Below are 144,179 nucleotides of genomic sequence, written 5' to 3'. Positions count from 1 at the left end.
TCAAACATCTCCTTGAAGTAAGTCTCTAGCGATCATTCACGCAATCTGAGAAACTGAATTTGCTGGACATTGTTTGCAAGTATCTGTTTTATGGGATGTCTGAAGCTTGTGATGAATGGTCTGTGAAAAAAAGGCTAGGAGGAGTTGACAAACAGGAGATCACGGGATAATGAAAAACTTACAGAATAATGACACATATGTTCCAATTTTACACCATTCATTGAACCGGGACAATATTTCAAGGATTAGAGATAACAGGCCGTGATAGGCTGTCTCCTGAGTCCAGGGATCACGGCTGCATTCACATGCAAAGAGACTACACACACACACACACACACACACACACACACACACACACACACACACACACACACACACACACACACACACACACACACACACACACACACACACACACACACACACACACACACACACACACACACACACACACACACAGCATCTCTAAGATCAAAAGGTACATAATCATTTCTAAGCTGAAACCCAAACTTCTGGTTTGACAGCTGACCACAAACCTTCTAGCTGAGTTAAATTATTTCTTATAAGTTGAATTATAGGAAATGTGATATTATTGTATATGATGTTAGTTGGAAACAGTAATACATGTAGTGTCAGCATGTTAATGAGCTCACACCCACAATGCTCACATGCGGATGTTTACCAGATAAACTTTACAATGTTCATCCTCTTAGCTTTGTGAGTTAACATAATGAGCATTCAAGACAAAGTAGAGCTGATGGGAATGTCTTTGTTTTGCAGACATGGACAAAAATAATTCTAGTTTTGGCGTGATGGCACACAGTTGCTGATTTACACATCCAGCAGTCATGGAAAAATATTCATTCGGAGTCGTGTTTCCACTCTTTAAGATCTGTTCAAGGATCTGCTCTGGAGCTACTAAATGATGTTCACCACTTTGAAGTTTTAATGTTTTTACTCCGCTCTCACATGAAAATTCATTTTTAATGAGCGGCGGCAAGCAAAAAAAATGAGGATCACAATCAGCCGCTTCCCTCCAAAAATTCACAAGTTAGCAACGATAACGGCATCAATGGCACCCAAAAAACTAATTAATGAAAGCACCATCAATCCGCTATTGCAACATCTGACAAAGGGAGTAGAATGAAGAGTGCATGAGAGCAAGAGACAGTTGGCAAGGGTTGCCAGTTAAGAAAGCTCTATTCAGTCTTCCCGAGGTCCTCCATACGCACAGAGGAGATGAGAAAGAGCACCAGTTAATTAGCAAGAAGTAGCATCTCAAGGAGGACTGTGAAGAAAACCTCCATTCACTCTCTCTGCTCACCTCTCGCTTATGAGAAAGACTGAAGGGTTGGAAAGGGGGGGGCAGGCTAAGCTTAGAGCCCGGCTGTCTGCATGGGGCTGCCTTGCTTGATTTAATTTGGACAGTCATTCCTTTAATTTGCAAGGTCATTGTATCTAACGGGGAGTTTCTATTGAGGCCGGCAAACAAGGGAAGGCCTTGGGAGTGCAAGTCAACGATGTCTCCCTTCTGTCTGCTGGATGAGATGCAGCTACGGCGGAGGGAAGGGGATGAGAAGAGCGGGATGAAGTGGCGAGGGGGATTTGGAGAGAGGATAAAGTTTTAATTAAGGCACTTCTCCATTTCTAAGCAGACTAATTTGGCCATAGTTCCTCACAAGTGTATGAGACGATCGAAACAGAGGTGAGGGAGAGGGCCGGAGGGTAGCAGATATTAGATCTATTGTTGAAGAAGATCTTGAAGTGCCCGAATGTTTCATTAAAAAGAAAATGGCAGATGGAGAAAAAAAAAAGACGAGGAGTAATGAGTTGGCCTACTTTCCCTCAGTGAAAATAACTGGACAAAATATTTATCTTCTGTTTAGGAGATTCACTGTTACACCATGCAGAGTTTCATTTAAAAATGCACAAAGGCAGGTAAACTGGATACTTTTTTTGTTGTTGCGGTGAAAAGGCAGATTAGGAAATAATGTAAAGACCTGAGGAATAAATATTTACCATGGGACCAGGAGCAGAAGGGCAACAGCTTGCAAATAAATCTGATTGAGGGAACCCGGGTTGGTTTAAATGCTGTTTTTGTTTCACTTGTTTAAATTGTGGCCTGATCAGAGCAAAGAACTCCCCGAGGTCCACAGGCTGAGGTGAAGACAAAGGTATACTGCCTGTGCTGAGGTCCCGGAGGACTGAGGAATATGCAAAGCCCTGCACCTCCACACTGGAGCTGAATTTGAATGGCTTAAACCAGGCTGCACCATAAGGAGGCAACATTCAGCTCCTCTTGTCACTTGGCTTTACATATAAAGGTTAGAAAATGTAAATGTATGACAGTGACTGGGAAGTGAGGGCTTTAAGAATGGAAATGTGAGTATGTATAGTGTCACTGTTAGGACAGGGGAAGGCTAATTAACAGTTAAACAAATAAAAGGTAATGAATAACTGTAAAACTTTATTTCTTAAATTTGCCTGATATGTAACCCGGGGGCAGAAGTTTAAAAAAACCCCGTATTGGAGAGTTGAGTTTATCGCCTGTGACAGACAGTGTCAATCAAACCGCTGTCTGGAAAGCTGCGCCGCCCAGGTCTTTGAGGGCGCATTGACTCTCTGTTCATCTTCACTGCACAGTGCTACACTGTTGAGACGACCACATGGGGGCCCAGCTGCATTCAAAATATCCATCAGGCTCTCTCCTCCGTTTGCTTCTGCAGAACACATCAATCAGCAGCATAATAACGTCCTTTTGCTCTTTATTTCTCTTTATTTCTTTTCTCCGTTATCCCTGCTTTGTCTTTTGGTCAGCCGCAGCAGTGAAGGTTGCACAATACCACTACGGAAATATACTCCGTTACAAGTGACAGTGCTGCATTACAAAGTGAAAAGTGAAAGTATCAGGGGATCAGAAAAAGATCAGTCATTGTGAGAACTGTAAGAACACCCACAAGCTCTTGTTTTGAACATGGTTAACATCCGGATTCAAAGCAAAACTACTTGGTTAGGAAAATATCATAGTTTGGTAAGTTAGGTACCTAAGTTCAAATAAGTAAACGGTGACTTTTGGTTTCACACAGGACAAAAACCGCCTCCACTCTGAATGCTTGGCCTATATTGACGTTTTTGCCCGTCCGGTCCCTCAGCTGCTGGGACAAATAACGCAGCGCCAAACAACAGACAACCCTGGAAACCCGCAACGGCCAACGCTATTGGCAGCTACAATGGAAACAGAACGTGACAGAAAGTCATTGTCAAACCTGTCAAAAAATGTTTTTAATATTAATTCAGACTAAATATATTTTTTATGTTTTTTTGTACCCCTCAAAACGCCCCCTGGCTGTATTTAAAAAAAAATAGCTTTTAATAAAGATTCTACATATTCAACCTTAAAGGCTGGCTTGTGCGTCGGTGTCAGACGGCGAGGGGTGTGACAAAGCGTTGGTATTTGACAACCTGGGAATGAGAACAGTCTGAGTTATTACTGTAACCGAATTAGATCAATATTAAAAGTAATAATTATAACCCAAACAATGATCCTTCCCTTAACCTAACCAAGTCGTGTTTGGGCCTCAACCTAATCATAGCGCCAGATCATAAAACTGATTTATTTTTCCGATAGTGGTTTTGAAAGGCACAGACAAATAATGTCCGTCAATGGTGGGGTATCCAGAAAAATCTTGACATTTATTCCTGACAGCAGCAATATTTTATTAGCTCATGTTGAAAGTAACAACCTTCTAAAGCCACCACATAAAGGTTCAATGTTGTCTACCGAAATGTAAAGCACCGGTACATCACAACTGTGTTCCTACAGTACTTGGTAACTTAGTAAATGAACTTAGTAACTTCCCACCTCTGCTCAGTCAGCTCGTCTTGTTGTGTCAGGAAGCGTCAGATGGATTCTTCCTGCAGATAGGAAACTGCTGACAGAAGCCAAGACAGCGCTAACTAGGGCCTTTAGAGACGCAGGCTAATGGTTAGCTTGCCAGGATAACATCGCCGTTTCAGCATCTGTCTCTTTCATGTGTCGACAGGAAGGAACCCGACTGACAGAGGGCAGCACTTCTGTCTCCTGCCACTGTTGAACCCGATCAGTTGTCATTGTGATGTTATATGTGATTGTGTCAGAAGTCAGGAACAAATACAAGAGCAAAAGAAACCACCAGTTTTCCACTAAGTTGAGATTACTGATACGGATGTTTAAAGTTCCTGAAAGGTTTCAGGACGTATTCAAGGATAAATGAATCCCAATGTTTCGATTTGTCATGAATATCTGAATAGCTGCGTCGCGCCTACAATGGTCAATATGGAAATGTCGACTGTCCGTTTTGTGAGTCATGAACGTTTGTAAGCGTGAAAAGGTTGAGAGAAAAGCGAAGACTTTTTTTTTTTTATGGAGAAGTGTGGAGACTTTTCGGGGTTTAAGGGGTCGTGCTCAAATCCCCAGAAAATTCAAAGTGAGAGAGTGGAGGGGGTGGATCTGCCAGAGGAGGAGGGTGGAGGGTGATGTATGGAAGCGTAAGAGTAAGAGTTTATTCACTGGTGTCTGAGGGAGCCTTTCAGAGCCACTGAGTGACTCTCTATAGTGGGGCAATCAACCATAGGACTAGGAGGCTTTATCTCTAAAATACAACCCCACCTCCACCACCCCGCTCCACCCTTCAAACTCTCTCTCTTGCTCTCTCTCTCTTTCTCACACACACACATGCACACACGCACACACACACTCTCTCTCTCTTGTACCTGTGAGAGGCTCTCATGTGCGGCTAAGGGTGCCATTGAGGGAGACAGGAGGGAGAATGGCCCGTGAGGGACAAACAATCCTGAGGAGTCTATCATTCTGTGTGGTGTTGTCTTAGGGCCTGAATAGAGCCAGTGTGACCTGCCCACCACCACCATCGCTGCCTCCTCCTCCTCCTCTCTTCTCCATCAAGCCCTCCGATCTGCTGCCAACCGCTCCACCACTACCACTACCCGGCATCCCCAAGCGTCCTGCCACTAAGTGCCTTATCGTCATCTTCGCTTTCACAACATCTCCCCCAGCCAGGCTTCTCGTTTTTATGCGACCAAAACAAAGCACTAATTCAACTTTTGACCTAGGAATGTCCAGCTCAACGTCTATTGGCCTGCTGATACTGAGTTCGATCTAATACTTACTTTCTAAATGTTGATTGTAGATAAGGATGCAACGGTGACAACCAATCTGTGATTCTTGAACATTGCAGCTAATTTAAAAAAATAAAACACAAATAATAAATAAATAGATGCCGCTCAACAGTGTGGTTCCAGTGTGTCAGGATTTTGATTGTTAGCTTTAATGTATTAACCATCAAAGGTAGACGAACCACAAGCTACGCTAAGTGAAGCGATGGTTACGCTCCTGTAGAGATCACACGTCCGTATGATATCAACCTTATTAGGAAAAACATGTTTTGTTCACTATGAGAAGTACTACACTACCCACAATCCAAAGCGTTACACTGACGTCTCTGATTGGTGGGGCTTGCTTTTACCACGGACATGTTGACCACACCTGCAAGTAGCAGCTAGGGAGCTGCAACTCCTGAACCCTACAGTTGTTTATGCACACAGTTTGCATTTTCTTCTGTTTTCCAAACTTGTTTTTGCACAGAATCAGATGTTTTATGGCCATCTCCGAGCGGGCTGTCTTGGTTCCTTAGACTTCTCTTCTCTTAGACTTCTCTTTATTGATCCGTTGGGATGACACCCGCAAGGAAATTAAGTAAGTTCCAGGTTTAAAACTCTTTATATATGGATTTTCTGAAACATCACTGGAGTAAATGAATGGAGAAAATCACTTCCTGAGCCAGAGTCCTTCCTGTATCTCTCAAATGGTCACCCATACAGAAATACTACATGAGAATTCAAAAGAACTGCCTCACTACATCACATAATCATCAGTGACTAAGCGCTTAATATAAATGCTTTCCCCCCAGTCATCAAACTGCAAATACAAAGAAACCATGTTAAATGTCTTCAAAGTTGCCAACATGAGAAGAAACAGGTTTTAGCCTCCTTATTTCCAGATATGTACTAACGTATATGTATTGCTTCATAATAAAGTGGAAATTAAAGGAATGTTTTGATTAATAAAGGGAGATAGAGTCTTTGTTGGGTATGGTTAAAGCAAATTAAACACTTGATTTAAGTCAGAGAAGTTATCTCAGCAATATTTCTCAGAGAGTAAAATCCTGCCTCATTCTATAAACTGATGTGCAGTGCCTCTGTGTCTGATTTAACCTTCAAACTGCACCTTGTTTGTATTTCATCTTCTCACATAACACACCCACACCATCACAGCCCTGCCTTTTCATCTTTTATCCTAAGAGTTATGTTTATATTGGAGAATTCTGCAGGTCAAAATTTGCAACCAATGCCAACAATGCACAAAGTAATGCTTTACGTAGCGAGGTAGAACGTCATAATATGGGGGTCAGGTTGGCATGTAGTATATCCAATTTCACATGAGCAAACTCAAGTGTCCCTTCACAGATCTGAAATTAGTTTTATTTTCTACGTAAAGTGAATTTCCTCGATCTGAACCAAGGAGCTGAGGTGGCCTAAATTAGGTAGATTAAAAAAACAGTGAGTAAGTTGTTTTCAGAGCAATCATGTAGTTTATTTTGTCCTTCAGCTATGGAGACTTGTTGGCTTCATTGCAGCGTTTTCATTGAAAACCAATTATAAGGCTGCATTTTTACATCATTGTTGGTCTGAACACAGCCTTCAGCCTAGCCCATACGTACACAGATATTTAAAAAAAACATTTTAGCCGTTCGTCCACACACAAACTGCATTTGAGGTCACTGAAACGATCTTTTGGACTATTTTCAGAAGCTCTGTTTGAAGTTTTGTCGTGTAGAGAGGAGTATGTTTGTGTGAGCAAGAGACAGCGAGAGCATTGTTCTTTCGGACGGATACGAATTGAAATATTCTTTATAGCTTTTCATATATATACCTGGGTGGCCTGGCCAAGTAAAGTATGTGTTGGGAACGCTGTTTTATTGCTCAGATGCAGGTTGCTCAGCAATACAGTTCACTCACAACTCAACAACAGAACGGCTGTTACTGACTCACTGCCTACATTTACTAATCAAATCACTATATTATGGGCTACTGCTTCAAAAAACACATGTAGGCCTACATTCCCATTTGGAGCCTATTTAATTACTCTTCCACTTTATTTAAGTACAGAGGCTTTCGAATGCACTACGGAGCGCCATTGCAGCATCTCCTCCCCTTGCTCGTTCTTCTTCTTCTTCTTTCTGTGATTGGCAAACTTGACTTTAACACCGCCTGTTGGTTTGGTATGCATTTTTGCATTTACGTTTTTTTTTAGATTGAAAGAGGGAAAAACACTGTTTTTTTGTATAGACTAGGCCTTAGAACCCTTAAAGAAAGGTATTTATCCCTTTTTGTGTTGCAACTCTTCAGTTCAAAACCTAAATGACCCAAAAGTACAAATTTCCATTGGACATATTCTCTCTGTGGGAAAAGGCAGGAGGACCATGACTCATCCAAACATATGGTCCTCTGATTCCCTCTGACTGATCTGTCTGCAGCATCTGTTGCCAAGTGCACCACACAGACAGACACTGTGACCAGCAGTATTGTGTAGATGTGTGTGTTAGTGTAAATGACACCAGAAGAGAAGGCCAGGGAGGCACCCAGGGTTGGGTGCAGGGGTACAGGGAGGGAACGGGGCTGGTGGCTGCTGGGGTAAGGTGGGGGGTACGAGGGCACCAGAAGGGCGTAAAGAGAAAAGCAGAGAATACAGTCATTACCCACCCAGGGCTATTCCTCTCTGGCCCATTAGCTGCTGGCGGCCGTGACCAATTGGGTTTTGTCGCTCCTAGCAGGGTCATCCAGTGGTGGTCTGGGCCTTTTCTACAATGGACGCTCACTCAGCCGTCCTCACACAAAACCTTTAAGAGGGAAAGAAATTCTCTCCCTGACGCTCTCTCCTCTCCCTCTCAGTTTAAAAAGACCCAGTCAGGCAAGAAAGAGAGAGTGAAAAGTGATCATGAAAAGAGATTTGTTGCGATGTGAGGCGCGCAGGGAAGTGATCGTTTAGCCACACGTGGGGTGAAGGGACTCCATGGCGGTGGGTCTTGTTAACCCTCTTGACTCGTATGCCAGCAACCAAATCAAATTGTTCCATGCCTCCAAAGTCTGAGGACGTGGTTCCTTGTAGAAAAGCTCACAACTTCACAACTGGCGGCGTGTGTAATTTTCAAAGTGGAAAGGAGGAATTTGAATAGGCCATAGCAGATTATCCAGTGTGTCTGAACGCTGATCCTCGAGCTCAGATGGTTAAAACGCTGCCGCTGCGTTCCTAGTTTGATTCCATGCGGTGGCTCAACAGGAACAGGTGGGAGAGGTGACAAAGGCTGGAGGTTAATTTATAAAAAAGCTGTTGAAGTATTTTATTTCCTTTATCAGATTCCTTAAATGAGTCAAGTCGTCATGTGATAACCTCAAACATCTAGTTCATTGAAGGCTTTAATGTTTCTCTAGCAGCTGCAAGAGTCTCATCTTCATCCTCTTAAAAAACGACTCGATAAAACGAAAAACACATCATCATCAACACAAATAATTGTGTGCACATATATGCATATTCCATCCAGTTTGAGTTGTGTGCGTCTGTCTGTGTGTGGGTGTGTTTTTTTTTTTGTTTTTTTTGTCCGGTCCGAAGCTGAATAAAAGGCCAGTTAGCCACCTAGCGGGCTACTAATTCTCCATGTCAAATACAATGGCTGCAATTATATGGTAATCAGTGTTGGTGGCTCATACCTTTCTGCTGCTTTCTGTGAGTGTGTGTCTGGCCAAGCTGCTCCTCAGGGAGACGGTTAGTCACGGCTTATTATTGACCCATTAGACACCCGTCCCACTGCCAGAAAGAAACCAGTCGGCTCACAGGCCGCGCTGCATTCACTGAACAACAATAACGAGAGGGAGACTGAAAATCAAGTTAATCATTTTGTTATCTACGGACGGAGTGAATGAACTCATCTGTGCCGAACTGTGATTCAGATTGTTACCTTATAAAAAGGACCCTACCAGTGGGTCTGCGTGTTTTACGGAGTAACTGACCGTAACTTAACCGTTCCAGACATCCATTTATTTATCTACAAGACATGAAAATCAATGAGCAACTCTAAAAAGACAATTAAGTCTGCGTTCATTTAAATAAAATAGGAGATAACAGTGGAGACGTAAACTCCATCACCACTCAGTGATGACAAAAACATTACTATGACAAATTATGCAACTCAAGCAAGCTAGAACAGTCTAGTTTATGTCCATTAGTAAATGCCAGGAAGCCAAAGGCTGCTTGAAAATGAGGAAAAAGTGCATCCACAAACATTCAAGTGTATACATTCAACAATAGTCAGAAGAAATGTAAACCACAGGGATAGTATTTATAGAGGTAACATTTGCAAACACACTCAGCTGTGGCTGCAAATGCAAAGCAGTAGTTTCCAGGTTTTATTTTTGTGCTTTAAAGCGCTTGTTTGTGTTACGGTTTACACTTGAAAATGAACTGTTTACTACGCGTCAGAACAGATTGTCATGCAAAGCACATTCATAACGGCGACGCAAGCCTGTGAAGATATTCTCTTTCAAACATGTCCTCTCTTTGTCGCCTCTTCTCTCCGTCATATAATCGACAAATGTGTTGTTTTGATATAATCCCCCAGATCTGTCAACTCTGAGGCTTGCCCTCTGCACCCCCATCCCTCTGCACCCCCCCTGCCGCAACACACCCACACAGACCCCTCTGCCACCTCCTCTCCAGTCCCCACCCCTGCAAAGCAAAGCTCTCTTTGTTAACCTAATGTGCTTTTACCAGTTGCTTTCTGCCAGGGAGACATCTGCTGTGTGCAACCAGTCAATATTGTGAGGACAGTTCAAAGCGGCCAGTTCATTATCTGTGTCAGCTTAACAACCCAAAGGTAGCGGTCTAAGGGACACAGGGAGGAGGAGAAGGGGGGGAGGAGGAGAGGAGGGGGGGACACAATGTGTGAAGACACAATAGACTCCTCATTAACCAGTGATTTATCATGATAGGATGCCCAGTTCAACCTTTGCCCCCCCGCCCGCACACACACATGCACACACACACACACACACACACACACACACACACACACCTCTAGAAAATGATCTTATTGTTGGAAAAAGAAGAGCGGACTGTGAAAGTAGAGTTGAAAGTGAAACGATATAGTTAAAATGTCAAATGAAAAGTAAAAGTGAAAGAAAATCCTCCGTAGCTGAAGTGTGTCCTTTTTTTGAGTTGAGAATAAAGATAGGTGAGGACCAACACACACAAACTTCTGTGCTTTTCAGTTTTTTAATAGTGAATCTAATAAAAAAAAAGAAATAAAAAAGAAGAAGCTGGTAACTTTCTCTCCGTGTCACTTTCACGTCTTTGGTCACATTATGCTTCTGTTAGATTTTTAACTTTTTACCTCGATAGACTTAAATGCAGTTTCTGACAAATTCTCCCTCTCGTGCTATTCTGTAAGGCCCGAGAAGTCCATTTTATTAAACATTACACGCAATCTGATTCACACCGTAAAAAATTGGCCTTGCAACAGACACACCCTCCCTTTCCTGAGAGCCTTTATGAAAGTCAAATCTCTCGGTCATGATGATATCATACATGTCAGAAAGCCTCTAAAGATGCTCCATGCATGCATATGCAGGGAGATCATAGTCCATCCTCAGCCGCTCTGCCCTCACAGAGACGGAGCCGCCTCTTGCACATAAAGGCTGTATAATGAGCGTTTAATGTATGGCCTCTCAAAATGCAAGTGAAAAGGGAATATTCAGCGTGGCCCATGTGGTGGTTTTGTAAAGCTGCTGCAGGAACACACCTCTTTTCACTTTCTCCTTTTCCATCCTTTCCATGCAACCCCCCCTCCCCTCCTCTCCATCCCTCCCTCCTTCCCTGAATCCATTTGCCTAAATCAATCTCACAGGAGGCGGTCGTGGATAATGTACCAGCCAGGGTTTGTAAACCGTTTTGTTAACAATGCATTCTGAAAAGAAAAGAAAAGAGGAGGAGAGGAGAGAGATAAAGCGAGACAGAGAGAGTGAGAGAAGGAGAGAGGCAGAAACAGGCAGAAGGGAGCTGAAAGAGGAACAGTTGGGTGGGTGTGGTGTGCGGCGCTGTTTCGGACAGGCCCCGTCGACTGGTGACACCCCTGTCCCATCTCCTCCTCCCTCGGCTAAAGCCTGCATCCGCCCAATTCGGTCCAGTCCTTGCTTTAGTCACACCACCTGCCTTCGCCATTCTTCACCATACACCCACCCGTCCGCTGACAGGACCAACAGACGGCATAAACCCCCGTAACTCAGCCTAAACGCCCCTTTCACGTACACACGCATATTTGCAACACAAGTGTACACACTGGCAGGGTAGTGTTCCCTTTTATAGGATTATAGTGATCAATAATGAGCATTGACAGAAGATCATGGTCAATTTCTCAATCATGTCAATACTCTGCTCAGTGGTGACTTATAACTCAAGAGAGAGCGTGAGCGTTACAAAAACGCAGCATCCTACTGAGACTAAACTGCCAAGAGACAGAATACGCTAGCTTCTAAAACTCCCAAAATCAACTGAACTTGTCTATGCTTTGGTACTTGGCACCTTACAACTGAAAGCAGCTGCAAAACAAGTTGAAGTTAGCGATCGTGATCTTCATGAATTAACAAATAAACAGGATTAATGAACTTTCAAAGCCGCAGCCTTTGTGTAAGTTTGTATTGCGTCTAATTTGTTTTCCATCATTTGTTCTGCTTGTGCAGGAAAATACATTGTGAATGCAACGTCGTTTAGCAGCAAATATAGTAGACCAGGATTTTGGATAGTCCCACAATCTTTGATATCTAAAACATCTGAATTTCAGATCAGAAGTTTTTTTAAAAATGCTAAAAAACTTGCAGACCAGAGATGTGCATGTGTCTAGTGTCGTGTATCTGCTATACCGTACTGGCTACTGGGCAGCAGTGTTAAAGGCTTTAGTACATTTCTAATGGGAAATTTCTGGGCTTCAGCACACTTTTCATTCACTTCTCACAACAATTTAGTTAACTCATGCAGTGCCTGTTTAAAACGGGCCCGTTTGGAACAGGCATCTCGAGAATCGCTCATTTAAACAACTTCACACTTGACTCTGCGCTCCCCCGAGCAATTCTATATGTGTAATTTCCTAACAGCTAGCTGTTTGGGACCAGGCTATTCCGGGAACAAAGGCGACTCGAAAGTTACATCGCTGATGCTTGAAATGTTTGTTTTTGCTACAATATCTGTCTGTTAAATCGTGACGTAACATCTTTTCTTATGATTTCCGGGTCCAAGCCGGTCCAAGCCTTGTATCTATACAATGCTACAGTGCCGTGTTCCCTGTTGTTTGAACAGATCTGAGTTTTTAAAAAACAACCTAAGTGTCATTTTACCTCTTTCTTATTGATGAAAAATTTGCCTAACTGCTGAAAGAGATGATCGTAATTGTTCACATGTCTGTTTTGTTGTATTTTGAGAGGGTGTTACGTCAGACAGCTGGGTAACATCTCTGGTCTGTCTTTTCTTAATCTGTTCTTGAATGTTCTATAACTAGTGACAGAGAGTGAGCTGTACCAGCTGCTGTGTGGTGGTGTAACAGCTAATAGGGGTCCCCTCTCAATAGACTACACAGAAACGCACTACTAATAGATATGTAGAGCTCACACTTGACACTACACTTCCTTGGGTTTGAAAAACACCCGCAAAGTGTGAAGTCGATAGAATTAAAGATTATCAAGAAATTTGGAGGACATATACTCAGACACCTTCCATTTTAGTCAGATTTTGTCAAATGAAAAAAATGTCTCAATATACTACAAAGCCAGATCGTCAGTGTTTATTCACATCTCTCACATTTAACACAATAAAATCGTTCATGATCAGTGAAAAATTTGACGTACAAGTTTGTCTGCTAAGCAAAGGGTCAAGTGCTTCTGTACAAGTTAGGAGTGACACATCCTATCAGCAGGGACCTGTTCCTCCATGTTCTCTGCGCCAAGCTACTTTGCCTATCAAAGCCCCTTTTAGCCCGAGGACGCCTGGGCCAGTTTGACACCATATTCCCATGGGTCCCTCCCAGATCTCCACCAAAGCACCCATTACTGGATCATAAGCTCCAGAAACGGGCCATGCTGGACAGGAATCCCCAGTAGAGTCTCGCAGACCTGAGCTGATTTGCAACATAAGCCCCTCTGTGATTGCCCATTAGCCCCTGTCCCCACTGACAGCAGCTAGCAGGGTAGCATGTGTAGCTCCAAACGGCTACTGTGCGTTGCCATTGAAGGTTCACTACCATTACGTTCCCTAATTGGCTGTGAGGGGTATTAGGAAAAGTCGTAGCTTCAGGGAATTGATAGTGACATCTGATCTGATGTCCACTTAAAAATGAAGACTGTGTTGAGTCATAGTGGGCTGACAGAAGAGGATCCCCCTGGGAGGCAGCTTAAAATCGGATGATTGATGGGTTATTATAATACAAGCCCCATGTCAAGACTGATTTTACCCTACAGTTAATTTTCTTTAGTCCATGCCAGAGTTGAAATGTTCACTGCACGGCAGTTTTACATTAGAATTGTTTAAGTTTGCTTTGACCAGTTATAAGTGAGGGTCAGCGCCTGTAAATTATTGGGCTGATTCAAAAGGAACCCTCTTATTAAACAGCAGTTACCAGTCCCTCTGTTTGAAAAGAGATATTGGCAACAAATCTGATTTCAGCTCTTTTATTTGGCAGTTTTTCAAGCCCAGGAAAAGGGGTGAGAGAGAGAGGGCCGCAGGTCGGAGTCAAACCCACGGCTGCTTTCTTGAGGACCTTTGGCCACTTTACATGGGTCGACTGCTCTAACCACTCAGCCACCGGCCGCCCTGATTCCAGCTTCATTAAAGAGTGCTTGAATATAAGTCTGGAGTATAACTTGGAGAAGAAGTCAAGTTTTTTGAATGTAAGAAAACACCCATTCTGTGTGACATTTCAACTGGCCATGCAATTTTGAAAATTCTCACTATTGGTAAACAATATAAACATTTTCAGTTCAATGAGATAAATATGTGTTTTGGTGCCATTTCCTGTAGCTTGGTTGAATTTGTTGTCTCTGAAGCTGCTTTACAGTACGCCTGAGGACTAGAAAGTCACATTTTTAAGCAGTTTGGTGCAGTCTTTTGGAGTTTCAATATCACTTTTCAATAAAAAAATGAATTGGCAGCAAGAAAACGTCAGCAGTTATACATTACGGTATTTGAAGGAGAAGCATCGTGTTAGCTTTACTTGTAAAAACTGCAAAAACATAAACATGACAAGTACACAAAATTAAATTTTTTTATTAATTTTAAAAAAGGTACATAATTTCAAGGAGGATCCATGCCTGACGACTGTGCAGGGGGTGAGAGAAAAGAGTTGTACAGTTGTAATGCATCAGTCCATAGGTGACTTGGCTGGGAACTGGGGGGACGCCGGTTCGAGTCCCTGTGTGGACCATGAATGGAGTGTGGACTGGTGGCTGGAGAGGTGCCAGTTCATCTCCTGGGCATTTCCGAAGGTGCTGTTGAGCAAGGCACCGAACCCCCAACTGCTCGGGGCGCTGGTCACTGGCAGCCCCCTCGCTCTGACATCTCTCCTTAATTGCATGTATATAGGTCCTGTCTGTGCATGTGTGTGTATTTCAGGCCTGTGTGTGTGTAACATGAATAACAATAATAGAGTGGAAAAATCGAATTTCCCTGTTGCGGGACTAATAAAGGAATTCTTCTTCTTCTTAAAATGATTAAATTCCACTGGCTATTTGTAAAATTAGACACATTTGTGCTGTAAGGAGAAAACTGCTGCTCTGTATACACAGCCTTTACTCTAATTGTGTTGCAACAAATACCTTTTTAACGGAATTCCATTGCTAGGCAACAGCCTTGGTCCTTGTTAACTTCCTGTCAGTTGATATCATTCACATATGCTATGTCCGGAATCGTGCACTTCCGCCCTAAAACTGGCTTTTTTGATGGTAGAAGTGCGTTCACGCCGGAAGTTGGTAAAATACAGTGTTCTGCATTTATCTGGTCGCACACTCGAAGACGTCCAAACCATTGAGTGTGGATCGATGCCCTTAATCGCCGCCATTTTGTCTACATAGCGGAAGAGGCGGGACTTAATTCAAACTGGAAAATGGCAGAAAAACAGCCCAATGGAGAGTTCTGGCAAAAACTAGATTAACACCATAAATGTAAAAAGAGGATCACAAGGATTTTTGGCGGTGTGCTAAGTCAGAAGAGTTGTTGGAAAAGCTTTTGGAAAAATAAACAGAAGAAGAAATACGATCGTCATTTCCGGCGGCAGTGTATGATTTCAGACAGCACTTACTGGCGGAATTGAGTGTACCGTTTGTGTCAGTACATAGGGTACACAGTGCACTAATGTCAGTACTGTACACTCACTGCACTGTGCGATTTGGCAGACAGAAATACACTGCAACAGGAAATAAACTAGGACTGTTTATGTTTACATATTTGAAAAGATCCATATATGCAAATACAAAAAAAGTCATGGTACCAAAGTTAGTCGGGTGTAGAGGAAAAAAAGTATTACAGCCATAAAAGAACTTTGGATGTTTAAATGGCTTCTATGGGAAAAGGTTGCAGGAGTAAACATCTGAGGAAAGTAGCACGGATCAAGACAATGGTAAGGTATTTTCTTATTAATTCTGCATCCTTGCAAACTACAGCATGTTACTGTATCTCATCATAACTACCATGTTATGTCTGGTACTACTGGAGCTGCAAGAAACTGTTCAAAACTTTATAGAGCCACCAGAGACTCCAACAGATCCTCTCTGAGCCTCCCTAAACACCCATAGCCAGTCCGAACGGAGTTACTCATGAGCCAAGCTGCTCAATTTGTCTGCATGTGGTCTGCAGATCAGAGCGCGCAGACACCGAGTGTGGTCCATCAACAGCTCTTCCTAATCAACCCCGGGGACCCCGGCCTTTTAGCCGCCAGCCCTCAACATGTCTCGCTGTGTTTACACACGCTGATTAGTTTGGTAAGTGTACAGAATGTCCCAAGGACGGTGATCTCTGAATCAATGTGCCCCTCAGTCCCATCCTTTATCTTCCCATCCCTCTGTGACAAAAGCAAGAGATCCTCTTGGAATCGGTGAGAGAAATTAGGGGATCAGAGTCGGCCAACTCCTGAGCAAACAGACTGAGCTAATGGACCAGCCGCTTTCTCCTCCCCTCAAATTATTAGCCGAGCGAGGGAATGCAGCCAGTCCAGTCATGATGTTAATGCTAAAGCTCGCTAATCCCTTACACACACACACTGGCCTCGCACTTGCCTTGATACACACGGCTACTGGGTAATCACTCCACCACCCAGGCAGTGGGAGAGGATGAGAGAGCAAAGGAATGAGACTGAAAGTGAACACACATACGCATGGCGGGGTTCCCAGGGGCCTGGAAAGTGTTGTAGGTAAATGACAAAGAAGGAGAGGATCCAGGACATGGTTTGGAGCTTGAAACGTGAATCGATTTGACACGACTGTCATCATGTGAAACAGTTTTCGAATTCTGAACGGTGTGGGATTTTTCGTCTTTGCTTCTTTTTCATGGTTGCTTCTTCATCACAATTGTTCCTTGAGATTTGCTGTCATGATGTGTTACTTCCAAATATGTCAACTTTAAGCCCTCGGAGTTCACAGGATAAGAGCTTGGAAGTAATTAAAAAAGTATTTGGATTCAGGGGCAACCCGACACACATGGGAACACACAGGTAACCCAATACAAACTCAGACAACAACTCTTCCTCCTCTCCATCATCACCTCACTGTGGACGCCTGTCTTCTCCAGGTTTAGGTTGGCAACAGCTGGCTAAAGCAGAATATGCTAATGCCAGTTCTTGGGAGGAGTACTTTAGGCTTATGAGGGATTAGCGCTTGTTGGCCAGCCCTGACTCCCTGCTGAGCGAGCACGCTAATACAGGTGTTAGTAAACTGGCATTAGACTCCAGCTAATTAGCTTCCATTCACAGAGTGATTGTCCAGCCAGCTCTGCCATTTGTAGTGGTGTTTGCTCATCGGCAGGGAGGTCTCTGTGCTGTGGTGGGTCCGTTATGATCCGACATGATCTCCCTTCGTCCTTCTTTCACTGTCCCTGCAGGCCACTGGGCAGCAGGGCCCATCCAGGAGAGAAAATGGGCTGGTTTTACTAGAGCCAGAAACCCGGACAGAGGAACAGAGGAGAGCCAGCAGCATCACACTGAGACAGTGTCCCTCAGAAAGTATATAAACATCAAAACCCAGCTTTGTTTTGGCCTCCCATCCACACTAAGCCAACATTTCTCGACATCTGAAACAGACTTGCATCTTCTTATATGATGAGATAAAACTTTCAAAATTTCAGAATTCATTAAAGGATAACCATGTTGATGGTTCCCTTTAATGAATGATATTGCACTCACCCTGTAATTGTTTGTGGAATCAGATTCATGTCAATATTATCAATCAAAACGCTTAAAATATCAAACAAAAATAAGAATATGAAAGAGATAAAACTCACTGAAGCAAAAATATGTCATCTAAAAAGTAAAACTTTTAACTTGCAAAAAAATCACTGTGTAAACTATCAATTACTTTTTTGATAATTTACTTTTTCATACAGTTCCCTCAGTTAGTGCGTTTATATGCAGTTTAAAAACCTGATTATAACTTAGTTAAGGGCATACTCCGGTTTCTCAAACACCAGTAGACACCGTACCCCGTGTGAAATCGGAGTTCTCATACCCCGGTTAACATACCTAGATAACTCCTAGATAACCGGAGTTCTAGATAACCGGAGTTCTCTTGCATGTAAACGTTTTACCTGGATTATTATCGGGTTTCTCGTCTGCGCATGTGCCTGGGTAAGAACTCTCCCCTACCCACTCTGCGGCGGTGGCTTTTGACCCAGAAACAGAATTCAATTCAACTCAGTTCAATTTTATTTATTGTGCCAAATCATAACAAAAGTTATCTCAGGACACTTTACAGAGTAGGTAAAGACCACACTCTGTGACTTATTTATGATTTAAATAGACCCAACAATTCCCCCGTAGAGTACGGTGGCAACGAAAACCTTCAGAGCTCTGCCAGGAAGCAATGGCGCCAAAAACAACGGGAAATTTACAAAAATAGAGCGTTACCATTAAACCAAGGGAGGATTTCGCCATGGCAAGTAACATCCCTACCAAGAAGACCCATTTCTGTTGTAAATTCTTTCCAAAAGTCGACCATTTTCCCCCCATTTATGATTTTGTCAAAGGTGAACCGGAAACAAAGCCATGTTCCGACCAGCTGTATGTTGGCGGAGCGCCACAAACTGTACTGGAGGTCGAGTTACTCCGTCATTTACCCATCCAGCCCCCTTTCATGTATACGTGGGGAGCTGCAATAATCCGATTATTCCCTTAACCGGGGGTCTTCCTCACCGATCCGACTTTTGCTTTCTCTGTTGGCTATAGCGTTACTTTGGCAGCTATCTCGTTCACTGCAGTTCTGACACAAACACGTGTCCATGTGTTCAGGGGAGTGTCCCCAGTGGCTAACGAGTTTTTGAATGACAGCTCGATGCCCAGGTCGCGTCCATCATTTTTCCAACCCACTTCAGGCGAAACCATGCTCACTAACATGATGATAGCCTCGACGATTGAGGAACTGAATTTGATGAATTTACTGTTTATCAGACTACAAATGAAACACGAATTAGCTAGCTAGCGCACCCCGCAGTCCCTCTGTCTCCTTGCTATGAGGTTACTTCACCAGGAGGAGAGCGGGCGGTAGCTCGAAAGACGGACTTTCACCTAGCAACTGTAGCATCTGGAATGAAGCTATTGCAAACTCCACAATTCATTGAATTATTGCCAAGCGCTCTGTTCAAGTCTTTACCAGATGGTTCCTGATATGAACACTTTTGATTATCATGGCATTTCATCGTGAACAGCAAATTTTTATCAAATTGTCATTTTTTAGATCCCGGCACTTATTGTGAAGATCTGCTGCTTAAATCTACAGCTAACTTCAGAGCCATGTCTTTCGCTCTGTCTCCAGAAAGTCACTTATTTGAAAAAAAATAAAGTTTAAAGGATAATCACCATGCATTTTAAGTCATTTAGAAGTAGTTAGAAGTTTGGAAAATGTTCATGCAACTGCAGTTATTATTATTTCAGTTATAATTCAGTTATAATTTCTGCAGTTTGTTTCCCAGAAAAACAAATTAATTTGATTTCTTCAAAGCAGTAAAAATGCGTTCCATGAGTATTGTGCCTTTGCTGTTTATCACGATAATTGCTCCGTGTTTGAGTGTATGACGGACAAAATGAATAAAGGTGGTGGACAGGAATTGAAAGATGGGTATTACGTGCCCTACACTGCTGCTGGATGTGGGAAAGAGACTAAAGGTTAGTTGGTTGACATTCCCGAAGCCATTCTGCCGGGGATGTCGGCAGTTCAAAGGAGTCATTAAGCTTCACCCGTCCTACCACAAAGGGGAGATTTAAGACAGCAAATAGATCTGATAGTGAAAACTCAAACCCAAACACAAATATCCACTAAGAGGCTTTGGTGTATTATGCTCTTATTTCCCCATACAAGACCGTACAGATTGAACTGTTTCAAGTTTAAATTTCTCCTGGGAAACTCATCATAACTGATAATCTGTCCTTTTCATGTCACCCATTGAGATAAATGAGTGAAACTGAAATACTGACGAGCAGAAATATTGACATATCATTAGGCCTCGGTGGTCCTGAACTCTGGAAAAATAACATTTGACTGAAATCAAATAACATATCGAGTAACTATACTTCTGAAATACATCTCAAATTAACTACTCAAAGTCTAGTAAAAAGTGACTAATGTTAGCATAACTTCCAACGCGAGAGAAAAAGACTCTCGTGTCAATTAGCTGACTGACTTTAACAAAGCAATGCTGATGAAAAGGACTCAGGGGCCAATACACATCCATCCAGACGTGGGCTCGCAGCTCATTAGAGCACGTTATGTGGTTTGGTTTCAGACCTGGTGAGATGGTCTGTAATTTGTCTAACAGTTTTTGCAGAATTGTCTTCGACCCACATGACACACAGGGTTTGTTTCTACCTTCTAATACCACTCACAGGAACATTTTCCTAAATCACCCTAACCATTCACAGCAGATCAATACGTCCTCGTACCTAAATGTAACAGTCACAGTTTTAAACATATGGTTAACGCTGTGACACAGTGGTAGTGCTTATGTCTCCTTCTATGCAGACTTTTTCATTCTTTATACTATGTCACCGTCATTTGCTGCCATGATAATTACTACTGCCACTAGAGGTCTCCACCACATACGTACATGTGGGTCATGGATGTATAATCAACCTATGGGGGAAGACAGTTTTTTTTCTGGTTTCTTTGTTCAGTCTCCGTAAATACGGTGGACAACTCTTTTATGTGAACGGTTTGGAGGCTCATTTCGCAAAGATTGTTTTTTAGATAATGCTTTGTTTAAGTATTAAAGACCTTTTCCAAGTTGTAGACATAAACATCCTAAATGTGTCCAAGTTTGATTCCTGTTTCAGTGAATGTGAATGTGAATGACATCCGCTGAGAGGAAGTTAACAAGGACCAAGGCGGTTGCCTGGCGATGGAGTTCCGTTGAAAAGGTCTATTGACTGTGATGTTTGTATTTCCACTTTCTTTAGATTTAGGTTTTCCTCTTCAGACAATGTCAGAGGGGGGAGAAAACAAGAAACCTAAAGGTGACGTGGTGACAGTTTTACTTCTTATTCTTGTAACTTCTATTCTGATGTTAGTCTCACTCAACGGATAACAGGTACCATTGCAATAAGCCTCCCAATGCCAGCTATCTCTTTTGTCTCTTTCTTGCCATTTTCCACATGTTAACTCCACATGTTGACTCCTGTCTGAGTTTCTTTTCAGCGCTGGCACAGTGCAAAAATGTTGTGGTGACACAGGAAAGGCAAGGCTACTTGCTGGTTGCAGATGATGAAGGAAGGCTTAGATTATTTCTATTAAAGTCTCCTCTAGAAAATAATATATATTTGTATTTATTTTGAAAAGCAGTTTATTTCAAGTGAGGTCTCATACTGTAAACTTTGTGTGTTAGGTCTTATCTAAAGGCACAAACGAGAGAAACAAACTAAATGTACGCGAGTAATTGATACAAGAACTAGGTAGATTGGCAGATGCAGTAGTTAGCAGCAGGTTGGCCAGATGTGCAAGTGTAGTCTTATTTCTACCTGCTGGGAGCTGCCAGGTCCCCCAGACTCTCTTTTTAGGGCCCTCTATTGAAAAACAGTGATAATCTGTTTGCTCCTTTAATGAGCCCATTGTTCCTTCCCATTGGGAAAGAAGGTCTCATTGCTGCTTAGCTGCGGCTCTTTGAGCAGGAAAGCTCCTCTGAGCACCGTTGATACTCGGCTTTGCCTCGACCATATTGTGAAGGTCTGAGCCTCGAGTCTGAGCCTGCAACAAAGCCAGGCCCGAGGAAGACTGTGAGCCTCTGTCCCACTGTGGGGTTACTTTATTGTGCCACTTTTTCCCCTGAAGATCAGAGGATGTGGCAGAATACGGCTCAATTGAAAACACTTTATTTCTAACATTTAATGATGAATATCAACAACAAAATAATCAATAACCGTGAACAATAAGTAACATAAATGAAGTTTCCATGTTCGCAAGGGAGTAGGAAAAAGCACTAAGTCGTTTTAATATATTCATATTCAATCTGTGTGAAAATCTGTTGATAAAAATATATTACAATTTGCAACATGACCACTCTAGTTTATTTACTTAATTTAAGAGGCAACAGATACATTTTTGGTGCATGTGGGCATCAAAATATACTTAGAAATTGGTCTATTTTTCAGTGAAAATCTGTAAAAGAAATAAAAAATACCAATGATGAGCCTCATGTATATTCTGTATCTGCTTGTTTCTTGAAGCTAAATAGATCTTACACACCCCATTACATTCCCCAACTGTAATTCTTTAAACAAAACAGTTTAAATCGTCTTTAAAAATAGTTAAAAAAATAGTAGTAGAAAAAATAAACGTTTTCTTTTCTTGCTTTTAAGACTGACTTGTAACCAGTTGACTTGAATCACACTGAAATATTCATGGATCTGTTATCATTTGGACAATAAAACACATTGGAGATTAATTACCATTGAGATGTACGACAATAAATGGATATCTCAGCAGAAGGTCACAGAAAAGCAAAAGGCATCATCTTGACTATTGTTCGCACCAGCTGCATCGGTCGACGCAGCAACAAATAATGGCAACAGTCGGCTCTAATGATTGAGACTCCTCTCATAACACACACACACACACACACACATCATATGTGCCATCAAACCCTGCATCTTGATCAGACAGTGCCTCCCTAATTGAGCTAATCCCCACTTCAGGATCAGCGCTGTCCCCTGAGGTCTGACCCTCCACCCTGCTTGTCTCCTGCTCTCACCGTCTCAGCTTAAACCTCCCGTCCCCTCCGTGGCTCATGTGGACTGCAAAGCTGTTTATTGGGAGACAATGGGCAGCAGATTGTGCTGTCAGGCTCCATTAATTTCCATGATTAGCATCACACTCCAGAGTCTGTGGAATAGGGGTCCTGAGCCTCACACACGTTTGTGTACAGCATGTCAGTGATGTGTGTGTATATGTAGGCATGCATGTATGCAGGTATACTAGATAATACTTATCCTTAACTTCAAAATCTGCTTCAAGGAAGTAAAAAGTTAAACATGTTGCATGTGTTGAAATATATCGCAATGCAAAAATGTGATATGGAACGATAAAGATAGCAATTCTAACTAAATCTGACTATATTTTGTTAAATGAGGGCAGAGGGCACAATAAAATGTCACCAATAAACACTGTGAACACGACATGTGACTCAAGTCACTTGGTCCAAGTCTTGAGAAAGTTCCAAGTCATTTTTTTTCGGTCAAGTCACAGGTTATGTCATGTCAAATCCAGTCCCTAATCAAGTCCTGTCGTTAAGTATCTGGCCTTTCTAAAAGAGAAAAGACAGGGTATTACTGTAACTAATAATAATATTGCCCAATTTATCTTCCCTGTAAAGTAATGAATTCATTTGTATTATCATTACTGATATTCAGTTAAATACAGTGAATGTAATTGATCAAAATGACAACTTTAGGAGCGGCCGGGGGCTCAGTGGTTAGAGCAGTCGCCCCATGTAAAGAGGCTGAAGGTGCTCGATGCAGTGGCTGCACGTTTGACTCCAACCTGTGGCCCTTTGCTGCATGTCTCCCCCTTTTTCTCACCCCGTTTCCTGTCCGTCCTAAATAATAAAGGCTTGAAAAACTGCCAAAATATAATCTTTTAAAAAAAACACCACAACTTTAAAGGAATCTTATTTATTTCTTCATTTCTAAATAAAAAAATATCAAGTGAAAAAAAGTCTTTAACTACCAAGGTCAGTCCCAAGACTCTTTTTCTGTCACATTACACGTCATCTAAACAGTGACTTGAGTCACCTCAAGCCAATGTCACCAGGTCCCAACCCCACATCTCTTCTTTGAACTTTCAGGTCTCAACTGCTGTCTGAAAAAACAATGTCCTTGGAAGCAGTTGGATGCACATTTAAGGAGGAATTGATGAGTTTTGTACAGTCAGTTTTCTTTTGATTCCAACTTGCTCAGGCTCAGGGGTAGAGCGGGTCATCCTCAATTCGAAACTTTGGTGGTTCGATACCTGGCTCCTCCTGCATATTGAAGTGTCCTTGGGCAAGACACTGAACCCCCAATTGCTCCATGTGCTGCGCATGGGTGTGTGAATGTGGTGTGGATGGTTAGATTAGATTTGATGGTAGATCCACCGCCATCAGTGTGAATGAATGGGTGACTGTGACACTTAGTGTAAAAGCGTGTTGAGTATAGTCAGACTAGGAAGGCGCTATGTAAGTACAAATCCATTTACCATCCATTACCATTACTTAGTTACAAATATGAATGTGTCAGTAAAACTCTATCATGTATATTTATTGAACTGTGAGTTTACTGTCATCACACATCTGAGATTGTTTTTGGACCTTTTCTCGTCAAAGTATAAAGTTTAGTAACTTTTCTGTGACTATAAACAATGACAATACTGTCTAGTAGAGATTAAAGGCACTGTACTCGCTATTCAGGACATCAATATAGCAGCAAACAACTACTGAGCGCCCTGAGCCGAGAATTGCGTGCGTGCGTGTTGTAATTAGAGTTTCTCTTTTTGTTGTGATAGACGGTCCGGCTGTGAGTGTATGTGACCGTGAGTGGTATTGGGTTGAGAGCCATGTGGAAGCAATCCCGGTCCCCTTCTTTTCAGCACCTTTTAAACTGAACATCCTAACTCTGGCTCAGCTGTGACTTCTCTTTGCTCCGACATCCAGGCCAGGATGGATGCTGGAGTTGCAGCCTGAACTGTAGAAATGACATGTAACACTTTTTTTGTGTAAAGAAGCAGTCTACTATATCTGTGTATTTCTGCCAAGGTCTCTTATCAGGTGCAAGTCCATAAAGATTAGCAAAGGCCTAAATATGTTAGGATACTATTGGCATTTCCCAGTACTAACTTTAAAGAGCATTATCAGCAGAGCTGTAAACTAACTTTTTGGCTCGTCTGCCATGTAGATGGCCGGCCGGTAGATGACCGGCTAATTAGAAAAATTACCTCTTTTTGTTATATATACATCTGTTTTAGTACTTTTAATTGAGATAACAGTATTATATAGCAATAAGTGCACCAAAGAGGCCAAAGTAGTATTTAGAAATACATTTTGATATTATAATATATTATTATTATTAATATTATACTCATCAGAACTACAGATGGGACTGATCGGATCCAGTCTGCATCTCTAATCAGAACTGCTCATCGCTGACAGACACCCTCTCAGACATCCTCTTATCGGCTGTTAAGTTTGACGTTCCACCCTTTTAATATACATTTTCCGGGTTCAAACACACGTTGAATAAAACAGATAACAACGGCCGAACATGTGAACAATTCCGATCACCTCTTTCATCAGTTAGACATATTTTTCATCGATAGGAAAGAGGAAAAATGACGATTACGTTGTTTTTTAAAAAACTCAGATCTGTTTAAACAACGGGGAATACGACATTGCGGCCATGGTGAAATACGAGGCTCAGAACAACCTGGAAATCATATTTTGGAAGGGCGTTACACAGCGTCTTCACAGCCGGATAGTCAGGCCGCCTGCTTCTAACTGATCTCTTGTGCCACAGCATCATAGCCACCTATCTCCTCTGTGTTTTCCCTCTTTGGTTCAGTCACAGTGGGAATGTGCTGCCACATTGCTGTGCTCGGATCAAAGTTACTAAGCCAAACTTTTAAAGAGCGGTGACGCTAAGTCGCTTTCGAGGTGAACTATTTTCTACAGCGCTGACGTCAGGGGAGCTACTTTAGTGCAACACACAACAAATCATCAGTTTAGAGCTAATGTTTGCTACCATCATAATTTATCATTTTATACTTCAATGTTTTGCTGTATCATGCATAATTTATTGCATGAGCACGACCATCGGGACAAAGATTTACCTAGCCCGTGGCATGTAGCCCTCCAAAATTAGGTCACCAGGGGAATATTTTAGTTGTATTTGGTAGTTTACAGCCCCGATTATCGTTCTAACTGCATCCGTAGTTAAAATCTTACACGAACGCGTAACAGAACTTGAACATTGGTATCAACTAAAAATAACTATCAATGCAGCACTCATTCATGTGACGTAGCAGGATGTACTGCATGAGCCATTATTTCACATCCTCTGTTCTAAAAGCTAATCCTGTGTGAATAGGAACTCAGGTGAAGTGTGGCAGAACAGCAGTAACAGAGACATCAAACATATTATGCAATACGGAGGAAATGCAGGAGGGGACTATGATTGAGGTAGAAAGAATGTGAAAAAAGCCAATAACCCAACTCTTTATGATCCATATGTCCTTTAGTGCAAGCTAATCAATGGTCAAACGCAATCGACCCCTTACCACCATTGGTATTTCCACCTCCAACAGGGGAGCTCTAAAAGGAAATTGAACCACGTTTCTGCCACGCACCCACTGAGGCCTAAGCCTTCTTACTCCAACTTCCTGTCTAATCAATGTGAGAGACAATGACTCAACAGGTGCGACAGACAGGAGCCCAGCGGCAGCTTTCCTCCCCGCCGCTAGGCCCAATTAGCACCCACGGCTAAGGAACAAAGAGGCGACATTTCATTTCAGCAGAGTGCCAGTTTAAGGCCTCTTCTCTCAACCTCAGCCTCTTTTATTTCTGTCTCTTACTGCTGACATGTTTAAAGGATCATCCCTGGCGCCATCATATTCTATTGGATTGGGTCGATGCCTTGTGTTCGAAGTGGCAGGGGTGTTAAAAACATGGGGTGTTGATGAATTCATTGCATGTGACTGAACTTGCTTTCTTTGTGAGGAGGTTTTGGCTAATGAAACCCCCTGAAGGTCTGACAAAAAAGGCATTTTATCAGAGTACGGTTCGTACTCCAGGTACATGCTGAATTTCCTGACCAAATCACACACAAGTACTGCCATTTAAACAACCCTTCAACATGTTTGGAAAGGAAACATCTACTCTATCCTTAGATAAGTTAAAAAGCCTTTTGTTATGATTTGCCCAGGGTGCAAAATTAAATTTTTTTGTCAACCACTCAAACAGTTAGTGACTCTGTCATTACTATACTGTAGTTTTAGTTTAGCTCTGTGAAACAAAACAAACAGCCAAGGCTTTGTCCACTTAAATGAGGTTAAAAAATGTACTGTCTTTCTCTCGTTTGACCAGTGTGAGTGCAACCCTACCGCGCCTAGGAGCGGTACGGTTGCCGGTCACATTCCGTATGGGAGAGGTGGGCTTTTGTAAAGCACGTTTGCACGTGTACGAGCACTTCCACGAGGCCTACGGCGGTTCTGACCTCATTTTATGTGCGCCTGTTGGGACATAGAAAAAAAGAAGGAGGGACCATGCGCAAACATTTAAAATAATGACCGCGAAAGGTTCACGTTGGTGTGATGCAGAGGTGGAGTGTTTACTGCAGATTTGGTCGATTGAAAAGATTCAAAAACAGTCGACAAGACGCACAAAAACTCTGAGGTCTATGGAAGGTTTGTAAACAAAGCGACGCATCGCGATGACGTCAATTAATGCGCGTGACGTGTGACGTGTTACGAGCGGCTGAACAGCTAAATCCAGGCCCGCCACTCCCCATACGCAGAGCGCGTAGGGCCCCCAGTTCCTGGCAGGGGCCTCTGAAAATGAAGGTTAATAAAAAATGGCATTATAATTATTACATTTCAAAAACATAAATTATTATAAACAGGCCCACGTTTTTTAAAGTGCGTTTTTACCTAATATATCATTTTGCATGGTAGTTTGCTCAGTTTAGCCATTTTACTGAACTCTCCCTGACCATTCTTACTATTTATGCTTAGGGCCCACAAAAGGTTGGCAGCGGCCCTGGCAAACTCACCTTATTATTGTATAATTATACATACATTAAATATATATTATTGTATGTATTAATAACCGTTAGCTCGTAAACTACCTATTCACTGGTGTGACTGCTTATAAACCTTCGAAGCATAACATTTTCTTCCGAGATCGTGATACGACAGACTCAAACACACGATACGTTTTTCCTCCATCTTGATGTCACACTCTGGTTGCCTAGGAAACATAAACGCCATACTCAAAGCTTCTAACTCATTGGTTACGCCTTTGAAAGGTCACTGGCAACTAAGTCAAAGTCGCAGCGGCAGAGATGGTGCTGCTAACGTGGGCGCTGCCGCTACATTTGGCGCTACCGCCTTCTCCATCGAAAACGAATGGAACGGCATGTGCAGGGGCCTTTACTCTCTTCTATAGTAAAAATATTTTTGTATATAAATATAATTTTGAAATATTAAACCCAAATATCCTGTTATATTACCCTCCACCTCCACACACACATTGAACCCCACTTTAAATCAAGGTTTGTAGCAGATTCTAAAGGAAAATATTTGCATAATTCATTTGCAGAGATAATGATGGCGAGTATGAAACCTCTAATAAATTAGATTATAACTAAATTCACCACATAAACAATGAGTTAGGCTTATAAAAGGTGGACACTTATGATACTGCAGGGATCCAGGTGCGCATGCGCAGTCCTCAGAGCGTTGTCTGGTGGACCGTCTGTGAAGATGAAGCAACCAGGAAGTGTTCCGGCGATTTAACCGTTGCTCCTGGCAATGGATGTTACGAAACTCCTGGCCACCACCCTGGGAAAAGCGACCGGGCTCCTCACCGTCGTAGTAGTTGTCATTGCTGCGGTTCTGCATTATTTCGACGACCCTGACCCGGTTAAATACACTGTCAGGTAACGAACAGCGGAGGTGTCTGCTAGCTTACCCGCCCGCTGCTTACGGCACATACGAGCGTTATGTTAGCCGCTAACACCACTTACACGTAGCGTAACGTTAGCTAAATGGGAATATAGATACTGTTTAGCTAGCTCCCAAACCTGCGCACAACCAGTGTGAACGTCTGTTTTAATTATGTAGGGACCTTCCTGTTAATAATCCTACTGTGTAATTCATCTCATCTCCCCCCGGTCAGGTAAGGAACAGTGGAGACACTGAGTCCTGAGCAAATGTCACTTTATATCACCACTACATCACTTTATTTAGTTGTACTGTAACTTACTTCAGTAAGAAAGGCTGCTACACTTCACTGTACTTTACTGTAACTAACTTACTTCAGTAAGAGGCAGCTACACTTCACTGTGCTTTACTGTAACTGACTTACTTCAGTAAGAAATGCTGCTACACTTCACTGTACTTTACTGTAACTAACTTACTTCAGTAAGAAAGGCAGCTACACTTCACTGTGCTTTACTGTAACTGACTTACTTCAGTAAGAGGCAGCTACACTTCACTGTACTTTACTGTAACTGACTTACTTCAGTAAGAGGCTGCTACACTTCACTGTACTTTACTGTAACTAACTTACTTCAGTAAGAGGCTGCTACACTTCACTGTACTTTACTGTAACTGACTTACTTCAGTAAGAGGCTGCTACACTTCACTGTACTTTACTGTAACTAACTTACTTCAGTAAGGAAGGCAGCTACACTTCACTGTGCTTTACTGTAACTGACTTACTTCAGTAAGAGGCTGCTACACTTCACTGTACTTTACTGTAACTAACTTACTTCAGTAAGAAAGGCTGCTACACTTCACTGTACTTTACTGTAACTAACTTACTTCAGTAAGGAAGGCAGCTACACTTCACTGTGCTTTACTGTAACTGACTTACTTCAGTAAGAGGCTGCTACACTTTACTGTACTTTACTGTAACTAACTTACTTCAGTAAGAGGCAGCTACACTTCACTGTACTTTACTGTCACTTAGTTCAGTAAGAAATGCTGCTACACTTTAACAGTTATCACTTATCGCTCCTTATCACTTATTTAGTTTTAGTCTTATTTTATTTCAACATGCTGCTAAACTGCATGCTGCGTATTGTTGTATATTGTATATACCTACGTTTAACCACAATGTCTGTTGCACTCTGTCACATTTAGTTAATTGTTTGATTTATTTTACGTTAGCTTTATTTTGATTTGATTATGGTAGCTTATTGTTACTGTGATCCTTTCCCACCTTTGTATTGAAATTGTTGCACAATAATTTCCCTCTGGATAAATAAAGCTGCTTGAATCTTGAATCTTGAACAAAGAGCGAATGTCAAACCAAACCCCCTTTAAGAAAAACATGCATTTAAAGTTCTCTTCTCTTTTTGGAAAACATGCTAACTTTGAAAAACAAGACTATTACTGGATGCTGAATTATATGCATCTTCTTATTCATTCGGCATACATTGTACACTCTTATGTTATTGCAGTCGATTTTCCTCTGTCCCAACAGCTGACCAAACTATTGCTGAGTTATTTACATTAAACTATACAATGGGTAACTTCTTTAAATGCAATTCAATTTTATTTATAGTGCCAAATCATACCAAAAGTTATCTCAGGACACTTTACAAACTAGTTATAGACCATTCTATGATTTATTTATGATTTACATAGACCCAACAATTCCCCTGTAGAGTGCGGTGGCAACGAAAACCTTCACTATAACAGACAGGGACGTCAGACAGACCCAGCTCTGTGGAGGACGCACATCTGTCTGCACCGGAGAGAGGAAGAAAGGGAGAGAGAAAGAGAAAAGACAGACAGATGGACAGAGAGACAGAGACAGACACACTTCCAGTCACTATAATAATATCTATAGTAATGTGAATATGACTGCAGTTAATACAGCAGAGTAGTAGAAACAAGCACAGCTAAGGTTATAGATGATAATAGCAGCAGGAAGCGTCATGCAGGACCACGGCAGCAGGCACCACCACGATCAGCAGAGACCTGCGAGACGACAAAGCACAAACAACTCCGGGGAAGAAGTTGAATTAGTAACATGCATTGATGAGACATGAATGATACAGACAGAGAGGAGAGAAGCTCAGAATATCTGGAAAAGTATTGTCCCCCGGCAGACTAGGCCTATAGCAGCATAGTTATGAAAAACATGCCTTAAGCCAAGACTGTACACAATCTTAGTACACATTGCCTGCATACGTGTTAAATTGTGCCAATAACTGCACTCATGCACTGTGCTTATAGGAGTGGATTTGTTTTGGCACACAGCATGGCTGAGGACTTGAAGACCCTGGAGGAAAACTTCCAGCAGCAAAATAAAAGCTGTTTCATCCTCGGCGCCTCTGGGGAAACGGGCAGGATCTTGCTTCAAGAGCTGCTGGGGCGCAACATCTTCTCCAAGATTACCCTCATCGGAAGAAGACGGCTCACCTTCGAGGACAAATCCTACGAAAACCTGGTTAGTGGGATGATTCTTAAGTCGACTCCCATATCCTGAGATTCATGGCATTGAGCGTGACATTTGCGTTGTTTTGACATTGTTTTCTTCACCTCTAGGCACAAGAGGTGGTGGACTTTGAGAAGCTCGATGATTTTGCTGCAGCCTTCCAGGGCCATGATGTTGGCTACTGCTGTCTGGGAACAACCAGAGCGAAAGCAGGCGCTGTGGGTTAAAGTTTGTAAATCTAACGTTAAGGTTGTCAAAGGTTCATTTAAACAAATGGGGGGGAAATATCTTCTTCATGCTTGTTATGTATCAAAGTTTAAAATTCTTGTATCATGAGAGCCTTATCTAACATGGGTACTTTACTGGTGGACCAATTAAGATTTTACCGTTGTACTGTAGCACAAGACTACTAAAATACAGTATATCTATTAGTATGTGATGGGTTATTGGTCAGTAGCAATGTATGAGCAATTTCGTTGCCACATGCCCAATTGGCCCGGAGTGTCACGCACACTTGGGTGGTTGGCATTGCACTTATGGATGGACAGTATGGGAAACTCAATTAATTCCTTTATTTTTTGTAATTAAAACATTCTCTGGTGCTGTGATAGAATCTGGAAATGTTTTACTTAGCAATATATTATTAAATATTATTATTTTAATTAGCAATTAGAAGAATTGTCCAGCCATAATTATGATACATTATTTATTTATTTACAGCATTGTTTTGTTGACTCTTTGTTCTAAATAGTAATATGAATAATATGAATGTTTTTTTTGTTGTTTTTTGTACATTTTGTCAGCTACAGGAAAGCTTGAGCAGACACCGGTCAGTGTTGTCTAAAACAACTGTTACTTCTCTTTTATTTCAGGAAGGTTTCATCCGTGTGGATCATGACTATGTTCTCAAATCAGCAGAGCTCGCCAAGGCAGGAGGCTGCACACAGTTCCACCTGGAGTCCTCCAGAGGAGCTGATAAAAACAGCAACTTCCTGTACCTCAAAGTCAAGGTACCGGTATTTTATGTCCTTTTTCTCAACTGAAGCTCACCCGTGTTGTCTCATTAGACAATGACATTGGACAATCGCTGAAAGACCAACATGAAATGGATTTATTTTCCAGGGACAAGTGGAAGCAGAGATCGAGGCGCTAGGTTTTGACAGATACAGCATTTACAGACCAGGGTGAGTGATCTCATTTATTCGATTCAGTTAGTTTGTGACTTCCCAATCACTGAAATCAACTGATTGTATTCCCCCTCAAGGACTGGCGTTTAGTTGTGCACGTGCGCACGCTCGTGCTCGTACATGTACAGACGTGCTTTACAAAAGCCCACCTCTCCCAAACGGGCCGTGGCCGGCAAGCTCGCCGCAGCTAGGCACGGTACGGTTGCACTCACTCTGGTCAAACGAACTAGGCTTTAGCCGTGGAACCTGTGTGGGTACGGTACGGATGGACAGTGTGAGTGCCACCTGAGGTTTTTTTTACTTTCCTGCTGCTAATTTGGCAGTTTGACAGGTAAACAAGCCCTAAACCGGAAGTATCATATTCAGGTAATTTGCAATAAAATATCCAACTCCATGGGCATCATTAGCAACTCTCGAGCTTTGGTTCATCAGAATTGTCTATCAACTCTTTATTACAGCTTAATTTATCCTTATCTCATATTTTGTAATTCCACCTGGGGGGGTACCTAGGTAAACAAGATTCACTGGAGCCCTGATTGATTAAACCCTAAAGTGGAAGAATCATATTCAGGTTATTTGCAATGAAATGTCTAAATCCAAGGGGGTACGTAGCCATCCCACCTTTTGAAGCTTTATCTTCTGCAAAAAAAAAAGTTGTAGAATTGCAACATTTAGCAGCAGACTCAAACACTCAGCTCCTCTTTTCAAGCAGCTTAAAATTCTCTCAACTTTTGACATAATTAAATTGTTCACGTGTGTATTCATTTTGAAACTTTTATATCGGTATTTTCCCAACTAAACAGTGATATTTTACATACACAGGTATGATACAAGACATGCCCACTGGCTACACCTTCCAAAGTTACGCACTGAGTAGTGTACATAGACATTTGTACCCGGGTGTATAAAGCTTTTGCATACAAACTAGTGCTCATTCTACTTGACGGTACTATTCCACCAAAGCAATTCTTGTATGACATAGTGAGAATCAATGTTGTTAATTAACAACCCCTGTGACGAGCAACAGATGTGCTGTATATTTGTTTTTACCAATAATAACCTAATCCAGCCCAATCCAATCTCTAAATCATCAACACCTTTGTGTTTTCTTCCAACAGGGTTTTGTTGGTAGACAGGCAGGAGAGTCGACCTACTGAGTGGCTGGCCAGGAAATTCTTCAGCGCCGTTTCCGCTGTGTCTTCTACGCCCATGGCCATCCCCATCCAGGTGGTGGCCAAAGCTATGGTGTCAAACACTCTGCTTCAACCTGAGCAGAAGACGGAGATCCTGGAGAACAAAGACATCTCCGGTCTGGGAAAGAGTGCAGGGAAATAAGAGAGGGCAGGAAATGAGGTAACTGAGGTTAGAAAAGTATTACCCATTTACACCAATAACACATGTTCAAGCAATATTTCTTGACATGGGACTGACCCATGTTGGACTCCGCTCCAAATCTGATGACTCTCTGGTTATCAAGCTATCTACGTTAGACACAGGACACCTGTGAGGCAGTGCATCATATCAATTGCTGGTTGCTGGGTAAGCGTTATTAATCAGTTTTTATTCTAGTCCTGTAAAGTTAAATTATATAATTGACGGTGAGCACTGGCACTACGTTCACACTGCGGGCCTAATGCACAATTCCGATTTATTGCTCAAACTGGCTGTTCACATTACGTCTTTGTGTGGCCTGTCTACGGATTGCTGTGTGAGCAACTCACGCACCTGAACTTACCCGCGTGCGCAGTTGATCATTGATGACATCAAGCCACAACCGTGTTTACAGAAGCGAACAACCGGTAACCGGTATCGTAGGACTTTATGGCTTAATGCTAAAAACAGTGTGTGCTAAATACTAATGAGGTCTAAAACTTCACTCTCCCTCCACTGTTTCACTGCTGTCCTCCATGTTTGTTTTGATTCTCTTCCCTGCTCCCGCCTGCCGCACAATTTTTTTTTTCAGAGTAGCGTGGGTCAGAATGACGTCAAAGTGCGACCTGGCTGTTCAGATTAAACAAAATCTGATACGTGTCCGGTTCAGTAGCACATTTAAAACTGGCCTTATTCTGAGCTGAAAATATCAGATTCAATGCGGCTTGTGCTGTTCACACGGTCAAAAGCAAATCAGATATGGGTCGCATTTAAGCCAAAGAATTAGATTCAGGTCACTTGTAACTGCAGTGTGAACGTAGCCTTAGATAACATACAAACACAACAAATACGTATGATTAATAACAATTAATTAATTTCCATAACAAAGCTCTCCTTTAAATTGCTGGTTGGTAAATATAGGGGCTCAAGTTCATTCATTCATCTTCAACCGCTTGTCCCTGTCTGGGTCGCGGGGGGGGGGGCTGGAGCCTATCCCAGCTGACATCAGGCGGGGTACACCCTGGACAGGATGCCAGTTTATCGCAGGGCACATAGAGACACACAACCATTCACACCTACGGGCAATTTTAGAGTCATCAATTAACCTAACATGAGCACGTCTCTGGACTCTGGGAGGAAACCGGAGAAAACCCACGCAGACACAGGGTGAACATGCAAACTCCACACAGAAGGGGCCCAGCCGGGATTTGAACCAGGGACTGTCTTGATGTGAGGTCACAGTGCTAACCACCTCACCACCATGTTTAAGTTTTAAAATCCAGACCAAAAATCTGATTAAAATTGATGATAATTCACGATCCAAATTCATGGTTTTTTTTATGGCTGTGGTAAATATTTATAGATTGAACTCCCTAAACCAAACATAAAGTCTAAAAAGTCCTACTCCTTTTGCTCTAAAGCTGTACCTGTGCAAAGTAAATTATTCTGACCGTTAAAATTGCACTGTGGCTTTCTGTGTGACCGATGTCTTCACACTGTTGATGTTAGTTTCTTTTTTTCAGGTCACTTCAGCAGCTACACAGAGACGACTACATACAGCAAACACCGTTCACGTCTTCATCATTATGTCAAAGGAATTACACATTACTTTTAAAATGTGCATGAATTTATCTATGAACTTTGTAACGGTCAGAAAACCAAAGCTTTTTTTTTTACTTGACTGTAGTGGCTCTGCCAGATTCTCCAAGAAGAAAACAACCTATGAAGCTTTTAGAAAGCTATATTGAACATGTATTTGGGTTTAATTTCCTTGATTTTCAATGATATTGGAATATTTTTTTATCAGGGATCTATTACCAGGCTTTTATATGTGCACTGAACAACTGCCTTAAAGTAAATGCTTGAATTTATTCTACCCTATATTAAAATAATGGATGTCTTTAATATGTTTTCATTAAATTATAAGAAATATTTAACTGTTTTGATTTGGAAAAATGTTTTGATGACTGTCTATATTAATATGTGGTGTCTGTATCTCTGCAGCATATATCATACATGTACACAACACCTTTGATATGCTGTATTACAGGCAATATAGAGTATTTGTTTATTTTCAATAATTAAAGTGCCAATGCATTTTGTCTACATGTTTTTACAGCCAAATGGTGACACTACAAGAAAGGTTATCAATATAAGGACTTTATATATATATATAGGATATTAGTATATATATATATATATATATACTGGAGTGCTTTACAGCCAGTTTGATGATGATCAAGCATGTGATCTGAATTCTTTCTAAGTTCATTGGTTTACTTTGTGAAAGACACAATCTGTTAAACTAAGTTAAACTATTTATGTTCTCGAAATATCAGAAAATGGACTTGTACTCATACAGCGCCTTTCTAGTCTTCTGACTACTCAAGGCGCTTTGACAGTGTTTGTCACATTCACCCATTCACACAGACATTCACACTGATAGCAGTGGACATCTACAGACCATCTAATCTAACCATTCACACCACATTTACACAGCACGAGGAGCAATTCGGGGTTCAGTGTCTTGCCCAAGGACTCTTCGATATGTGGACCGGGAGAGATGGGGATCGAACCCCCGATCTCTCGATCAGAGGACGACCCAATCTCCCACTGAGCCCCTAATCACAGGTGAAAATGAGCATGTGTGTTTAAGATGGAATAAATGTGAAGTGAAGGTAGACGGACCAGAATAAGACAGAATAATGTAATGCTATCAACTGTTTTCTGTAATATTTTAAAATATTAAGACTTTTTCTTTCAAATGTGTTTATTTAAATTATTTTTTTGTATTTTAATTTTTTTTTAAACTTTTAATTTCATTCCCCTATTCTTTTAATGCACTTCATTGCTCTGTGAAGCACTTCAGAGAGCCTTTGTGTTTGATGACATTCAAATAAAGTTGCCTTTTCTCTCCTTGATCTAGCAGCGCCCCCTTGTGACCGAATGTGCTTACAACCATTGGGCTCTAAATACTTAAATGACAGGGACCGGTGGTGGTGCCATGAACGCATCACGCTTTCTGCAGTAATATTTTACATTTGAAAAGGATGATGCACGCGATGAACATAGATAAAATAAAATGGCCACTGTGAAAAGGGCATGGTAGAGAAATGGGGTATAACAGTAAGTTATGAATACAGTGTTCTGCAATTCAAGATTCAAGATTCAAGAAGCTTTATTTATCCCGAGGGAAATTATTTTGCTACAGTTTCAATACAAAGGTGGGAAAGGATCAGAGTAACAATAAGCATAAAAACATAAATCAAAATAAAGCTAACATAAAATAAATCAAGCAATGAACTAAGTGTGACAGTGTGAGTGCAATAGACATTGTGGTTAAGCAACAGACGTAGGTTTATACAATATACAACAATACGCAGCGTGCAGTTTAGCAGCATGTTGAAATAAAATAAGTACAAACTAAATAAGTGAGAAGTTATAAGTGTTAAAAATGTAGCAGCATTGCCTACAGAACTAAGTGACAGTAAACCACAGTGAAATGTAGCAGCATGTCCTAAAGCACAGTAAGTGTAGCAGCAGATAGTTACAGTACCACAAAATAAAGTGAAGTAGTGGTGGTATAAATACAAAAGATACCATTCCTCTTAAAGAAAGACCCATACTTTACAAGAGAAGGGCTATCTCATTTTAATTGAGGGACTAATAAGGTGTACTCTCTTTGTTTCTTAGCTTTACTTTCAGTTCAAATGTAAGCATTAAACACCGAATAACCACCCATGAGTAAAGAAACAGTCTTCTTCCTGCAGCTTTGGGTGTTGCCATCATTGCCATGTAGCAATTAGTACAAAATGGGGAACAGCTGAGTTGATGTGCCTCTCACTGCTTAGAGTTTAGAAATAGGGGTCTGGGGTTTGGCCACTTGTTCTCAGGTTAGTAGTATGAGTCACTAGTGGGTATGGTGCTGCTGAAAAGAAGCTCAACAATGGGCTTTACACATTGTTTTAGGTGAGTCGTCTTGTTCAGTGTCGGTTGTTTGAATACTTCTGTCGATCTAAATATACTGTGGAAACGTCTGATCTTACCCTGTGTTCTCCGTCGCTGCAGGCTGTTTGTGCTTTGCTTTTGGCTGCTGGTTGGTGATGTAAATTGCGAGAATACCCAGAGAGGTATTGAATGATCTGTCAATCTACAAGTTTAACAGCCGTTAACCTTTAATATGCTTTTCATAAAACGACTTCCCTGTTTTATAGAAACATCTGCAGTGATTGCTTGCCTTGTTTCCATAGGTTATGTCCGACATGTCCATGCAGGACAGGCCCCAATGAGCGTCCACAATGACAACAGAGACCATAAAAGATGGAGTGGACCTCCAATAATGAGAATCCCTAAAGCTGGTTACGAGACATCAAGTGTGGACCGAGGGATGAAGGGGGACATTTACTCTGCCCAAGAAGACCACGCCCCTGCCTCTAAATCATCACAAATGAATTATCCCGTTATTTCCCAAAGACACCCCATCAATGTTCCAAGAAGCCGAGTCAGCTCTTTGAACACCGGCTACAACTCAGGCTCAGTGACTGGAGGACAGAGTGACGGGGTTTACAGCCGTGCTGGAAACAAAGCATTTGCTTTTCCTGATGGCAGGAAGGTCCATCAGGTAAACTCTGATTCTGTCTTCTCTGCAGGTGCAATTCAGCGGCCTCCCCTCATCTATCACGCTAAATCTAGGTCAACAGGAGGGTTTCCAGCCGTTCAGGTGGACAAAACTCAAGTAGGAGTTGGGCCCCACAACAGAAAGGACCGCATCTATTCACACAGCAGTAAAGCAAGTCCAAATATTCGAGCCATCAAGTCTAGTCTGAAGTCTGAGCATCAAAAGATTCACATAAACCTCTTCAGACCCAACATACATCCTGGAGAGTCACGCGTCACGCCCCCCATCGACAAGAAGACGGACTCCATCGTGAAGGGACATTCTCCTGGCCGCAATTCAGCAGGACAGGTTGACAGTCGGGTGTCTTCTCCACAGTGGAGGCCCAGGGTCCATAGCGGTGATGTGATGTCTGAAGCAAAAGGCTACACCCATGTCCGCCGCCTCAGGCCTGGTTTTGACAAAACACGGTCCCAAGCTAGTTCCTCTGCGGGTAGAAAGTTCTTGGGAACAGGTTTTCCATCTTTCAAACAGAGTCAGAGCAAATGCGCGTCTGATACAACTAAGCTAGGGTTTGGTGTTGCTGCTCCTGCATCAAGTGAAATGCAGCTTAATCTCAATTTTGGAGGAAGCCAACCTGACAGCTGGCGTCCTCCACCTCCACAACGTATGATTCCTGTCCAAGGCAAATTCAAACCTTTCCAACAACGCCCTTCAAATAGTTCATTCCCCGCTCACACCAATTCATCAGACCCTGAGATGGGTCCCAGTCAAACACCCGCAGGGACAACCCTTCCCCCTAGTTTGAACTCCACGGGTATTACTTCGTCGGTTGTCTCTTCGGTCACTGGAGAGTCGAGCACCGAGTCTGCTCCGTCCATGCAGACAGAGAGCCAGGATGCAGAGCTTCTACCTCAAGCATCGAACAATGAGGGTCAGTCTGAAAGTTCAGCAGAAGTTGGATCTTCCTTGGAACACGTAACAACTGCAGTCTCCGCTTCAGAAAAATAAAGAGGGATCTAAAGGTAGATGTCCTCAAACTGATCTTTTAAACCTATGGGAGCTTATTGTGCCGCTTGTCCAGAAAGTCTGACTTTGAATAAATAAAACATTAATTGTTAAAACTTTCTTTGCCATGTGACTTTTATTGACAGAAGGCCCCAAAGTGTAGATGTTGTGCTCAGAGCTGCAACTAATGATCATTCGACCCTTTAAAATGTCTTAAATCTTTTATTTTCCCATAAGTAGCTTAGTAAGGTTTGAAATGTCTAATTCCACACTGCCTGACATTATCATAAATATGCTGTATCACTTGGTTTAAACCCTTCATTGATCCTGTACGACGTATAACTTGTATTCATAATGATAAAGCCTATTTATAATTTTGCATCAATGCATTTCCCTAAATAATCTTTGAAAACTTTGGTCTTTCATTGGAATTTATAAAGAAGTTGTGTTATTAACTTAATGGTTGCACAACACTTTGATTAGTGACGACTAAACATCCAGTGGGTCCCTGGGGTTTAAGAAGTGTATTATAATACCAATGGTGTTTCAAACTTTCAAACTTTTCTTTTCCCAGCAGCCATCACTTGCTCACGCCTCCCTCCAGACACAGCTGCTATACACACACAACTTTTCTACTATTACTATCATTATTTCAAAGGAAGTGCATTGGTAGAAGTACTCAGAGCTTTTAAAAGTAGTAATACCACAGTGCAGAAATACTTTTAAAAGTATAAGCATCAAAATGTACTTAAAATACAAAAAGTAAAAGTTTTTATTATGCAGAATTGCCTGTTTCAAAAAACATGCAGGTGTTCGGTTCATTGGTGACTCTAAATTGCCGTAGGTGTGAATGGTTGTCTGTCTCTGTTCGTCTCTATGTGCCCTGTGATAGACTGGCGTCCTGTCCAGGGTGTACCCCTCCTCACGCCCGATGTCAGCTGGGATCGGCTCCAGCCCCTCGCGACCCCGATAGTGACAAGTGGTTGAAGATGAATGAATGAATGAATAACTATTATGAGATTACTGTAAATGCATGTATGATGTTGCAGCTGATAAGGTTGGGGCTATTGTGCATTAATTTATCTACTGCTGTGTAGCTTAATCTATAACAATAGGTCCTATATGTGTTTATTTGTTGAAAATATGTTTTAATAATAATCTGTACCTGTGAGGTAACTAGTAACCAAAGTCACCAAATGCAGTGGAGGAAATAGTACAATACTTCCTCTAAAATGTAGTGGAGTAGAAGTATAATGTAGCATAGAATTTCATTACTCAAGTAAAGGTACCTCAGAATTGTACTTAAGTAAATGTACCCTCCACCACTAGTGATGGGGGTAGAGGTTAGCAGATGACTGTGGGTGGGAACTGCAACACACACACACACACACACACACACACACACACACACACACACGTGTGTGGAGTGGAAGATCTGCACTGCTGGGTGATGATTCAACCTGCAGATCTGGAGGTGTCATTGTACTTTTCACCAGTAGCTCAGTCCATAGGTGAACCGGATGGTCGCCGGTTGGCTGGATTGGGGCCAGCTCATCTCCTGGGCACTGCCGAGGGGCTGTTGAGCAAGGCACCGAACCCCCAACTGCTCAGGGCGCCGGTCCACTGGCAGCCCCCTCGCTCTGACATCTCTCCATTAATTGCATGTATATAGATCCTGTTTGTGCATGTGTGTGTATTTTGGGCTTCTTCTTCTTCTTCTTCTTCTTCTTCTTCTCTATGCTTCTTCTTCTTCTTCTCTATGCTTCTTCTTCTTCTCTATGCTTCTTCTTCTTCTTCTCTATGCTTCTTCTTCTTCTTCTTCTTCTTCGGTGCCATAAATTAAGCTTTGGCGACATCTGGTGGTGTTCATCTTAAAGTGCCTCTTCTCACTCTGCCCCGCCCCTTCTTACGTCACGAAGCGTCACCAGGAAGTGCACTAGTGTAACCAAGGCGGCATCATGGCGGAGTACATAGATACACGTGAGTGTGGTAAATAGCGCCTTTAAACCACTAATAACGGCAGCTGTGAGCAATGTGAGCGCTAACTCTGGCTAGCTATGAGTTCTGCTGTTTGTATGGTTCATTAAATGTGTCTTTAGTGGCGTCCCACGATGCGTTAGCAGCCTTTTGAACAGATATAACGGGGTTGACGCTAAAGCTCATTTATCTGAGTTACAGTGAACTGTGTGGACGCAGCTGTATGTGGCAAGCGGTTTTAACATTTAATACAATCACACTTGTGTCCGAAACGACATTTTAGATATCCATAATAGCGCTTCTCCTCGTCAAAATAGAATTGTTATCCTCTACCCTTACCCAGAATGATAATGTCAGATATCCACACCATCATTAAGGGGTAGGGTTCAATAGTTTTCTCCTTCTTGTCACATGTCAGTGTTGCTTACTTGACTTGGTGTTGAAACATGCTTTATTTGTTTTCTTATCTTGTGAACTCATTTTATTTAGTATGATTTTGTGTTATTTTTCTTTTGACATGTCTGAAATAAGCTTAAATCCATTCTTACTAGTGCACATGACGTCACTTTTGACGTTCAGCACTGTCGCCTCACAGCAAGAGGGTCCCTGGTTCAAATCCCGGCTGGGGCCCTTCTGTGTGTTCTCCCCGTGTCTGCGTGGGTTTTCTCCGGGTACTCCGGTTTCCTCCCACAGTCCAAAGACGTGCACGTGTTCGGTTAATTGATGACTCTAAATCACCCGTAGGTGTGAATGGTTGTCCGTCTCTGTTTGTCTCTATGTGCCCTGTGATAAACTGGCGTCCTGTCCAGGGTGGACCCCTCCTCACGCCCAATGGGATCAGCTCCAGTCTCCCGAGACCCCGACAGGGGCAAGCGGTTGAAGATGAATGAATGAATGTGTGTTGGGCTTTCACTTCTAGAGATCCATAATTACATTTGTGATATCTAGAATGAACATTCTGGATATCTGTTATTGGGATCGACGATATGGATTTTTTTAGGGGTCTCTGCCAATACCGATTTTTTTTTTCATCAGCCTTAGCCGATGACAGACTGACGATTTTCTTGAGTTGATATTTGGAGCCAATTCTACTTTTGCTCCCTCAATTTACATCATAAAAATTACACAATAATGAGAACAAATGTTCCGAGTCTCAATTTATAAAACAGGAACATTTATTGAACTTAAAAAAGGCGTCTCCAGCAACCTGAGCTACTCATGGTCGCCTGTCTGTAAATAATGCCGGGAAAAAACTATCGGCGAACGCAGCAGCCCGCTGCACAAATGTTAAAACCGCTTCCCATAAATAGTATAAAAAAATCAAACATGTAAAGATGTTTTACTTTGACAGACGTTGACGGAGCTGCTGACGACATGCCCGAGCTCTCTGACGGCGACGATGAGGACATTGATGACGACGAGCGGTGGCAGTGGATGGAGGAGGAGGAGGACGGTCAGCGGGTTAACGTCACCTGTCTGTTCTGTGACAGGTGAGATGACTTTGCACTTCCCCCCCGACAGAACGTCCCACCAGTCTGCTTACACTCTCACTAATTGTTTCTATTAAATAGCTCAAGAGAAGATCATGTTGGTTAACACGACACGGGCGCATCTCGTTACTGTTTCCGCCCTGCTTCACACCCAGACTGACAGAGAATCGGACTGGCAGCAATTCAATTCAATTCAATTTTATTTAAAGTGCCAAATCATAACAAAAGTTATCTCAGGACACTTTACAGACTAGGTAAAGACCACACTCTATGACTTATTGATGATTTACAGAGACCCAACAATTCCCCCGTAGAGTACGGTGGCAACGAAAACCTTCCCTATAACAGGCAGGAACGTCATGGAGGACGAACATCTGTCTTGGCCGGTTGCGAACATCTGTGTTGACCGGTTGCGAACATCTGTCTTGACCGGTTGGGGAGGAAGAAAAGGAGGGAGAAGAGAGAAAAGACAGACAGATGGACAGAGAGAGACAAAGACAGAGACAGACACACTTCCAGTAACTATAGTAATGCACCCACCACTGCCATCTTAACTAAATTGTCTGCTTTGTGGTCGGACCAGCGTAGCTTTTTATTAATCTATAAAGCTTTAACACTGATGCTTCCGCCCTATATTACATCCCTTTTTAACTCTCCACTCACATAATCTTGGTGCTCGATCACAGAATAGGTCATCGCTCTACATTCCATTAATCAGAACTGAACTTGGGTAAAATGTCATCCTCTTACTGGGTACAGTACGCATGGAATAACCCGCCAAAGTCCTTGTTTCAGACTTTCCTTTAATTGATTGTAAATGCTTTTTAAACTCTGGTTGATTTCCGAGATGTTCCAATTCCATTTTTTCCTCACCGTTTCCAATACCTCAACTTGCGTATCAACCCCTAACGAGTACCGATGGATACCAGTGTGTTAAAATGTGTTAATTTACTGTATGTATATTATCATTTATTTTGTTATTATGGATGATTGCTATCATTTTATGGCCTGTTACAGGTTTGTAAACATGAACGAGTACATACAGAGAATGAATGCTATAGAACTATTTTATTAACTAGTTTGATAGTTAGTCATTTCTTAAAAACACTGACTTGGCTGGGAACTGGAAGGTTGCCGGTTCAAGTCCAAGACCATGAATGGAGTGCGGACTGGTGGCTGGAGAGGTGCCAGTTCATCTCCTGAGCACTGCCGAGGTGTTGTTGAGCAAGGCACAGAACCCCCAACTGCCCGGGGTGCAGGTCACTGGCAGCCCCCTCGCTCTTACATCTCTCCATTAATTGCGTGCGTGCGTGCGTGCGTGCGTGCGTGCGTGCGTGCGTGCTTGCGTGCGTGTGTGTTTGTGTGTAACAATAATAGAGTGAGAAAATTGAATTTCCCCGTTGCGGGACTAATAAAGGAATTCTTCTATAAAGTATCTATTCCATAAAATGTTTAATATCCTGTATTTATGTCTGTATCCTTTCATACATCGCTGATCGCTGTTTAGTATTGTTTTACACCACTGTAAATGAGGATACCTGCTTTATGGTCTATTCAGGTAAAATAAAGGTTGATTGATATCAAAACTCGAGAACCACAACAAGTTTTTCGTACTCCCTCAAGGTTAATCTAAGTACCCTGCTGTTTGTTATTATCCCGTACAATTTTTATACGACAAAGCGTGTACGTTTATGCATTTAAAGTAAACAGTTTTCCCACCTGTGTACTTTTGATTTTTAGGTCGCTGAGCTCTGTGCCTGTCACCCTGCAGCACTGCGTGGCTGAGCACCAGGTCAACCTCGTAGACGTGATAAGAAAACACAGTGAGTAGACACCAACGCCGTCTGTGTCACTGAACATCCAGAGGATTATTCAGTTTTGATGAAATGGCTCATCTTTTTTTCCCCCTCATTAGGTTTAGATGACTATGGTTACATAAAGATGATCAACTTCATACGGTCAACAGTAAGTACTGTCTGCTATAAGATGTGATTTAATGGTCACACTATATTGTTCATTTTATATATTGTTGTAACTTCTCTTTTGTAACTTTTGTCCATACCTTGTGTTCATGGGGATATGACCACTGAAGTATAGTCAAGTAAATGCACCACAATGAAAAATGGCAAGAGAATTGATGTATTAAGATCAAATCTGTGTTCATAGAAATGTGATGCCTCCAGTCTGATGGGGCTGCCAGATGGTCCCCTACCCTGGGAGAGCGAAGACTTCCTGCGACCAGTCCTGCAGGATGACCCCCTGCTGCAGACGGGTACAGCAACCCCTTTAACTTTTATTTTAGCCTTTAATGTTTAAGTGACTGCAGTTTGAGTAACACTTTTGACCAATATCATTGTCTTGTTAGGACAAGTTTTCAGATGTTTAACTGGCTTGTAACTTAGGTCGCACTCACACTGTCCATCCGTACCGTGCCCAAACAGGTTTTAAAGGTAAAGTCTAGTTCGTTTGACCAGTGTGAGTGCAACCGCACCGCTCCTAGCTGCGGCCCGCTTGCCGGCCATGGACCGTTTGAGAGAGGTGGGCTTTTGTAAAGCACGCTTGCACATGTACGAGCACGAGCGTGCGCACGTGTACGAGCACAAGCACGAGGTCTACGGCGGCTCCGACGTCATTTCCTGTGCGCCTGTTGGGACATAGAAAAAAAAAGGACGGACCATGCGTGGACATTTAAAACAATGCCGGCGAAAGGTTCACGTTGGTGTGATGCGGAGGTGGAGTGTTTACTGCAGATTTGGTCGGAGGAAGATATTCAAAAGCAGTCAAACAAGACGCACAAAAACTCAGAGGTCTATGGAAAGATTCGTAAACAAAGCGGCACATCGCGATTATGTCGATCAATGCGTGTGACATGTTGCGGCGTGATGACGTATAGGCAGCAAGAAGCATTCACCGAGGCCCAGGTAGTGTGAGTGCAAACGGGCCTGGCCCGCGGGAGGAGAGGGGGGGCAAGTACCCTAATGCACGGGGCACGGAACGGACGGACAGTGTGAGTGCGCCCTTCCTCACAAACACAGACGCACATTGTGCAGGCTGGTAGTTGATGGTGCAGTTTGTCCCGGCTCTCATCTGTGGTCCAGAGGAAAGTGGTGTTTCAGTTTCGTCACGCTTTAAATTCACTAGTTTGTCCAAACGATACAAAGGATAAGGACACACACTTTTGGACAGTCTCTCCTCATCAGATACATTTTTTAGATATGACCTGGATGGATTTAACATGCAGATACAACAGAAAACATGCAGGACATAAAGAAAACGAGAGCATATATACTATGTTTAGTCACTGTGTTGGGCATCTCTATGTCTCTCCTTCTCTGTGTTCCATGCAGACCCCGAGGAGCTCTGTGAGGGGTCGAGCCTCTCAACGTGCCCGTCGTCTGGGGCCCAATCCCATGATGCATTGCTGCAGAGGGCACAGGCAGCCGAGGAGAGAGCCCGTATCTCAGAGGAGGCGCTGGCCAGAGCCATGGATGACCTGCACAAACTCAAGTCAGTGACATTTCAGCATTTTTACTTATATATATAATAATCACCAGGTGTGATAAAGGTTGTCCTAATTGTTTATTTCATAAGAATCCTGCAAAGGCTTTTTATCTTTCGCTGTTCTTGTGGGTGTGCCGTGTACTCAGTGTATTGCTTTCCTCCTGCACTACCCTCCTGAGGCCAGCAGGAGGACACAGTGGACCCAGTATTGCAGAAACATCAACTACAGTACCTTGTGGAAGAAGTTTGGAGGAAGGGGAAAGATAGAAAAGGGAAGGGAAAATTCCACTGCACACTGCAGCATGGAGGTGAAAGTGAAGAGGGGAGGTAGGAGGGGGGGGCAATAAGGGAAAATTACAGAAAGAGTGAGGCTGGGGTAGAGGGGGGGTTGGAAGAGAGTTGGAAAGATTAATACCTCCCATCTACTCCATTTACTGCTACATCCTGCATGAAGGTTGTGTGTGCTTTCTGCTTTCTGGTCACTGCTTTTGTCCCCGTGTCCTAACATTAGAACTGAAACGCAGATCTCTCCGGTGTTCTTTCAGGCTGCTGGCTCAGGGTTTGGTACTGAATGCAGAAACCAGCAGATCTACGAACCTGGGCACCGTGGCCGAGCTTCGAGAAGACGAGGACGAGGCCTACTTCAGCTCCTACGGCCATTACGGCATCCACGAGGAGATGCTGAAGGTCTGAGTTGTGCAAACACACACACACATAACACACACTCCGACCAGGCCCTGCAGGTCTCATTACTGTCTCGAGAGTCACTTCCCCGGGGCGCAGCAGTCTCTGCGGAGCAAAAGTGGGTTCATCAGCGGATGTCTTGGCTGAAAGATTTCCATGTAGCGCGTAAATGAAAATGATCATCTTTATGCACACATTGATACTGCGTACAAGACATTTTCCTCAAAAGTGATAAATCAGCAATAAGTGCGGAGCTCTCATCTGAGACACAATGCAACTGCATGGTGGATGCTCCAAACATGGAAATAGTGTGTGTTGGTGTGTGTGTGTGTCCTGTCTCCTCCCTTCCTGTTGTACTCACCGCAGTGCTTAGACATATTCCTGTCGGCTGTCCCGATTGGTGCACTGTTAAGTTTTGCGTCACGTTGGTGCGTCAGGCTGTAACCTCCATCAGAGCCTCAGGAGGGGTGGAGAACACAGCTTTGCGGTACAGTTTGGTCAACTCTCTCACAGGTCGACATGAAGTGCATCACCTATGACGTGCTCTGTGTAGCATGTGTGTAGGAGAGAAGAGCGTCATGATGTGTATGACGTGACTTAGACGTCACTTCGGTTTAATATTAACGTTTAATTTGTCCCCAGTTTATAAATGATGGTTACATCATTTATAAACTGGCGAGAAGTATTCCTGACCCAATTTAGTTACTTTTGAGCAAAAAAAAACAACTTTTGTAATAATGCATTCAAAAGTATAGATGTTGTTATAGAGTCGGCCAAATCATCTTCTAAAATGATGGTCTTTTGGTGTGATTGTATGAATGACACAAATATCGCTGCTTATACGGCTGCTCCAGCTCAGTACAATGCACAGGTAATGGGTCTTTGGTTATCATATTCACATTTCTAACTAAAAACTTTCTTTGATGTAAATGTCTTCCAAGAGTAAGGTCTTGAAAAAGAAAATAAATTCCACGGTATCTTGCACTAAATCATGTAACTGTCAATAGATGTTGTAGCTTTTCCTCCGGAGGGGAGTTGCTGGGGTTTGTGGGCAGATTTGAGTGGCAGGTAAATTAGGGAGTCCTGACCTCACCTCCACTACAAAATTCAGGGTCCCTCCCAGTTGCATTTATCCGTTAGATTTCTAAAGTATCCCCCACAGTCTGTTTTGATCTGCTGTTATCTGCAGCGGTGTAAGAAAAGCTTTAAATGCCGTGCTCCGAGATGTTTTTTTTATTCACAAGGGGGCTGATAAGGCCGCTGTTGAACTCACCTGTATATACCAACACACGCATCCTACCACAAACTGTCATTGAACTCAAAGATCGCAACTTATCTGCAAAAGGTTAGATTCCTGTACACGCTGAGGTGAATGTTGTATTATTTTCTCTTTTAAGTCTTTTAACTTGATGTTCATGTGTATTTTTTTAACTTCTTTTTCAATATTCTCTCACAGGATAAAGTGCGCACAGAGAGTTACCGCGACTTCATGTACCGCAACCCCGAAGTGTTCAGAGACAAGGTGAGACGGCCGAACAGACGCAAACAGATATGTGTATTGATGTGTGTGTGCAGTGTTTGCAGGCTAGCTGTTTTAATGTGCAGCCAAGCCTATTAACAGAAACGGGCGTGTGCATGTTGCAGGAAAGACATTAATAAGGCGATGGTGTCCGATCTGAAACACAGTGGGACTTTATTAGCGACTTGAATGTCGACTGCAGAGTGCAGATAACAGACACGTGCGATCCACCATCAAACCTATAACAACCCCCCCCCCCCCCCTCCAAAAAAAACCTCACCCCCACCCCTCTCTTTTCCATTGCCTTTAGTTGCAGGAAGCAGTGGCCTGTGTCATGACCATCCATTATATGGGCGGCTGCTGGTTACTGTTGGGATGAGGCTGTAGAGGAGGGAGGCAGGTTTTGTTGATGGGAACGTACATTATCCCTGTCAAAGCGACACATTCAGTCGAGAGGGAAGTGTCACCTTCTACAGGAAGCGCTAGATAGAGAACAAAACAGGGTATTCTTGTTTCCGTGCTGTTGCGGGGGGCAGGGTGGTGGTGGTGGTGAGCAGTACAGAAAGATGGATAAAGGAGTGAGGAGTTGTGTGGCGTCAGCATTGTGTCGGCGACCCAACTGTGAACCCATAAAGGCAGCGGGATGCTTACAGGCAAGTTAAAGTCGCCTTAAATAGAGACACATCGTTACATATAGAAGCTCGTACAGTCATTGCAGCTGTGTCTCGGCCATTTAACACCAGCCAGGGGCGGAGATTAACAAATTAACTGCAACCTATGGGAACCTGAAATATTAATGACGCAACAACAATGGCTGGATAGAAAAAGTTACTTCGGGGAGCTGTTTGATCATTAAAGTGCAGCGGAAAGCACGCATACACTCGGTAATTTGAATGACTTGAGCTCCAGATGTTTGTTCAAATGTGGAAACATGCAAGCTTATGCCAAACTTTGAACAAATATCCACCAAAGCCACACTAGCTTCCGTGGCAGTTGCTGCTTGTTCGTTGTTTGATAGTGTAACACATACAGTATATGTGTTTTCTGCATAGCAAGTGGTGTTGCTCTTAATAATAACAGCAACACATTGGACTTAAATCTTATCCTCTGGTCAAAAAGCTATTTTTTCTATCACTTTTTAGCTGCTTGTAAGTTCATAACAAGCTGCTGGGTGACAACCTAGCTTCTCGATAACCCTCCCCCCTCCTGTCCTGCAGGTGGTGCTCGATGTGGGCTGTGGGACCGGCATACTGTCCATGTTTGCAGCCAGAGCCGGGGCCAAGAAGGTCATAGCAGTCGACCAATCAGAAATCATCTATCAAGCCATGGACATTGTCAGGTGAGACACACACACACACACACACACACACACACACACACACACACACACACACACACACACACACACACACACACACACACACACACACACACACACACACTACAGTCACTCACTTGATGTTTTTTTATATGCCTCTACGGCAAAGACAGTTTGGAGGTAAACTGAAACGTGACCGGTCAGCGGAAACATAAACCGGCAAGTCGGTAATTCTGGTTCCTTTTTAAAAACCTGCTCCTCAGATAAGATGCGTTTCCACTATGGTCGTATACCCGTAACGTGGCGGGTCTAACTCGCTGAACCGGTTCCAATTTGCATGTTAGCCGTTCTCCCACAGGTTCAGAAAAGTTTAATTTATTTTGCTCCCAGAAATGACAATGAAATGAAAACTCAACAGCGACGCCTTTTTCAGTCAGCAGTTAACACGTTAGCAGATTAGCTCACTAGCGGCGGTGCTCGCCCAGTCAGTCACCCTCGCCTTGCACTTCATAGCATTCCTTTGAGAGTCGAGTAGTGAGTTGTGTGCAGCAGAGGATTGTGGGTTGTAGAGGTCTGTGTGACCTCCAGCCACCTTTTATTTGTCGCAGCTGGTTGACTTCAATAGAGCTGCTGTCAGTCGTGTGGCCATAATACACATAATTTACACCTGCAGTCTGACTCATTCACCCCACGCCTCTTCTCTGCAGTAGCTACAGACCGAGGCCTCCAGTCAGCCATTTACACATACACACACACACACACACACACACACACACACACACACACACACACACACACACACACACACACACAAACGTGTAGATGACCCCCTGTTGGTACCTTTTCGTACAGTCTTCAGTCCAATTTCAGGTGCTGTCCGTTTGCAGTTTTCCAGCAGCTTGTTCGCCACAGTGGAGTCATTTACCTCCACCAGAGTCTCCGCTGTCCCTATGTCTACCTGCAACCACTTCCTCCATCACACCCCTGCCTCTAAAATGCATTTTTGAGTAAGGGGCCATTATGGCTGCTATTATTACCGTTATGTAAGAGAGTGTCGTATAAGCAAAACAACAGGGTTTGCTGAAGGAAAGGGACGTTTTAATTTTACAGCCCACTGACTCGCTGTTGGAGTGTGTGTTGGCATGCGGGCTGCATCGCAGGTTCGCCAGCGGTGAAGATTCAGCTAAAGAAAGATGTTTAACCCCCCCTCACCTCCTACACACTAACACATGCACACACACAAACACAGACATACTCTAGCCCTTGGCGCTATCTACTGTTCACTTGGGTTTTAATTTTAAAACTCTTATTTCTGTGTGTGCGTGCGTGTGCGTAATGTTTGTGCGTGTGTGTGTGTGCGCATTTGTGTCGATGTCCTCTGTGTGTCCGCCACTTCCTCTTGATGTTAATATCAGGATTGTAATTAAAGTGGCTCCTGTTGGTTGGGCAGAAGCATCCATCTCCTGTCTCCACTCCGTCGCCGAAGTTTAAATGAAAAGCTAAATGTGACTTCCTTCCTTCACAGTCACTTCCTTAATGGATAATGTCTAAATACGTTTTTTTAAGGGCTGGAATTGATGGATTATCCAATAGAATGCTTCGAATTGTGACAACAAAGTGGAGAAAAACGAAACAACATTCTACGTAGATAAGTGAAATTCAACTTTTAACGTAACATCATCCGGCGTGACTGGGGTCTGAGGAGGCATATCATTAGAAGGTCGCACAGACCTCCAGGTCATAGCCAACGGTACCCTAACTGCTGTTAGGTACTGGGATGAAATCCTCAGAGCGTTTGTCAGACCTTATCCTGGTGCAGTGAGCCCTCTCTTGCTCCTGGTGCAGGACAATGCCGGGCCTCACGTGGCCAGAGTGTGAAAGCAATGATGCCATTGACTGGCCCTCTCGTTCCCCTTGACCTAAATCCAATTCAGCACCTATGGGATGTTATGTATCGGTGTATCTGACCGAGCCTAGTACCGCCACAGATTGTCCAGGAGCTCACCGATGCCCTGATCCAGGTCTGGGGAGTAGATCCCCCATGACACCATCTGCCGACTCATCAGGAGTCCAGACGTCGGAAAGGCCTACAGGCATGCGGGGGCCGTACACACTCCTGAGGTTCATTTTGAGTTGACGTGATAAATTTCACTTGAAGTCGAATCAGCCTGTAAATTTAAATTTTGTACTTTGTTTTTAGGTGTGTGTGTGTGTACACAAACATATATATATATATACACACAGTATATACTAATTTGTATGATGAAGTATAAATTCACCATTGGAAGGCAGCAATTCTTTACACACACACACACACACACACACACACACACACACACACACACACACACACACACACACACACACACACACACACACACACACACACACACACACACACACACACACACACACACACACACACACACACCTCCAGAGCCACACAGATACTGACTCTCTCCCCAGAGTCCTGACATTGTCCTCTAAATTACCCCAATAATGAGATTACAGTGTTTCCCTCTCGTGAAAGGTGTAGGAGGTGGGGGTTGTGGGTGAGGGGTGTGGGGTGTGTTGGATCCTGGGAGGAGGTGATAGCAGCGGTAGCAGAGCAGCAGAGAAGGGAGAGACAGTTCAAGATAAGGATCGCTGCCACAGAAATGCACTCTGGGCTGCTGTGAGTAATTGTTCTGTCCTCGGTAACATTAGCTGTCATGATAATGGAATATTCACAGAGATTGATACCCAGAGTGGCCGGTCTAAAAAGGAAGGATCATTTTAACAGCAGCACTGATCTTACAGTCCTACCTGAGCCTGACACCTCCACAGGCCCACAGTTTCTCCCTTTCACACTCCCTGCACCACTTAGGGAAAGAGAGTGGAAATAGTAATATTCTTACAATTAAAACATAGAACCGTACAACCTCTGAATTCAGCTTTCTGTCTTTCGCTGAACTAAAGGCCCCAAGAAAACGCGTTTTCCTGTAACTGCAGTGTCCGCCTGTGAGTGCTTTGGGACAGGGAAGAGGCTCACAGCAGAAGAAGCGAGCTTGTGACTGGAAGATCAGTTCAATCCCCAAACTGGCAGGATAAATGCGGGTGGAGAAATGGAAAAAGCAGAACTTGTTCCTCACTCATTACCAGCACTGAGGTGCCCTTGAACAAAGGTTATCATCACCCTTTCATTTCTCTAGGTCCTCTGACTCTTGCGTGTTTCCCACAGGTCAAACCAGCTGGAGGACAAGATCACTCTGATCAAAGGCCGCATAGAAGACATCAAACTCCCCGTGGAGAAGGTGGACATCATCATCTCAGAATGGATGGTCAGTCCATATTTACACACACACACATTTACATACTGTTAAAAGTTTGATTGTGGGACTGCAGGAGTGCAAGCCTTTTACTCCTAAAGCCTCATAGAATCAGTGAATCAAAAAAGTGATGCAAGGTCTATTCCCTCTCAAACATATGTTCGTTCATATTGGTAGCTGAGAATCGGATTCTGTAAATACAGTCACTGTCTGCTGACTGAACTTTCAAGTCTTGTGGTCACTTGATTGAGCACATTTCTGGCGTGAATGGTGTGACCTGTTGTTTATATCCTCATGGCTTTTCATGACATTGTTGGTCTGACTGGTTTGAAAGAGAAGGAGGAGGTTTATGAAAAGTGTGTGAATTTAGATGTACATTGTGGAGAGTTGATAATACTGACAAATGGCTAAAGCCTGGACATCATCGCAATGCATACTCCGTGTCCAATACATGGACAGCCACAGAAGACATTTTGCTTGTTGTCGCCGGAACATTAGTTGTAAGGGGCACACTCACACTGTCGGTCCGTCCCGTGCCCCGAGCTTTAGGGTACTTGTCCCCCCCTCTTCCCCCCCCCAGAGGGCCAGGCCCGTTTGTACTCACACTGCCCACACTCGCGCGACTGCTTCTTGCTGCCTTTACGTCATCATGCAGTAACACGTCAGACACATTGATGACGTCATTGCGATGCGTCACTTTGTTTACAAATCTTTCCGTAGACCTCTGAGTTTTTGTGCGTCTTGTCGACTGTTTTTGAATCTTTTCATCGACCAAATCTGCAGAAACACTCCACCTCCGCATCACACCAACGTGAACCTTTCGCCGCCATTGTTTTAAATGTCTGCGCTTGGTCAGTCCTTCTTTTTTCCTATGTCCAAACAGGCGCACATAAAATGATGTCAGAACCGCCGTAGGCATGTGTTCGTGTTGGCACATGTGCGCACGCTCGTGCTCGTACATGTGCAAACGCGCTTTACAAAAGCCCACCTCTCCTAAACGGTCCGTGACCGGCAAGCGTGCCATAGCTAGGCGCGGTACGGTTGCACTCACACTGGTCAAACAAACTAGACTTTCCCTGTGAAACCTGATTGGGCACGGTACGGATGGACAGTGTGAGTGCGCCCTTAGTAATAACGTCAAAGATGAATGTCCGCCATGCCAGCCAGACTAGTGTGCATAACTCAGTGTTATTCGTTGTACTGTGGTTAACTTGTCAATGACAACTTTAAAAGTAATTTTTCTAAATTCAGTTTAAGTAGCCCTCTACAAATAAAGCGTAATAAAGAATCACTGCTCTGTCTTTACAGATGCATCTACTTTTTTGGCCTATTCTGAGGGAAATGCATGACATGTTTGATGTCAAATTATTTTAGAAGCTTATTTTCCATCCAAAAATCTTCAAACCCTCCAGACATACATGCATGTACACAAAATGTTCAACCTGATCTCAGATTGGTCCTCTACCAGCCAATGAGTATGCAGAATCCAAGGTGCCAGAGGTAGTGATGCATGTTTTAAACAGGGGCTAAACTCGACCATGAGCTCCTCTGAATACTTAACCAGGAAGAGCAGTCTTCCTTCCCCTTGATGCCCATTTATCAGGGAGATGCTCTGTGGCGATACAGGCGGGACGGCCAAAGTTGAACGCACCGCTGAAGTCATCCCTAATTCATGAGCATCCCGTATCTGTCCCCCCTCCACCTCCCCCATCCATCCTGAAACCCCAGGGTCACGAACGGGGGTCGCCAGCCAGAGCCTTCCCATCCCCTCACCAGGGAAATTGAAATCTGGTGGTTGACATGCCGGTGGAAGGGTGAAGGATAGGGGGCGTAATCTCGGATGACACCGGCTCACAGAGCGCTAATAAATCTAAGAATCCTCCAGTCACTTCCCATCACGGCTGCGATGGTAGACATTTCTCAGAGTGGCCAGAACTTCAATAGCTGCCCTCTAATCTGCCTGGTTAAAATGGGAAAAAAATGACAGTTGTCACAGAAAAAGACTTTCTGGTCAGTGTAAATGGCTTTAGACTGTATTAAGCTTTAATGGCTTTGTCCTTTAGCCAGGTAGTGTCTTATTACCACAGGGAGAGCGACTCTTTTTTTATTTCAGAAGATATGCTTTTTCAGAGTATGTCATATAAATCACTTTTCTTATTTCAATTCTTAGGGTATTTTCCGCGTCATTGAATTTATTCCTAAAATGTCTATTTTCTCAAAATACTGCAAGTGTAGGTGGGAGGGGGGGGGCCTTAGATATCCAATGTTGGGATACAAGATTGAGCCCTCCTTACCCTTAAACTTTTTATTACAACATTTAATTACAAATGCCTTTTTTAATTCAATCTAATTTGACCTTGTGGATTCTCAGGTAACCATTCAATATACCGTATATTTAGTGATAACCTTTCCATCTATAGTAGTTTTCATGCCAGTGGCACCTAGTCCACCATTCTTCTGATGGATCTACAGGAATCCAGGGCTGCAATTTGTAATTTGATCTTAGTGATGTCAGCTTCACTGTTTACTGGTGACTCTCTTACAGCCGTATCAGAGCTGTATTAAGTTTCCTACTGCTACTAGTTCACATTAAAAGCCCTCAGCTGGCTTTTATTGAGAGAAGAGTCGACTCCTGTGTTTACACGCACACACGCATGTACGAACGCTGGCACGCACGCACGTATGCATGCACGTATGCACGTATGCACGCACGCACCACGTATGCACGCACGCACGCACGCACGCACTCTCTCTCTCTGCAACACAAATAGTCATAATGTACATAATGTTGGAAGGATTAAACAAGACTACAGATGTGATATCAGCTCCATTTAATTTTAGCACTTCAGTCGAATTCCTAACTTCTCAGAAAATGAATACTTTTACTTTGTACTTCTCTCCACTGTGTGAAGTCACGTTAGGGAGGAAACTAGCTGATGTTAGCCATGTTATCTGCCGCGGTTGCAACCTACAGTATTTATATAGCTATTGTTAGACACGCTAACTGTAGCTGGTTGCAAACGTTCATAAAGACAGCGTTGCGCTACGTCTCAAGTGATTTTTACATGTCGGGTGACCTTCATCCTCCAAGCCAGGCCCGTCTGTGCCTCTTCAGTACCCGAAAAATACCCATATACACTGACAGCTCACAAAAAACAGCTCATACCGCAGGAACCAGTATGTACAGTATGACGGAAAATTTAATTGGTTTTGAAACCATGACTTTGTGAAACCGTGGTATACCTTGAAACCGGTAACCGGTCCATTTATTTGTAGCATTTATTTGTTCACAATCTGTAAACGTTACTTTACTCACTGCTACTCGATAATTCACTGCTAAAACTCTTTTCCGTGCTCTGCATGCCCATTTCGTGGCATTCATGGTCACACACACTCTCCCTGCGCACACACAAGTGTTGAGGTTAGCTCGACTCTGCAAGCCGCAGCATGAAATACGATCAAAAGGCCAATTATCAAGTAGCATTTTGTCAGTAATCCACATGTTACCTGCTGGATTACTGACAAAATAACTACTCCCCCAAATTTCTAGGACCTGTAACCATGTGTGTTGCCAAATTTATCAGAACTTTTAAGGATGATAGCTACTCTTGTCCTACTCAGTTTGGACAGTTCCGCCCTACATTATACCCAAACATCCTGATTCAACTGTAAATATGGCAAACAGAACGGTCATAATGGGTGAAAGCAATGGCAGGGATACACAAGAGGGAGTTCTGAATAGATAAGGACCAACATTTCTTCTGTGCAGCCTTTGTATTCCTCCCTTTGGTTAGTAGGAATGTAGCATTGGTGAAATGAAAACAAACTCTAGTTAGTCTAAGTAGAAAATACATTATAGCAGTCTGGCGAGTTTGTTGTCACTGAAGAGCGTAATTAATCTGAAAATTGTAGAATGAATGGGCTTACAAATCACTGCAGTGTGGATCAAGAGAGAGAGAGAGCCTTGGGTTTACTGTGGCAAAGAAAAAGAAAAACTACTTTAATTTATCATCACGCGTGTTGTGATTGAAAATGTTGTTCGCTGGCCTGGAAAGTAGTCTACAGTATATCGAGTGGAAGGCCTCCAGTGAAAAATGTTTGGGACTTTGAAAAGGTATTAATTTCAGAGACTGTGAACGAATGCAGCACATCATTTCAAAAACAGAAAATAAATGAAAAACAGATGTGACAGCTTGTTAGGGTATTCACAATTAATTAACCACATTACTCAATAGTGCTACGACTGGTGAAAAACTAAGTACTAAGGTACCTTTAATATGAGATGCTGCTCTGCAGTTAAACGTCTTAAGATATGACTGGCAGCTTTATATATAAAAACACACTTTGCTTAACTTGGAGTGTATAGAAGTTTTTCAGAGATGTGAAAAAACGTTCTAAATCTGTCCTAGTTTATTTCCTGTTGTAGTGTATGTGAATGACATCATCTGACAGGACGTAAACAAGGAACAAGGCTGTTGTAGAGCAATGGAAGTCCGTTGAAAAGGTCTATCCGGCTGTTAAGACGTGACGTTACGCCCTTGCAAAATATGATTTCTGGGTCCAAGCCGCTCCGAGCGTCGTATTTCTACAACGCCGCAGTGCCGCGTTCCCTGTTGTTTGAACAGATCTTAGTTTTTAAAATAACAAAGTAATTGCCATTTTACCTCTTTACGATGGAAAAGACGTCTAACTGACGAAAGAGGTGATCGTAATTGTTCACGTTCTGCCGTTGTTGTCTGTTTTGTTTTAAGGGAGCGTTTGGACCCGGGAATTGTATTTTAAAAAGGGTGTTAAGGCAGAATCAGGTCTGGCGTTTGTCTTTCACACTACAACACACAACAACCGGAGATTTTTCATGTCAAATGTGTTCTCGCTTAATGGAAATACTCCATTTTGTTTGGGTTACAGGTAGCGCCTGGGTAGACCATGCATGACGCATATTACTCTGCGCCAACAGAGTGAGTCAACCTTTACCGCCAGAAGTTCCTGGATCCCGTTGTGTCTCCGGTTAGACATTTTTTAGTTGCTGTCCTTGTGTTAATCGCCCCTGTACTTCGCCGTCGGAGGTTTGTTTTCTTCCGGTGACGCTCGCATAATAGAAACGTCATCAACACCCCCATTCGCTCTCTGTAAATACACCAGTCTCAGTACTAGGGAGCTGGCAGTACACACCGTTTAATGTCTGGTCCGACTGATCTGTACACTTGCGTTGTCACACACACAGCCCCGCCAAGTTATGTCTAGATAATTTGAGGTTTGTATTGCATGTGTGAAAGGGGTTAAAGTAATCTAAAATGACTAATTGTCTAAATTCATTATCCAGTTTTGGCAGAATGCACATTTTGAAAAACGTGCTCCATTTGGGATTTCCTGACAGGTAAATGAGAAAAGCAATATACATCTCATCTCGGTGGGTTCAATGCAAAGCTAAGAATAACCACTGGAAGAAGAGGGAAACTCCTCGCCTATACCCATTAGAGCAGTCCTCCAACATCTCCAAAGCTGTCTTACTTACACTTGTATGTGTATTTAACATGTGTTTAATTGGAAAACCAAGCAGTTTGTTTACACATTGGAGCCGTTTGGTGAGCAACGACAACAGCTGGGCTCTGTAACTGCACGCAGCATTGCAGCAGTCCTGTCCTCGTATTGAAACCCTAAAAACCCTTGGAGACAGGCAGCCTTAGTGCTAACCTAGGCTAACATGTTATCTCGGGGTTTGATGCACATACCCTAAATGTAAACTGACACTGAAAATGACAATTAAGAAAAACTCTCTAGCAAATTACTTTAACTGATTGATCCAACTTTCTGTAATTCAGGAAATAATCACATTTATTTGACTATATTTTCATGTTAATTTCGCGGGCGGATGGGGGGCTGGGGGGCTGGAGCCGATCCCACCTTATATTGGGCGTGAGGCGGGGTTCACCATGGAGAGGACGCCAGTCTATTGCAGGGCACACAGAGACAAACGGAGACAGACAGACAACCATTCACAATCACATCACAAAGGAAATTTAGAGTCATCAATTTACTGAACACCTGCACGTCTTTGGACTGTGGGGGGAAGCTGGAGAACCCGTAGAAAACCCACGCAGACATGGGGAGAACATGCGAACTCCACACAGAAGGGCCCCAGCTGGGATTCAAACCAGAAACCCTCTTGCCGTGAGGCGACAGTGCTAACCACCAACCCACCGTGCCGCCCACACAGTTTAAGTTAATCTATATTACTTACTTCATCTATTATTAACTATAAATTGACCGTCAGATATTTTTTCTGTATGTAAAATCTCATCATAACCACAGTAAATGGTGCCATAGGCAACAGATGGCAGAAATGTGAAAAAAAATCCATATACCAGGAAATTGTAGCTTATAACCTTGCAAGTTTTGAAGTTATATGTCATTTGTCCCATATTTATAACAGGGTATTTAGTGTATCTTCGGCAATGTTGGTCCAAAAATATATAATCATCTTTCATCATATTGTAATTTGTGTTTTCGACTTCTGCAGCTTGTCTTGGCTTTTTTTAAACTTTAGAAAATCTAGCCTGTGACGGGAGACTTTGGTCAATCACAGGTCATTTCAGAGAGAGAGAGCGTTCCTATTGGCTCAGGGCAGAGAGGGGAGAGGGAGATCTCACTCTCACTCTGCTTTTACCTGTGCAGTTTGAAGGCTATATTATATTTGGAGATGGGAATCGAAAACAGGTTGCAGTTGAGAATGAATGACAGAATTTGACTTGGAACAGGAATCATAAGCCTTTGTATTTATCAAACAATTTTTATCGATCCAGAACTCCGGAGGAGAGTTAGATACGGTCCAAAGGGCGCCGTTATGATACCATGAGCGCCACACTGGCACATTTAGCCAGTGTTTTTTTTTCTGCTTTGCCACTCATTTCGTCCACATTGTGTTCAGACTCAGAGATGATGAAAGAATCGTGTTGACTCTTAAAACCTTTGTAGGCTTCTTTTTTCCACGCAGAAAATTGTTCAGGAATCATAAAGGGAATTGATAAAGACTTGGGTCGATATATAAAATCAACACCGGTATTGTTATCAATAAAATCTTATCAAGTCCCATCCCTAATTGTATCACTGAAGTCCAGCTGTCAGAGTTGCTGGACCGAGCAGACAGACAGTGGTTACAGGGCTAACAGACAGATATGGATGATGAATGTGGTGGTGGTGGTGGAGGTGGAGCAGAAGGGGCCAATGAGTGCTTGCTGTGGCAGTGTTTGAGAGACTGCCTTTAGCAGCACCACTGTCATTTCATAACTCACACCATTGATCGTTCTCTTTCTCAGCACACAGAAAAACAAACAGTCCAAAGCCGATAAGAGAGTGGGGGGCTGGGGGGAGGCTGAGTCCCCCAAAGGCTAAATAAAGATTGTCAGTCCAAGATCAATCACTGGTGATGGGCCTGCTAGCTTGATAGTGTTTAATGGCATGGACGCACAAATACGGACACGAGAGTAAACTGTCGGAGGAGATCTGGCTTTAAAAAACTTTTGTTACATAATTCCAGAGACAGCATTAAAAGCTAAAGTCTTGATTAAAAAAACTTCAAACCATATGCCAGTGACAAACCACAAACAAGACAATAACTGTACTAGTACTTTGCACGGACACGACCAGCTAGCAGTGACACACTTTGCATTTCTGAGGTATGCTGAGCCTTTTTTGTAGCAATCACTAAGGGCGCACTCACACTGTCCTTCCGTACCATGCCCCGTGCTTTTAGGGTACTTAGTGCAGTCCTGGCCTCATCCATTTCTGCTGTCAATCAAACCTGCAAGTACCAGCCTGTTGTCTTCTGTAGTCTCTATTTCTCGTCCTTTCCTACACACTGTGGACTCTCTAAAAGTCGTGACAGAAGAGTCTCATCTCATCTCTCATCTTCAACCTCTTATCTGGGGTCGCAGGGGCAGCAGCTTTAGCAGGGGACCCCAAACTTCCCTTTCCGGGCCACATTAACCAGCTCTAACTGGGGGATCCCGAGGCGTTCCCAGGCCAGTGTGGAGATATAATCTCTCCACCTGGTCCTGGGTCTTCCCCGAGGCCTCCTCCCAGCTGGATGTGCCTGGAACACCACCCCAGGAAGGCGCCCAGGGGGCATCCTTACTAGATGCCCGAACCACCTCAACCGGCTCCTTTCAACGCAAAGGAGCAGCGGCTCTACTCCGAGTTCCTCGCGGATGCTGAACTTCTCCCCCTCTCTCTAAGGGAGACTCCAGCCCCCCTCCTGAGAAAACCCATTTCCGCCGCTGGAACAAAGCTGGATAAGGACTTAAGTATTTGATCCATGTGTGAAAATGCCTTTACAATTCTTCATTACATTGAGCACAAACTGATGATACAGAAAATCATGATAGAAACTAAGTGTTGACTTTAACTTGGAAAATAAATAGTCCTTTTATTGTGGGCGCTACGCCTGCACCATATTTCGTCTTCTCGATAACAGTGAGTGTACAGAGCCGAAGGACAGTGTCCCTGAGCTTATTGAGGTATGTGGTAACTTACCTTGGAGGAACTCTCCCAGAATGTCAAATTGGTTTCCAGCAGCAGTGAATCTGTTTCATGAAAACGTGAAAGGAACCCTGAACAAGAAAACTGTCCAAGAGCTCTCTGTAACTTCTGCGCTGGGGAGGCTCTCTCTGTGCCCACGTCTTTGATATTTTACCTTGAGGTGATCATAGTTTGACAACAAAACAAGTATCATTGACACACGCACACTCACACACACACACACACACACACACACACACACACACACACACACACACACACACACACACACACACACACACACACACAAAACCGTGAAGTCAAATTAATGGCAGCCCTTCCTCTTTAGCCTCATTATCAGTGCTGGGAGACTCCCCGGCGAGTGAGAAGAGAAGAGTGCGGTAGTCATCAGTCATCCTGTCCTTCAGACTGACTCACTGTCAGTCACACACATGCATAAAAAACACAAACACACAGACCCTGGAAGTAGATTTCATCCGGCTGTCTGTGTCACAAAACCTCTGATGCATCCAACCATCCCATTTGTTGTTATTTGGCACTTTTTTGTTGTTGTTGTTGTTTCACCTGCTTAAATTAGCTTTACTCCAAAAACAGGGGAAAAAAAAGATGGACTGGGATTGCATCACGGCTCTCATTAAAAAAAGTTCCCTAATCTTTGAAATACAAAAAAAAATTCACTTCAGTGATTCACATGCACTAACATGCACATGTGGCTGTTCCGGCTGTAAAAACGAGCACCGGAGAAACTCAACACACATGGATGGAGAGTGACTCCATTCTCCGCTCAGGACTCCATTACTCCACTATACTCTATCTTTACATAGATTTACATTGTTATCTGTTATATTAATGCTCAATGTGGGGTGCAGCTCCTTCAACGAGATAAAATATGTGGTATTGTAGTTTACACAGATGTCCACACACACTTAAAAGTTGTTTCCTGCTGCACAAACATACTGAGTTTAGTTGTTAATGGTAAATGTTTGCCAAGGAAAGCATAGGCATACAGTATAGCCAAATAAACAGCCATTTGATTTGTGCAGGGTGGTGCATAAATACCCACAGTGCAATCCAATACAAATATATCTATAGTATGTATGTTAAATGCAATGTTGCATTTCCCTCATCCGGTCAGAACAGCTGTAGGAAAAAAGTAACAACACTTTAATAACACTGCTACATGCCGAACATGAACCCGACAACCTGAAATATCCCTCAGACAGACATCCTCATAAACCCAAACCCATAATCCTGCGCCGCTCAGTTGACATTGTTCTTGTGGAGAGAAATGGCTTCCATGTCCTCAAAGTGATGAATTTAATGACAGCTTGTGAATGCTTGAACAAGTAAACAGCTGAATACTAGTAGATTAGGATTTTTATAGTGTACTTCTCAATTTACAGCTATATAACCTTTTATTTCACAAAGGCAGACATTGTTTTATTTTTTATGCTGCCGACTTAGACTTTGACCTTAAAACCAAATAAGTTTTCATTTTAAGGTGCCTTTCCCAAAATCCAAATTTTAAATGCATGCTTTGGGGAATTAAATATCAGATTATCTAGTCTTGACATGTTCTGCTGACATGATGGAGTTTGTCTCCTCATTACACCAGTAGCCTGTAAATCCTAACAAGACTTTTAATTATGTCGAGCACTTTTATTGTCCATGTAGATTGACTTCAGTGAACAAAATATAATCAAAGATCTTTTAAGGGCTGCTAAACTCATAGAATAACTTCACAATATTCCACTGCCCTCTCTGGTTTCCAGTCTGCACGTTGTTGGGGAAATGGATTCTTCAATAAAGATCAACAAACAGGATCAGCTTTTTCTCCGTGGTTTATTTTGCCAAAGCATTTTCCTCTGCAGACAAAAATACGTTCACCCCTGCATCCTCAGAAAGCTAGAGCCTAGCAGGAATGACAATGAGCCAAATCGTGCCCAGTCTTTTAGAGGAAGGGACAGGACGCGCTAAGCCTTGGTTGGGTGACGTCTTTACACCAAACAAAAACATGCCTCAGACATTACAATGCTGAATATTCTGAACCTCTCTCATCACAAGGTCTCTAACACAGGGTACAGATGCACACATATGCGAATATATCATCATGAGTTAGTTATTTGCATTATCCATTAAGAAGGTTAAACAGAGGAGACACTGAACTGTGTCTGACCTGACAAAACTATGATTATGAATTACAAATATCCAAAATTCACACAACAACGTTGAGGCGAAGACATGAGCTGCACAGCTAAAGATAGAATTTGGACAAAATTGCACTAAGGATAATGGATACACACACATCCTAGTGAAAATATGACATTTTCTTCGTCTCTAATGTCTTTAAATCATTTGCATGCTTGATTGAAATGTTTTACTGGCCATGTAAATTATCGACCATCTTCTAACACACATGAGGTTTTTATCATTGATTTCAGAAGAGCCCCTGCTTCTAATAACCTTGTAGCTGTACTGCAAATTACGTTGCCGTTACACCATCTTTCCCCCCTATCTCTCATTCGCATGCCTTTTTAAATGGAAATTAGGCTGATATTGGAAACAAGCACAATGTACACTCGCTGAGCGTCAACGGCCAAATCTATTACTTGCATGTGTGTGATATGTTTATGCTAATTTGTTGTCACCTGATCATAGACTAGTATGGAAGAGGCTTGTTGACGAGGAGGCGCTGCCTTCAGTGTTCGGTGAAGCCTGGAAATACTCCCAGAAACACACACGTTCATGCATGCACACAATCTCCTTTATTTTGCCTCTTCTCTCCTGGGACTGGAAGTGATGATGATCTGCAGTAATTGAGGGAGACGTATGTTGAATGCAGTAGGACAGAGGAGGTACTGGAGGGCGGAGGAAAGTGTAAACTGCTGATGCAGATTTTGTACCAATACGCCTCTTGGTACCTATAACTGACAGCCACTCAGTCTCCCATGGGTTGATGGACACAGAACTCTGTAAATTGTCACGCTTAAAGCCTTTTTTCTTCTCAGCCTCCAGAAAATAAAGACAGAAAACATTGAAGGGGTAATTATAAAAAGTTGTCTCTATAGAGTTTACAAAGAAAGTGCAAACTTAATAGCATTTTTGTAAAGTTAAGGGCGGTGACAACTCTTTGAACACACAAAAGTAACACAGCTGTAAAAGTGAATAGGCCATTTTTCTTTGTTTTGTGTGTGTATGATGTAGATGTGTATGTTAGTGTGTGTGTGTGTGTGTGGTAGCCCACTCAGGGCAATGTGTTTTATATGCTAATTTAGTTAATGTGTATAAGCTGCTCCAGCCCATTCTCATTAGGTTTTCATTAGTCTCTTTTATGGAAATGCACAGTGACTATACTGCAGAGCATCGCATGCACCAGCCCGGCAGCCTGACAGCAAGGCTGAGCTGCCTCCTCACACTAACGCCTCGGCCAATCTGTGTCACTGAGCCCATAGACAGACGCATCGATTGGAGGAGATGGTATCCAAAAAAGTTAGTCGAGTGTTGAGATTTTATCTTGTTTATCTTCATGCAAATGAATAAAGATAAAGCGAAGTGAGATAAAGAAGAGTTAGGCAGCTGAATCAGCTTTTACCTAAAAAAAAAACAATGTACACTACACACTTTTAGCGCAGGTGGATCACTCTACTTTGATTTACAAGTATTGATCAACCAACATGTCGACAGCAGATCCGTGAAGATTTTTTGTGATACAGAGCAGTAAACTGCATACACCTCGACCCTCAAAGGAAATAGCTAAATAGGAAACAGCTAGCGTAGCTTGCCTTCCAACAAATCCAAATGTGTTGAACATGTTTAATGTGTATGTCGAAACCATAGACTGTATAAAAAATGGATGTAGCCTCTACGTCGAGGTCCATTCTCTCATCTTGATCCAATTGTAGTCAACTCATCAGACTTTAACTCAGCCTTATTTCCTCTTACCAAATAAGGGCATGTATGTGACGTTTGGGGGGAGGGAGATAAGTCCAACTGGCGTTTACTTCCGAGGAGAAGTGAGGCCCTGCGTTTAGCTGTCACCCAACAGGCCACACCCCTAATTATTCATAAACTTTAACTTCCAATAAATAAAAACTAGCCTGGTACAAAAAAATTCACCCCCCTCAATGTTGTCATGGACATATGACCTAAACATACAGACTAGAAGGTTGTTTTGTCCCAGGCCTTAAACAGGTTTAATTATGCCGTGAAAACGGCCTGTTTAACATGGGGTCCATGAGAAATAGCTCTATTATAAAAGCTAGTCCCCTAGTGGAGACTCGGAGAAATGTGGTTTTGGCACTGTGGAATTGGATCAACCAGGACGTCGCTGTGGTTGAGGCTTGGTTGAAATATGAACAAATATAAAATATTAGGGTTCAATGAGTAATTATTTTGCACATTGTAGCCATTTACAGATTAACAACAACTGAGTCCAGAGACTGTACACGGCCTCTCAGATGGTCTGTACTTCTGCTTCTTTTCTATGTTTTTATTACTCTAGTCATGAGCTGGTGATAGAACGGTTAATCGGTCTGATTAATGTGATTGTGAAATATTTGGCATTGGCTGCCTGTGCTCACGAGGCTGATTAACTGCCTGCTGCTATGAGGTTAGCACTCCCCCTTGTGTCAGTTTTGGCATTTTACGGGCAGACGTCAGCGTCACAGTAGCAAGCAGCAAGCACATCAGTTAAAGTAACTTACAGGGCTCACAAAACGAAGTATGTGCAAGCCAGCCCCCACTCCTACTCCAAACGAGGAAAACATTTATCATATTTGTTTTTTGGGATGGTTGTGGGACGGTAAGCTGTGGAACGGTGAAGTCTTTTTGTGTTTTGAAATTGACGTTTTTTTTGTTTTTTCAGTTCAGAAATGTTGTGTTTTATCTCTTCTTATAAATTGTATTTTAACCAAGGTATTATTTGTGGTTAGCTTGTTAGCTAACACATCGTGAACAGGACCGTTTGGAAGTTGATGCTTGAAGCTAGTTGTTAGTACCCCTACTTACATTCTTTGTAGTACGCTAAGCTAAACATGTTGCAATGTCTGTTTTGAAATGAATCTTGTCATCTGACTTTCAGTTAGATAGCGAATAAGCAAAGTTCCCAAAATGCCTGTTTTCTTTGGGTCTAAAGCCAACGTTAAACAGTTATCATGTGTGGTCTAACAGGTCGAGTTGTTTACAGTTTAGGCTTTCTTTTCATAATGATTGACCCCTCCAAACTGTCTTTTATATGGAAGATTGTAGTAGCATATTGTCCATTACTGTCTTCATATTCACATTCTACAGACTGAGCCATGTCTTTCAAGGTTTGATGGATTTTATTTGTCACATACTCAACATACATCTACATACAAGACAAGAGATGTGCAAAATGATCTATGATATATTTAAATATTACATAAAGTGCAGAAAAAAGGGCGGTGAGCAACATCAGATGTGTCTCTCTCCAAAATGTTGAATAAAATGAACTTAAATTACAAACTTCATTGGTCGAACACTGTTCTGCAGCACTTAGCTGGATGTGTAGTAATGGTGGGGATTATTAATATTACAAAACCTGAACTTTTAATTAAAACGCTGAGACACAGTTGGTCTGAGTTTGATAAAACTGTGAAGGATATTACATTAGAGCATGGGGTTCTCATAATTCAAATATCAGTACTGGCCTGAAGGAGTCCTGTGTGTCATTAATAGTTCAACTTTGCGGCACCTTACTTGTTATATCATTGGAGGCGTGACTGCAACAGCATAGACATGAAGCTGTCCGTGCACTGATCGCTTACACGGCCCAAAATCATCCAGTCTTTATTCAATATTTCAGGATGACACAAAGCACAGGAATGCCTGCATCGTTCAACGGCTTATCTCTTATGTCTAGGTTGAATTGTTCTAGCAAGATCTAATCAGACGCTAACAAACTTCTGTACTTTTACTCAAGTTCCAGCTTTCCTCACATCCCATTCTAATGAGACACAAGTGGATCTGTGTTTCTGTGTTTTTGGTAATTAACACTGCAGATGTATAAATTAGGAGGATGTGATGCCGGTGGGAGAACATGGAATGCAGCAGGAGGTGGGGCAATAATCTCGGAGCATTGTTGATGATAAAAGTAAGGTGTGACTCTGCTTTCGGGCATCTCTCTCTCTCTCTCTCGCTCATATCCTCTTCCCTTCAAGAGAAGCAGCGTCCCGTGAAATTGGGATCTAAATTACGAGGCCGGTGTTCTCTGTATGAGGGTTTTAAAAAACCACTCGCTCGGCTGCTAAGGACATCGACTGGACCACAGCAGTCGGCAGCGGACCATTCGCGGGCCTGACTTTAGTTCGAGACCAGTCCACTGTTGATGAACGGAGAGAATGTTTCCCTTTATCGCCCTGCGGAGGATGAGTCGGTTATATCAGCCTCATTGCTGTCATCATTATCAGCGCGGGCTCATGACAGAGATGGTGACGATTTTGGAGTCGGTTATAAATCAGCACTTTCCCCCTTTTCGTCTGTCGCTTGCTCTCCTCTCCTTTAGCCAATAAAAGGTTGTTATTTGAATAATAAGCCTCTTATCTAAGTGAATTACTATTCTGCTTTCCGCTGCATCCCCTCTACATCACTCTGCTTCGCTCATCCCCTCTCTCCTTCCTTCTCCTCACGTCCGCTTGTTCAGACTTTATCTTTTGTCCTGGCCCTCACCTCTCCTTGTCCCCCCCTCTGAAAGTAGAGATATTGGAATTTATAAACGTAACTCAGTCCATTTTGTTCTCTTATTGGTCACACTACACATTTCATCACTCGTGTCACAGTAGAGCTGCTTACACCTTGCTCGGATGGGTGCAGCACTCCAACATAGTGGTAGTGAACCATTCTCCAAATATAAAACTTCCCAGAAATTAAAAATTCACCACTCTAAATAGCTCTAAAAGCACATTGTTGTCATCTTGTGTGCTTGCTCTATAATGAGACATTTTGGTTAAAAAGTGTATCATGTAATGTAGAAAACACATCATTTTTAATATATATATATGAAATATTTAATTGAGTTGAAGAGATAATGTTGATTAATAGTTTTGTGATAAGCAGTTTTCATTCAACTGCGGCTCTGACCAGTAATGTTGTCATCGATAAAGTCATGTGATGCAAGTCATATTGCTTAAGTCTATTTCAGTGTGACGAGTCTGTTGGTGATTGGCATGTTTAATTGTTCACTGAGGAGACAGTATGCAGTACATATACTGTATACTGTAGCTTTTGATTACGTCTTGTATGATGATCTGACTGCTCGTGTTCGTTCCCCTTGTGGACCTATTTCTAAGCGGTGTTGCCATGTTCTGAGATGTTTGGTGGGCACAATACATTATCGTAATGGATGTAACCGATGGTCTGAGCTGTGAAAATTAACTCCAGTTTGCAATAATTAGTTTCCTCTTGACCACCCCCTCTTTCCTCTTTGCTGGACCTGTGAAGCCAAACAAAATACAGAACAATGTACATTGTCAGGTCATGGGTAAACTCATGATTAAGCACTAATGTGATTTATTCCAGAATGAATGTCAGCATTAGAGAGCCCATCAGAACTGTGCCACAAATCCATATCAAGGCTTGTAAGGCTTCAGAGATCTACAGTGAACATGCAGACGAATGCATCATTGTGATGGAAAACGATGGAAACCAAATTTCCAGATAAGAAAGTGAAGGGGTTGTACTTTCGACATCTTTTTCCTTGTGCTTTTCGTGATCGTAAAGCAGATCTGATGGGTGTTTGTGTTTTTGAAGGTTGGTGTTGTCACAGCTTTGAAATGACTGATAGGGGTCATAAGTTACAGCAAACTGTGTGATTTTGCTCCACCTCCTTGTCCCAGATGGAGATATGCCCTCCCATATGTTTGAACCCGCCCCAATGTTGTGCACATAAATACCACAGTGCAGGGGCCAGTGTTGCAGCACGGGCCTATCCGATTGGTTGGTCTGCTGGTTGAAGGGATAGGTGGTCGAAAAAAGCCATTTGTCAGCAGTACCAGTCACTCAAGTCGAAGCCAACAAGATGTGGACAAAACTCAATTTCAGCATTAATGAAATAATACCACGGTTAATGTGCTGTCTACTGAAGCAGAAAAGGAGGTCAACCCAGGGTCGAACCTTTGGATGTTGGGTGGCAGACCACGTGGGCACATCATTCAATTCATGCTCACGGCTAATTCAAATTTCCAGCGTAGTGATTTTGAATTAAAAAATAATTGAATTGTCCAGCGGTGCTGTAGTCTTCTCCTGGCGTGCATGGATTACCTGCCTTGAGCTGCCAAAGATACCAGATAATGTTGCATGAACACCTGCTTTTGTCTTTTATACCTATTACAGATACCTATTGATACCTATTAATGTGTATTTCCTCTCTTTGCAGGGGTATTTTTTGCTGTTCGAGTCCATGTTGGACTCTGTCCTGTACGCCAGGGACCTCTACCTGGCTGACAGTGGCTCAGGTAGGTCACATCCTCTCCTCACCGCAAAATTAAAATGGAGTTGCTGATTGTCTCTCAGGTAAATAACATATGCCAGAGTGATGAAACACTGCCTTCCAGGCTGTCCCTGTGTCCTACACATATTTAAAAATCCACCGAAGCGACATGGGGACGTGGGAGGAGTGTCAGGGGGCGTTGCACTTCTATGTTAACACTAAAGTGACACAGACAGCCAAACCCCACTTCATCCGTGTGGAGGCGTGAACATTTTTTGTACAGTTAGTCGGGCTGCCTTGGATGTGCCCCAAAACCCACTTGCACTGACCCGAATGAAAGGCTCAGAGATAACGTGATGGTGCCAAGTAAATATAATATCACGTGAACCAACAGCAAAAAAATAGCCACATATTTCATTTTTCATGGCTTGAAGTAGCTGAAATCAAATGGAAAAGAAAAAAAAGTCTCTGCCAACACTAAAAAGCTGTGAAAAGACCAAACTAAGGTTTACCGCAGCATCTCCACCACCAGCTGCTGTTTAATTATCAGCTGAGATTCAGAGTCAGACCTGCCACCTCCATTTAAGTGAGTGTCCCAGTCCTGGCTGGCACAAATAGATGGAGCTGAACCCCCAAAATGTTTTTGTATTATCACGTTTTAAGCAGGCCAGCTTCTCAGCAGCGGTTACATTTTCAAAGGAGGAAAAGTGTCAAAAAAAGTTTCTCTTTTTGGTGAAATCTTACATTTGTGCTATTAATGAAATTCTCCTCAAACAGTGTGTATGAACTAAAGGCTTTTCCCCCTACCGTTGAGTAGTTTGGCCTGTGCAGTGTGAAACCGAGGTCAGATTTACTCTAAACTTCTTCTGTCAGCAGGGAGAAGCTGCTCATGCCAGCCCCCTGTAGTTATTACATGTAACACGTGTGGGAATGACCGCCTGAGTGCTTTTCCTGTATTTCCCACTGGGTGTGTCAGATTGAACACATGTCAAGACAAGCGACAAACATTGCAGGACTTCTTTCAATATATACAATTCAAACGGACACAATCGGATGTACAGTAGAAATGCCAGAAACTCATGAGGAAGAATGGACAATTTTACTCTCAAAATGTCTAAAATGTTTTTTTTTTACAGCCTGAATAGATGCAAATTAGCTTTAAGCTACAATCTGGTACATAGCATCAAATTGTGACATTTATGTTTTAATCTTTACACAGTCCTTATTAAATAAGAACTAAATAAAAAAATAAAAGGAGGATTCAGCCTTCCAATCAGAGCAATACTCAGTGGTGGTGTAATAAACAGCTGAGGGGGAGGCTCACCTCAGCCCGACACACAGCTGTTTTAACCACAGCATTTCTCCTGCATGGCTGGCCTGAAGGGGGAAACGTGAACACAGTAGATGAATATGGATACTGTCCTTGCACATTTTGCCTTACTCGCAGCTTGGCTTAAGCAGGGTGATGTCAGTTTGATCTCATATGCAGCTTGGAATTCTATTGTGAACCTGTTTTACAATGGATATTACACGGGCTGTACAGCAACTAGTTTAAAATCCGAAAAAGGCCATAAGACCATTTTCTGTGTGTGTGTTTGTGTGTGTGTGTGTGTGTGTGTGTGTGTGTGCGTGTGTGTGTGTGTGTGTGTGTGTGTGCGTGCATCTCTTGGGTCACCCCATCCCAGCCACTGACCAGATTTAATGACTTGTTCCAAATGTGACCCAGTAAAGGAACGGTTCCACAACGCTGCCTTTAGTGGCTCCTTGGGACACTAGGGAGAGGTCGCACACTCTCACACACACACACACACACACACACACTGATTGACAGCCAGAACGACCCCACGTATAGAGACGGATCTGTGAGTGAGGGAGATTGGACAGGCGAAGGTGTGACCAGAGCGAGGCAGAAAGTGACAGGTCAGAAAACGCCGTATGGTTCGTCATGAGCCTTTAACCCTGTCACTCCCACAATAGGCTGCACTCTCTGTGGATCTACTGCTACTCAAAACCAGGAAGAGTGTCTGGTAGCACTTCAGCCGATGCAGCTGCTTTGATATCAGAACATTAGATCAAAATGGGGAATTTCTTTTGTTTGTAGCTGTACAGCTCAGCACATTTTCCCAGAGCAAATGATAAGTCCCTCCAGGGTGGCTTGTCTTTGTTTATATTAATTTAAACTATGTATAAACAGAATATTGAACTTGAGTTGGCCAATTTTCTTGTGCATTATATTCAGTTAACCACACACCTCTGAGTTAGCAGTCTCTTTGCATTAACCATGATCAGCATGATGCTCCTCTCTGGTCTTTCTCCTGCTTCACTATAACTGAAGGAGTTCTGGAGTAACATTGATTATTATAATTATTTTTAATCTTTACAACTTGAGGACTTTCGGCATATGGCTATAAGAACCAGGGTAAATGTAAATGTAGCATTTTTCAACAGTGTGCAGCACGTGTTTTCTCATGTTTGCTCACTTCTGATTGGTTTGTCCCAATAAACTACACCGGGCTGTGAGCTGATTGGTCGCATTTCTGGTTGCGCGTCATTGGTTGTCACAGCTGCTCTCAGTGAAATTATATAAAAGTGAAATTATTTCCTTGACAATTGTAAATGTAGGTCAGTAAGAATTCTAATTTGATGCATTTGGTTCTGCATGGTGCCAGGCATCAAGCTTAGTTACCTCTGTCCATATGAATGGAGGTCCATCCATGTTTTTTATGTTTACAGGAGTAAACATGCACGAGGCAGTATTTATGTACACATCTGCGAAGCATATTCTTACCTTTCATTAGAGCTAGACTGCACCTTAAATTCAAGTACATACCTTTTTTAATTTATTGAACGTTGATCCCAACACAGTTAGTATTTCAACTTTTGTTCTTTAGTTTATTTTCAGATTGTGTGTGTGTGTGCGTGCGTGCGTGCGTGCGTGTGTCTGTGTGCGTGTGCGCGTGGCCGGCCCTGCAGCACTGCTGCTGTTTGTGTGTTTAAGCTACATTAGAAGAGCTTTAACAGCAGCCCGCTCATTCTCCCCACTACATTAACCTCCCCTTCATCCTTAAATGTGTCCCTGCATGCCTGGCACAGCACAGTGTCCAGGGAAAAAGGATCGGTTTTGTCCCATGCCCCCTCCCACAACGTCTTTCTCTCTTTCATAGCCGACCAATGGGGGAGATGGAGAGAGAAAGAGAAGGGTGGGGGGGGGCATGACAAACGGGCTGTGAGCAGCGAGTCGAGAAGGACGCAGATGTCAAAGCCATGAATCTGGGGACGCCGTGTAACACCCCCCCCCCCCACTCTCTTCCTCTTCGTCTTTCTACCTCTCCCTCCACACCACAGCATCCCCTCTATCGCCTATTCATCTCTCTGTCTCCATTTCTTTTTCAGCGTGTCTCTCAGTCAGGCCTGTCCTGATTTTGCCCAATCAGCAGCCCCCCCCCCCTCCTCTCACCTGGCCCTCGTAATTACTCACTCGGTTCAGTAATCAGAGTAAAATGAAGTGACAAATCTGCTGTATGCGTGCGTACGTGTGTGTAAATATGTGTGCGCACAGTCATTAGGTATGGTGACACTCACAGGGTCACAGGCAGGCTTCAGCTAATAATGAGAGGCCATGAGTTGCCCATCGCTGAGCTGTCACCATCCATTCACACATTTTATGGTCCGATGTGTCGAAGGTTATGTGAGACTGAGCGCTAACACACATGCCAGGTAAAATAAATACAATGTGCTCATTGGAAGACTTATGGTTTTTTAAACTATAAAAAAGTGACTGTAAAAAAGTTTGTAGTTTGCGCCTGTTTGTTGAGAATGAAGGTTGGGGCCAGCTTACTTTTATAACAACTACAATAGATTCGATACCTCTGGATGATTCTTTGTTTCTTATATCCTCCTCTTTCTCTTTTTTCCTTCCTTCTAAAACACAAACTGTATAAATTAGATTTGTTGACCCTATCAATTTTCCATGAGATATTTAACACAGTAAGCCAAAATATGGATAGCTAAACTAAAGACCATTTTGCGATGTGATCACACCACCCTCAACACTGAATCATGCCAGGGGCGTAAAGTAGTGGTGCAATGGCCAACTTCCTTTCCTACTTCCATTACCCTTGCTTGGACTGCACCCATCTCCCTACTCCAGCTTACAATGTACTGATGTCACACTGCTTAAAACCTAGGCCCTGAACTTTGCAGGCAAGACAGTTTTCCTGACTGTAGACATTAATATCTGAATAAGATTATCATTCAAACTGCATTTGAAATGTCCATCTTCCTTTTGTTCTTTTATAATTTAAACTGCGAAGATGGTCCATACCAATATTTTACAGTGAGGACCCTGGGAACATGGGATGTACCCCAAAATATAGGTTTACTAACTTTAATGCTCACACAACGAAAGGGTCAAGCTCACTCTGATACGCTCCTTAGTGTTATTGCTGCTGCCAAGTGTTTGCTATTGCTATCTGCTATCGCTTATGCTAACTACTTTCTATAGCTTTATGCTTATATCTTGTGTTGGCTTTCTAAACCGCAGTTAGTGCTCCCTTACTTGCTCTATGTTTTGTTTTGTTGTGTTGCTCGATAAAGCAGCACTTGCTGTAGCTAGTATAGGTAGCAGTATTTAACTGTTGTAAGTTGCTATTGGCCAAAGTTGCCGCAAACTGCTTGCTAACTGTGGCTCAGTGGAGGAGTGGGTTGTTCTCCATTCGAAAGATTGGCGGTTCGATCCCCACCTCCCCCTGGGCAAGACACTGAACCCCGAATTGCTCCCCGTGCTGCGCATGGGTGTGTAAATGTGGTGTGAATGGTTAGATCAGATTAGATGGTCTGTAGATGTCCACTGCCATCAGTGTGAATGTCTGTGTGAATGGGTGATTGTGACAAACACTGTGAAAGCGCCTTGAGTAGTCAGAAGACTAGAAAGGCGCTATATAAGTACAAGTCCATTTACCATTTACCAACTATCAGCGTTCACTACAACTAACTGCTTGTTGTTACTATCAGCTATTTCTGTTGGTAACTATTGCTCTTGATAATAGCTGCTACTCAGATCAATTATTAACTATTGTAAATATGAATACTGATCTGATGTACTGTTTTCAGTATCGATAACACTTAATAGTGTTATGATCTTGCTTTCTTTAGCCTGTTTCACACTGGAGAGGTTACTCTATGAACTTTCCCGCTCTAAGTTATCATCAGTCAGTAGTTCCAATGGTTATCTTACTTTCTGACTCTCCTGTTAAGTTGTATGTTAAAGTATTTAGTTGGATATATCCTCACGAGGGTATTCTAAACTGTAGTTAAGGCCCTAGGCCTCCGTGTTGGCTAATGTTACTTCACAGTAGGGATACCAATGGCTTCAAGCATCTCAGCTCAGGCTTAATCACCAAGCATATTAACCATACAAAGGAATGTATTCAGATGTGAAAACACAATGATAAGGACATTAAGGCTCACGTTTAATGCTCATTTAAAACATGGATAATGTTCATTCAATGGACACTGTTATGTAATACGGGCAGTGAGAATAATCACTCCCTATGCTCTGTCTTCAAGGCTTGAAAAACAGTTCCCCAGTGACTGACACATTTCATCTTTTAAGAAGAATTGTTCTTCTGAGGCTGCAGGTTCAGTCAGCTAAAAAAAAAGACACATCTGAAGCTTGTTTGACCAACAAAACTGCCAGGGTGATTTTCAGCAGCAGTCATTTCTCTAAGGTGATAGAGACACTGTCAACTGGGAAACCATGTGTTTTATTTGTTCTGGCCACTGGCACAAGCGTCAAAGCCTTCAAAATGATGCCAAATCAAGTGTTTCTCCAACAACTCAGAATCTATTTCCCCCCCAAAGAATGAATCCATGTAAGGCTGGGATTACATTGTTTTTTGTCTTCCCTCTTTGCTTACCATAAAGCATAGTTATCAGTGTTTCTGGTAAATAGGAGAGAGAGCTCAATCAGGAGCAGGCAGAATAACATTATTATTGATGCTGCTCAACTTTAATTAGCAAGTCTTCCTGAAGTAATGAAGGAGATAATGGACAAAAGGATATTGGCGGTTGCTCTCGGATCTGGGTCTGCTCAAAGAAGAAAATGAGGTGACCATTTTTTATCTCCTGTAATGTAATGTAATTGGAGCAACTGAGAAAGTTCACTCATTTGACTTGGAGTGCCAGTAAAGTGGGATTAAAAATGTCATGTTAAGCCCATAATATTAAAGAGATGTACACTTGTCTGCCGTGATCATCCATTGAAAATGCTCCAAACAGTTCTTTGTGATCACAGCCTTAAGAGGCAAAGGGAGAATTGATGTGCATTTCTGTCTATCAAATTCAACATTTGTCATATTTGTGGATATGTGAATGCAACCAGTCCATTTATGTAATTTGGCCAACTTTTTGTTTTGTATCTTTCTCCATAAGGCTAAAGTTTGTGGATGCGCTTTGGTCTGGGGGTGTTTTCAATACCATGCCTCTAGTTTCCATTCCATTTTTGCCTTGACTGTTTCAACCTTACAAGACCGAGCACAAAGCCAGGTCCCTGAAGAAACACAGTTTTATGTGGAAGAACATGACTGGCCTGTACAGAACCCCGGCTTCATCCCCGTCCAACACATTTGGGAAAAAACAGAATACGAACTTGTGCTTGACTTCACTGATGCTCTTGCTGTTAAACGGTAGCAAAGCCCTGCAGCCACGTTTTGTGGAAAGGTTGTTCTGAAATGGATAGTTCTGCCTTTTTTAAGTGGGGTTTAATGATGTACTTATAGTCGTTTTATTACCTACAGTAGATGGCGGTTAGCACCCCACCAGAGAGGAGGAGAAGCAGAGAGGAGTACGCTTTGCGTCAGGGTCTTGCATCACACTGTTGGGGTTCCATTCGCAACAATGACCTGTTTGCTTTACACTATCCTATTCGGGTGTCCACATTTTATCCATCCAGTGTACAAAGCGTAAAGTATGAAGTATTAAACTAGGACAAAATGGTAGTCAGGCCATGTTTTGGGTACATGTGATGGATACAGTCATTACAGCTGCCCTGTGAAATTGATGCAAAGCTCCACACCCACAAGATGTTAAGGCGTTCTCTGATTAAATTTGTCGAATGGTTTGCAGGCCATTACATTTGTTGATATTAAGCATGTCACAGCACGGAGACTAGAGGTTTATGAAAGAAGAATCTGTCCACCCTTTCCTTTAGTGAGGATTAATGATCTTTAGTTTAGAGATGATTATAAAACAGAAGTCATCATATTTGACCCTCCGAGCTTTGTCACAAACTGAAACTATCTGCAAACTTGCACTTTGAAGTTAAAAAATCTTGGTGTTAACAAACAAATCTTGAGCTTGAAATTTCAGCCAATGAAGGCTGTTTTTTTTGTCTGATTTGGGCTTGTAAAAAGTTATCAATGCTTTTGTCACCTCTAGGCTTGATTACGGTGTAATTTCATGTATATGGGGTCAACCCACTCCATCCTTTCTCGACTCCAAATGGTTCAAAATGCAGCTGCCATCAATGCAACAAATAGCATCCTCTAGAGGAGCTTCCCGTCCAACACACAGTCCTGTTCCACCATTGAGAATTTAGGTACCCACCTTTTTTTCACTTTTCACATCACATTGTTTTGTTCACTCTACCGTGGATTTTGTCAAGTCTCCTCTTAAAGGAGCTGTATTTGAAGTACTGGTCTGGAATGCTTCCACACAGCTCTCACATGCACCCACTGTTTCTTTAATCTTTTAGACCTGTATGGAGGTAGATCCTAACCCATCTGCCTCGACTGGAAGGCACCTTGGATCACCTCGTTGGTTTCAAATGTGTAGTAGAGGAAATATAAATCACTGAAGGGATGCACTCGTCACTGACCAGGCCACCTCACAATAGTTGAACCCACTGACATTGCAATTTGAGACACAGTGACCTGTAATTTGTTTGGTGTTCCTTTTGGATGTATAGTGCATTGAACATTCAGGTGCATTGTTAATAGACCTCGGTTATACAACATTTTATACAGCAGATGATTCAAAACCTGAAATTATGAGCAATTAAAATGTGCCCACTGATGGAACCCAAGTGCAGACAGAGATGCATTTGTACAACTCAGAAAACGACCTGCAGAAGTAACAGGGAAACTAAGCAACACAGGCAAGGACGGCATGAAAGGTCTAGAAAAAGTTTTATTGACAAAACCCTTCCAGCCAGGAATCCCGCTCCTTCCAACTCTGAACCAAGCTTCTCTGCTGGTTGTTGGTTTTCTTGCAGAGGTGATTTTTTTAATGGCTGGTCGCCAGGGCCCTTGCTTTGGCTTTTGGCCGGCTAGCATCGCTAACAGCACTACCAGAAGTGAGCAGCATTAGAGAGGCTACTGTAGCAGGTCCCAGGTGGTCTCACCATGCTGCTAGATGATAACAGCCCTGTCTTTGTCCTGGGTGGTCACTGATGTTGGAGACGAATGCCCTCCTTGATCTTTCTGTTGCGCTCCACTGACTCCTGAGCGCCTCCTAGTTGATGTTGTGAGCGGTTTTGGCGGTTTTGCTCTTGTGTTCACAGGCAGCTTATATTGTCAGTTTTCACTTTGGCTGACGTATGACTTGTAAAGCAAAGGCTGCCATAATGATTTTTTATACTTATTATTTACAGGTTTTATGATCAGTCTGTTGACTCCTTTTGCTCCTCTTTTGTTCTCCACAGTCTATCCAGACCTTTGTAACATCAGCCTGGCAGCAGTTGGAGACACACAGAAGCACCAGGACCACATTGCATTCTGGGACGATGTGTATGGCTTCAACATGGCATGCATGAAGAAGGCTGTGGTGCCTGAGGGTATGGTGGAGGAGATTAAAGCAGACACACTTATCTCTGAACCTACAGTCATACAGGTAAATATGCGTTTATGTACTGCAACATTCAACCTACTGTGTAGTGGCTTTGGAGGTCCAAAAAACATTAATAATAATAATAATGATGATGAAATTTTAAACTGTAAGTAGCCAATAGGTGTTAACAATATTCAGTATTTTTGAAATACCAATACAATGAAAAAACAGTAGCAGATGTTAATACACAGTATGACCTGAAATAACCCATTAGAAAGACCATACAGCGTTTCCAGGAAGTAAAAATTGTAGATGACTTTTCTGTATTTCTATAGAATAGAAGAAAAGAAGACAATTAGATGTACTTGCATAAATCAGGCTACGGTTGTAATCCATCTAGTTCTGTATTCGAACTGTTCAGGAGAAATACTTCTTCTGTTTGGGTAAGAACATTCGTCGATTGAGTGTTGATTCCCTACAAGCTCGTAAGATGAGTACTGCGGTTGGAAATGAGACAAAAACATAATTTTGCTTCAAATGTTTTGATTTTTGTTTTTCAGACTTTAATCTCGTCTTTGGTTCTTTCCTGTTAAATACTGTATTGTGTTTCATATTCAGGCATCTATTGAACCGCTTGCAAATCATAGCAATGCAATCTGCAGTGAGGGATCCACCCTTACTTTAAAGGATGACTTTGACAGTATACAATGCATGTGGGTTTGCATAGCACTTGTCGCTCAAAGACGACAGGTGGCATCAACCGTTATAATAAACAAAATATTTCAGAAAAGAAGTAGCAAATGTTTGTGCCTGAGGTTGCCCTGAAACATTTAGCACAGCCTCTAAAGGTTGTTTTTTTTCTGTAACAGTGATTAGAATGGATCCTCAATATCCCCCAACTACCCAACATCTGATATTTAACACCTGTATCGGCCGGATGTATTGGCAAAGCGATATGTCAGACTGATCCTAATGTACGAGTATCTTGGAAGCTACAAGTAGGAGAAATAGAGAGGGGCCCAGGCTGTTAGGCTTTAGACAGGGAATGAGAGCAAGAACGGGCTATGGAGGGAGAGATAGGGCCGTGTGTGTGTGTGTGTGTGTGTGTGTGTGTGTGTGTGTGTGTGTGTGTGTGTGTGTGTGTGTGTGTGTGTGTGTGTGTGTGTGTGTGTGTGTGTGTGTGTGTGTGTGTGTGTGTGTGTGTGTGTGTGTGTGTGTGTGTGTGTGTGTGTGTGTGTGTGTGTGTGTGTGTGTGTGTGTGTGTGTGTGTGAGATGCTGTACTGGGTGATTGATCTGTCTAATCCTTGTTTAAGTTCCTCTTAAGGAAACTTCATTACTCTCAGCCTCCTGTGGATAGAGCGGTTTTCACTGATGGCAGAGCACACACATACATAACACAGAGATAAAACAAACACACACACAGAGTTCAGCATATAAGAGCAAAGAAACCTCCTCTGAATCTTTCCGTGTAGGAATGCTCTTCCCTCTGGTCTCTCATCCCCTCGTGTGTTCCTCCGTTTGCTAAGTAGCATGTCCTCCATCCATCTGTGGCTGTGATGAATGAGGGGAGAACGTGATATAATGGAATTTGAATCCCCTAATCGATAGTTTCTCTCCTCCAGTGACAAATAGACAGCCCCTCTGCCCAAATTACATGGACTCTCATCTATTGCATGCCGTTGATACGATCCAATAACGTTCCATTAAGGCTGGCTGCGACTCCGTAAAATTGAGAATCCTCACATGGAATTATAAATTCCTGCTAAACAGATGAGTTTTCTTTTTCTCAGTAAGAGCAAATAGGATTGTTCAACTTGAGGGATGTTTAACTTGCATTCATTCATTTAAATCTGCCTTACATAATGTGCTTCATTTCCACAGTCATACATTTAACAGTTTAGAAAGTCATTGTGTCAGTGTGTGTTGCTCTAAACAGTCTCTTTAAGGCACAATCTGTGATCCACATGTAAACATATTTATTGTGTCAGTGTGTTTTTTGTGCTGATGTCAGTGGCTTTTTTCACCTATATGTATTTTCCACCAACAGTAGGTCTCAGTCGAACATTTTGTTGCTAGTAGCAACCAATACTGGCACTGTTCTATAGCAGCTGCTGCTTAAAGCTGTAATCTGTAAGATTTACATCTGTTTCATTCTTTTAAGTTAATATCTATCAAAGAGTGAGTTGAAACAATGGTGATCGATCATATGACCCACTAATGAAAGCACTTGTTGCCTTTTATGCCGAGTATTCCAATATCCGTGTCTGTGGAGACAGAAAATCAGGAACTTCCAACTTCTGAGTCAGGCTTGTAGTAAGGGCACACGTGTGATAGGAATGTGTGTGGGTTTGAGTGTGTGTGGGTGGGGGTGGGGGGGGGGGGCTGGAAGTAGAGAGGTGATTGTGTTTCAATAAAGTTTACAAAATAGCCCAAAAATAAATAAAAAACGAACATAAAGTGAACTTGAACTTGACAACATGGAGGCTCTGACAGAACAGGCTCGGAGTACAACTTTAAATGACATTGTTACAACTATAGATATTAAAACAATAGATGCAAGATTACGTCATAACCAAGCCCCCACCACAGCGACTTCCTGGTTGATCCAATCAGGAAGTGCCAAAAACTGCAGTTCTCTGAGTGTCCACTAGGAGCAGGTTTCATAACAGAGCAGTTTCTCATTGACCCCCATGTTAAACAGGTTATTTTCACAGCATCATTAAACCTGTTTAAGATCAGGTACAAAAAAACATTCTAGTCTGTATGTTTAGATCATATCTCCATGACAACACTGAGGGTGGTGATTTTTTTTGTACCAGGCTAGTTTTTATTTTATTGGAGGTTAAAGTTTATGAAAAATGAGGGGCGTGGCCTCTTGAGTGACAGCTAGCCTCTGGCCCTCACTTCTCCTCGGAGGTAAACGTCAGCCAGATGGACGTATCTCCCTCCCCCCAACGTCACATACATGCCCTTTTTTGGTCAGAGGAAATGAGGCGGAGTCAAAAGATGGCGACTCCCGTAGGCGAGGACGATTGGATCAAGTTGAGAGAACGGACCTCGACGGAGAGGCTACGTCCATTTTTTATAGTCTATGGCATGGGGCATGAGGTTTTTGATTGGTTGGAATGAAAACCTGCAGCCTCACGACCCTTTACTGGATCAGTTTGACACCCCTGGTCTATGGTCATAACTCATGGGATAACTGTCCACCATCTTACATGGGTTGTCTTTATAAATTGCCACCTATGTGCAGTGACTATATTATCAGCTGTGCAACACCTAATGCTTTATGAAAAGGACCAAAGAGACCATGGAGGCTGGTAGCACCTTCCACACATCAGTATAGAACAGGTTTTAGTGTTTTATTGTTTTGTATTGCTTGATCACAGTCCATATTGTAATCAGTATTGATCTTTTTTTAAAGTTGTGCTTCATATGTTTGTTTTTCGCTTTCAACAGACAATTGACTGCAACAGAGTTTGTCTGTCCGAGCTGGAGTTTGCATCCGATTTCTGCTTGAAGATAACAAAGACCACAGACATCACGGTGAGTAGACACATACGGACACTGCCCTCTATCACACTGCGACACCCACAGTACTGATACAAGTGTAGAGTTTGTGAAGTTGATAGAGTTTAAGTTTTATCCTCAAAAATAAAAAGGAAATAATCTGAAGTTTACTATTATGCAGTGCCTCTGCAGTAATCATCGGTGTGGGATCAGTGTGTCAAACTTTTATGTTACTGAGATCTCAAATACAAAAAACTAAAGACTTTGAAGGAAAAACTTATTTTTTTGGTCATTTTAATTTTTTTTAAATTTTCATGTTATGGTTTACGATAACATAGCACAACACAAGACTTAGACATAAAACAATACAAACGCAACAATAACAGTAGACAGTAACAGTTCATTTATTTCTTGATGAAATCAAATCAACCTTTATTTATACGGCGCTTTTCATACAGAAAAGTATCGCAAAGTGCCTCAAAGAGATGTACAGAAAAAGAGAAACATCAAATAAAATCAGGAGAAGAAAGTTAAAAGAACCCAACCCTCCCACAATCATGCACAGAGACATACACAAATGTATGTACGTTCATTCACACATTCACACAAACACACACAGCCACGCTGACACATAGTGTGAGACACACACACTCACACCTACACAAACACTAGCTGACACTACAGAGACATGGCCGTGCAGCGAGACCTGAGGAACAGAGGAGGCTAGGGGAAGCTACCTCAAAGTTAAATCAAAGTTTCATTGTTCTCAGGGAAGGAAGGGGGGGAAGGAGAATACAGAGCTTTTCTTTCTTTTATTGTCTTTCCTCTACATATTCCCGAACAGAAGTCCATGAATTGTTTTGACCATTATCCCCGTAGGATTCCAGCAGAGGAATGGCTGCTTGCTCCATCCTTATCAGATCTATAAAATCCTTTAGCCAGTGATCTAAACAAAAACAGTTTGGTTTTCTTATTTTTCCATTTCATCACAATGATCCTTTTTACAGAAAGAAAAGCCAATGATGATTTTTTTTGTCATTGAAAAAGAAAAAACTCACCTAGGAAGTTTTCTCAGGTACGTTTTTTACTTTCAATTCTCATTTAGTCCAATTGTTAAACACTAAGGTTACTAAAGGATGGTCAAGCTACACAAAAGAATGACCTGAAACAAAAGGAAGTTTGCACATCCACGGTTACCACTGGTCATTTATCAGAGATATTGTGTAAAAGGAACAGGGCAGTACAACCAGCGGAGGCATCAGTCAGCTCATGTTGATGCTTCCGTATTTAAGAGGATGTCTGTCAGTCGGATATTTAATAGAGTTTCAGATTGAATCAGAGCAGCGAGGCTAATGTGACTTTGAGATTACATGTCATACAACATGGTGAATGTTCACAGCCCGCTTGCACTGTCATTGTCTCCAACGCCAAAACACACTCGCTAACACAATCACAACCCACTTTTCACACTGCAGCCTGAAATAGTTTCAGTGTGTGTTCCTGTCCTGGTCATATATCCACCCAACAAAAAGCTTAAACTCTGTTAGGTTAAGACAAATAGGTAGCCATGATCGTTTATACAACAGATTGTTTGTGACCTCAAGGTATAAATCTTTTTTTTGGAAAGGCACTCATGAGAAAAGTGAATGTATAGCTCTCAGTTAGAGAGATCTACTCTCCCGTGTGCCTTTGAGCAAGTTGCATAAAACTGCTATTACACTTGAGTTTTGTTGACGCAGTTGCTGTTGAACCTGTGAATGGAGTTTAGATTAACCGGGACATATTCTCTCTTCTTTTAATGTAACTAATTCATTTTTAAAAGTAACATTACCCAACACTATCTGTAGCTCTGTTGGAGAAAGTAAAAACTCAAAAATCAAATAAAAAAACGTGAAAATATGTAACTACACAACATGTTAAAAACAAGCCCATTAATGCTAGAAAACATTGTAATTTGTAATGTAGCACACCCATTTCAGTTCAGTTCAGTTCAATTATATTTACAGTGCCAAATCATAACAAAAGTTATCTCAGGACACTTTACAGAGTAGGTAAAGACCACACTCTATGATAAACACAGACCCAACAATTCCCCTGTAGAGTACGGTGGCAACGAAAACCTTCCCTATAACAGACAGGAACGTCAGACAGACCCAGCTCTGTGGAGGACGGACATCTGTCTGCACCTGAGAGAGGAAGAAAAGGAGAGAGAAAGAGAGACAAAGACGGACACAAAGACAGAGACAGACACACTTCCAGTAACTATAATAATATCTATAGTAATGTGAATATGACTTATATGTTATGGCAGTTAATACAGCAGAATAGTAGAAACAAGCACAGCTAAGGTGATAGATTATAATAGCAGCAGGAAGCGTCATGCAGGACCACGGCAGCAGGCACCACCACCATCAGCAGAGAGCTGCGAGACGACAAAGCACAAACAACTCCGGGGAAGAAGTTGAATTAGTAACATGCATGATGAGACATGAATGATACAGACAGAGAGGAGTTTCCAGTGCAAACTTTAGACTTCAGACTTTATAGTCCCCAAGGGGAAATTCTTTTCCACTTTACAGTTTATGGGCAGCAGACCGACTTATGAACAAACACACCAGGATAAACATCTACACAGATAAATGGCAGAGTGAGGCTGTAGAGTTTTTTAACCTTCTCCTAAGTGAGAAGTTTCTCTCTATCATGTAAAATGTAAACATGATTACTGTGTATATGATGAATGGACCATATGACCTGATCATATGCAACCAATCCATCTAATGTTGGGGCAGTGCACGGTTCAAACTGGTTTTTACACAGCCTGATAAGTCTCGGGGGGAAATGTGTGCCCTCAAATGAACAATTTAACATTAATAATAATATTATTTTGGGCGTAACATGTGTCTACAACTGGGCTGCCCAGTCCTGCTCCTGGAGGGCCACTGTCCTGCATGTTTTAGGTTTCTCCCTGCTCTAACACACTTGAGTCTAAAGATTTTCAAACCTGTGACAAACTTCGGTTGCTTGATAACGAGCACATCATTAGATTCAGGTGTGTTGGAGCAGAGAGAAACCTAAAACATCTGACCCTCCAGGAGCAGGGTCGGGAAGCCCTGGTCTACAACGAAATGTAACATTTTCACATGTGATTAAGGAATTTCTTAGGTAAAACAACCATTTCACCTGTCATGTATCTGTGTCCAGAACCAAAATCTATTAAGCTAGTAAACTAATCTCTTAAAATAAATGCAGGTAATCATCAAGTCATAAGAAAAAAGATAGAGTCCTATGTAAGACGTCAACATTACTCATCTCAAACCTGGCTGAACCATTGAGTTCGAACATCGACTGCACCACAAAATCAAAGCGTGTCCTCAGTGAGGGTCAGCTACAAGCACCAAAGCATGGAGAATTGTTTATGAGTCAATTTGGTGAGGTGTTGGCAGCCACCTTAACCCCCCTCCCCCCAGCACCACCACTTCAGCTGAACTTCTTCCAGCACCTGAGTCACATTTCTCTCTGTGGTGGCTGCAGCAACCTGCTGACTACAGAACAGCCTCACTACTGCAGCCTCCGACACCAAGCGCGTTGAGAAGTGATCCGTCTGTACAAAAGCCCATTGTGTTGGAGCAGCTTTGTGTTGTGCTGCAGTGTTCGTGCACTGTCTGGTGTGTTGGTTTAATGGATAATCAATAGGTGGTTATTATACGGCCGGTGCTCCCTGGGTAAGGCCGGTGAATTTAATGGGATTTGTAAACATCCTCTCATTTTTCCTGTCTTTTCTCTTCTGTAATTGAAAACCTCCAGTTTCTATATATAGGATGTAAGTCCAGTCATAATAGGGCTCCTGCAGCCAAACAGATGATGGGATCGCATGGTACCGAGGCAAAAATGTTCCTGTTGTTATCTTTAAAAAAAAAAATTGTTTTTTAGTAGCACGGCCGCTCTTTTCCGCCTTTCTTCCTGCTATATTTTGTTTCTAATTTTCCTCAGTTGGCATGCTCATGTGCAACACCTAACATATGTGTCTTTGTATCTCATATATGATGATTTATATTCAGTTGTTCTATCAGACATGTTTTTACAAGGTGTTTCTCACTTTTGTTATGCAGCTATTCTGTGTAAAAGGTACCACATATTACACATTATAGACACTCTCCTCCAGCCTGCCTGTCCCAAGATTTACAGATGGATTATTGACCTGCTAGAGTAGGGTGATGCTACCATAAAGATACTGATCTGTAGTCAGTATCGGCTGCAGCTCCTCAGTGGTGGTTTAGGTTAGGATGTGTGAAGGGTAAGCCGCTCCTGGACCAGTGCTCGGGGATCGGTGAGGGAGAGCTGCTGCGCCTCCCGTCCTGTGATGGAGCGCCTGCTTTTGTTCTCCTGTCGACAGTCCATTCATCAGCTCAGCCTGCCTAACCTTGCATTAAATGAACAGCACAACCCCTGCGTCTGCGCCGTTCATGCACAAGACAAATCCTCTCATTCGTGCTTTTTTTTTTAACATCTCACATTCCCTGCTGTCTTGTATGTACAGTACATAATGTCCGCCTTTGCAATACGTAAAGCCTAATACAAGGATATATATGTGCTGAAACTTTCATTAAAACTTAGGTCAGAAGCCAGAGTGTCTATACGCTTTTTTTTGTTTTTAGCCCCCAGACCTCCATGATCAATTTACCTGAACTGTAGAACAGGTAGCAAAAAGTGCCTCATCCCCTCCTAAAGGCTGAAAATGATGTATGCCGATTGTGTTGCAGGAGAGAATGAGTTTCTGTCTGTAATTAATTTTAACAGTGCTGTCTCACTGCTGCTGACATAGCTACTGTAGCGCTACAGAGAAAATGTCTCTGCAATCCATCTCTAACCCGCTTTCCATCAAATTTAAATTGTGTGTTGGGAGAATGGCCTTCTGGACTGACAGGACAGGCGCTCGTCAACTTCAAGGACGATTTTCAGCATATTAAGAAGGTAGTTGTTAATGGAAAAAATCACTCTCAACATTGTAAAGTGCAATTCATTCAGAGTTAGGGTATCATCTGACTATAAACCAGAATTTGTTTCCAGTTGACTATCAACAAATGTTCAATATACTGACTTACAGTATGGCAACATACTGTAGTCTCTATGTAGGAATATATGTATATAGGTCATATATCCATGACAACACTGAGGGGGGTGAATTTTTTTTGTACCAGGCTCATTTTTATTTTATTGGAGGTTAAAGTTAAAGGGGAAATGGGCAGATGTTGTACATCGAAGTTGATTTAAAGGTCTTGGGGAAAACTACAGCATATTTACTTTTAGTTGCTGGAGTAAATTTGATGATGGTGCAGATTTGTTTAAGATAATTTTTTTCCTTTTAAAGAATTGGTAACATTGAAAGGTGCTTAACGTTTTGACAAGGAAGAGGATATTGCTGGTTCTGCTGCATTAATCTTATTCCTTCTTTTTTTTTTAAACAGTGAGTCCGACAATGTTACACAACTGCAACGCTCAATCGGAGGAACGCTCCTTTAATTGTCATGTCCAGTCTTTTTAAATTTCTGTCAGACAGCTTTGGTTTTGGCTTCATCGGGTCCAGGTCTATAAAAGAAGTGGGTTAGGCTGGAAGCTTATGATAAGATGTTGTATTGTGTAGTAATGTTGGTGTCCACCACAGCAGAGACGCACAGGAACCCACAACCAAGTCACCGCTACCAGGAGCTCTTGGCTCCTGAAGTTGAAAACAGAAATCCTCTAAATTATAAAATTCTGGGTCTGAGGATTGTTCCGTATCGTCGAGAGTCTTTTCAGCAGCCAGCATCTAGTGGCAACTTGTTGAACTACGGCTTAAGAGACATCCATCACAGAAGAGAGCCCATAGACCATAGTCTAAATGCACCGCAGCAAAAACAGACCAGTCCAGAACTTATTTTGAACAAGGGGTGGCATTTTTTGAAACAAAAGAAAACTCTATTATATCAGCCCTTCATCCAGCATGAGTTAGATGCATCAATTCCAGGCATGCTGAAGGTTGTCGTGAAAAAAGGGGCCAATCACTAAGAGGGACAGTGGTTATATATGGCACCAATTAATTCCAGAAGTATGTTGATGCAACTGATTTGTCATATACTTGTCTTTAAATCCAAACAAAAGTAAACAGAAAATATTCATCAGGAAATCCCTGTAGCTGTAGGAGCAAAGTGCATCACAGCTGTAGGGCCATTGGCCACTTTCGTTAATCAACAGTGGCAGTCGATGAAGACCCTGTCATGTTATTTTTGCAATGTGGAAGACATTAACCATCTTCTTGCGTTTGCGGTTACATGGCTTTATTCAGTCAAGTTTAATCAAAAGCTAGCCACCACAGCCATGCACATAAACACACCAGAGTGCACTCATCGATACAGCAGGTAGTCAGCTGGCAGGTTGACCGGGAAGTTTCTCCAGGAATTCTGCTTCCTCCGTTTAAATCCGGTAGCACTCGAGGCAAGTGATTGAGATTGTTTGAAAGTTAAGTTTTTTGGAAAAATTGCAGGAGGTTTTGAACCCCATTTTTCCAAATCTCTTTAACAGGTGAGTAAAAAGTTATTATGACCAATAGTCATAAAGTGAGAATTAACTAGAATAACTCCCAGGTTAACAAAACTAAAATGTCCCCCTAGATTCAGTGTATGTGTTAAAACAACACGTTTTTGTTGCAAATGCTGCTTCTCTTAACACTTAACTATGTTCAGTGTTTTTCTTCCTTGAGTTTATCTGAACAAGCAGCCAACTACCCTCAGTTCCACACAGCTTAAATCAGGGCCTTCTCCAACTGTTACAGATCAGTTGTTTGTGTTTGTCTGAGAAGCATCATGAGCGAGGACCACCGACTGGAGATGTGCTGTAGCTGAGCCTTATTTGTGCTCCACCTCACTGGAGTGGCAGCAGTCGGGTGGAGAGGCTGAGAGGACATACAGGGGAGGCAGAGGGGGTGGGGGGAGAAATTCACACCAACCCGCCCAGTGAGGTGGTCGTGCTTGAAGCCTCCATGCCTGGATAAACCCCATCAAAAGCGCATTAGCACTCTCTTCTCCCACCCTCTCCCTCCCTCCCCCCTCAGTGCCCATCCCTCTCCCTCCCCCCCTTACGTCGTATAATAGTATCTGGCCGGGCCACGCAGCTCGCTGACACACAGCCGGGCGAAAGGGGAGCGATGATGAATTGCTCCCTGTTGGTGTTATCCATGATGATAATTATTAATTTTCCCCCCTCTCTCCCCGGAGAATGGGAGCCGGAGAGCTGCAGTGTTGCAGAGCCTCCTCCATGGGCCGTCAGGAAGCCCACTGTCATCACTTATCCCAGACAGAGCCGGGCCCAAGGCTAAACACTGATGAGAATGAAAAGGCGCTCATTCTGATTTGTCCTGTTTTGTGTGTGCATGTGTGTGTGTGTGTGTCTGTGTGTGTGTGTGTTTTAAGTTTACCCTTTCTTTTCCTTTTTGTTCATCTGCATTTGCTTCTTTAACCTTTCCTTCTTCCACCATGTGCTGAGAAACAGAGGCCTTAAAATTCTCAGATGCAGCATTATAAGAGGGTTGTTAAAATTATTATAAAATGAATGGCTCATACATTTTGAGGGGAGGGTTTTTTTTCTAAGGTTTCTGATTATTTATAGCCTGGGAACCGGACCAAATCTGCAAGATCATGTTTTATTTGACTCTGGCAGATAACTCTGGTCCCCCTCCCATTCAGACAGATTTACAGCTAACCAGGCCAATCACTGGTCGGGCCAATCACAACCGTTTATTTCATATGGGGAGGGTGTAAGTATAGCGATGCCTGACAACTGAGATGGCTGCAGCTGACTTAGGAACTTTAAGACGTAAAAAGAGGCAACATTTGTTCACACCATCACAGCTCAGCTCTGCACGCTGTAGTTTGTTCACATTCGTCTTTGCTCAGCACTACATCACGTGTCGTTGCTCTGATTGGTTGTAGGTCTATCCAATTGCGTCCAGAGGCATTTTGATCGCCCGCCAATAACATCGCCCCTTGGAAATTGAAAAATGAAGTGAGAGGTTCCAGATCAACTGGTCTGGCGATATCAATCTAGATTATTCAACCAAAATATGAGATGAGACTGCATCTATATATTTAATATTTTTAATATATTGGTTATTAAATCAGATGACTATGTAATGTGAAAGCAGTTTCTCATAGTGCAAAACATATCACCAACTCTTAATCCCTTTGGATATTCTTAGCATCCGTTGTTTTGGTTGGTTCGAGAGAGTTTAAAGCAGAGAGCCTGTGGTGTGCTAGGCTTGGTACAGTCCATGTCAGGTTTGAGCGATCAGGGTATTTATTGTTTATTGTAACACCTACACTTAACAGTTACATTTCTTTTTTTTTCTTTCAAATGTGATTTTAATGGAGCAGCGAGGCACCAAGCGTGGGTTTTGTATTTGCAAGTTTCACTCTGTGGCCTAAATTTTAATTGCCCGTCTCGCTGCTGTGGGAAAGTTGCACAACGCAGAAGTGACAATCAATCTCGCTTACGAGGCGTTGTCATCAGTGAGACGCGATGAGGATGATCTCTGCCTTCTCCGGCTGAGAGAGGTGAATCCGCTCTGCCTGGCGAGTAATTACGGCTAATTTCCTAATTACCCCAGTACCGAGCGTCTCTGTAGCGTTCATTAAAAGCCATAATTGCATTGGGTTGACATGCTCTTTTATCCACTTTGGGTTCTTTTCTGGCAGTTTAGTTGTGAGCTAGCGTGCCGCCCCTGCCTGTCTGAGTTGATAAAGGTTGATTGAAGCCTCTGTGTGGGGTGTGTGTGTGTTGAACACAGCTTCTGACGCCATCATGGTTATCAAATCTGCATGTGTGTATCTTAGTGTGTGCTGTATAAAGGTGCATTATGAAAAAAAGATCTCTCTCTTGGCCAGTTTTACTTGCAGAAATGTGGAGACTTTCACAGAAGCTGTAAACAGATGGCACTGTATTTTGCATCGCCAAGTGATACAAATCAATGAAAACCCCTGTAAAAAGAAACCTACTTCCCAGCTTTTACATTACACTCTCTCTTCCGCTCATTTCCTCCTTTTCAACATTCTCAGTGTCTTCCTTCAGCCTATTTTCTTGTCTTCTTGTCTTTACCTCTTTCTTTTCCCTTCTCCTGCCCCTCTCTTCTGTCCCTCTGTTTTCCTATTTCCCTCTCTTGCATTGATTCGGCTTCTCTTTGTCTCAGAGAGCTGGCCTCCAAGTTGTCAGCTGCGTCAGGATTAAAGCTATTAGTTCTGCATCATTGCCACTACAAGTGCGCTCCTGAGATTGATAGAGTGCCTCTCTTTCTCCAGTGGGGGGAGAAATGGGAGGAAAACAAGCCTGGGGGGTGGTTTTTACCTCACATATCTGACAACGGTCACCTACAGGCACTCTGGGCCTGGACTTTCCCTCAGTTTGTTTGAGATGTGTGAATTGGTTTTCACTCAGTTGTGTTTATAGCTCTGTAAATCCATATCAGCATACAATATATTTTAAAGGAAAGACTACATTTCAATGCAGGAATTTAGTGAATTTGAAACTTAATATGAAGAAAAAGAAGTCTGTTATATCTTGTCTAATCTAATAGCTTCAGACAAAGAACTTGTCTGTACTTGTTTTAATAGATCTTAGTGCTGCCTTCGACACTATTGACCATTGCATCTTGCTAAAGAGACTGGAGCATCTAATTGGCATTAAAGGAACCGCATTAAGCTGGTTTAAGTCGTATTTATCAGATAGATCTCAGTTTGTACATGTTAATGATAAATCCTCCATGCACGCTAAAGTCTTTCAGGGAGTCCCACAGGGTTCTGTCCTTGGACCGATTCTTTTCACCTTATATATGCTTCCCTTAGGAAATATTATAAGGAAGCACTCCATAAATTTTCATTGTTATGCTGATGATACACAATTATATTTGTCGATCAAACAAGAAGAAACCGATCAGACTGAAGTTATCGTACTCGGCCCTGAAGGCCTTCGAATCTAAAGATATTGTTACTCTGTGATATACTCTGTCATATTGTCATTGCTTTACCTATCACTATAGTCACTTTTACTTTGTGGTTGCTTGCATCTCTGGAATAAGTCAGAGAGTGTGGTCTATACCTACTCTGTATAGTGTCCTTAGATAACTTTTGTTATGATTTGGCACTATAAATAAAATTGAATTGAATTTAAATTAAAACCGAAAAGCAACCTTAATGAAGCTGCTTATTTGTTTGCAAAACTCCTATAAACATAACAGTGGCTGGATGGAAGAGCAGAGATCAGTCAGTTGTCTAAGGCTACGTTCACACTGCAGTGACCTAAATCTGATTTTTTTCGCTCATATTTGACCCATATCTAATTTGCTTTTTGGATCTGGATCAGGCCCACTTTTAAATGTGCTACTGAATCAGATATGACCCCAATCTGAACAGCCAGGTCGCATTTAATGCGACTTTTGTTATTCTGACCTGCGCTGCACTGTTTTGTAAATGAATGACAAATAAAGATGATTGAAAAAAAAGTTTACCTAAGGAGGGAGCCAGGAACAGAATCAAAACAAACATGGAGGTCAGCGGTGAACCAGGCAGACTGTTTGGTTAGTTTAGCAGTTTGTTCAGTTTAGCATTGAGCCATAAAGCGCTACAATAGGAGGCGTGATGTCATCAATGATCACGGGCCACATTTAAAGATGTAATATGAACAGCCAAACAAAAAATCGTATTTGAGCAATAAATCAGAATTTTGCATTAAGACCTGCAGTGTGAATGTGGCTCAGAGGTAGAGCGGGCTGGGCTCAGTCGGTGGGTCGAACCCCGGTTCCAGGTCTATGCAATCGGTGTGTGAATGTCTGCATAAATGGGTCAGTGTGACTAGTAGTGTAGAAAGTAGAGTGGTCAGAAGTCTAGAAAGGCACTACTGTATATAAGTCCATTTAGCATTCATATTCAGTCGGACCAAAACCACAGTAGTGTTTATTTTCCTGACCAGGTTCCTCCTCTCTGCTGGGGGTTTTCACTCTGCTGCAACACTCACAAAAATAGCCACCTTTGCTAATTTCATGTACCAAGTTGAATTTTTTTTTTATTGTCAGCAAAATTGCCTCCATGTTGTTGGCTTGTTGGCTACCGCCTCATAATTTATTTCTTTTGTCCAGTGACAAGTCTCCCAGATGAGGTGAGAGAGAGCACACGGGAGCTGTTGTTGACTCAGCCCTAGTTGTGAAGGAGGGTTAAAGAGTTCAGTTCTCACATAAGTCATATTGATACCCACTGTCTGTGTAACAAGGTAGCCAATACGGTTCTCCAGACTACACACACACACACACACACACACACACACACACACACACACACACACACACACACACACACACACACACACACACACACACACACACACACACACACACCACAATGACATGGTAAGCATGGCAAGCCAAATGTTTGTCTTCTTTTAAGCAGGTAAGTACCGTAAAGATAACTGTAAATATTTGAACAGTAAATGTTATTCCCTGTTTTGTTTTACTGCCTCATTCCTAAACACAGCAGCTCATTCAGCTGATTTTGCTCATTAACACCCTGAGACTTGTTCTGCCTCCCTCAGCTCTGCATGTCAGAGTAGCAGTGTAGTCAAACAAATTCAGGGGTTTATTGTACTGTCACATTCTAACACGCCCCTCATATTTCATTGCAGGCAATTGTCGGCTACTTTGACATTTTCTTTGACAAAGGCTGCAGCAACAAGGTAAGCAGCCAAGCCATTTAACGGAAACTCAATTATGTTCACGCTTTAGCGTGTTCCTCCCCCCGAGGCGTTCGCTGGCAATCGACGGGCATCCTAGCTGAATGCTGATACAAGCACTTACCCAGCAGAGCCGGCCAGTTGGAACAGCCGATGCCAAGCTCAAAGAGCGACACAGATATGCCTTCTGATTGCACTTCCTATTGTACCTGAAACCCAAACTGCATGCTTTAGATGATCCAGTAAATATCCACTGGCAGCTAAGGCTGGAACAATGTAACATGGGATTATCTGTTTTCTTAACCAATCCAGTGCAGTAAGGTTTCATTTATAATGTAGACTAAGCTATTCTGGTTTAGACGACAGAAGTTTAAGAGTGGATTGCCTAGAAATAGAAAATTGATTTAAAGTTTTTTGTGCAGCTTTATCTTGATCTAAACGAGGCCCCTATGGGACTTCCAGTAAGTTATCCTTGTGCATTTTAAGAATAGAGCCAGACCGTTATCATCGGCTCATGATCACGGTGGTTGTGTTTGGTGGCTAGCTTTTCAGCCGATCACAAGCAAACAGGTGTTTATCAGTATCAGTGAATATGTTTTCTGATATGTGGTGTTATGAAAACTGTGTTACAGAACATATAACGCAGAAAAATATGCATGGGGTGGTTTGATTTTAGTTTGATTCATTTTTTATTTAAATATTCAGCAATTGGCTGAAACTGTACTATTTAGCTATTTATTTGTATTTATTTACTCAATGTTCATTTCCAGAAATGGTTGACAATATAATCAATTCTATGCATAATAATGACAAATATTCTTTAATAAAGTTATTTTCTTTAGGGAAGCAGCCTTCTGAGTACCTTTGCAGTCATATCAGTGTAAAATCGGTGCAGAATCCATATAGAAAATTCACTATATTTGCCATATTGCTAACATGTGATTTTCCCCGCCAGAAATCCCATATCACTCAGGCCCTATTTGAGAATGTGACACTTGTGTTTATCTTTCCAGGTTTATTACCCTCAACTATTGAATTGTATTGTTCCTTTCTGTAACCATTGCGTATGCACTCACATTAAACAACACTAATATTAACAGTGTGGTTTCCCATAGACTCAAATTAAGGCTCATTGCTTTTGGTTTTTATAGGCTTGGACTGAAACATAGCTACACTTCTATTAAAAGGAAGTTTATTGGTTTAAATTGATTTCTAGACAGATTGCATGTCTTAAAACACAACATCACATGGTTTTAATTTGTGAAATTTATGCTGTTTTCTTTTTCTTTTCACGTATTATCACGCTAGGTGATGTTCTCCACGGGTCCTCAGGTGACAAAGACGCACTGGAAACAGACTGTCTTCCTACTGGAGAGGCCTATCTCTGTCCAAGCAGGTCAGTAACACACAAACTACTTCCTCTACAACACTGACATTTGTATTTATATACACAGTAACATGTTCTCTCATGTACATATTAATAGGTTAGATTTTATTTTCCTCCTGCGGATCTCGGCAGTGCGTCATAGCGAGCTGCGGCAGGTAATCTGTCTGTGGTGGAGATGTAGTCAGGCTGGTTGACACCCGTTATCTGTCACCCGCAGAGACAGCAAGGGCTCAAAACAAATCACATTCAGCCATCAGAGAAAGCATGTAAAACTTCATCTGATAGTCGGTCGCTGGCCTCTGAATCATGACACGTTACAAGAGGAGCGCTTTGTAACTGACCAGTGAAATATTTATTGAATCAGCAGATTAAAGTATGTTTAACTGGTGCAGCTGCTCAGAGGCGTAGCTGTGTGGATGTTCACTGAAATAACTTTCTGCTGGTTCAGACTTCAGCAAAAATGATCTATCATGAAAATATCATCTACCCTTTATGAACATGGTTAATTATACACAAATATATTTTTACCTTGGTGATTAAATGTGACAGCTGTGGCATTGCCAACCTGACAAAATCAAACAACAAATAGGAATACCACAATAACCAGAAAAGCTTGAGAATTACTTTATTAATCCTGCAATGTGGAATTCAATTTTTTCAGTATGTTTAGCATTTGCCATGGTGCTGCTTTTTAGTAACATTAACTTAGTCCTGCTGCAACGGGACAAACACCAAAAGAAATGAGGCAAAATTTAAATTCACATTAGCGTTTTCATCTTCAAGAACTTGTCATCTCAGAAAGTTGTCGCTCTCTGTTAAAGAACTTTCAGATTTAAGGAGGTTTTCTTCACCTCCTCTGCCTCAGTGTTGCTATTCACATTAGCTGCACAGTTGTATTTCTCTTTATTCCAAAGAAAATAATTGTGAATCAGAGCATTTATGCCAGTAAGGACCTTTTTTGAGTTGTTTAGATCTGTTCGTAATCGTTCCCTATCATAGAAGTAGTGCACTATACAGTGGGTGCGCTATTTTGTAGTGGTGTTCCAATTATCCGTGGTTTATTTCATTCATTATAAAATACCCACAATGCACAGCTAATTTGGGTGTACATATGATTGTGAAGTGTACAACGCAAGAAGCAGAAGAGGTGCTAACAGAAGCCAGAGAGCTAACAGCAGTTACCAACAACTGTTTAGATGTTAGAGTTTTAATTGATTACAGGATAAATCTCTATTGTTATTGGTTCTGATGTTATTAATCAGAGAAAAAAATGTATGATGGCTACTTTTCCGTGATGCCCGCATGCTCAGTCAATATGTTGTGTGAAAGTTCCTGTGTTTGTCACTGTCGTACTCCACTGGCCCTCTGTGTGCGTCTTATCATAATGGGAATCGTAGATTCAGTCTGCTGATGTGGGGATGGATGAGCCTCGGGGCCGGTTGTCCACTCGCTGACCAGATGTAATAAATGATCTGCAGAGGGACAGAGGCGCTTGATGTCCGGCAGCCCTTAGCCACGTTCAGCCAGGGCGATAAGAACGTCAAAAACCTCTGATGGTGCTCAAACGATATCACAGGCTTCGCGCTCCGCCGGGTCAGATAAACGCAGCTCAGGCTGAGAGCTGAGGACGACAGTATGCTAACGCAGTACAGCAGCAGGAGACTGCAGAGGGAAACAGAGACAGATTTCATTTGATTATCTGGTGCAGAATGTCGGGCTCTGTTCCTTGTTTCACTTGTGCAGAGCGAAGAGACGTAATGAATGCAGATGCTTCCGTGCAGGGCTCAAGGGGGCACTGAATGGTTTCATGATGATGATGTGAATCATATGCTTTGGCCTCCACACTCGCATCTCAAAGCAGTCGGAACACAAATGAACACCTATGGGTGATATTAGACCAATGTGAGAATCTATGAGGAGGAGCATTGAAGTTGTTTTAGCAGCTTTGCCGTGGATCAGCAATATCTATAAACACACATCACAGAAGTAAACTGGGATGCATTATTTGACCCCTTTATCTGTTACTAAATGCATTTGTTCCTTTTCGGGGGCTGTTTTGTGTAATATGAAACAGTATTTTTTATTGGATTTTTTAAGATAAACTACATTAAAGTTCTAAGCCATAAGATTTGCATCTAGTTTATTGTCTTTTAAGGTCTTATCTATCAAAGAGTGAGTGAAAACAATGGTGATTGATCATATGACCCTAGAAATGAAAGTACTTGTATTTGCTGCCTTGCCCAGAAATACATTTCAGTGTCTGTTGTGACATTCCCGCGCAAAATTAAAACGCAGCGCTCTATTAGTGACACTTTTTCTGTCCGTAAGCAGCGGTTGGTCTGCCCAGGTGGAGCTTTAGAAATTGTAAACTTCCAACTTCTGAATCAGGCTCACTCTAATGTGTCTTACCAGCGCAGGTCACTTTCATTACTGCTGACTCACAATGACGGATCAACAGACGGAGAAAGAAGACGGTTCAGCCTAAGAAAGAGAAACAAAAACGAATGAAAGTGAAGAAGAAATAATCAAGAAGCATAACAACTGCAAATATGACAAGATGGAGGGCTCTGAAAGAACTAAAGAGGCTGAGGAAATGAACTCTGGGAGAAGAGGTCCCGGAGGCTCGCATACAATAATATCTCACCACCAAAGAGGCCGTTAGAAACAACGTCTCTCAATTGGTCGGTGTATGACAGGATATCTAGGAGACTGGGTTTGCCGTCAATGTTCACGCTCCCAACTGGACGAATCCTCCTGTTTTTGTGACCTCGCCAAGCTTTTTCACTTGTGCCAACATCAGGATAACATTTCCAAATAAACACAAATAATCTTAATCTGTCATGTGCAGATTGCCATTACATTTACTGAGGACATTGATGCTCCAAAGAAGCTGAACCCTTTCCACTCCATTACAAATCACAAATCAACAGTTCGTCCAACTCCTAAAATTGGCAAGTTATAGAGCGTTGGCGTTCTTTCACCAAAAACAACCACCACATTCTGCACTGATTGTATTTACCTGTTGCGTCCATATCACGTACGTATTAGTGTTTACATTACAGAAGACAAGTGGTCAAATGCGTCCCAGACCACCTCAGCAAGCGGTTTGAGTGATCGGATCAAAATGCGTCTTGCCTGTGTTTTTTTGCACCTGATTTTACAGTGAGCAACGCATCTGGGCTTTGGGGTTACTTAGGAGCATAGTCAAGAGACATACACACACACACACACACACACACACACACACACACACACGTAAACACACATATGACCACCTGACCTCAGAACGACCCAGGTTCAATCTAGTTGAGTCTCGCTTAAACTGACATTTAGTCTATAAAGATCCACGAGTCTGTGCTTTCCATGTGAACCAAGCCAAATGTGAGGAGGAAAAGTTTAAAAGAAGAACAAAATGAAGGCGGAAGTGTGCGAATGAGGGAGTGAGCGGCAAGTTATTGATGTGCTCGCTCCACCCGGGCACTCTGACGGTCCCCAGCCTCCTCCAGGGGCCGTAAACCAGAAATTGAGTTTTTAACAGCATTCACCGGCTGCCGGCTAGGCTCCTATGGTGTACTTTACGACACACACACACACACACACCCACACTGCTCCTTTACACACTCCAATTCTCAAGAGTACTTGCATGCTTCTATACTAAACTCCCCTCTGGCTGTAAGAAAAAAAAACTTCCTAAAGTCACCTTGAAGACGACAGAACTCTCTCTCACACACACAGTGGCCTCTCCTCCTTGGTGCTGACTGAGAAGCACCTTCAGCTCTGATCGGCTGCAGTGAGGGCCGGGCATAAACACCCAGTGGTTTGTTTTAATACAGACTCTGTCTGCGGTGATTTATCATGGCTGAGACTGAATCCTATTTGATGTGTTAGTACGAGTGCAGCAGTAATTAACTCCGAGGATGCGCTTCTGTGGGAGGTGCCGGCAGAAGAGAGAGAAGGCACGCAGCAGGCTGGAACAAAACATCCCTGCAAATCCTCCCGGCTGGCAGCGTAATAAATTAAACAGCGAATCATTTGTCATGCTCTGGTGTGTTTGTGTAGCTCCACTATTGAAGAGGATGGTCCTTTTGCTTCGCCTACTTAATGTAACCAGAGAAAGGAGGTCACTGTTTTGGGCTGCTTTTGTTTTTTCGAAAGAAAGTCCCATGATCTTAGAGTGGAGGCTGTGGCCTGGTTACCTGCGCCATGGGCGTTTGCTCTTGTCAGGACTTTCATTGGACAATCAGGTGGTTTTTGTTTCCACCCACTTTCATGAGTCACCTCCTCTGTCCCGAGTGGTGCTGTAGCTCATCCAGATCTACTCTTTTTTCCCCCCGCCCTCACCTTTCCAGGCTCAAATTACTCACCCAGCCCGTCCCCTCGTTTAAACTCCGAAAGGTCCTTGAGCTGTCGAACAGCAGCGGCCGAGCCAACCTTCAGGTTCTTCAGGGCTGTAATTCAACACACTGGTTTTGTGTTTAGCCACTGGTGCTGGGGATATATCGCCCCTGCAGCTCTGCTTCTTAGCTCTGCACTGAACAGGAAAAGGCCTGAGAAGTAAAAAAGAAAACAGATTAAATGCAGGTAGACTGGAGCAAGAGGGAGGATGTCAAAGAGATGTGGCTGAAATGTGGCCATGAGCATCAGTGCAGTGTAAGGGAGGGGGCTGAAGAAGAAGTCAGTGCATCCCTGTGTCTCATCCAAAGACTTTTGGTTTTTTGATGACAGACATGATCCCCAAGACCGATGTACCTGAACTTTGAGTGTGAAGTTAATACTTCTTCGCTCTTTCATGTGTCTCAATTTTTTTTTCCTGTTCAGGTCACTTTGGGAAAGGAGACTTTTATGTCATTGAGACTTGTTAAATATGGACTAAATACAAACCAATCTACTCCATTGAAGAACATTATGGTATTTTTCTGTGAAAAAATCGTAAAATGAGCTCATTCGGCTCTAGCCCTCCTGCTGAGCCTGATACTGTAGGAGTGTGAGTTAAATGGTGAAAATGACAACAGTTTAAATGAATCACTAATGCGAGCTGTGTCTTTCCAGTGTAATTTCATGGAGAACGGCTGCGTCGGGCTCTTTCTGCAGGCCTGGTCGTGCTTAATGACACTGGCATGTTGATGTATGACATCGCGGTGAAAGCCCGGCTCCGTTCCCCGACTCATTTCCACACATGGTTAACTCTTTCTCCCAGCATCTGAGTGGCCAGTTTACAGAAGCCTCTTCCATGGGGAGTTTGGTCTGACTGATGAAAGCAGAGCTGCTGTAGTCGCGCAAACATTCGGCTGGGGATTCGGTTGTAGGTTCTAATACTCAGATTTAGGGTAGACGATTTTGGTCGCACAACTCTTTTTCTAAAGGTCAAGCAATTATTCCTTTAACCTTTATCAGCCTTTTGCCAACTTGAGTTTGTCTGCAGCCGTCCGCTGCCTCCCATGAGCACCAGGCTCTGTTGCTGTTACCAGATTATAGCAAGTGCAAAGATTCTGCTTTTTGTGCAATATCCTATAAAATTAATGAAAGCCTCTTTGTACAGAGTTAACCAGTGTTTTGCCATGCAGGCGACACAAACCACGAATGTGCGTATGTGGAGTGTCCTGTTACAGTTAGGTTGTCTTGCGTCCATAGTGTCGACCACTGACTCAGTTCATCTGTGATGGAGTGGAGGACTGACGGCGTCTTTTACACCTTGTAACAGCGATGCAACATTTCAGTCTGTTGGATACAGGAACAAGCTGCCGGTCAAGGCTTGGAAAGTGTTTCGCTATTTATAAAAGAAAGACGGAAATGTAACCATTCAGTTTGATCAGGGCTTTAACTTTGATTCTCAAATCAGTATCTTCATCATCTCGACACTCAATACTGTGTTTTTGAATGTCAGTTGTGGTACTTTTTTAAGAGCCTTCCAAGGCAGGCCGCGACTTGGCTCCTACTCGTGTAATTCCTTAATTCCTTGCTAATTCCTTAAGGTGGATCACACGGAGCACTGGACAGCTCCCTCTTAACTGCTCCAATGTGCGAATGATGACTAAAGGTTCATTTATGCTGCCTTTGTTTCCAACAATGGAACCGTCACTGCCCACATGTTTTTATACTAGAGGGCAGCTCGGTTGTCAAAACGACAAACCCAGCTACAGTGGAGGAGAAAGAGGCGAACATGGAGGCAACGATGTTCTATGAAATACATCCACATCCTATTCCACCATTTTTAAAATGACACTGTCATGTCCGGTGGTCGTGTTTGGCTTGAACTACGGGGCTGTTAAGTCTGACGTAACACCCTTTTCAAAACACGATTACAAAGTGCAAACGCTCCATTGAACAAAACAAAACAATTACGATCACTTCTTTCTTCAGTGAGACACCTTTTCATGGATAGGAAAGCGATCAAATGACAATAACTTATTTTTTTTGGGGGGGGGGACAAAACTCAGATCTGTTCAAACAACGGGAAACACAGCACAGCACATCGTAGAAACATGAGGTCCGGAAATCGTATCTTAAAAGGGTGTTACGTCCTGAATTAACCCTTACAATTTCAGGTGATACTGCTCCCTTTTACCTGTGTCCGTAAACGATCCAAAAACCTGCATAAATACAAACATAATGTACACAGAATATGGGCGGAAGGCTCCGTCCATCTCTGTATTTGTATTCTAACACTGAGCATAAATGAGCCTTAAAGGGGATCACGCTGAGGCTTTGGAACAACCTGCCTGACTGGTCTTTTACAAAATATGTTGGAGTTTGCTTAGTTTACCTAATTCAGGGCATAAGAGAGCGTTACATAAACCATTACCCATCACAGTAATTAGGACTGCTAAGCTACGGACCACACAGGAAATGGAAAATTTAATTACAATATAGATATTTGTAACCTGATATTCCCGTTCCCCTCGATGTTTTCTGTCATTCTTTTAGATTTTTTCCTTACGTCCCGGTAGGAACGGAGAGAGTGGTTTGGTAACTTGTTGGCTGTGAATGCTGTACAGCACTTTGTAACATTATTTTGACTCTAGCACCTCACTTACAAGATGACTTTACATTCAGCACCAAATTCTTAAATGGGTTTAAACGCTGCGTCCGTCTGTCCTCTCTGCAGTGGACTAACAGACCCAGAGAGCGGCGCCACTAGCAAAGGCTCGGTGACGGCGGCATTGGCACGGTAACGAGTGAGACGTGACAGCGGTGATGGCGAACGCGTCGATGGAGAAAGCGACACAGTCAGCGTTTTTTCTTTCCCCGTCCTCTAACCTCCAGCGGGAAAGAGCGCGTAGCACATAGGGGAGGGTGGGGGTGAGAGGATGCTTGTTTGCCGTGTGGATAAACATTCATTTACCTCCGGCAGTCGAACGTGACGTTAATCAGAGTGATTATGCGTCATAATCATCAGAGTCTTCTCCCGGCCTCCCGATTCCTCGTGCGTCGTACTGTAAACGCACTTCCTTCCCACCGCCATCTGGAGATTTCAGTACGCCTGCCCGCACGCACACTGACACACCGTCTTGCTTATTAACATACATTAAACCACATCGCTTTTACACACATCATCGTTTCTATAAGCACCAGTGTGCGTCTGCTCATACTGCAGAGGCCTGAGCTCAGCAGCACTGTACTGCCGCAGGGCGTCGGGAAGATTTCTTTTTATGAGCCGTTATTCATTTCACTTTTTTATGATGAACACACTGATCGATGTCGTCTGCCTTTTGATTGTTAAGAGTCTGATATAAAGGCGTTGACGTGATGGTCGTGATATATCGAGGATGGTTATCAGACGGAAATCAAATGAATACAAGTTTTATTTACTTGGACTTTCTCTGAGGTCACCAAAAACTCTTTTCTTCTTTGTTTCTTTTTCTTAAAATCAACCCGTGGTGGGAAATAGTACACAGGAGCAAACATTAATAGCTTTACATACACGCAAACCATCCCAAAACAAATGCAACTACTTTCCAGGGAGAAAAAAGAAGCGCTTTGTTTTATAATTATAGCAACATCACTGAGGCACATTGGTGCCCTGGGTTACATGTTCCTTCATTACCATGAACACACACTGTCCTTTATTTTGACTTAATCTCACATACATAATGTTCTTTAGACCAAGGGCACACAGGACCAGACCCTGACCTGATGACCATATACACCGGGGATCCGAACCCTTAAGGGTCCCGGGTCCTGGGGTTTGGGTGGACCCTCTTACGAGTGGGGATGCACCGATATGTGAAACATAAATTACTATTTGGCTGATAGGCAATGCTGAAATCATAGTCTTTATCTTTTTTCTTTATTCCCTCTTGTGCCAGGGAAACCAATAACCTTTAATTATTATTAATTATTCACTTTTAATAATAATAATTATGATAACTGAACTGATTTTATCTTTGAAGAAGCACAAATTCCATCATACAAAGATCCTTTAATACAAGCTTCTTTCACATGAAAAATAACAGCTTTAAAAGCCTTTTTTAACCTTTTGAAACAACATTTAGCCCAGCACATAAACATCTGATAAACATCTGCCTCTGCTGTCATTGAATACCACCTCATTTGCCGATAAGCAGTCAACAAGGCAAATATAGGCTGACGCCAATGTGCAGGCAAAAATTTGGTGCGTGACCTCTACTGTCACAACGTGGACAACTTCTACTTGTCAAAGAATAAGATCAGTCAGTTTGAGGGAACCCTTCAACATAAAACTTGAGGTATAAAACAACTTCTTACTCGCAGGCAACAGATTTGCGCTCGTCTTTGTGGATTTTCCCTGCACTTATTTTTTCTCTCAGTTCTTCATTTTTCTTTCTACAACACCAATTCCAATGAAGTCGGGACGTTGAGTAAAACGTGAATAAAAAAAAGAATACAACGATATGCAAATCATTCTCACGCTTACTAAATACTTATTTCCAAATAATCATTAATTTTGAATAGTATGCCTGCAAGACTTTCTAAAAAAAGCTGTTATATCACTTTCTCTTTGAACAACACTCCGTAAGCGTTTGGGAACTGAGGACACTAATTGTTGAAGCTTTGTAGATGGAATTCTTCCCCATTCGTGCTTGATGTACGACTTCAGTTGCTCAACAGTCCGGGGTCTCCACACATTCATTGGGAGACAGGTCTGGACTGCAGGCAGGCCAGTCTAGTACCTGCATTCTGTTACTACGAAGCCACCCTGTTGTAACGTGCAGAATGTGGCTCAGCATTGAATAAGACGTTGCTTGGGTGACAGCATTTGCTGTTTCAAAAACTGTATGTACCTTCTCCAGTGAAGAGGTTTCTGGTCTCCAATGTGAATAAACTGTGCACTGATATCAATATTTCTCTCTCCGTTCTTCAGGGGAGGAGCTCCAGGGAAAGATCAGCGTGCGTAAAAACAAGAAGGACCCTCGCTCACTGTTGGTCACCTTTGACCTCCGGGACAGGAAGCTGACTTACAGCCTGCAATAACGCATGGTACAACATCCAGCAAATATAGCCCACTTTTAGATTCAAACACTTGATTTTTATGTTTCAGATGTCAGGATTGTTTCTGTGCCTTGTAATAAAAAAAAACACAACATTTGAGATGTTTTTCCCTTTTGAGTGTGTCTTATTAAGCATATGGGAAAATGATTAAAAGATTTAGATGCCTAGTTTACATGTTTCCCTTGTTAAGGGCATTCAATTTACTTTATTTCAATGTGCAGCAGATCCCAACTTCACATTGCAGTCATATAAACGCTGTTGAAACAACACTTATATGTATCCTAGATGTCAGAAAAATCTTTAACTTATGAATAAAGTTTTCCCCCGCTTTAACCTTAAATGCTTTTAAACCTGCAAATAAGTAAAACCACGCTTGCGTAGTGGTTCAAACTGCTCTCATCATTCACCGTTACGCGTCACTGTAGGAGCAAAAATGTCCAAGGAAGGAAAAAACACTCAGAGGAACTGGCTGCAGGCCCTTTGTTAAACAGATTTTCTTTTAATTCCCCTCCATATTCTCCTCCTTATTGTCCTACTTTGGGCAGCGTGAGATCTCACCGGGGACATCATCCATCTTCCATGAGTTTACTGGGACAATGCGAAATGAATTTAAGCTTTAAAAAGGCTGACTGAAGCCTCTTTACATCCTTCATTGAGCAGCTCTGCTTACAATTAAAGCTTTTTTTTCTCCTCCTTCTCTGCCTGAGATGATGAATCCCTGACTTTGGGAAAGTGTCGTGCTCTGTGATGAGGAGGAGGAGCAGACTTTGAGGCCGGCTGCCTGTCTTACCGGTGATTTGACAGTGACCTCTTTTGATGCATGTCTACTGCTTCCTTGTCCTCTCTGCTGTTATATTATTACAGCCTGGTCTGCGTGCTGACGTCCAATAGGGCGTATGCTCACGCGAAAGAGCTTTTCTGTGCAGGAAAAGGACAATATCTGCTTGTTTTTGAAAGTTGGGTTGAAAGGAAATCACCCGCTGGACTGTAGTTGTATCATACATGCACTGTCAACGCTTCAACCACGGTCTATCGAATAGTTTCACTTCATATCTGATGTTGAACCTGGATGAGTGAGATGAATCTGTGCGGACTGTTTGAAAGCCTGATATGCTGAATTCCTGCTGCGCTGTGCCATTTGAGAGTTTCTGGTGTTTCATATAAGTGACAAGAATTCAACTCAAAACGCTGAAACCGTCGATTTTGTGCCTGTGAATGTTCTCATTTGTCCACGTCATCGTTACCCTCAAAGCAATTTCGTGGGACCAGTCCCAGCCTGGTCAGATGCGTACATGAACTGATGAAGCCTCTTGGATGAGAGGTGAAACGTCTTCCTAGACAAACACAGGGGCGACTGTGGATCAGTGATATAGTGGGTCGTCCTCCATTCGAGAGATCGGCGGTTTGATCCCCACCTCCCCTGGTCCACATGTCGAAGTGTCCTTGGGCAAGACACAGAACCCCAAATTGCTCCCTGTGCTGCGCATGGGTGTGTGAATGTGGTCTGAATGGTTACCTTAGATTAGATGGTATGTAGATGTCCACTGCCATCAGTGTGAATGTCTGTGTGAACGGGTGAATGTGACAAACACTGTGAAAGCGCCGTGAGTAGTCAGAAGACTAGAAAGGCGCTGTATAGGTACATTTACCATTTCTATCCAAATAACCAAGTGCAGTTGCTTTTGACTGAAATCGCTTTGAGGATGTTGATTTTGGGGTGTTTGAAAATCATGGTAAGAGGTCTTCATTTATTCATTCATTCATTCATCTTCAACCGCTTATCCCGGGGTCGGGGTCACAGGGGGGCTGGAGTCGATCCCAGCTGACATCGGGCGTGAGGCGGGGTACACCCTGGACAGGACGCCAGTCTATCACAGAGCACATAGAGACGAACAGAGACAGACAACCATTCACACCTACGGGCAATTTTAGAGTCATCAATTAACCGAACACCTGCACGTCTTTGGACTGTGGGAGGAAACCGGAGTACCCGCGACAGTGCTAACCACTACACCACAATTTAGAATGCAGATCATCTCAGGCACAGGGTGAAAGACTATACTTAGAAAGTCTACGTTCACACATGTTTATATACCAATTGGGCCTCATCGCTCATGCATAAGGAAAAGTACTCCTATTCATCATAAAAAATACTCACAGCATTCTTGTATAACTGCTTATATTTCTCCAAAGATACTTTATTTTATTTTATTTTTATTGTTTTTGGATCATTACATTTCTTTAGGGCATTTCATTGGAGTGGAACATGTCCACATACTCCCTGAACACCTTTTGAAACACTAAATTGAGAGGGGAAAAAAAGACTCGGAGACATTTGCTTCACATTATTGTCTGAAACGAAACGGCTGCGTGAAGGAAAGCACCGTTCAATAACGCTCATTACTTGTACACATACTGTTTTTCTTTTCTGAGGCAGTTGCACTTAAATTGTAGAGTGTGAGGCCCCGTCAGCGAGGACTGATGGTGATGGTGATGATGATGGTGATGGTGATGGGAGCCGTGGGCCCCTGGGTGACCTCCTCCGCTGAATCACTGCTTCCCAGGCGCTTCAGATGGATGCAGCTTCTTATCACTCGGGCGACAGTGGGAGTGATCAATTAATTACACGAGCTCGTGTAATTAACGAGCACGAGAAGACACCGAGAACCCCCCCCCCCCTCCGCGAGGCGGTTAGTTCAGCTCCTCGATCAGGAGTCTGAGGCTTAGTGCACACATTTTAAAAAAAAGCAGAAAATGAAAATGATTAAAGGTAAAAATGACCAAAATCCAGAAACCGTTTGGGAGGATTTGTCAAACTGATCCAAAGGTTCCTGCGATACACGTGCTCTTTATTTTGCTGCACGTGTGCAAAGCTCTGCCAAGCAGAATGAAACATTTAAACTCCACGCAGGGTGTGTGTGTGTGTGTGTGTGTGTGTGTGTGTGTGTGTGCGCACAGTGCATGCACTCCGTGTGTTCAGCAGACTCTGGGAGACGAGCAGAAATCAATTACAATTATTCTCTGTTGACAATGTAATTAAAGTGAAGGCGGCGGCTAATACACCCGCTCCAGTCTCTTATCTGGAGCGGACGGGGATTTACAAGCGGAGGGAGGGCAGCGCGCACGGCTAGTGAACGGCCCCCGGGTGGGACTCTGCGTGTTCTGGTGTAAACACGCCGATCGGAGCAGGGAGACTGCCTCCAAACCTCCCCAGCTGTCGTGAAACCCACCCAGCTTTAAAACGGGACATCCAGTAAAAAAAACAACTGCACGTCTGATTTGAATGAACCTGGAGAAAAACGCAAATGAGGATTAAGATTCAAATTCGAGTTGAAGTTGTTTTGCTATGCTCGTTTATTAAAAAACCCAGGCCTGTGGGGTTTGGGTTTAAAATATAACAATATAAAAATATGTATTTTAGAATTTTATTGTAGTTCTGTAGCCTAATGTGAGGATGCCAAGATGAACAGTTAAGACACTTAAACAGCCTGATTATTTAAAAAAAATGATGAACCAATAAAACAACGATTTAATGGAATTGTGTCGAAATGTAAACTTTCCACAATGTGTAATTATTAGTAAATAATTATATTAATAATAATTATTATTATACTAATTATTGATATTATTAGCATTGCGATCATTACTAATAACATAGGCCTATCCACGCCTCGCTTTGTCGCTTCGTCACAATAGCTAAACGACGTGGTTGCTAAGCGACTAACTGTTATTTTCGTTAACACTTTTATAATTGGACTGTCAAGTCTGAGATTAGCGTCCAGTGTTCAACCAGCTTGACCGCCAATCAGAGCAGAGGGCCGGAGCTCTCGCTTTATTAAAGACATGTATTGAAAAATGTCAAGATCACATTTTTTTTTTTACAGGGAATCAATTTTCCTCCCACGTGTGTGCGGTTTGTTTTCAGCCCCACTCAGTGTGTGGAGGTCTACTGTGTGGAGGCCTTAACTGTTAATCTTTTTTTTTTTTTTTAATACATTTTTGGAGTTATCCTGAATCGGTGAGCTAAACGAGGTCACCTGTGTCTCTTTTTAGTTTCTGGGTGAAGCACCGCACGGAGGACTTGCTTTTGCGTAGTCCGTGTAAAGGGAGAGTTGGAGGATGCTATGCGCAATGCAGTGTTTTAGACTCTCCGTGGCACCTTTTCCCCCCCTCCACCGTCCCTGCTTCCAACCCAGGCTCCAGTGGTTGGCTCCTGTTCCCTCTGACACACGTGATTTAAGAAAAAAAAAAGCGGCCTCCTTCTTGCGTAGGACTTTAACAAATGAGTAGCTTTATAAAGACCTCGCCCACTTTTTTTTTTTTTGTTTTAATACTTGGATCAATGCTGCTATCGGTGACGCAGGAGGGACGTGGAACGCGCCATGCGTAAATCCCGCCAAGTGGAAAAACTATTTATAGTTCAGACCATTTATAGCCTATAGTCTCTAAACGTCTATTTCACTTTTACAACTTAAATTTATGCATGCACCTTTATGATAGGCCTATGTCTGTATGTCATAATATGTATGAAGACCCCCCCTGTTCCTTTGATCTATAACTTTAATTACACGTGTGCACGTTCTTTGCTTTAGTTCCTGTATTGTTCTGGCCTAAATGTTGCTGGCGTGAAAGAACAAAGTTTTTCTATAAATACAAAAATCTTGAGGGCGACGAGTGTCTCTTTCCCAGTAGTGGTTACTGTAACTGCAACTGTACAGAGAAACTCGACTCAGCACAGTGCAATAATGCAAACATTATTTAGACCCCCGTGCGCTCTGATGTCTTAAATCGTCTCCAATAAATGCTTAAACCTGGAAATCTTCATCCCAAACGAGCTGTGTGTGCTCGTGCGGGATGAGTCCGCGCATGTGTGTGTGTGTGAGAGAGAGCATCCTACACATCCCAAGAGAGACAAGTGTATTAATCAGCTTTGAAAGAATGCGTCCAGCGCTCACGCATGCCGTGCCGTGCGTAACCAAAAACGCACACAGTTCACGCACGCACACTCGCGCCCCTGTCGTCTTGGCTCCGGTTGTCCCTTTAAAAATCCGAATCCAAGGCCAGTGATTTATCAGCCTCCTATTATCAAGAAAATGTCACGCGAAGGGCACCTTGCTCCGCACTGACGCAAACTCCGGTCTTTCCCACGGAGCTATAGAAAAGCTTTGCACTCGGTGCTTTGCGCGGCTACAACCAGTCCGCTTCCAGTCGTCGCTTGGTCTTCTATTTACAGCTGTTTCTGCCAGCAGACCTCTGCACAAAATGGTAAGTGGTCCTGAGGAGACTTTCCTTACATTTCCATCTGCACTTTTTATCTGTTTAATGAACTTTTCCTGCACTGTTTTCATGTTAATTTGACAATTTTTCCCCCCAGAAAAAGCAGTTTGGTACTTTGCGGTTCTTGCGCTGTCCGAGGTGCTGAAAAGCAGCTGCGGCACCACGTTAGAAACTTTTGTTCACTTGCTCTGTCTGTATTTTATCGCGTTATCTGTTTTTGTAATAGTTCAAATTGGATTAAAACATTTTTTTCCTTTAATTCCATTTTACTAATTGTGCTTTTTTCGTGTATTTGCCTTTTGTATTTAAAGAGAAGCGATTACAACCAGGTGCAGTTTTATTTCTCACTAATTACAACACAACTGAGCATTAATCAATCAGCAATGTTTTTTAATAGACCCACACTACCACCTTTTTTTTTTTTTTTTAACTGGGGGCTTTCTCGCAGCCCCCAAAGCTAAATTTCACAGAGTCATTTGTAATTCCGCCGCCCCGGGTCCGCTCACTGCTGTAACGCCGGTGATCTTGCATGCCTGCCGGGGAGAGCGGAGCTGCAGAGAGACCCGCAGCAGCTTGTCTATTGCCCATAAAACCAGTGGATGTGTGTGGCTGAATGACATGAGGGGGGAAATGGGGCGTAAAATTAAAGAATCTTGCAGAAAGCGAGAGCTGGAGAAGCAAAGCAACCCCCCTCCCTCCACAACACACTCATACTCTCCCTCACACAGACACACACACAGACACACACACACACACACTCACAGACACACACACACACACACACACACACACACACACACACACACACACACACACACTCGGTGGACTGTGAGCTGAAACTATAGAGCACCCGGAGCCAGAACATGCTGCAGAAAACGTTGCAGAAAGAGAAATTGTGCATTTTAAGTCCCACAGCAGCAGAGATGGGCTGCAGCAGCCTCACAGCCTCATGGTTACCGTTCTGCTGCCCTTTGTCTCACTGATCTGTCACTCCCATGTTCCAGGATTTCTCTGACCAGAGAGAAATGGCCAAACAGCCGGGCAGCGCCAGCGCTCCCACCGGCTACATCCCGGCGCAGCAGCCCGACGGAGCTGCGGGACTTACAACAAACAAACCGGACAACACAGCTGCGTGCCCGCCGCCCGCCCCTCACCACCACCCGGCGCCTCAGCCGCCGCCTCCGTGCAACGAGAGCAAAACTTTTTGTCCCACGGAAAATAAACCGGGAGAACTGGACAGCAGTAAAGCGTATGGGACGTTTAAAAACACCGCACCGGCGGCCCCTGGATCCGTGGCCGCCAACTCGGCCTTCAGGAAGGATTCCGATGGTTCGGCCCTTGGGGGGTCCGCCCAGTACGGCGACCCGCTCCGGGCCACCGCAGAGCAGAACAACACCGCGGCCAACTGGACGGCTATGAGCCAGACCACCATCATACTGGGAACAGATGGGAACACGTCTGTTCAGCCCGGCACCGTGGCGGGGGTAAGTCAGCTAAATGAACCGTTTCCTTAACGGAGAGCGGAGCGGCGGGGAGCAGGTGCGGTGTGGATGTTTCCGTGTGTCGCTGATAAGAAAGCTGAGTGGATTAACCTGCTGCCTCCACACAGGGAAGGTGCAAACCCCCCCGGGGGCTCTTTCCACCGCGCAGAGCTTTAGATCAGTGCTGTCTGTGTGACGGAGCGAGAGAGGGGGATCCGGAGCATGCCTTAGACATGTGCAGGCTTGGTTGTGGTGCAGGTTTGTCTCTGGCTGCACAGATGGGCTTAAAGGTGTTCAGTTGCAACTTCCAAGCGGAATCAGTGGATGCTTGTGGTTTGGTAAATGGACTTATAGCCTCAAAATTAGAAATGGGGAGGCCGTAGATAAAAGGTTCATTACTGGGATGTTTCAAAATGTTATTTAACAATCCGAAAAGACAGTGTAGGCCACCTGTGATTGACAGTGATAGTGATTTAATTATGTTCTTTCCTGTGGCTGAGACTGAACCATAAAGGTTTCCACAAAGCAAGAGGCAGCAGAGCTCAAATGTACCAAGTAAAAGCTGGTAGTCAAAGCCCAAAGGCTGCACACTTGCATGTAATGAACGGTACTTTAGGTGGATCCGCACCTATTTGGTGTCCCTGCTCTGCAGCGTCCTGCCCTGATCCCTCTGCACCAATCTGATGTCCCATCAAAACTTTAAAAACCTGCTTATGTCAGCTAAATATAAAGTATTATGTATGAGTCACCGTGGAGGCCGATCAGACCTGACTCTTTATCTTTTTTTGTGTGTGGTTGTAACCTGTTTCTCGGTGATTTGTTCAGCTGGGTCTTTGCTCACAGTTACAATGGCAACACGATAAGTGATAGAGAGAATTCAATTATAGGCTACTCTCGCGGTATTTTCGGTGTTCCCCGCTCCCAGCAGATGCACTTGGTATAGCCCAGAAACCCAGGTGTTTTTCCGACTGATAGACAGCACTGTATTACACGAGATTGCACACACCCCTCACACATTCACACACGTACCCCCCCCCCCCCCCCACACACACACACACACACACACACACATTCCCATGCATGGTGTTGTTTATGTATCTGAATATTCATGCCATTTCTTCTAAGAATCTCCTGCGGTGCAGCTGTAATTATGCATTTCTGTTAGTATTTGCTCACATATTCAAGGCCGTTAGTATCAGTGGGCCATTAACAGTTTTTATTTTCTTCTTTTAATCTTTGCATGTGAGATTTAGGAGGTGCTTTCAGGCGGTGTGGAGGCAATAACGGGCCTGTAAATGCAGTTGAAGTTGAGTTTTATTTGCAAGGCTCGTCACTTGAAAGCTCAGCTGCAACAGTGAACGAAATGAACATGAAATAATTAGAAATAGCGAGCACTCCAACGTTTTCCCATCCTCTGATAGGATGCATTTGTATTTTGAAATGAAGAAAATATCCTGTTTCTTTTCTCGCGATAATGGAGGAGAGGGATGCATGTTGGTGGTGGTTGGGTGACGATTATTGCTCATGTTTTTAAATCCCGCCTTTCATGCCCAGACTCAGTGCTTTTATTATTATTATTGTTCTAATGGTTTAAAGAGTGGAGTGGAGTGTGACAAGGCTGGGGTTTGATTCTGGACACAATACATTAATGTGTTTCCCCTCTTAGGCTGACGAGGATGACGATGGGGGAGATGAGAACAAGGCCAGAGGAAACTGGTCCAATAAAATGGATTTTATTCTCTCCATGGTGGGCTATGCGGTGGGACTGGGGAACGTGTGGAGGTTCCCGTATCTTGCCTTCCAAAATGGTGGAGGTAAGAGTTCTGGGTCAATGCTTTGAAATGCCCCCGACACAGAAATTAAACCATCAATTCAGAATCAAATAAATAAATCTACTCCTATTTCAGCCAGGGTTTGATTGTTTCTTCTGGCTTCTTTTGAGGCGTTGCTCCCAATGTAGGCCTTTACTCAGGCGGGACGAAAAAAATACACTAAAAATACATTAAAACAACATTTGAGAGAGATTTTGTTCACTTATTATTTTCATACAAAAAGAAATAAAGATAAGATAAATAAATATGCATTAAAATAATGTATTTACAGCATCAATTTACAGGTATTAATATCAACAGCAACAATAACAGATTTGATTTCATTATTATAACCATCATTGTTATTATTACGTTTATTATTATGATTATTAATAATAATTTGTTCAGCTGTGCTCGAGGCCATTAGTAGATCATTTGTTTGTATTCATTAATCGTTGTAATGATCCACACTGTGTTTAAATATCAGCAGTTGAGACGGAAACACGAGCATTTATATAATAGTAGATCATAATAATAATAATAATAATAATAATAATAATAATAATAGTAATCGTGCCCTCCTGCTGTCTCATTTCCTCGCAGGGGCTTTTTTGATCCCCTACCTGACAATGTTGGGCATCGCCGGCATCCCAATCTTTTTGCTGGAGGTGTCCCTGGGCCAGTTTGCCAGCCAGGGCCCCGTGTCAGTGTGGAAGTGCATCCCAGCCCTGCAAGGTAAACTGCCACAGCTAACGGACAGGAAGACCCCTCACAAATAAAACTCATCTTCTATCATCACGAGCTCTCTACTTTTTCTTAAGAGTAATTTATATATCTCGTCTCATTTATTTATTTTAGGTTGCGGGATTGCCATGTTGATAATATCTGTCTTGATAGCCATATACTATAATATTATAATGTGCTGGACACTGTACTACCTGTTCGCTTCGTTGAAGGGCTCACTGCCATGGGCTAACTGTAGGAATGAGTGGAACACGGTGGAATGTAAGGACAAAGACATGCTGCTGCTAGGTAAGACGCACACCTTCACACCATGCTTCACACACACACACACACACACACACACACACACACACACACACACACACACACACACACACACACACACACACACACACACACACACACACACACACACTCTCTCTCTCTCTCTCTCTCTCTCTCTCTCTCTCTCTCTCTCTCTCACACTCACACACACGGGCACACACACACGGGCACACACACTAAAAGCACCCCTCTCTCTCCACAATGCGCAATGCGTCATGACTCCCTCAGCTGAGGTGTCCTGCAGTATAATGAATCCTGACCTGTGATCTCTGCGGTGTTTTCACTCTCCCAAAACACTTGAAATCCTCATCACTTCGTTTAGTTTTTAATGACACAGGCCAATGATATATGAGGGGAGGCCCCAGTGTAACACATGCAACTCAGAAACGAACATCTGACATAGTTTTTCATTCTTCTTTTGTGAGAAAATGTCAGAATTTTAAAGCCGCACACAGCCGAGGCAGTGTTAATTTTCCAATGAAACTGTGGATGACATGATAGTTGCACACGTACTGTGTTAGGGAATGTGCGGACCGGGTCACGGTGCTGTTTGTTGTCAATCTGCGTCGATGAAATATCGAAATTCCGTTAATTTCGTGCAGTTTTCGCCTTCAGCGATTCTGTGAATTCAGCACAAAAAACTGCTTGCTTGACAAATTTACTGTACAGGCTGTGCTGCTGCTGCAGTGCTGCGGTGAGCCCGAGACTGACCCCTGCTGGCTGCTGCACCGACTGTAGCTGTGCTCAACACCGGGGTCTCTCTCTCTCTCTCTCTCTCTCTCTCTCTCTCTCTCTCTCTCTCTCTCTCTCTCTCTCTCTCTCTCTCTCCGCTCTCTCTCTCTCTCACACACAAAAGAGGAAAAATGCAGTTAAAAATGAACATTTTCTTTTTTTAACAACAAGAAAATCAGTCAACTATAATGGTTAATAAAGGTTGCAGCCTCTCATATATGAATATGTTCACATCATGCATGCGCAATGGACAAAATAATATGAACACACAGTCTGATATGTTCAAAAATATGCTTACCACAGATTTTACTTTGCACATTTCTGTGTGCAAAGAAAAGATTATGGAGGTGGATTTTTAGAGGCCATATTTTGTGGCGCTGTAACATTAGATACAGTGGTTTGTTTTATTTGTCTAACCCCATTTAATTAAAGAAACCTTTAAATAAGTAAATGTAAATAAGAGTGGTTGAGTCATTGTTTTGTAAAAGATAATATGCAAAGAGTTTTAGTCAGTTCCTATCTTGGTTATCTTGCAAAGCACTCTGCACGTTCCACATTAAAATTAAAACAGGTTTTAAAAGAAAGTAAGTCATATAAAAAAAAGCATAAAAAGCAGTTTTGTCTTCGCACTTTGTCTGATGTGCCCGCATGAAAAATTGTGCAGTCAAAAGAAAAACAGGTTTCCTTATCTAATCTTTCCTGGAGTAACTGAAATGAGGCACAGATTCAGTATAATCGCTTTTGTTCTTTACGTGGCTATATATCAAAAATATATATAACGGGTCCAGTCCCCACTGCTGTCTCTGGATCAGCCTTCCTCTCTCCAAATCCCACCCATCTGCTCGCTCCCACTTAGCTTTCAGTGTGCAAACGGACAATAAGCTCCGTCCCACAGCAGCAGCAGCACTCTGACAGTCTCCCCCAGTTGATGTGTGTGTTGGTTTCTGATTGGAACAGACACATGCATCCTGCGGGACAGAAACATCACCTCCATCAAGAACTCCACGTTCTGTCTGTCTGCGAACACTGTGGGGAACCTGTCCAAACTGTTGAACATGACTGTGGACCCCAACAAGACTTACGTCAGCCCCAGTGAGGAGTACTTCAAGTGAGTGGAGCCATTTACGTTTAAGAGAAACAACAAACAATTAGACCCGTTTAGTAACCGGCTGCAGTTTGGTCTTCAGGTCTTATTTTCATAGTTCTTTTTATGTCGACAGATGACGGATAAAATCAGATATCTTTTGACTTTTTTTCACTCTTCTCATGCAGATGTTTGGCTTACTAGGGTCATCATCATGTGGCAGCAGCAAAGGGTTTATAGGCAGTAAGAGCAGGCATGGGGAGAATGATAGCAAAGTTCTAGTTTTCACTTCTTTTCTTTCTTTCTTTTTACATTTGCCCGATTGCTTTTGACAGGGTTTCCCAGAGCAACGTGTCAGCAGTTTTGATCTAGTCCTGTAGTAGATGACCTGTAAATCTTTCAGTTTAACACACACCAAAATCCTCTCTTACAAGAGGTGTGAAATCTGCCATTACAGTAGACACAGTACTGAGTATTTCCATTAAAAAACACATGTATTACAACTACAACTCATCAAATTACAAACAAATACAACTCCTTTCAATTACGTTCCATGTGTGTGAGGCAGTCTCTTAAACGAGGCGGAAAAAAGGAAACCCTCCCCAAAAGAATGAAGACAAATGAGATCTGATTACGTATGAATTCTTTAATCAAGCTGATTTATGTCGGGAACAGGCTGAAATAATCGTACTGCCCTGGCAGACTTGTAGGACTATACAGACATTGCTTGATAAAATGGAGAATTTGTAGTGTACACGTTTTCAGGCTGAGTGTTGCTGTTTGAATCACACCCGCAGGTACAACGTGTTGCACATCTCCAAAGGAATCGAATATCCAGGAGACATCCGCTGGCCTCTGGCAGGCTGCCTGCTCCTGGCCTGGCTCATCGTCTACGCCTCTTTAGCCAAAGGAATTAAGTCATCGGGAAAGGTAACAGAACACACAAACACCTTTGCACTTTTGGCCAGCTGTAGACCAAAAACTGTGGCTGCTTGGTGATCAAAGTGCCCCCTAGTGATGAAATGTGGCAGATACAAGAAGCAGGCCTTGCTGCTCCTCAGCAAGAGAACCGCTCATGTTTAAAGGAAACAGCCCTTGTTGTTACCAAGAGTTGGCTTTTTACAGGCTGTTCCATTTTTGACAGCAACGTGTGTGTGTGTGTGTTTGTGTGTGTGTGTGTGTGTGTGTGTGTGTGTGTGTGTGTGTGTGTGTGTGTGTGTGTGTGTGTGTGTGTGTGTGTGTGTGTGTGTGTGTGTTTGTTTGTGTGTGTGTGTGTGTGTGTGTGTGTGTGTGTGTGTGTGTGTGTGTGTGTGTGTGTGTGTGTGTGTGTGTGTGTGTGTGTGTGTGTGTGTGTGTGTGTGTGTGTGTGTGTGTGTGTGTGTGTGTGTGTGTGTGTGTGTGTGTGTGTGTGTGTGTGTGTGTGTGTGTGTGTGTGTGAGAGTCAGGGAGTGAGTGAGTGAGTGAGTGAGCGAGTGAGTGAGTCAGTGAGTCAGTGAGTGAGTGAGTCAGTGAGTCAGTCTGTGACAGACAGACAGACTGACAGACAGACAGACAGACAGTCAGTCAGACACACAGAGAGACAGACAGAGAGACAGACAGAGAGACAGACAAGGAAAAAAAAACAGCCCTTGTTGTTGCCAAGAGTTGGCTTTTTACGGCCTGTTCCATTTTGGACAGTAACATGCCCAGATTTATTACCAGCTCTGTGTGTGTGTGTGTGTGTGTGTGTGTGTGTCATGGCAAAATATTGTCCTGGAGACACCAACTGTAGCAGGAACTTACACAGAGGCTGATTTGAGTGTTTTACCAGGTGATTTTGTCACAGTAGCATCCCGACCGTGCAGGATACAGTCACAAAACTTTACAGGTGTGTAGTTGAGATCAAAATGAAGGCTGAGTTTGTAGATGGGTGTGGTCACTTTATCTGTGTGTTAAATGATACTCAGCTGCAAAAACGCTTTGACAACTCTTACTTGTTGGCGCATTGAGGACACTTGAGAACCTCACATTTGCTTTATAATCATGATCTAAATGTGGGGAAACCAGGCCTGGAAGACACTGTCTCTGTGAGAAAAACAACAGATGTTTGATTTTTTCTTGTATTTCAAACTTGCTCTTTGTGTTGACCAACTGACGTACAGGAAATAATCCTCCAAAACATGGCGCCTAAGAAACGTAACTCTCAATTTATGCAGGGTCGCAATAGATTTAGTTTATTTTTTTTAGGTATGCTGACTTTGCTGTGATAAAAATGACAAAAAAGTAAAAATGAATATGGCTTACATTGCAGAAAGGGAGCATTTGATATCCTGAGAGATCAAAATGCCAAAAAAAGACTGCAATAAAAACACATGTTAATATAATTTTCCACTTTCAGCGAGTTAAGTCTTTGAATCAACGTCAGTCCTGATCATCACTACTAAATATTCATTTATTAATTAATTTTGTAACTCTTTAAATGCAAGTTGGTTTACATAACGCTACTGTTGTTATGAAAATGATATATGTCATATTTTATTTTATTTTTCGTGAAGTGTCTTCCACTTGTTACTTACTTACTAAAAAATACTACATATCAGTATAATTTTACACTTTTACGTAGTTACATTTTTTAACCAACTTCAGTCCTGATCATAATTACCCATTATTAATTTGTACGCCAGTTTGTTTACATTTATGACACTGTTTTTTTTGCATGAAACACTGTATAATACACCAGCAATAACCTCATAGTGGAAACCAGAAAACAGCATGAATCTGCTCATGGCAGAACATGAGACAATGGCTCCGTCTGGTGGAAAATAGCAACAACTACAATTTTGAAGCCGGGGCTCCAGACTAAAAGTCTGATACGCAGTAAAGATATTCCTTAATTAGTCCCACAAAGGGGACACTTCTTATTTACAGCAGCAAAGTGGATAGCACACATAGAAGAAGCATCGATAAGAAACAATACATTTTAGAAAAAATAGAGAAAATATGAACAATATAAACACAGCGAACTATAAGAATAACAGGATTTATAAGTAAGTGTTTTAAATTTACACTAGGCACAGAGGCAAATTCAAGTATTGCACATTATGATTGAGATTGTCATTGTTGTTATTATCAGTGTTTTGGTGTGTGGTCTACTGGGAGCAGTGCTGATAGCCCGCCCTCCAAGAGACATGAACTCATATGAGACACACAGAAAATGACGATGCAAATTGCACTTATGGACCTGCTGCTATCAATCGTTTTGCACAAAACAACAACAACAAAAAAACGTATTATATTCACACATCGTTGGCTGCTAATGTTTCACAGACACTTTTCTTTCACAGTAATCTGCTGAAACATCAATCGTTTACATCCATTTCATTTATATATATATATATGAAATGGATGTAAACGATTGATATATATATATATATATATATATATACACATATATATATACACATATATATACATATATATATATGTATATGTATCATTCTATCAAGACCTGTAAGAGTATTAAGAAGAAGAAGAAGACTTACTTTTTATTCATCCCGCAAGGGAAATTAAATTTTTTCACTCTGTTATTATTATTATAGAGGTTACACACACACAGGCCCAAAATACACACATGCACAAACAGGACCTATATACATGCAATTAATGGAGAGATGTTAGAGCGAGGGGGCTGCTAATAGCTCAGCGCCCCGAGCAGTTGGGGGTTCGGTGCTTTGCTCAACAGCACCTCGGCAGTGCCCAGGAGATGAACTGGCACCTCTCCGGCCACCAGTCCACGCTCCATGCATGGTCCACACAGGGATTCGAACTGACAATCCTCCGGTTCCCAGCCGAGTCACCTATGGACTCAGCTTTTATTATTATTATTGTTACTATTGTATTGTTTTGTTTTTACCATAGCAGCTAGATCATTTACGTTGTGTCACTTACCATTGTGATTTGCCACTTTACTAATTGTGTCTTGTCCTTTTTAGTCTACTCTACGCATGGGAGAGTGAAAAACGAAATTTTGATCCCTTGTTTGTCTTGTTCATGTGAAGAATTGACGATAAAGCTGACTTTGACTTTGACTTTGACTTTGATAGTACAGTCTGACAGCTGCAGGATGGAAAGACCTGCAATAACGCTCCGTCACACACTTTGGGTGACGCAGCTGTAATGGGATGGAATAAAATGCATGATTTTATATTCTAATGGGTTTCATTGGAGACATTTTTGTCCTTGAGTGTATTTTGGCTACATATTATAAACTTATTATTGGAGCTCTCGAGTTGAACTTCCAACAAAAACATATCTCACATCCTTGCAAAAGTGTACGCCATGTTCCTTAACACAGCAAAAATGATTGAAAAATAAAAAAAAACAAAAATGTCCCTTCATGTGGGACACAAGGACTAAGCAAGTATGACCTTTAGCTATAACATTTTGCCTTCTCTTGTCTTTTCTCTGCTCAGGTGGTGTATTTCACTGCCACGTTCCCCTACGTGGTGCTCGTCATCCTGCTGATCAGAGGAGTGACCCTCCCCGGCGCTTTTGACGGCATCCTCTACTTTATCACACCAAAGTGGGAGAAACTGAGTGATGCAAAGGTATCACTCGACACCCGCTCGTTTAATTCAACCACGATGTGCTTTGGACCGTCCCTTCTGTGCTCTTTACCCGCAGCTCTCTCTCTCCTCCTCTGTCAGGTGTGGAAAGACGCAGCCACTCAGATCTTCTTCTCTCTGTCGGCTGCTTGGGGAGGCCTCATCACTCTCTCTTCCTACAATAAGTTCCACAATAACTGCTACAGGTAAACACACAAAAGGTAAACCATGCTTCTGACAGACACATTCAAACTGTCACCATAGAGACATGACACTGTATCTGTTTGTCTGTTAGACATGTCGATAATAAATGTCACTCTTTACAGCCGGCGGTTCAGTGTTTTGGTTTCATTTTCTCTCACCCGAAGCATTCCCCCCTCTCTGTTTGGTATCAGTTGAATTTTATTTATATCACACACACAAACACCTGAGCTCACAAAACATTTAGTGTCTCGTGTGGAGAAATCAGATATTTAGAAAATATGCAGTATACTCACACACTTAGGAGAACTGTAGAAATAGTATTTGTTTGTAGAAATATATTTTTCATGTAAACACAACTCAGCAAATGAAAGACCAGAGAAGCGCTTGTTGTTAGGTTGTCTCTCCATATGGGGCGACTTTGGCTTAGTGGCGGAGTGGGTCGTCCTCCATTCGAGAGATTGGCGATTTGATACCCACCTCCCACGGCCCACATGTTGAAGTGTCCTTGGGCAAGACACTGAACCCTGAATTGCTCCCTGTGCTGTGCATGGGTGTGTAAATGTGGTGTGAATGGTTAAATCAGATGGTATGTAGGTGTCCACTGCCATCAGTGTGAATGTCTGTGGGAATGGGTGAATGTGACAAACACTGTGAAAGCGCCTTGAGTAGTCAGAAGACTAGAAAGGCGCTTTATAAGTAGTCCATTTACCATATGTGAAAAAATGTATTTATAAAACTATTTTTTATCTGTGTACGTGTAAATATTTCAATATTTATTCGGCAAATTACACTCAATGTTGCGACAAAAATACCGTAATACATACACCAATATGTCCATACAACAGCCCTGCATAAATATAAAATAAAATAAACGTGTTGGACTAGTTTGCATTACAAGGTGTGGCTGTTATTTTATTTTTAGTGGGTGAACAAAATAACAGAAACATATTACAGAATAAAGCGCCCCCTTGTGTACAACTTCTGTAAAAACACCTCTGCATATTAATCCCTACCACCAGATGGCGTCATTGCATCTGTTATCTGTGTCCACATAAGACTGTGATGTCCTGCATCAAATAAAAGAGCATTATCAATCTAAATCTTGTTTGATGTGACATGTTTTGAATGGTGCTGCACTATTTCAGTCGCTTAAGCAGATATTTGCCTATTTAGCATCTGTTTCTCTCTTTTCCCTCTTTTTCCCTGCAGGGATACTATTATCGTGACGTGTACTAACAGTGCCACCAGTATATTTGCTGGGTTTGTCATCTTCTCGGTCATTGGTTTCATGGCACATGAGTTGAAAGTGCCGATAGAGAAGGTGGCAGATGAAGGTAAGATACCGAAGCAGCCGGAGGCAGCAGCAGCAGCAGCAGGCCGGCGCTGCTCACGAAACACACCTGAAAATTTTATATCGCTACCTGCTGTGGAGATGGTGTGTGCGTATTCTCATTTACAGTGTGTGTGTGTGTGTGTGTGTGTGTGTGTGTTCATCAGGTCCAGGCATAGCGTTCGTGGTGTATCCAGAAGCTCTGACCAGACTTCCCCTGTCTCCTTTCTGGGCGATCATCTTCTTCCTCATGCTCCTGACTCTTGGCCTTGATACCATGGTAACCACTGCTCCTTCGATGTGTGTTGCTGTTGTTGTATGTCTATACTTATGTGGCTCATATGTCCTCATAATAGAGATAAGAAAAATCTTCCACAGTAAGGATATCTTACGGTTCTTTACCTCTATAAGTGCCAACTTTAAAGGCACGATTTGACAATTAGGATTTAAAGGTATGTATGGAAAAATGCAACACCACCGTAAATGCACCAGTGTATCATTTCAGCCGGATTAAGATGAGATACAACCCAAACATAAATCCAGGATATAATCAACCTAATTTAGCACAAAGACTGGTTAGCTTAGCTGTGGTGGTTAAAAACTCCTTTCAATAAAAAAACTGGAAATCCATTATGATGACACAAGTGCATACAGTTAGTGTGTCCAATGGTTGTTTGTCAAGAAATTAGCTTCTTTGCTAATGCTAACTGTTCATTAATAGGGCAAAGCAAGGCAAGGCAGCTTTATTTGTACAGCACTTTTCATACACAAGGCAGACTCAAAGTGCTTCACAGCACAACATGTCATGAATTAAAATGCATTACAGAAAGACAAAGAGAATAAAAACATAGACAATAATAAAAACAGTGCGGACGTTTAAAGTGCAAAGATTTAGCAGAAAGCTGAGGTGAACATAACAGTTGTCAGTCTAGTTTTAAAAGTGGTCAGAGTGGGTGAAAGTCACATCTTCAGGAAGTTGATTCCAGCTGTTTGTTGCATAATGACTGAAAGATGCTTTCCCTTGATTTGAGTTTACTCTGCGAACCACGAACAGATTGGCCTCAGAGGATCTTAGTGATCTAGAAGGTTTATGTAATCCACAATGTCTTCTTCCAACGTTAACATAAGACAGTATGGGAGCTGTTAGAAGGTGTATTTTGATGGAGGCTAGCGTGCATCTTCTGCTAGCAGTCTTTGTTTTAAGCTAGGCTAAACAGCTGCTGGACTGGTGATATCAATCCTCCGGGCAGAACAAGAAAACAAACCCGCTTTCTAAAATAGTGACTTTTATTGGCCACTTGGGGGCAGACGTGCGCCACAATGCCTTGTCAAACCTATTATCCACATCAAAATCAAGCAGACCAATAGCATGTTCCTGTGAGGGAGGAAGCTGCAGATTTAGGAACACATTTCTAAGAACCTTTTTTCTGTGTAGACATTAGAATGGAGTTACCCAAACCCTGTTTTTAACCCAACCTTGACTCTTCATAGCTGCTAACTTAAGTGTTGACGCTTGCCTGTGCCTGTTTTTTGGTGGAAATGCCGTCATCTTCCTCTATTGCAGGAACATGGTAAATGCATGCAAATTGCATTTAAGTGCAACATTCACTCTTGTTCTATCTCTGATTTGGTCTCCACTACCTCCTGAGAAAAAAATTTGTCTCTTTAGCTGTCACTTTCTTCACCAGCTAGCTGCTAAATTTGTTTGGTTGAGTTGTTTAGTGCTGGCCTGGTGGTGTACAGTGAGCTCTGTGCTAAAAACAGCACCCTGCTGCTATGGGAAGCAAGGATAATGCGGACGCTGAGACTCCACAAACAGTAAATGTAGCAGTAAAACAAAAATAACGGGCTAACACAGGTTGAAAAGCCCAGTAGAGCTGCTGAGTTGCTTATAAGTCTCTGTCTGTCACAGCAAATGATATGATTCAGTATCAGTATCAAAGATATTCATAAGCAGAGCCCCAAGGACAGGAATTTTTGTGTAAGGGTTTTGGATCGGTGGAAGGGGATACATATATTCAGTAAATTCATGAAAATGATTGTCAGCGTTCTTCTCGTATTTCTAAAAGCATTTGTAAATTGATTTTTTTTTTGGCTGTTGTTTTGTTGGGGCTGCAAAGCCAAACAGACTGTTGATTAAATGTCAAAGTTTCGAAACATCAGCAACCTTTATGTGGGTAATGAGAGCCTCACAGTAAACACTCAACTTTGGTAGCGGCACCCAGCTATGACTAAACGCTGCACACATTGACCTAATTAACATAATTACACATATACACCACCCACTGTGACTGATTTCCGTGCTGGAGCTCTCCGGGTACTTTAGCAGACGGGGGTCTGTGTGATTGGAGTGAGTGAGATTAAGTTGACCTTAAAGTTTTGCAACAACAACACCAAAGTAAATCTAAGTTTAAGTAAAATTACAGTGCAAACATTAAAGTAAGCATTTTGTACACTAAACAATCACAAAGGGGTTAAGAGGCAGGTATGGAGGCTTGAGTGAGGAACCAGACTATTGATAAGCTTTTACAGTGTTCAGTTATATTCAATTACTAATATAATAATTTTGTAAAGACTATTTCAAATGTAGTGATCTCATCTCATCTTCAATCCCTTATCAGGGGTCGGGTCGCGGGGGCAGCAGCTATAGCAGGGGACCCCATACTTCCCTTTCCCGGGCCACATTAACCAGCTCTAACTGGGGGATCCTGAGGCGTTCCCAGGCCAGTGTGGAGATATAATCTCTCCACCTGGTCCTGGGTCTTCCCCGAGGCCTCCTCCCAGCTGGACGTGCCTGGAACACCTCCCTAGGGAGGCGCCCAGGGGGCGTCTTTACTAGATGATCCTGAACCACCTCTACTGGCTCCTTTCAACACAAAGGAGCAGCGGATCTACTCCGAGTTCCTCACAGATGGCTGAACTTCTCCCCCTCTCTCTAAGGGAGACTCCAGCCCCCCTCCTGAGAAAACCCATTTTGGCCGCTTGTACCCGCGATCTCGTTCTTTGGGGCCTGACCCAGCTTTTATGACCACAGGTGAGGGTAGGAACGAAGATTGACCTGTAGATCGAGAGCTTTGCCTTCCTCAGCTCTCTTTTCGTCACAACGGTGCGGTAGAGCGACTGCAACAACGCCCCCGCTGCTCCGATTAAATGTAGTGATTAAGTGCATTTAAATGATACACCGCTAAACTCTGCTGTTCCCTTCAGCTCTGCAGAGTGTTTTAATGGTTTTCAGGTCATTGTGTTGGTTTTACCGTAAACACTCCCCTCATCAACCTTGTTTTCAACAGCATGCAGGCTGTATTCAGCATAACAGCTCTGATAAACACACTTTACACCTGCCCAGAACCAAACAGACAAAGCGAACAATTAGCTAATGAATAACATAACAGAGCATTAAGCAGCCAGATATTTCCCTCAGGAGGCAGTGAAGAGCAAATTGATGCTAATAGGAGAGTGAATATTGAACTTTCATTTATCAGGTCGATGCCAACACGACTGAGTGATTATTTTGCTCCGTGTCTGCTGTAATTACGCATTTTTTTTTGCAAATACATTTGCCAGAGTAGAGAAAACTTTATTGTCTTTGAGGGGAAACTTGCCTTGGCCACAATGTTGCATCCATTGCTTCACTTAAAAAAGAAAATATAACAAAAACAATATGAAAACATCTTAAAACATAGAGACGGTTGACAACGCGGCAGTTTAAAAAATAACCTGCGAGAATTAAAGTGGAAAAGTGCTTGTGTATTTATTGCACATTGCTCTATTTCACTAAGACTTAGAGGTAGAGTTAGGCAGCTTTATGGAGGCTGGAACAAACGATGGCTTCAAACGATGCGATTTGCACTTTTGCACACAGAGTCTCCTTGGCGATGGCAGAGGTTGGTATTCAGAGAAGAAAAAGGGATGTTGAGAGTCTGCAATTATTTTGTTGCTTGTTTCATGACTTCCTGCTTGTACAGGCTCTGTATGGGCTCCTATTCTCTCTTCCTTATTGCCTTCATAGCTGCTTTGTGCATGCTGGCGAACCTGCTTTTCAGTTGCACTGCCAAACCATGCTGTATTATAACCTTAGAGTATGCCAATATTGCGTTCTCAACATGTTTTGCTGCCCTCAAGTAGCTAAACAAAATTGGCAAATACATTTTACATCGAGCGCCTCCTTTTCAGTTCAACCCATGCACCACTGCACTTCTAAGTAATAAAACTCTAATTGTGTTACTGCGCTGTTTCCTGATGTGACTTCCGTGAACAAACACTTCTGTCTCCGGGATGATTTCAAAGTCCAGAGCGCCTCCACATACAATCCTGGGAAAACAATTCCAGATAAAACACCCACTCCTTTAAGTGCACCATGATGCTTCTGAGCCGAGCAGAAGGCACAGCGGTACATTAAGACACAAGTCAACAGTAGCTTTAAATGATGATGTTACTTTGCCTTGGCAGCGGAGAGGGCTGGTGGCTTTGTTGTAGACAGCAGCTCGGCGGTAATAGGCTTGGGATGTTGACGGGAAATTAGTTTTGGGAGCTCAGGAGGAAGTTGCTCGGCGGCAATGAGTTTCTACAGTACACACACACACGCACACACACACACACACAAACTATACCAACCTCCCTCAATTTGCCTGTTTGTATATTCATCCACTGGTGTCCTCTGGGTTCTGAGCCCATTTTACTATCATGTTTCACTTGCTAATGAAATCTTCTCTTCCTACTCAGAATTGGGATAATGTTCTTTATTTGTTTTGGAAATAAATGAAATTACAGTGAAATATGTTTATTGGATGAACTGAAGACGCGCGGCTCACAACACTGGGATGCTGAATTCCGACAGCATTAGCTGCTTTGATTCAAACGAGGCAAACTTGCTGACTGGAGGATTTTCAGTTTGAAAGGCTGCTGCAAACTGGGCCGATTAGACAACCTGCATTAATTCTGAAAGAGCAGAGAGCCCATCAGGATATGCAGAACTTTTTAAAATGTCGATTTTTTTCATTTTTATAATTAAAGTCGAGGCATGGCATTTTTCAGGCGAAATCAATTTGAGCAAAGTCTTAATTAAACGTCTTTCATCATATATGTAATTGATTTTTCCCTCCCTTACCCTGTCTTCTCTTTTTCTCTGGCTACTTGTCCTTTCTCCCCTCTTCCTCTCACTCCTCTCCATCCCAGTTTGCTACCATTGAGACCATCGTAACCTCTGTGTCGGACGAGTTCCCCAAATACTTGAGGAAACACAAACCGCTGTTCACCCTAGTCTGCTGCGCCTGCTTCTTCGTCCTGGGCTTTCCCATGATTACAGAGGTAGGACACAAAAACAGACCTTTACTGTATGCACACATTGATGTAACACCCCGAGGGACACTGGAGCATTCTCCCCCACGCCCTGCAACTCTTTCTTTAAACAAGTTTCTGCATGTATAGCAAAGTTGTGGCCTCCAGAGGAAAGGCTCAACGAGTGGAACAAGAGAGGCTGAGTCTTATTAAAAATTCCCCAAGACAGCTTCAGAGGGGGGAAAAAAGCCAAAAGCGGGATTAAGTGTGAAAGTTATGACCGTAGACAAGTCAGAGGTGGAAAGGAGTGAGAGAGGAGAGGTCATTGTAAGATAAAGGAATGGATTGTTTTTGTAACGCGTTGTTTGTGTGTGTTTGTGGTAGAGTGGGATGTTCATGCTGCAGTTGGTGGACACATTTGCAGCCTCTTACTCTTTGGTCATCATAGCCATCTGTGAGCTGGTGGGGATTTCCTACCTCTACGGTGAGTATACATCTATCCTGCTTTATCTCATGACCTTTAACCAACAACACTGACAGTCTGAAATCTGCCAGTGGCCCCTCGAGGCTGTATTGTTACTGTAGTTACATCCCACAATGAGATATTAAAAATCAGATATTGTAACCTCTGATGTCCCTTTTCAAGTCAGAGGGGCATCAGGGTTTATGTATTCTGACTTTTAGTCCCTTGCCCTACACTTCACATTCACAACTCGATAGCAGCTTTTGTAAGACCCCTGATGCTCGATGCTGGTATCATGCTCACGTCTTTAAGGCCCTTTCACACATGCACTGCAACCCAGACCTTATCTAGACATTACCCGGAGGAGCTGTATGTAAGAATGCAATTGTCTGCATCAGTTGGACTAGACATTAAACAGACTTTACCTTGCTAGCTCCCATAGTACAAAGTCTGTGTAATGTCTGATTGGGCCATTAGTGAATAGAGCAGCTCACTGTGCGGAGAGTTCACAGCGAGCGAGTGTATGTGCTGATGACAGTTCTATTATGCGGTTCAAGTAAAACTGAGTCATTTACAGGAAAACGGCAATGTCTAATTGGAGAAACGATGAGATTCAGGAACCCAGTTATGGCCAAAATCTTCAGATACATTTATAAAACAGGAAGTGTGGTTTATGACCAATAAGGAACAGGCTACATGTCTGTGGTGTAGTCTGCATCATGTCCGGCCTACCCAGACGCCACCCCTCGTCTAAACCAAGTATTTCCAGTATAACCGAGAACGCGAGAGAACATGTGAGAACGCGCCTGGCACAGACAATCTCCTGTTGTGTGCTACACTTGTGACCATATCCAAACCTGATTCTGCAGTCATTGTCCGGCTACAGGCTCCACACCCTCAGTTTGTAATGCAGACTTTGTGTTAAGAATATGTACTCTCCCAATGTATTCTTTTGAAATATGACATTGTATTTAACACCCTAAAACAGCAAATGGTTCATGGAACAATATGATTTGATTAAGAAATGGTGGGAGAAAAAGTGGGGGTTTTGGCCTTGTGCTTCCAGGACACCGATGCCAGTCCCCCGGGTGAAAGTCCTGTGTTTTGGGACTCGTCCACCACCCTAACCCTCCTCCCTATGTCTTTAACATTCTGCCAGACCTAAAATAAGTCCTTCAGTCTGGCTTTTAGCGGAGAGTTTTGGTGTCCCCCTGAGGATTTGAATGCAGTTTCAGAGACTTTTCTAGTCTGAAAAAAAAGGATGAAACACAATATCAGGATGAAACACAGAGTTTTTTCCTTTTGGGGGGTAAAAATGATAAACCTAAAGAGCTCAGTAAACCAGCTTTGATACAAAACACTTGTGAAACACTGTAACTGTTCAAACAAAGCAGTTAACATCTTTGTCTGTGTAAAAGAGACCGATACTCCAGAGGCCCGATCACATCCCTTTCCCTGCTGTGTTGTTGTTCCAGCCAGGACCACTAGGGGTCTCTGTTGCGATGTAGAAGCCACACACACAGGCAGCGAGCTCAGGTGTGTGTCAGAAGGCTGTTACCAAGGAGAAAAGCCAACGTCTCTCCTCCAGTTTGTCAGAGTATCAGTTCGGGTGACATATTGAAATGATTGTATGACTCGGTCTCTTCATGTCACTCACTGTTATCCGTCAATAAAGTCAGAGGAATGAAGCCACATGCTCCCTCGCTTTTTGTCAGGGAAGACAGAAACTGATGTTCTCTTCCTTTAACTGTCTATCTATCTGCCTCTCTCTCTCTCTCTCACTCACTCACTCTTACACACTCACTCACAGACACGCACACACACACACACACGAACACACACACACATATTCATGAAGATGGATTGGAATTGATAGCTCTTTTTTAAGGGACCTTATTAAACCCTGGTCACTCTCTGTTTCTCTTTCTGACTTCATGTTCGTTTATTTCATTTCTTTTCTTTTTGTCCGTGCAGGTCTGCAGAGGTTTTGCGAGGACATTGAAATGATGATTGGTTTTCAGCCAAACCGATTCTGGAGAATCTGCTGGGCCTTTGTGACTCCAACCATTCTGACGGTATGTTTGCTTTTGCTCATCACTCTCTCTCTCTCTCTCTCTCTCTCTCACACACACACACACACACACACACACACACACACACACACACACACACACACACACACACACACACACACACACACACACACACACACACACACACACACACACACACACACACACACACACGTTGACATGTGCAGCTCAAAATGTTTCCATTTTCACTTTTCAAGTTCATCGATTTGCAATTGGAAAGGAGCAAAGGAAAAATTGCTCCTGTTTCACTCAAATCGAATGCGTTCTTCCTTCCAATTCCTGTCATGTCACCAGGTCTCGAGGTTTTTGTGTTTATCAAAACAGTAACTCATTTTAGCTGTAACAAAAACACACACATAGGCCTTCATCTACTTCCATCAAGCACATTTTCTATAAAAATGGCCTCTCATTTCTCATATGCCGTGTAGCAGAGTCCGTCAATTCTAATGCAAAATCTAATAATTAGCAGCATGTCAGTGTTGGACACTGGCCAGTCGTGATTGTAATGGAAACCACTGTATCTCCAGCGCAGAGGTGACGATGACAAATGGAGCAGCAGTCTGGCTGCGGCTGGTCATCTTGCTGCTCTCGAGGGGGGATCAGATTTCCTCTGGGAACTCACTGATGTGCAACCTCGGGCTAATCTATTTCTGTCTGCCTTCTCTTTTTCTGTTTTCATTTTCTACCTCTTATTCTAATCCATCAATTTGCTCTAGAAAGGGAGGTAGATTTCTGTTTGACTCTTGTTCGCCACTTTGTTTCCTAAATGCAGAGGACCTTAATGCAGAACACAGACCAGGAGGCTGATAAAGCCTAAAGTTTTCATGGGTAACCCTCACCCTCACCTTTTGTGGGCTAAAAAACAACCAACCAACACCAGAAGCTAGTCTCACGGCCTACTTCCGGTCAGTTGCTGCCCCACATTTGACTTTGCGGTCCACTTCTGGTCCAGCTCTGTCTTGCGGCCCACTTTGTGTCCAATTCCGGTCAGTCGCCGTCTCATGGTCGACTTCCAATCACATAAGATATTCTGTTTCATAAGATATATGAAGTCTGCAATGAGTCTGTCTTTTGATGATCCGCCGCGGTCAGTGCCAAAGGCTTTGCTCTGGCTGTGCCATTGTTGCTGCCCATCTAGGCGGAGCACTACCCTTGGTGTGGCGCTTCACCTGAAACTGCAGTCAAGCACTGCATTCAAAGTTCAAATGATTTCAACCTTGACCTTGGTTGCCACTTACCTTTCAAAGCACAACCAATGAGATAATAACTATGTGCCACTTTTTGATGAGTTATCTCTGAGCTATAGCTCTGGTCTGCACTGGGCTCTGTGCCCTTTCTTGAGGTTGAAATGACCTGACGTCCCGAAACATTCAGGACAGTCACGAATTACAAGCAGTTGTCCCAAACCCAGAATTCTGTTCTTTTTGTCCAAATAATTAGAGAAAACCTGGCTTTTGATTAGTTATAGCTGAATAAAACATTAAATACTGATCCTTATCCAATGCAATATGACTGGATTGTTATACTGGTGCAGACGGCTGTTCACCCAACTGTGACATTGTTGAATTTAAAACATTTATGTAGGGAAATTGAACCATCCATGGCTGAAATGGAGCCCGGTGTCTCTGGAACTGGTGAACATTCATCCAAAAATCAGAAATGTTACAGCACGTACCAGGAGAGTGGGGAGTGAAGTACCCGTGGAACATTGCTGCCTTACGACATCCGAGCCAAGTGTTTTGAAAAACCTGCTGGAAAGAATTTGGCATTTTGCACGGAGGAGAGCGGACGTTAAACTGTTACATAGGACACAGTCATTTTTGACTTTCATGTGTTTTACCATTTGTTTACAATGTAATCCCTGCCCTGAATTTCACCCCTTTTCATCATCTGAAGTCATCTCAAAGATGGATTTGCCTTGTAAGTGAAATTACAACCCCCCATACCTCATCATTAGAAAGGAGTTTCCTCTCGCAGCAAGAAAACACATTTTGCAGGTGATTAATACAACAACATGTGGGTATTTTTACTGTGAAAATCTGCAAACACAACTACATTTGGCAGTTTGTACACTTTGTTCTTGTGGCCACTGAGCAGCGTCCCTGGAGCAGAAGCTGAAGCGATGCTGCTCAAGGACACTGCAGCAGTAGTTCGCGAAGATAACAGAGCAGGTATCTCATTTAACACATTTCCTGCATTCCATGGTCCGTGCAGGGCATCCTGGGACTGAGTCTGTACCAGTGGAAGGTGATGACGTACGAGGACTACACCTACCCCACCTGGTCTATGGTTATGGGCTGGCTCATGGTCATCTGCTCCGTCATCTGGATCCCCATCATGTTCTTCATTAAGATGTACCTCGCCCCCGGCACCTTAAGCGAGGTAATGATTGAGACAAAGCTGTGACCAGACATTGTTACGTATGTTGTGTCTGCTTCACACACGCACACACACACAGTCGGGGTAATCAATAGTCTCATCCTTCGCTCATTAACAGGGAGAGGCGGGCTGCTGGCTGAGTATTAATTTGGAGACTTTTCTGGGAGTGCGGCAGGACCTTTTTAAATACTCTAGATTAATGGATGATGATGATCGTGGCTTTCTCTCCTCTTATCTCTGTCTCTCTCTCAGCAGCTCTGACAGCTGCCTCGATCAACTTTACATTTTAATCTCTTTTCTCTTTTTGCATTAAATGCCTAATCGTCGTAGTTTTTATATCGAGCATTTGGGTGATAACGTATGGTAGTCCACTGCTGCAAAACAACTCCGAACACCCCACATGTTTGAGCTTTTTAATGAGTTTTTAGAAAAGGCATCAAATCTTCAGTCTTCAGTCATCATCTCAGAGTCACAAGTGACAAACTTTTTTAAATGAAAAAGAATTGATTTGGGTAGTGGAAGTGATTTGGTTTGCATTTAGTGCAAGTAGTATTGACCAATCATGTCTGATCGGGCTTTGGTTGCATGCATACGTGGAGAGCAAATGATGCAGAATGGACCGGCTGAAATATAATCATGGAACCCATCAGCTATCGTCTGACGATAATTTAGCTTTCATTTAGCTTTAATCTGCTCATACAGTCCGGTAATGATTGTGAAGAAATAATTTAGGGGCTAGGATGAATAATACACCAAAAAACCAGAGTTATTAGCTGTCCCCAGAGGCTAAATCATTGTCAGACCATAAGCCATGGGTTCTGAGATTGGCTACTGCTAAACAAATCAGTTCCCCATTACAGATCTGACCACATGTATCTGCTCTTTCTGTATAAACCCTCTTTGTGTCGCTCCTCCTCTTACAGCGTCTGAAGCTGGTCTGCTCCCCTCAGCCCGACTGGGGTCCTTTCCTGATGAAGCACCGTGGAGAGCGCTACAAGAACATGATCGACCCTCTGGGAACCAACTCCCTGGGCCTTAAACTGCCCCCCAAGGATTTCCAGCTCGGCTCCTACCAATAGCAGCTGCCCGGGCAGCACCGCACCCATCACCTCCAACCCCTGCAGGGGGGCAACAGGAGGGAGGCACCACCTCTTTTTCTCCCTCCTCCTCTCTATGTCTCCTGTCTCTCTTTGCATCCTGTTTCCCTCCTCTGTCATGGATGTGGAAACAGGTTCCCTCTCCTCCTCCCTCTCTTCTTCTTCACCACTTCCTCTCGTCTCTCATTGAGGAGTGGCTGCCCAGGTGGAGTCTACTCCTCCGCTGCTGCTTCGGTTAATGGGCTATCATTGCCCCCCACACACGACCACTGATTACTTCAGAACCCTTCCCAGGGATCTTTATTCCGAGAGAAAATTGTGTCATAAAATGACACAGCTCAGACTGCACTTGCAATATTAGACTTACCATAGCTGCTTCCTATGGAGTCATGTGTGTGTGTGTGTGTGTGTGTGTATGTGCGTTTGTGTGCGCGTGTGCCATCATATGTGTGTGCAGAGTTAAGGAATCATCTTGGTGCAAGCAGACAGGAAAACAAAAAAGAAAACTGAGTGACAGAGAAGCAACGATTCAGCGAGCTGGACGGGATCTGTATTTTTGTTCCGTGTGTGTACAAACGGCAATACAAATAATATCAACTGCCTCGGGAAAAAAAACAAAACAAAAAAAAAAATCACTGGTATCACATTTTGTTCCCATCCAGCACTATATATGTATATTCACACTAGCTACTGCTCAGTCGCTCTTGCTTTGTCAAAAATAGATTACAGTATGTGCAATTTGTGCCTCCTACGTCCCAGTACAGTGGCAAATGCATTCTGATTGCCATTATCAGTAGATACACTTTGGCCTGGATGACTCTGCAGTATGATAGAAGCTTTTGATCTATTTTTCTCTCTGAATACGAGGGACCGTTTGTGATACCCTCTCTCTTTGGCTATTTATTAAGTCGTATTCCTGTTCTCCTCTATCGTATTATCCTAGAATGTAAAGGACACATTCCCAATGTAGGTTACCACTAGAGTAGTCTAGCCATCCTTTGGTAACACAGCCATTTAACCTTTTTAGGTCTCGAAAACCGGACCTTATAGTCCCTCTGTGCATATATTTTAGACGATGTATTTATCTCCGTATGTGTTGTGAACTTGTTAAACCATCTGTGAAAACCATCTTTACAATGTGCATCACGTCAGTAGAGTAACAGTATAAAATATATAAATATATACATACATATACAGTATTATATGTATAGCCTCCAGCAGAGGAGAGAGCTAGCAAGGCAGAGATTGAGAGTGTGAGTGTGTGTTCATGTCTCTCTGAGCCTGTGAAGCTGTGTAATATCTTGTACAGAAGTGTACACTTCCTAAAAAACAAGTAGCAAGCGTGTGTGTTGTTGCGTCCTCACAATGTCAGGAGCAGCTGCTATGTGTGAGTAGATGAAGATTAGACTAGAATATGGGAGTGTACTTTGTCTCTTGTTGTTTGTGGTAGACCTCCGGAGACCTCTTTGCCATTTTCAGACTTATGCCTCTTGCTTCTCTGTGTGTCCTCGTGAAAACAGGGTCTCAGGTAAACTCGATTCCATCAAACTACTCCGGTAGTTGTAGGAATAAAAGCATTCAGTGCATAGGAAACAGAGAGTAGAGCCATCCTAGTGCTAAATTATATTGGAAGCGACATGGAAGTGTGTTGCAAAGGATCCAAATCAAAATACTACTTCCCGATGACCTCAATGCAGCATCACTTCGCCTCTTGCTTGCTGTTGCTAAAGCTATTTTGAACAACTGTGTGCAGTGCTAAATCAAGTATCTTGCTTTTTATAACATAGTTAGATGGAAAAGAAGGGAAGTTTTAGTTGCATACGCAGAAAATGAAAGACCTTTAGTGACTTTCTGTTCACCTTGCTGACACTGCGGTCTGTCAGACTCAATCAAATTACTCTAATTTGAACATATGTCCCTTTTAAATTGTGCTGTCAAGACATCATCAGCACAAGTGAGCTACTGTAAGTTTCTGGGGGCGTAAGAGTCATGTCCAGATGTAACACCACAGCAGCCTGAAGGAACAGCACGGTGCAGCTCAGCAGGCGTCCGACTGGCTTTGTAGCCTCTTTAAATGTGACATGACTGGCAGACAACTTCTACTTTGAAGGCTGCCAACCAATTACATACACAGCAACACATGTATCCACTCAGAAGTAATTAGCCCTTTCCACACTTTTACCAATTGGATACGCATTTTCATGTGGACTAAAAGTCCTTGATTATGCTTTTAACGCTGCAGGCATTTTTGTCTTGGGGAGTGGTTCAAACAGAAGTTGCAGTCATGGATGCAATTACAGTTGCTCAGAGGTTGAAGGGTCTTCCCTTATCATTTCTCTAAGCCATGTCTGTTTCATACTCTTGACATGAATATAGCATAGATATGATTTAAGAGGTTGTAAACATAATCGACGGGCACAGACACCCTGTTGTTGAATAGCTTGCTTGCTCCACAGTGTTGCTTTTATTAAGATTTTAACTCTAACTGTTCAAATGTGATAATGATGTATGTCTGTGTATGCTTGTGAGTGTGTGTTTGTGTCTGTATTAGTTTCACTGAGCTCCACTAAAGTGTCAATCAAATGTTTGCATGGCCAGTCTCAGAGTAGAACGCTGAAAGAACCAGAGGAGATTTACAGGATTTTTCCCCCCCTAGGGTGCCTCGGCGTGATTCTCTTTTCAGATGGACACAGGGATCCTAGGCCAACAACCGAGCAACTTGAGTTTGGTAAAAAACACCAATATAAAAAAACGTAATCCTATGGAAACCACTCATTTGAGAGCAGGGGTGGCCGAAGGAGCAGGCTGGCATTATAATTTTCATGTGTTGGATGTAGTGGACAGTATGCTCTTTGTAGTAAGACTTGAATGATAAAAGCCTTTTTTGCCCTGAGATAGATTTTAATGATTTCAGTTAGGGCCACAGTTAAATAGCTATAAATTCTGTGCTTTGTGTCCCTGCGTTTGCATTTCTCCTGGGCAAAAAACCTGTTTAGGGTTCAGTTAAAACCACATTGCTTCATAAAATATAACACTGAAGAGCTTGCATGTGCAGTTTGTGTTGCTGTAACTCAATGTCCATGTATAGTAATCCTTCTCCTTTCTCTCCCAATAGTATAAGTCTGTGCATGTTTATGTTGGGGAGCTTTTTGTTCCACATAATGTTAAGAAACAGAGGGTGGTCCTTCTTACAGAGGGGGAAGAAGAAAAAGAAAAAACCCAGAACGAGTAACTGTCAATTTGCTTTGCCTGCAAGTCATCTTTGGGCAGTAAAGGTAACCAAAGAAAGAGTACTTCAACTAAGGTTGTAGTGAAATCAGAAAACAAACGTTAGAAGAAAAAAGGAACGTGTCATTTGCGTATAGGAGGTTGAGATACTGCCATTCATATACCATGTAGTGTTCCTTGATGTTCGCCAATACGTTACAAAACATCTTCAGGTAACCATTGGCCTTATAGATGTCCTCTAATGGTAGAATATTGTATGTATTTCAAAAATAACACCACAGAATAGCTTATCGTCTGTCTCATATGGTACCAGTATTCCTATTGTTATGTCTGTTGTGTCTTTTTGGCACTTTACTGTCTGACCTATCAATGCGTAGGTTAAATTTCTAATTACTTGAGTAATGTCATATATTTCCGTGCGTTCTACGTGAGGTACTGCTGCCTATGGATATAGATATGTGCCTCCAACAGCCCATGACATCCTTTTCATTTGAAAATAGAGAGTAGAGATATATAAAAAAATATGTTTTCAAATTGGTGTGAGATGTATAAAAAAAAGGAAATATATATCATATATGTGAAATGCATTTATTTATTTATTTTCAATGTCATCAATCTTTGAGGCCCTACCTCAGATTTTGTATTTATGTATAGAAATGCAATTGGATTATAGTATCTTTGCCAATAATAATATATCGCTATTATATCATATAATGTATAACCTATGAATCAATAAATAAATGTTATTGTTTTCTCTGTTGTCACTGTCTTTTAGACAAGCTCCCTGGCCCACTTTGTAAGTGGAGCCATAAACAACTTTGACAAGGAAATTAGGTTAACACAAGAAAAGAAGAGTCCCCCCGTGACCCGTCAATCAACTTTTACATTCAGCTGCCAAACAACTGAAGGCCTCACAGCTGTGTGAAAATATTACATACTGTTTGTTGTTTACAGGAAAATCATCATCAAAGAGGAGGAGATGTAAAAAAAAAAAAAAAAGAGGATTTGATCGCTCCTGTAGGCATGTTGTTTGTTGGTACACGTGTGCTACTGAACACCCCTGACTGTGGCAGACAAGCTTGCATATTTTATATCGAACTCATTTGAAATTCAAATTCATTTGCATGGAGCACGCTGGTTAATACAGCATCATGTACACAAGTAAGAGGTTCCTTCACATTGCTGGGAACCAGAAACAAACTACGTTCAGTGCTTCAGTGGCATCGATTCTTATTTATTCGTTATTAGAAGGCAGGAATTTAAAGTGATTGCAGTTCATTTGTAACAGACATACATTCGACAGATATTGACCGGTGATATAAATCAATACTGCCAATAATGATATTCACACACAAACGTTGGGTATTTAGTGGTCTCGCATTGCCATGTGTGGTCTGGTCTGGTAAAGGGGAGGAAATGCGTTGGCTTGTTTGTATTTCTTTAAACCAATCAGAATGAATGAATGAATGCTTTATTTCAAACATGTGAAAAATAAATAACACTTGAAGCACTAGTCATTAAAAACCCTTTGTATGTTTGAAAAGGAGCAGGAAGAAGCATTTACTGATTAATTCCTACCCCTTCTCAACTAAGTACCTAGTACTATAGGTTTTCTTACTTCCTGTGTATCCTGTTTTTTTATTTTTTTTATTTTTTTAATACGTTCAACAAAACAAACAATCACCAACAAACGACAGAATAACCGCTTGTGTAAAAATAAATAAATGACAAGTATGGCAAAATGTGAGAACCCTAGTGTTTGTCGTACCCCTCTTCTTCCCTGTACCTTGTAAACACCGTCCGTTTGTACCGTTGTTTGAATTCGCTCATGGTTAGACATTGTCTGAGCTCCTCCGCTCGTCTGTTCCACACTTTCACTCCACATACTGAAATGCAAAAAGTTTTTAAAGTTGAGCGTGCATACAGATGTTTCAGATTCAGTTCCCCCCTCAGATTATAACCCCCCCCCCCTTCTCTCTGGAAAAAAAACATGCTTGAATATTTACTGGTAACTGGAGTTGTTTGTTGCTCTATACATGAGTTGTAGCAACTGTACCTTTGCGAAATTGATACAGGTCGGGGAGGAGAATCCCAGCACTACACATCCAGTGAGCCAGACTAGGTAATTTGTAGCAAATTTGCAGCATTTCTGTTGCATGTTGAACATAGTTTTCTGAATAAAACGATTCTGAACACACATCGGTACATATGCAGCATCTTTTACCATCTGGAAAACGTGAGGGGTGGCGGTGGGCACTTTGTAACTCAGGGCGCAGCCGTCGCACACTAAAAAACTAGAAAGTTTGTGATCAAGTTGAGCCAAAGCTAAGCACTGACTGGACAAACGTTCTCATTTTACAGCTAAACAGTACACTGAAATTTCTGGATACATTTCATGTGAGAAATAGGCAATACAGAAACATATTGTTTATTCAAATTTGATCAGCGCTGCCTAGTTTCACAGTTTGAGCACCATTCACAAGCATTCATGCTCATGGTGGAATGTTTCAGATGCAGCACACAGGGTGCAGAGGTACAAGACTCTTCCACAGACCGTCTGTTTCATAGTGCCGTCAGGATATGGTGACTATTTTAGCAGATATGAAAAATTCAATGAAAGTTACCGACTTCAGCTTTAAAGAGATAAACGTGTGATTTCTGCACTTACACGGCATTTGTTTCACTACAGAGCACTTTATCATGCTGCACGAGTACTTGGTCCATCTCATTATGTGTCGACATTTTGCACCTGTGATTGATTTCATCTTTCTTATTCTCCAAAGGAGTTTCCATTCGGAGTAGCCAGATGAACCTCCTGAATTTGCCTCCGGCTCCTTCCACTTCAGCTGCAGCTGTTTGAGAGTCTACCCAGGGGATGAGCAATTAAAGAAGGGAAGAATTTTTTTGCTGAAAGACAAAAAAAGCTACAAATCTAAAGTTCTGTTATTTACCTAAATGACGCAATTTACCCAGATTAACATGGGGCTTTTGCATTACTTTCCAAGGAGATATGCACACAAGACACGATAATTGAGACAAGACAAGAAAAGACCCATGCAGTTATTACAAACCAGAGGGGAAATTCTCTCTTTTGTTTTAAGATATAGCATCATTTACCGTCTGTTGAAAGCAATAGGACCTGAAAGTTTTGTCGAGTAAAAGTGCAGCCATCTGTACTGTCAGCTCCGTCCTTCTTTTCTCAGCCTATGGTATAATATATTATCAAAAATAAAGTTTGATGTGCTCAAGAACACTTTGTCTCCTTTTTGCAGGTGGTGACATTCAGACATTTATCATTCTGACCGCGGCAGTCTCACCGACAGCCTGTTTGTTTACTTCACCATCAGTTAAAAGTTGCCTGGCCCTCGGCTTGAAGACGCAAAAAACCCAGCTCACAGTTTCCCGCCTGTATTCAGCTGACAAGAAAATCCTTCCTGATTTATCTCATCAGCTGATGAAAGCTGATGCGATAAGGCAGGAAGTGAGCTGACCTTGAGGAGCTGAAAGAAAACTTCACCACTACCAAGAAAATATACTTTTAAATCAATCTCGGGGGGTTATCAGAACCAGCTTTACTGGCAAAGTGTCTATACACATCCAAGGAATATGACTCAGTTTGTTGTTCTATCTATCTATATAATCATGGTAGTTAGAATGATATGCGGTATATGGGATTGAAATGACTGTTCTGCCTATAGACACACACTGCATGAGTTACAGTGACGTGCAGTGAGGGTTGGGGTTGGGGAGGCACTGACTCACAAGTCAGATTTACAAACATACAGTTGGATGCCAATAGGATAGGATGAGAGAATAGGAGCGAATAGGATGCTGAAAACCATTTTAAAACACAAGAGCCACTGTATATTGCAGTATATCTTACCTTTACTTGTACATGACTTCTCGCTTTGACTGAAAGTCCAGCTTTGAAAGATTTCTTAGTTTATAAATCAAATCCTCCATTTTCAGGGTGAGAAATGACAGCTTGTCGCTAAGCTCTACAGCATCGCACAGCACACTTCTGTGTTTACTTTTTGCACACAGGTTAGAGTTCACCGTGACCTACTGGCTATTAGGCTGCTCACTATCGCCGCCTAACTTGAGGCAGAGGTACTGCCGGCCTCAAGGCAGGCAGTACCTCTGTGGATTTATGTCTTATCAATAAGATGTAACTATTACACACATACGTAAAATACATTACTGAACACCATGGAAAAGAAGACGTATGCTTTTATTACATAAAAGTGTCCTCAACCATCATAATGGAAACATACACAGAAATGGGAACAAGCACGCGCAGAGGGCACGCGCTCAATACAGTTTGTGAGTGATTGCGCAATCTGGAGGGAGGCACGGCTGTCCGTGCCTCACCTCTCGCATCCGAAGCGACTCCGCTTATTTAAATAGGAAATACAGAATTTTCTGCCATTTTTACCATAAAAACGGTCAAAATACATTAAGAACCACACCAAAATCATAGTCCAGAGGACAAATATTAATACTTGTTATTTTATTATTTCGTTTCTTTTTCCTCTCATGATGACAGGGGAGGCGCAGCCTCACCTGCCTCCCCTGACTGCACGTCGCTGATGAGTTACAGTATTGTCCCTCTCACACTCAAATTTCATTCAAAGAAAATGATTTTATGCTGTGCTAAATCTTTGTCACCCTGTTAATGTCTTATCCCATACCCTGCATTGCAGAAAAGTATTATAAGTTTTTAAAAAAATACCACGCTTTGTTTGTGTTTTTATACAGCCCATGGTTGAGAGGTATAGATTACAACAGCAGCGGTTAAATGTTCCTCTTTCTTCACCGGCCAGTTGCAAACTTGAGCGAATGTAAGCTGCAGAGTTGATAATTCTTTGCGTTTGTACAACTCCCTTCACATATATAGATATCCTTTGAGTAGCCTATAATAATCAATGTGTGGCAATAAATATACATTTTATTACACAAACGTGACAAACTAAGGAAAAAAATATAAAACTTAATAATTTAAAAAGCCACAAAGTCTTTGATCTCTGCTTTCTTTTTTGCTTTAAAAGAAATGTGTTCACACTAACAAATAGTGATTGAACCATCCAATGCTAATCCACCTAAAAACCTTCTACAACTACCATTTAAACAGTGACATCATTGTACATCATCATGAGTCACTTATTCACTTCTTCTTCCAGGTCGTGTGGTGTTTCTCTAAGGTTAACTTATTCTCATGGCAGCCTCCAGCTTGCATCCAATCTACTTTATAATCACTTTACTGTGAGTAGACTTGTAATTAAATTTCGCCTTTTTAGTCTTCTGACTACTCAAGGCGCTTTCACACTACTTGTCATATTCACCCATTCACACTGATGGAAGTGGACATTTACATACCATCTAATCTAATGTAACCATTCACACCACATTTACACACTTGGGGTTCAGTGTCAGTGTTCAGTGTCTTGCCCAAGGACACTTCAACATGCGGACCGGGGGGAGCTGGGGATCGAACCGCTGATCTCTCGAATGACCCTCTGAGCCACAGCCGCATCAGTACATGATCGCAGACACCAGCAAGCTTGAAGTGTCTCAAAAGTGCATGACATATTATAGCACCACCCTCCCAAGGACCAACGTCCTATTGTCATTAATGGCGCCAGCATAATAAAACAACCCCTTGTACACATATTAGAGAGGAGACAGACATCTCTCCACTTACCCACATGTAAACCCACATATTTAAGATCTCATATACTCATCTACATCTCCATATACAGATCTACATTTCTCCAACATTGTCTCTCATATGAAGAGTCCTAACATCTGAGCGTAGATTTTTCACTTTATCTAACACTTAACTCTACAGGTATGATAACCTAAGCTATGTTTATCCTGCTATGGGCTCAAAGGCTTTCCTTATATTTGGATACAATGGTAACGGGGTTGTTCTCATTTTTGAACCTTAAGGCAAAATCAAAGCAAAGAGCTGACCGATATCGATAGCATTTTAGAAGGAAGTATTGTATTTCAGCGAGGCTGCTCTGAAATGGCAAAAGGTTGCTGCCCGCCTCCCAGATTATCCTCATCTGTTTGAACCCATCTTTTTTTCTTCACCACCCACAGTAATAACAGTCGTTCCTCTCCTGGGAAGGCTTTCAAAAAAATATTTTGGAATCTGGCTGCAGGGATTTCATCATCAAGTCCCGAGGTCGGGCACTGATGTTGGGGGATAAGGCCTGGTTCAAAGTTGGTGTTCGTGCTCATCCTTAAGGTATTGGATGTGGTTGAGATTGGGGTTCTGTGCAGGCTTGCCACGTTCTTCCACACTAAACATCTCCTCAAGAAAGGATTTAGGGAATCCAGCCTTAACCAAGATAAAACGCCTCTGAAAAAAACTACACAAAAGATGCATTTAAGTAAGTGAACAGCTGCAAATAGCCTAAACCTGTATGCAGTAATCACCTTTCACTTGAGGCAAAATGTAAGAAATCACCAACTGAAGTAGTAGTAGACGGTGTAGATTGAGGGAAAGTGGGTATAACAGTAGAAGACACTTAGAGGAAAAAAATCCCAGAGTGAATATCACAAACTGAACAGTATCTGACAGGTAATTTGTCTTCTAATATCTATGAATTGACAGAGAGGGCTTTTATGTTGTGCAGGAGCTGCAGTAGAACATATATAGAAAACACTGCATGGCATTTACTTACCGAAAGATGAGCTTTAAAGACTCTACATCATACGCAAACTGAAACCACTGTCTGTGGCCCCCCACCTACTCCTACGCCTCTACAAAAGCATCATCCAAGCTCTCCTCACGTACTGTTCCCCCTGCTTCTTGACCCTGCTCACTGTCACCAGCAGAAACAAACTCCTCCAAATCTCAAACACAGCAGCCAAGATAGTCAGCCTCCCAACCCCCAGCCTTACAGAAACAAATGAATTTGCAATCATACGCCAGACATGTGTGATAGTCAGCAGCCACGACCATCCCCTGAACCCACACTTCACTCTCCCATCTGGCCACAGATACAGGGTGTTAGACTGGAGGAAAGCCCATTTTAGTTGTGTCCCCTCGGCCATCACAGCATTCCTTCATTCATTCATTCATCTTCAACCGCTTGTCCCTGTCGGGGGTCGCGGGGGGCTGGAGCCGAT

General features: G+C 42.5%; 3 protein-coding genes across 4 annotated transcripts; all 3 read left to right on the top strand.

The window, feature by feature from the left end:
• The first annotated feature begins 28,342 nt into the window (after positions 1-28,342).
• On the top strand, positions 28,343-35,869 carry htatip2 (HIV-1 Tat interactive protein 2). 2 transcript variants are annotated; one of them, XM_083919244.1, is made up of 7 exons: positions 28,343-28,523; positions 30,856-31,045; positions 31,144-31,251; positions 31,906-32,043; positions 32,156-32,217; positions 33,339-33,573; positions 35,115-35,869. In XM_083919244.1, exons 1-6 carry the CDS (start codon positions 28,396-28,398, stop codon positions 33,553-33,555), a joined length of 843 nt encoding a protein of 280 aa, XP_083775370.1. In that variant the 5' UTR covers positions 28,343-28,395; the 3' UTR covers positions 33,556-33,573; positions 35,115-35,869. The 2 variants fall into 2 exon arrangements, with proteins under 2 accessions (XP_083775370.1, XP_083775369.1); XM_083919243.1 differs by having other exon boundaries at positions 30,832-31,045.
• Positions 35,870-41,170: 5,301 nt separating this feature from the next.
• On the top strand, positions 41,171-104,934 carry prmt3 (protein arginine methyltransferase 3). The gene is made up of 16 exons (XM_083940377.1): positions 41,171-41,194; positions 42,543-42,681; positions 44,422-44,504; positions 44,597-44,646; positions 44,848-44,953; positions 46,029-46,188; positions 46,728-46,869; positions 48,323-48,388; positions 49,603-49,724; positions 52,924-53,023; positions 69,942-70,020; positions 78,697-78,884; positions 82,282-82,368; positions 94,030-94,080; positions 95,386-95,473; positions 104,805-104,934. Exons 1-16 carry the CDS (start codon positions 41,173-41,175, stop codon positions 104,912-104,914), a joined length of 1,593 nt encoding a protein of 530 aa, XP_083796503.1. The 5' UTR covers positions 41,171-41,172; the 3' UTR covers positions 104,915-104,934.
• A 6,270-nt stretch (positions 104,935-111,204) lies between these two features.
• slc6a5 (solute carrier family 6 member 5) lies at positions 111,205-133,793 on the top strand (the record flags this gene model as incomplete). Its single annotated transcript, XM_083913163.1, has 15 exons — positions 111,205-111,693; positions 113,357-113,504; positions 114,105-114,236; positions 114,360-114,533; positions 116,259-116,409; positions 117,183-117,315; positions 120,837-120,971; positions 121,071-121,174; positions 122,382-122,506; positions 122,670-122,782; positions 127,678-127,809; positions 128,164-128,263; positions 130,217-130,317; positions 132,550-132,717; positions 133,638-133,793. The coding sequence occupies 15 exons, from the start codon at positions 111,205-111,207 to the stop codon at positions 133,791-133,793; spliced, it is 2,361 nt and encodes a 786-aa protein (XP_083769289.1).
• Between the last annotated feature and the right edge of the window lie 10,386 nt (positions 133,794-144,179).

Source organism: Echiichthys vipera, assembly GCF_963691815.1.
Source record: "Echiichthys vipera genome assembly, chromosome: 1".
NCBI classification, from domain to species: domain Eukaryota; kingdom Metazoa; phylum Chordata; class Actinopteri; order Perciformes; family Trachinidae; genus Echiichthys; species Echiichthys vipera.
This window is presented reverse-complemented; position numbering and strand designations above follow the sequence as displayed.

Excerpts from the sequence above, each read along its gene's own strand:
- htatip2 (XM_083919243.1), top strand. The coding sequence starts at position 28,396 with ATGGATGTTACGAAACTCCTGGCCACCACCCTGGGAAAAGCGACCGGG. Across the intron at positions 32,044-32,155 it reads TCCTGTACCTCAAAGTCAAG|GGACAAGTGGAAGCAGAGAT; the intron begins GTACCGGTATTT and ends TTTATTTTCCAG. Across the intron at positions 32,218-33,338 it reads TACAGCATTTACAGACCAGG|GGTTTTGTTGGTAGACAGGC; the intron begins GTGAGTGATCTC and ends TTCTTCCAACAG.
- prmt3 (XM_083940377.1), top strand. The coding sequence starts at position 41,173 with ATGGCGGAGTACATAGATACAC. Across the intron at positions 48,389-49,602 it reads CCGAAGTGTTCAGAGACAAG|GTGGTGCTCGATGTGGGCTG; the intron begins GTGAGACGGCCG and ends CCTGTCCTGCAG. Across the intron at positions 70,021-78,696 it reads CCTGGCTGACAGTGGCTCAG|TCTATCCAGACCTTTGTAAC; the intron begins GTAGGTCACATC and ends TGTTCTCCACAG.